The 128982-nt window shown below is 34.2% G+C and overlaps 3 protein-coding genes across 5 annotated transcripts; 2 read left to right on the top strand and 1 right to left on the bottom strand.

Moving 5' to 3' along the window:
• Positions 1-48160: 48160 nt before the first annotated feature.
• LOC127849323 (putative nuclease HARBI1) lies at positions 48161-54395 on the bottom strand. The gene is made up of 6 exons (XM_052382043.1): positions 54299-54395; positions 49044-49156; positions 48838-48949; positions 48650-48746; positions 48474-48534; positions 48161-48385 (listed from the first exon to the last, which is right to left on the bottom strand). The coding sequence occupies exons 1-6, from the start codon at positions 54393-54395 to the stop codon at positions 48161-48163; spliced, it is 705 nt and encodes a 234-aa protein (XP_052238003.1).
• A 4450-nt stretch (positions 54396-58845) lies between these two features.
• LOC127849325 (uncharacterized) lies at positions 58846-119391 on the top strand. The gene is made up of 19 exons (XM_052382044.1): positions 58846-59752; positions 67773-67925; positions 71271-71615; positions 72851-72956; positions 73986-74054; positions 74891-75046; positions 75160-75384; positions 77035-77184; positions 78739-78834; positions 79415-79756; positions 80154-80194; positions 84867-85004; positions 85165-85296; positions 116633-116718; positions 116971-117197; positions 117423-117586; positions 118115-118265; positions 118641-118855; positions 119203-119391. The coding sequence occupies exons 1-19, from the start codon at positions 59213-59215 to the stop codon at positions 119389-119391; spliced, it is 3525 nt and encodes a 1174-aa protein (XP_052238004.1). The 5' UTR covers positions 58846-59212.
• Positions 87632-105271, top strand: LOC127848220 (uncharacterized). 3 transcript variants are annotated; one of them, XM_052380547.1, is made up of 5 exons: positions 87632-87832; positions 102851-103014; positions 103545-103695; positions 104066-104280; positions 104627-105271. In XM_052380547.1, the coding sequence occupies exons 1-5, from the start codon at positions 87640-87642 to the stop codon at positions 104813-104815; spliced, it is 912 nt and encodes a 303-aa protein (XP_052236507.1). In that variant the 5' UTR covers positions 87632-87639; the 3' UTR covers positions 104816-105271. The 3 variants fall into 3 exon arrangements, with proteins under 3 accessions (XP_052236507.1, XP_052236506.1, XP_052236508.1); XM_052380546.1 differs by lacking the exon at positions 102851-103014 and adding an exon at positions 88059-88222 and having other exon boundaries at positions 87633-87832; XM_052380548.1 differs by lacking the exon at positions 87632-87832 and adding an exon at positions 102557-102624.
• Positions 119392-128982: the final 9591 nt, after the last annotated feature.

The raw sequence follows: 128982 nt of genomic DNA on the forward strand, positions 1-128982 counted from the left end.
TTATTGTTGATTCTTATACATATGCTAGAGATGCTTTCGAAACAATGCATTTTAGGATAAGAATCGCCTGATGCACAATGGCATTTAAACCGACAGGCAAAGAGGGGGCGACGACCACCGGTGAATGCAGCGCAGTTATACACAAGAAGGTAAGTTTACACTTTGCGATTACACTATGAGATTGTTATGAAATGTTGTGCCTAACAACTTAAACAATAGCACCACCCCCACCACCACCAACAGCAACAACATCATCTTCAATACAAATAAAACTACTTCTAATAAAGCGACGTTTTACACATATAATAACCTCACAATATCCATATTGCCGAAAGTGTAATCATATATGCACAGTGAATAACAGTCATGCTAGTAAGTCCTCTCGCACATTTAGTTCATCCAGTTTGTCAATGCAGTTGTGTTACTGTTATTTTAAACACAAACTTTTGTGGTTTAACAGGGTGACGCTCATGGAAATGGCCATGGCAGAAAGTGAGTACATGTGTTATTAGATCAGTACATATTGTTGCGTGTCTATCCACTTTAAGAATTGTGTAAAGGGCAAAATTAAAAAGGACCACACAAGTTCTTCATTTCACAGCGATACACTTTATATTCAAAATTATATATTTACGCACCAAAATCTAACTCTGTTTGTTGAATTAGTTATTTAAACATCCAATAATTATTTAACCCCTTTTAATATATCGTAATCAAATAGGATCATACGTGATACGCACGTTCTTTGTTGGGACCTTTATAATTATTCATAACGTTTCTATTCGTGACTTACCAAACAGGAAGAAACGTCTATTGAATGCATGTAGTCAATTAAATAAAACCAAAAATATGAATAACATACACCAATACAATGTTCAGACTAGTGGCATATATATATTATTTGTATTGATTGATAAAGTGGGCGAATAAATCTGATATAAATAATTGATCGGTTGTCGTGTGCTGACATTATACCGAGATTCTACAGACGACAATCAAACTGAGCAGTGATAAGTTAATGAAGACCTATATTGTTGTATTATGTTCCTGTTTCCAAATTTTACTGGTGAAGCTAGGCACATTATGCGCACAACAACAATAACACTTGAAGTACCACGAATATATCCAATAGTCAATTTACACAAATAGAATAATAATTTCCTTGAATTTTTTTCTATATTTTTAACAACATGCATAATTGAGGAGACCTGTGCTTATAGCATGTGTTTACGATTTAAATGTAACATTTTATATATGAATATTTAAACCAACGTCTTTTGTTAAACCTATGAACGTAAATAATATATATATATATATATATATATATATATATATATATATATATATATATATATATATATATATATATATATAGATATATATATATATATATATATATATATATAAATATTATTTTTTATGTTTACCATAAATAAACTATTGTCTCATAAGAATTTGATTACACTATTCAGACATTATCCTACGGACGCTCTCTAAACTAAATCAAGGTTTCAGGGGTTTAAACTGAGAGGGACATCTGCGCCTAAATTAATGGCAAATATTGATAAAAAATTAAAAGAAGAATTATTGGGTAGTCATTTACAAATGTTTAATAGATGGTTTTTGCCGGTGATCATTTTGAGAGACAAAAAAGCCTAAATCGATAAATCTGTACAGGAATGCTCTCCGGATGGTCTTCCGAATAAGCAATACAAATTGATTAGCTCGGATGCATAATAATGTAATCCATTACAGCTAATATTTCATTTCAAACGACATCATATAAACAATTGAATGACATTGTATCAATTGTTTAAATAAATCATCATTGGTGCTTTTTAAAAGTTGAACACCTAAGTCACGGGAGCAAAAATATCTTGGGGATGAAACGTTTACCTTTATATTTCTATAAATTTCTATGACAATTGGGATTTAAATTCACAGGATTTAATTATGGATTGCCTATCTAAGAAGCTCATTAAATTGCAAATATATATTAAAAAAATAGTATAGGAACGTGAAAAAATATTAAAGGGATCTTTTCACGCTTTGGTAAATTGACAAAATTGAAAAAAGTTGTTTCAGATTCGCAAATTTTCGTTTTAGTTATGATATTTGTGAGGAAACAGTAATACTGAACATTTATCATGGTCTAATATAGCCATTATATGCATCTTTTGAAGATTTTAAAACCTAAAAATTATAAAGCGTTGCAACGCGAAACGATTGAATAATTTGGAGGGTTCTGTTTTTGTCGTTAAATTTTGTGAAACTACGAAGATTGCTTATATAAGGTATAAAATACGTTCAGTATGTGTACACGGCGGAATAGCTCAGTAGGCTAAAGCGTTTTTACTTCGGTACTCTGGCAGGACTCCAGGGGTCACTGGTTCGAAACCTGCTCCGGGCAATGTTCTTTTCCTTTTTTTAATTTTATTCTTGATTTTTTACTGGAGCTTTTACGATCCAATGTTTACATTTATCAATATAAAGCATTTAATGAATAAGTTAAAAAATTCCAAAATCTGTGAAAAGGCCCCTTTGATAGAACAGGATGAAAAAGCACGTGGGTCCGCTAAAGGTAATACCTTCCTTTCATGTATAATTCGTGTTTACAACTACTTCCAACAATTTAATGTTCTATTTTTCTATTGACTAGAAGCGTATTGGATATTGTGTGTAGATATTTTTTGTTTACATTCGATTTCCTTTTGATTAGATAAATAATCGTTCAAATATTGATTAATAAATTAATTATTATGAACGCAAGTTAACGTATTCTGCGATAAAAGTTGTCATTTTCCAACTATCCAGAGAAATTAGTAAAACAACTTATACAGCTACGGGGTTCATTGTTTCAAGCATACATTTCAGATATGAAGCATGGAGCGAAAAAAAATGTCTTAATGTTAGCCAAATGTTTATTTTTAGACTTCAAAATCCTGAGCAAGACAAAGTCGACGAATTACAGGCGCAAGTAGACCTTCTTGAGAAGAAATTTGCGTAAGCATATTATCTACCATATAACGCATGGATAACAAGTTTGCTATAACTGCATAGACTGTGCATAGACAAAGTAACCATACAACTCGATTTCCTCAGATATCTTGCAAATTAAACACTGCGATATTTCTTTTAGTATTTTATTATAATTGTAAACACAATATCATATTTAGTAGATGTAGACATTAAATTCACAAAGTAAATATCCGTTTTTTTTAAACCGGCGTTATTTCTAATAAAAGATTCCGACAGCCTGTTTCGCTGTTTCCGTTTTAAACTATCTTAATTATCTATACTTTTTTATGAACCGTTTTACAAAAGTAATATCACTGTACATACTAGTTTAAACTTAAAAGCTTATAAAGTACCCTTAAGACGAAATGAAGAATACAATGACTGCAGAGACCATACACACCGTTTCAGTGACCGTTAAGATGCACGTCATTTAGAACTCGAGAGTGTTTCAAATAATCCTTAGGCTTTCAATGCAATCGAGCTTAAATACATAAAATTAAAACGTCATTTAGGAAGAAAGTGTGAGCATATTATTAAAGCAATACATCGACGGTTTTTACGTTAAATATTTTCATACAATAGATAATGCTGTCTTGATAACTGGAACGGGGGTATTTAAGTCAACTTCATTATGGTTTATATCCAGTGTTCTCCATAAAATCTAAAGTAGCCAGAAATATTTTTAAAGTAGCCAGTGACTAAGCACGCGGCATGTCGCGTGCACGAGCCGCGAAGTGGCGAGTGGGGTAGGTGCGGGAGGGGTATCCCCTCCTGCCAGGGGGATTTGGGGTCTCCCCCAGGATTTTTTTAAAAGTACATGAGTGAAATGGTGCAATCTGGTGCATTCTAGGGAGTTTTTCTTAGATTGAAGTAACCTAGCATTTTTCATAGAAAATGAAATATTTATTTGAAATTTATTGAATAACTCTCTCACAAACTTTGAAAAAAGAAACATGAAATTGCAACAACTGTTTTAATAATCTGAATCTGAAGATCCATAGTCAGAATCTAGCCCAGATCCTTGGTCATCCATGCCAAGGGCGTGGAGGGCATCTTGGTATTCTGCTTCTCCAAACTGTGGGGCTGGCTCAGGCTGCACTTGGACAAACTGGTTAAGGTCGTTCTGTAGCTTTTTCAGGTCCTCCTCTTCCAGGGATTGTCCCAGTGGTGGCATCTCTGTACGAACTACAGTACACTCCACGCGTTTTCCCAAAAAAAACGCGCTCCCTCCGCGGGTTTTTTTCTGCTAGCGAGTGATCACGCGGCGTTGGAAAGCGAGGTGAACTCGATAAAACGCTCGGCGTTACGCCGCGTTCGCTAATTCCCGCGGCGTGTATTACTTTAGCCAAGTCGGTAAATGCAGACGATTGCCGTTCTTATCAGTGACCGCCGCGCAACACCGCGTAAGCAATGTGCTACTGGGCATACCAAAAAAATAAGAAGATTATTTAAGATGAATGTGTTTCGAATTTCGTAAACACGCGGACGCCATTATTAGTAACTGTACAAAAAGTTGGGAAAATCCGAGATAGATTTATTTGTTGTGTCAAAGCTTAGACCAAGTAATTTCGGCCATTCAGGACTCAACTTTTCGTAAAACACGTGTTCAATTAACTGTTAAACTCCACCCTTTGTTTCCTGTAAAAGATTCGAAAGGCGGAGCTAAGCACGTGCAGTTACATATTTCGACAGTTGCTATTGAGTTATAAACACCCCATTGGTTTAGCGTGTTGATTGCCAAACAAAGGAAGCCAATTTTGTCGGCGAGAACAGTGTGTTTTTCATGCCTTCAGACAGGAAGCGGTTTTTCTTTCATGACGTCAAACTGTCAATTCACACATATTGCGAATTTTTGCGAGACTTTTAATAGGGTCCTCGGTCATTTGTCTACATGTTCAGTATAGAAAAAACACCTGCTAACATGAAAACTTTGGATTAAATTATCAAAATAAAAACAATGTTGCAAACTGTGATTATATTAATTGGTAAGTATCAGTTAAAAGACGACGCTTTGTTTGTCGTAAATCAACGAGTTTTCTATACAACAACAACTACTTCTACAGCCACGTCGGGATCGATCTATCTTGGTTGTTTTTTTTTAATTGTATATATTATACTACATGTATGTACTTGTAATAAATGTAATTTTATTTGAAAATCAGGAAGTCAAACAACGTTAAATTGATCGTTATCTCGTTAAACGCGGAGTTTCCCCCGCGTTGCCAACGCCGAGGGCCGCCGCGTCGGCTTATCAATTTTGCCGATCGTTAACCGCCGCGTCCAAAATCATGCAAACGCCGCGTATCGCGGGATTTTCTTAATCTCCCTCCAGGTCACTGCCCGCGGAGAAGCGAGAGAAATTGGGGAAAACGCGTGGAGTGTACTGTATCGATCGGTTTTATCCGTGCTTCTTCCTGTTCGGCGCAAAATTAACGCGCATTAGAATAGAAACATCCGATTAATAAATAGAAAGACGAAATTGAAAAATCGCGTCACAACTGGAATTAAAACGGGCGTTTTTTGCGCCGTTTCCAATTGATATTTTTTGGGAAAGTAGCCGGCGCCTAGACTGTCAGTAGCCGGCGAAATCGCCGGCCGCCGGTGATTCCGGAGAACACTGTTTATATCATGCAACGCATATTGATACGGTTAATATTGTGTTATAGGTATAAATCCTTCTGAAGGCGTGTATCGACACAATATTTTGTTAGTTTATTTTATTCAAAACGATTAAGTCAGTACATGTTTGTTACTAGAAACATATTTGAAAGATAGCAGGCTATATGCATTGTTTAAATACGTGTATTTCGAAAGGAAAACATCCGTCGATATTACCCTTTTAATCTTTATTAATGGTGATCGTATGATTCCTTGCATATTGTTGTATTTATTGTTTGGTACACATAAATACATAGCTAAATGTCCTTAGAGAAGGTTTATTCGATCATGGTATTTTTCCACACACAGATAATACGTTGATAAACGTAAAAATGGAAGAAAACTTCAGAAAATGTAAGACCAGAACGAAAACGAAATTATTTCTTTTTTAATTTCAACTGATCTGCTGATGTACAATCGAAAATCAATTCACAGACCATACTCCCTATCGGAAAATCACCATGCGTCAGTTCAAATTTGTTGATACGACACATGTGAAGATTTTTTTGGCGACAAATACGATCAAATGTGTCGGTATCGGCGCAAACTTAATCGTTATAAATTTTATTGTGCCATTTAATGTTATTTTATTAATTGCATATAACAATATGCACACTCATTTGTTGGTTTAACATTGCACACGTAAACTGGTTGTATAAACGCTTTATACCGGAAATCACCATTACTGTATACAACTCAAGCATTCACCAATCTGAAAACATTGCACGCTACATATTCTTTTCCAGGAACGCAAAGAACTCGTTTAAAACCCACTTGTATGAGTTCTATTGTAAAACAGCTGATGTAGGCACGACGACAGACGAACAAATAGCCGAGGTATGAACGTTGCTCGAGAGCATCAAAGATATAGAACGCATGAACTTTAATGCAATTTAAAATAAATAAATATTATAATCCATTAATACCGTCTCTCTCTATTTCCCAAAAATGAAAATGATATCTATGTGTTTGAAATGTTATTAATGTACTTAAGTCCAATGTCGGGTAATAATACGATCTATGACGATTGTATAAAAAATGGTGGTGTATTCAAACAACAAAACAACATTTTGTTCGTATGTTTTGTGTCTTTGCTTACTTGCTTGCTTGTTTGTTCGTCTGCCAATCGTTCGTCCGTTTGTTTGTTAATTCTTTTGTTCTATCGTTCGTACCTTTTTTTGGAATTTTCGCTGTTTTCAACAGTATTTAATTTTATCACTTTATCATTTTATATATATATATATATAACCACATACTGAATATTCGACTGTTTAAATACAACATCAATGCTCTAATATAACCCTATAGCATACACGTTATGTCATGTTCTACGATATATGCATTTATTAAATAAAAAAAAAACAATAACATACATTTGCATGTCAAAAAATCAACTTTATCACCTGACTGTATTGTATCAAAACGAATGTATCTTGATTTAATAGGATATCGTCTTGAAAGAGGAAACCAGTCAAGAAATAAGGTAAGTATATACAAACTTATTCAATTACTGCTTGAAGACACAAGTAGCTTCTACTATTTACTGATTAGATACAAAACTGGCTTGTTATTGATCTCTTAGGTCGACTATCAACTAGAGGGCTGGATCGATGGGTATATATATGTTAGATAAAAGCAACTCTTAATTTAGCATGTTTTTAACTTACATGTTTACATGCACTAGAGTTTTAATAACTATGCGCGTAATATTTTGAGAAAATAAACACACATTTTCGTAACAAGATTCTCCAATACAAAAACGTTTCCATTAAGGAAAAAAGTGACATCTGGGTTTCAAACAAAGGTCAGGGGCAGGTACATTTTGTTTTATTGAACATGGGTGAACACAAAGTACATGAGTGAGATTTAACATGAATTTCGATAATTTCAATACAGTTTACATTACACATATAATTATAGAATCAACTATATAAACATTCATTAATAATTAACAAAACTCATTTGTCAAACATCACAATATTTCTTACCATGTGCATTTGCAATACGGTGTCATACAGAGCAACAAACAGAAACACCGAAATCGTTCTGAATTGTTCCAATGACTCGTTCACTTTTCATAATACTTCATTATGTCAGAATGATAGACCCCGTATTTGAATGGACTTAAATTACCACCATCATTTTCTTGAGAGCCTAGTTCCAAAACAGAATCATCATTCTTGTTGATAAAAATATGTTTGAATACGAGGATTAATTGAAACTATTTACAACAATCTAAACATATCCATAACATGTCAATTGTTAAGCGTTAAATATAGATCATGATTGTTGTTTGTTGAACTTCAAAAGTAATTAGATGAAAAAAAGTGACGCATGATTTGCGCTCTATCGCATAAACACACAAATGATACTTTATAAATTATTTCTCCATTTTTTTCACTGTCTGCTGTGGTCATAAAATGAGCAGCAAATTGAAACACAGCAACTGCTTTCTGATGAAATAACTGCTGAAATTCAAACAATATTGCACCGCCATAGGAGGCTGACACAACATTTGATTTCAAAGCAATTTCGAGCAGTACAAAACCATTGAAGACAAATGAATTGCGTGAATTTAATCTATAGTGATTTTTATTATAACGAGATCCGTAAAATATTTATAATTAAAAAGTATGTGACTTTTTTGTTGATAATTATTTCTTTTATTTTTTTGCAGGGAGCTGAAGGAAAGATGCATTCGAGCTGAGATAAATTTATCCACAGAAATTGGTACAATTATGGAAGAACTATCTGCACGAGAAGGAGACATTTTGAAACTGAAAAAAAAGTATTTGCATATATTTGTACTATACAATGAGTTGTTTTTTCCCATAAAATTATTAAGATGTAAGTTCTTTTTTGTCACGACACAGTTGACATCTAATAATTGTTTTTTTCTTTGCAGAATACGTCATGCTGAATCCGAAAAGATGAAGCTTATAATCCAGTAAGTCCAAATTTATTTCATTTACTTGACATTTTTTTTAACCTTGCTTAACTGTCTTAAACGTAATGAAAAGGGGTAGGTGTGAAAAAATAATCTGACAAACGCTCGAGGTTCAAGTATTCATGATGAGACAGAAAGTATATCGGGTGATGTCTTGTATATACTGAATATATATAAACATCATTGAAACCTTTTCAAAAATAAAACTGTACTATAAGGAAAAACATTACGGTCAAAGGGACAAACTTATATGTATACAGTCTATTTGTATAGTATCGGATGGAAAAAACACAACTCAGTTAGTCTAGTTTATGACTCTAGAGTTTTTGCATAGCTAACTTGTCTTAAGAAACGTAGGAATATGCTCCCTAAACACTAGAAATTCACTTGATTTTTGTCTACCTGTTTGTGTGCGTGCGCCAATACGATATTCCGCTTCATAGTGTAATAAACACTGAACAAATAAAAATGACTACGCGACGTCGGCAAGTACCTCATTTGACATATCGAGTGTTTTTTTTAAGTTTGTTATTAAGGACGTCATCAAAAACAATATTACCCAAATGAGTTTAAAGTACATTACACATGCATGGCATAACGTTTAACGACCATACTGTCAAAGCTGTATATATTAAAAACTAATTAAGGTCATGAAGATTAAGATATACATGTGACCTCTATAGTTCCCGCAAATTTTTGCGTTAATTTGACCGGGTGAAAAAGCTTTAAATCCACGTAACCGACTTACAAAATGTAGAACAAAAATGTGGGAATTATATTATCTTAACAAAATCCCAATGGAAGTTTCGAGCCTATATTTTATTCATTCCTTTCTCTTCCTTTCTAAATTCCTAAAAATTAAGGATGGACATGGCAGTGTATTTTCACATTATAGCATTTTAGCCTTTAAAAACACTGTCAATAACTTTAAAATGATCAAAGACGGGTATACATGTCGTCATGTATTGAATACTTTAATAGGCATTCTGTTATGTTAACGAAGATCTTCATTCAAAAATACCTATAGGATGTTCACGTCTTCAGCTCACGTCGCAATCGCTAGAGCATTAATTTTATCAAGTGTTTTTATATAATGGCCAGGAAAAAACAATTATTTTATGATTTATAGATATTTAAAATTGTCTGCTTGTTATAATAAGTATATTTTCTTGTCAAACGTTTCACTATCTTTGTCATCATCATTTGAACAATTCTTTATGAAACTCCCTGATGTTTACTTCATGTACACGGACCAATGGACCATAGGCATAGTTGATATATTTAGCAAAGTTTCGGTTAATTCTATGCATCAGTATTCGAATTAAGTTTTGATCGGACAAGACAAAATGACAGATAAAAATTAACGCGCAAAATAATAAAACCCAACAGTTTAAATATTTGTTTAACCAATAAAATGTATTGAATCAACCAGATTTTGACTTTACTTATATCAATTGTATGTTTTCTATGTTCAAATGATTTTATTATTGTCTTGTTATTATTAAAATTTAATCAAAATTGTATTACAGACTGCGCGAAAAAGAGGAAGAAGTTGAACAACTGAAAAAACAAAGAGATCTTCTTCAAAAACGATACAGGTAGGGTTGACTTAAAGCGGGTATATACGATTTTTATATGTGTTTAATTGTAATATATTGATAAAATATGTTACAATAACACAAAATAGGCAAGAAAAATTATACATTAAAGCCGAATTTCATAAAATGCAGCAAAGACAAATTAGCGTCCCGAGCCGATTGTGACGTACATATTTTCCTACAATAACCGAAACATTCGTCTTTGTATTAGGATCGGAGTTAGTGTTCGTGTGTCGTATGAATAGATATCGTTGCAGGAATTCAAATAAACCGTTAAACTAAGTTTAGATTCACATCGTACATGTATGGTATACATGCTGGCGAATTTGGCTGTACAGCCGTTTTCAATTTCAGAATTGAATATCTGGCTTATTTCACATTTTTCGACACATGTTCTTCTTAACTTTTATTTTAATTTATATTGAAATATATATAAAATAAGTTTTTTACACATTTTATATAAATTCATAAATATTTGACAAAATCGTATATACCCGCTTTAAGTTTCTTTAATAGTTTCATTTTTTCTGTGTTTTCAGTTTTCATATTTTGTTCAAGAAAAAACACACCATGTTTTCAGTCATATTTCAATCTGAAATACCTCCATATTAACGATGCATGTGATTTGCTCAAACTTTATGTTTATCTTACAGCAAGATGAAGGAAGCAAACTTTATGTTGAGGAATGAAAAGGATTGTTACAAAGGGAGTCAAGAGAGGTATACTGTACAATAAAATTTAAACTATTATACGGATGTGAGAGGTGAAACTATTTAAGATGCATTTAGTAATTTGTAATTCGAAGAACATTTTGGATAATGTCTACCAATTTTGAGTTGCCACAGTTTCAAATAAATCAGGTTGATTGGAAACAAAAGTATTTACTTATTTACACCGTTTTATTTATCTGTATGTTGGAACACAATATACTTCTTGTGTATGTATTGGCATCATAGGTCTACGTTAGACAAGATCTTAGAAATGGAAACTTCGCTTTCAACCGAGTCGGAACAAATGGCACGACGAAAGGAGTTGTTTAGAAATCTAAAATTTGAAAAAAACGACTACGCACCTTTGGTATACTAAATATTGGTATTTAAATTACAAACCGCAGTATGGACGTAAATCTTGTATTTAATAATTCAACCCCTACATTGAGTTATCACACAGCCCAATAATAATATTGTGGATGGTTTCATTAGTACAATATGTTCCTTTTAATGTGTTTGTTAAGCGGCTTATCGTATCCCCGTATTAAACCATTATATCATTTCCAAACAGAGGTATTGTAATCACTGTTCGTTTTACAGATACAGTTAGACGAGGACATGAGCACACACCGCATTGCAGTCATGGATATGTTTTGTGCCAAACGAGACATAGCTCGTTACACCGAAGTAATTTGTCTAACTTTACAAGGGCGTTCTGATTTGATTCAAGAGGTAAGTGTCGTTTAAATAGAGAATACATGGTTGGTGCCGATATGGAGAAAGTTTATCCGGTGAGACTTAGAAAAAGAAAACAGGGCGAGCATAGCGAGCCCTATTTTTCTTTTTCGGGCTGAACCGGATAAACTTTCTCCATCTCGGCACCAACCATGTATTATATTTATCCTGCTTCATGCCGTTGACACATTTTATCAAAGACAAATGATTAATTGACATAACAATATAATTATTCTTGTCGGGCCTCCTACATTCCTGACAACCAAATAACTACAGATTGTGTCACGTAAGAAATAGTTCCACATAAAACTGTTCCTTTTAATACTTTCCCATTAAAAATATGCAAGAAAGAAAAACCGAATGGAGGATGTGATATTTTTCTTGGTAAAAAATGAAAACAAAATGCAGCAGCAAAACAAAAACTAAAATTTATTTACCTTAATCATGAAAACTTTAATCCATTGCTTATAACAATAAATGTACAACGACACATCCATTTTTTGTTCTTCCATCCCTTTGTCGAAATCCATTTCTGTTTTTCATCTCTATTATCGAAATGTATTTTAAACCACTTTATTTTTTGATAGCGTTTGTATCGAATTGACGAATGCCAACCACTCTGAGCCGAAACCCGATTTACGAAATCGTAATCCTGTCGTAGCGATTATTTTATCCCTATCGAAGTTAACACTTATGAATGACAAACACACAATCCGAAAAACGTTTATGATTCGTTCGATGCTTTAAAATATTTAAAAAGAAATACTGTTAAAACCACCGCGTCAAAATTGTTGTCCCTAAAATACTGAGAGAAACTAGATAGTATGTTTTGTCTGAGAAATGACGTCACACTAGATACGTCATACATTGCGTAATCAAGTAAATGAAATTTAAAAATACGGAAAGCTGGTTCGGTAATATATTTTAAAGAAGAAAAAAAGGATGATATATAATATAACGATAACATTCATGATGCGTCCCAATAAATTTCAAAGGTCAAATATTAGAACATGTTAATCGGCGCGTAGGACTACATACTTACGGTTAGATCACGGTCACGTGATGTACTGCCGGATATCAACTAGCTTATCCGACCCTGCTTAATTTGGTCAATGTTTGCAACAGAGGCAGGATAAAACGATATTTTAGTCGGCAAATTATCATCAAATCCGATCAGCTGTGAATGGATGAAAATTTATTGACGTCAATTCTATGTATAAAATACAAAATAAATCTATGTCTAATATCTTAATGACTGTTGCTATTATTATGTATAAATGGTCGTGTTTTAGATTTTGAAGACGTCCAATTTATTGCGTTCTGATTTCGATGCAACATCAATTCTATTGAAAAAGCTTCATGAAAAATCAAATGAAATTACTACTTCAACAATTCCCGTGATGAAGCACGCAGTTGACGGACACGTAAGTGACAATGTATATAAAAATGATGTCATAATTAGAAATGTTACTTTACTTTGCAATTTGATCATATGTTGATGATACAAATTTAACTCATTATTTTAATACTTAAATTTTAGGAACGTAAAATAGACATAAGGTCTCTAACCAGAAATGTCGCAGAAATAAAAACTGAGTTATCAAAAACATTGAACAGGTAAATACATTTTATTATATTCCCCAATACACACACAGCCTAGTTTACGTATACTTATGTTAACATTGCTTTTGTATGTTATTCAACTGGATAAAGCTCCGTATTATGTTTAGCTTAGTTTCACTGATAAATGTGTTTCATCAAGTGCATCAAATGATATTAAAAATATATGTTACGAACAGAATATACAACATATGCATCAGCTATAATCAAGTTCATGTCAGTCTAAAATACAACTTTATTATTGTAGTTTGATCGGTTTGATTTTCATTATAAATGATTGTGAACATATTAATGGTCTATTGTTAAAGGCCAATTATAACGTAAGGGGATTTTCTTGACGGGAAGTATCGGCGGTATTTCTTCTAAAAATGGGCATGTTTTAAGCACTAAATGTTTTAAACACTTAACACTTAATATTTCCATGCCGACACACAATGACTCTGATAGAAAAAGGTTATGCAAGCATACTTTTTTTATAAGTTCTTGAATTCTTAAAGTAAGAAAGTATATTTTAGTTCGATGAGTACGTCCATGGATAGTGTCTATAAATATATACATATATATATATGTTTCAGGAGAGAGGAAATATTTATAGCTATCCAGGATAATATAGTCAGTATATCTTCATTGAAGCGCAAAATATCAGCAGGTATACTGTAGAATAGAAAATCACAGAAAGCTGATAAGGTAGGGTATCTGTAAATAAAGGCCGCGTTACTTTTCGATGTTGCTGTTTTCAACATTCATTGTAGATTGTACTTTAGTTAAAACGACTCAATTCGGCAAATCCGGTTTATTTCGTTTCTTGCGTAAAATTGTCGTTTTTTTTCGGAAATTATCGGTATATTATAGTTAAACATAGTGTTATTTTGATCGCTTGTGGCTTTTTAAAAAGTAATATCGAACCGAAGCGAAAAATAAGAGGGAAAAAAGCCAATCGTGATGATTAATATACTCAAGGTCAATGTTCAAAATATGTGGCATGTCAATCCCTAGAAAAAATCACATTACGGAAATAGCAAAATACTGTAGGTTCGAAATAGGGACCATAAGGACAGGTTGTCATGAAGCTTACATGATCAACGCTTTTTTTATCCTTGTTGTTTGAATATGCAGAAAACATCCATGATTTCGAAATCCGACGTACTTTCGGATAAAAAAGCATGTACATTTATTATGTACACCAACATGTGCTAAGAAAAGCATTGCATAAATGAACATGCGCTTTTTCCGAAAACCTTTTCGGGCTCGGCTTCATGAAATAACTATAATAATCATAAATTGTGTAGTTTTACCAAATATCGTATTCCGAAAATGAGTAGTATAATTGTCTTATATATATTGTCTATATAAGTCTTATATTTGAACCCAACTGAAAGGTAAGATGATTTACTAAATTAACAAATATATGTTCCGTGTGACGGCTATGTGTCGTTCATTCTGTCCTTTGCTCGTTTAGATATTCCGATCATTCTCGAATATTGTTCGCTCTCTAACTCCATCGTGCAGAAAAGTGATTTTTTAATCAACATATTCGACACGGTAGTACTAGCTCATGAACATCATTTCTACCGTGAAAGTCAATATCATAATAAGAGAAAAAAGTCCAATAACTTTTTTAATCGGATTACGCATATCCGAACGAGCAAAATTATCGACAGCTCTTATTTCATAAGTTCATTTATTGCACATAAAGGTGGTTTGTATATAATTTTCTTGACACACACACACGCACGCATACACGCACGCATGCACGCACGCGCGCGCGCCCGCCCGCACGCACGCACGCACGCACGAACGCACGCACGCACGCACACACACACACACACACACACACACACACACTCTCATGCATGTTTTATTAAACGCATAATCATTTATTTACTTCTTGGAAATGTAGATAATCATGTATTTGAAGTGAACCAAGACGAAAATCACATCCAGCGATGTGCGTCTACATATCTCGGAAAGGTTTTTCAAGAGCAGTCAACGATCACAAAGTTTTGGTACAAACTTAAAGCGGCGCTGATGTATATAGAAGGTCAAGGGAAATTATTAGAAGTCTATCGAAAACACATTAATGAAGAAAAATATTCCCACAGATTCCTGAGGTTACTCAGTCAAGTAGACCAGGTATGCATTCGCGTTTGCTTACAATAAGTATTACATGCTCGACGTGATTGTTTAACTTTTACGATATAAGAATATTTCTAATAGTTTAAGATCATATTGTTTCAAATGCTAGATTAATACTAACATTTCATGCATACTTATTATAGAATTGGCAGGTGATCGGTGAGATGTGCAGTCTAAGCTGTGGTGAACGGAACGAAGAAGCAAATGAACTGTACAGTTTTGCTGACAACATTGTGAATGTCAACACTACAACCTGAATCGAGTTGTTTTCAAAGACGTTTTCTTACATCAATGTCGATTGTGATTCATATGATAACTGGTACCCATTTGTGTTAAAATCTATTTTAATATTTTCTTCGTAACCAATGACAAACAGACATTACTTTTATTTGTGATGGTGTATTACATATGATGAAACAAGTCTTGATTATTTAATGTTTGTAAAGACATGTTTTACTTAATGTGTCAACTGTTTTTTAATGAGAAACGCGTACTAAAAACGATCATAATATAGGTATGTGTGCCGATGTTTTCATAGTCAAACAATTAATTAGACATTGTATGAGGTTTTGTCAATTTGACGGTTTCCTTTTGTTATTTGTGTAAATAACAGTGCTGAACTACGGCATATTCAATGACCCTGTGCGGTTGTGTTTGAGATTTGGCGCTGATAAACCATCTATAACCCTAATGCTACATAAATCCGGATATTACGTAACTTGTGTAATGTCTATATAGGACATAATTCATCGGTGTGCGTATAAAACATGTAAAGCATATATACACCATAAGTGCTACGTATGTAGCACTAACCTTCTATATGAAAACAAAAGAATAAATCTGCAGACGTTTGAACAGTGAGATCAACTAGGACTTAGCACTTTTTCATTTGATTTATTGTATACAGAATATATACTTTATATATATATATATATATATATATATATATATATATATATATATATATATATATATATATATACTTTAGCAATGAAATATTCATGTAAACTAATGTGAATATATATTATTTTATTCATTTTTCGGAAAGCAGAATTTACATCAAATGTTCGTTATTAACGTATTATATCTGTATTGAATTACCCGCGTTATATTTTAGATAAGGACTGAAGGTGGTGTTCTTCGTGTGGTGTATTCTGATGATCACGATCAGATTCGGAATTGTCCGCTTTAAAAAGTTTTTCTGGAAGCGTTCCTTAATTCATTATTTCAATAATGATTTTATAAAATTTATCACTGAGTGCCTATAAGGTGAAAAAATACCGGAACATGAACTATATAACAGATAAAGCGTAAAAATACCTTTAGAGTAATTATGGCGCAACCTTCTTTTGTGAATGTCATACTGTATAAGTTTAATATCATTTTCTTATGTTGTACATCGCCCGCGACAACACAATGTCTCCTTTTAAGCGTTTATATTTATGAACGAAATTATATGCAGTTACATTCCAATGGCAAAGTGATACTAGTTTGGTTGTTGTTGTTGTCATCTTTGTTGGTTATGTACTAGTTATGAAATTGTTTTAATGCGCAAGAAATGAATAGCACTAACCTTCTATATGAAAACAAAAGAATAAATCTGCAGACGTTTGAACAGTGAGATCAACTAGGACTTAGCACTAAGGAACGACGTTATTTCAGTTGATCGTCGCACTGTGATTGTTTAAGTTTTGTGTGTAAATATATATATATATATATATATATATATATATATATATATATATATATATATATATATATATATATATATATACGCTCAGCTAAAAAGGAAACTTTTAGAAACATTCGTATGATGTTCTTGCGCTCCAAATGCGCAAACATTTATTATTCAATGAACTGTTTTTATGCTCCTAGAAAAGTATCCATTTGAGAAAATGCGTCAAATGATCGTTAAAACTGTGTTTATGCTCCTAGAAAAGTATCCATTTGAGAAAATAAGTCAATACAATCTATGTACTTGGATTCTACGTAACAAGTAAATTATTTACAGTAATAAATTTAAATAACTGTCTAAATCGTGAACTGTCTAGTGTAATTTTCACTGGAAATCGATTGTTAATAGCGACCTTAATAATGTTATTATCAGCTTTTGATTCTTTAAAACTTGATATAATATTTATTTATTATAAGAATACGCATATTTTGTTATGGACACGTAACAAGCTTTTGGTTATGCCCTTTTGAAAGTATGAACTTAGTTCATGTGAAATTCGACTCGTACTTCATCATAGTAAAGTGTTTTGTCTGTTCTCTAGTCCTAATAAAATCAATTTACACAGCAACAATGTTATTAAAGTAAGGACGTTCTCACTTTTCAACAGATTTTATTTCTGAAACTTGTTTCTTTTTTTCACAAAAAAAACTGTTAATTCGAAAGGTCTCACTTGTCGTCCGATTCCAAGATTTTTTCAGCGTGTATATAAGTATTTTACATTGCGCAGATTCGGTTTTATACAGACGATTACCTTAAGCTATCTTGTTACTTCATCGTTTTGTTCAAAGTAGTATCTAGAAGCGGTTTTTACAGTCGAAATCGGAAAGAGAGTGCAAATATTCAAATTAAACGATAAGATTTCTGAAATTGATAAATGATATTATAAATAATATAGCGGTATAATTTTGCTTTGAAGTTTTTTCGTTTATGCAAAATACTGGACATGAGCCTGAACCTGTAAACCTTAAAATTACTGTTTTTATGGTCAAAACCAATTAAATATAATATGATATGAATTAAATAATTAATGGTAGATTTGTTATTCATGGGCATATCTTTATAATATAGATCTGTATAATTATAAATGTAAAGAACATGACCGGATTAAGGGAAAAAATGAAGACCCTATAGAACAGTATTTACTTTCAGCAAACTTATAGCAGTTAAAGTTTATCTGTGGATAAAATTCATTAAGTTCAAGTCAACTTGACAACAATGAACATCTCCCAGATTATTTGGTTCCGATTTAATACCGTATATGACTTAAAATAGCGAACATGAACAGAAAAGGCTTTTTTGATGTTTTTCCATTTTTTTCCATTCGTTCCTTGAATACAAACACACTAAGTATATGAATACTGTAAAGATCGACTGAAAATGTTGGGTGTTTTTGACATTATCATTTTTGTAACTCTGAATACATAAACGCAAATATAATCCAACCCCTACTTCCTGTCACCCCTCATCGCCGGTCGCCCCGTGTAGGCGGCCGGTCTGTGCCGCGACCGTCGATAAACACTATATAATGCACCCCTCTTTAGCGGTAACCCCGTTTCTCCGGCCAGCGGCCAGCAATTTTGCATCCCAAATGTTAAATTCCCCCCCATATGAGTGGTCACGCGAGAGTAAGTTAGTCATGTACACTGGATAAATTACACCGACGCAACGGCGAAAAAAATCGATACGTACGTCCAGTCTGCGGTTTAGGCTCTGCAGTACTGAAGTGTGATGTGTGATAAACATTTTGACAGCCAGTTTGCAAATTGCAATTAATTAGCGACAGATTATCGGGTTATCGGGTTAAAAGCAATATGCGACCGTTTTATCTTTTTGTTTCCGCACATGCGAATATAATCTATTAGTACTGGAAAAGAGATTCTTTTGAATCAAACTATTTCAAGCACACATTTATGACAATTATCGGCTAATTATCCAAAAATCAATACACGCACGCATGGGTATGACGTGATATTGTACATTGGTGCATAATTTTCGTGCGATTTTGTCGGGACAAAGGAAATACATGAGGACTTTTTTGATGCTAGAATTTGTAAATGTCTCGTTAACATAAATCAATAAGGAGTGTGTTTCGGATTACAAATTATGATTCTCATTTGGGAATTTAACAAAACATTTATATTTGTTTTATATTTACAATGATTTCAATATTAATTTTGATTAAACCATTTACGCGGCGAAATAAATGTTTTTATAATGTAATGCATGAAAAGCACGATTACCAGTAGGATTACACCTGGTTGCTATTATCAGTCTCTCAAGTAACTGGCCACGATTTTATCGTGAGGAGATCACTGTCGGGACCAATTTGTGCGGTAGGTATTACAAAGACATTCAACTGCAATAAACCAATTTTATTATCGATTGATTGATAGTGACACGGGAGTTATTCACGCATAACTGATTCACAACTGAACCCATCTTAAGTGCATTGGGGCCATACAACGCGCATTCTGTAAACAACGAATCATGAGAATGATTCTTTTTCATTGACTTGGTTCTGATGAGGATGATATTGATGATGATGATTAGAAAGATGAATAGAATATATTTTTTGAATGGAAATGTTGTTTAATAGCTGACTTTAGAAAGGAAGAAATAAAATTATTTTAAGTCTATACATTGTTTAGTACATGAACACATATTTACCATTTTGTTTATACAAAAATTGAACAGTTGACCATGCACTCATCAACTCTAGACTACCTATGACACAACCCCCTCTTAAAAGGCTACCCCGCTTAAGCAGCCAGTTTGGCCGTTTCCCTTGACTGGCTGCTTAAGAGGGGTTGGACATGCATAATCGATCGACTGGCCACAACGCTGTTCTTATGCAATACACGTCACGTCTTGTTTAATGTTCGATTTTTAAGACAACAATACCGATTTAAAATTCAAACACGTCGTGTGTTTTTCATCTAAGAATAATTTGTTTATCAAAACGTTGCAGAAAGAGCATTATTATTTCATGTATTCGTTCATATGCGATCGTTTTGCTTTTATCCGCGGATATTTGCCATATACGGTTTTTAGACGGACCGGATGCTTGGTCCAAATTGGCAAGTAGCAAATATGGTTTTTATGTATATTTCAGTGGATCTTCATATAATCTGATTAAATGCATACTCTTTGTATTATGCTTTTTTACTATAATTAGTCAATGGAATATTGATGCAACGGATTACTAAGGATTTATCTCATTTCAAGGTATAAAACATTCATTCACCAAACATATAATTATACATCGAAAGACATATGTGTCGCCTAATGAACCAATTGCGGTTGTTTCACCGAATAATATTTGTTTACATTGCGAGTATAATGGTAAAATGAATCAGGCATTACCGGGTAGCTGGGTCTTTATCGGAAAACCTGTGTCATAGGTTTTCTCAAACAAACTCCCATACGTCATAGTGTAAGATCAGTGAGGCTTAATTTTGTGGAATTATTTGCATAAAAGTATAATATATCACATAGAATCTTTAATTGGGATCACATAAAAACATGATTACATATCAAAGATTAAAGCAATATATAACAGCAATGTTCATTTTGTCAATTACAAAACACAACACAAGAAGGAACAAAAACATTGCACATCAAACAACACAATACATGTAAAAGAATGCTACTAAAGTATCAAAACGAATACACACTTTACTGATGCAATATGTACAATATTGAATCCGTTTACAATGTTCATGTTGCAGTAGATAATTATTAACGTTGCCCAACTGCTGGCAACACATTGAGCCGGTGTAAGTATCTCATAATCGATGGCGAATAGGTCACGCGAGTTGTGTATCGTGTTATTTCTTAAAATTCGACCAGCATTTGTAAACATATTACAACGTATATACATTTCCAGATAGGATTTTTTTTATGTCTGCGTTGAAAAAGACTGAGTTCATGGAAATCGCTGCACAATCAATGAAGGTATGGCTGTTCAAAGTGATGATACCTGTTTTCGGATCATGTTGAGTTGAACACCTTGTTATATATTATTATGTTTGATAGTGAACACGTTGGTGTTTCGTTATACTTTGATTATTTTTAATTTAAAATGATCTTTTCACTAAATCAATATCGTAGCCACACGCTAACCACCAGTGATCACTGTTACAGCCAAACAATTGTTACACGAAACAATTTTTCAGAGAAGTTGGCTTTTAATTATAATTTGATTATTTTTCATTAAAAATGATGTTTTTACTAAATCAATATCATAGCCACACGCTAACCACCTGTGATCACTGTTACAGCCAAACAATTGTGACACGAAACGATAATTTAATGTACATATTATGTATGTTTGTCAGACGTTTTTCCAGAAGCGCAGAGATTTTTAACTAACATTTTGAACACTAACATTCTGACGTCAATATAAAATTAGAAATAGGATGCGATCAATTTAAATATCGCAAAAACACATGCATGAGCTGAAAGATAGCTTGCATAATATGTTCACAAGTTTGTATGTTTGAATGTAATAAGTGTGCTTTTTACCGTTCAAACAGTATATTTGGCGGTGTGATGCCGCCAATACATGATTTTTTTTGCGTGTGATTGCCGTCGCATAGACAGGGTGGTTATATCTATGCGGCGACGCAACACAAAGTTATGATGTTTTGTCCATGCGGCTTAAGTACCGCAAAGACAAGTCTTGCTAAATGAACTATTTAAAACTAACGGATAAGACAGATAACTCCACTACTGATGACGCTTATACTTATTCTGTTGATAGTGATCAATGGTGATAAAAATGATAAAACAATTATTATGGACGTTTTAGATGCAACATTAGATATGAGCAGAAAACATTGTGTACGTATGTATTTAGATTAATTTTGGAGATCGGTAACCAAACTTAAAATATTGATATACTAAATATTGTTTACAGGTCTTTCAAGATGTTGCCTATCCCGTTTTATCAGGCCGGTCATTAAGCCATTTTGAAGAATCTTTGGCAAAATGTGCATTTATATAAAGCCAAGGTCAAGTTTGAACTTTGATTAAATCTTATATAAATCTTGGTACAAATGTGCGTCTTTATAAATATGTGCAGTTTATAACGCAAGTTCAACGTCGATGATTGTAAATACATCTAATATTGTCAAGCCTGTTTTCAGTATAACGCCGATAAAGTTCAGGTGGAGGTTTCTCTATATTATGTTTATATGTTCGTCCGTTCGCTTGCTCACTTAAGCAGAACTATTTTCTCTATATTCATTACTATGTTCTCGAGGTCATCAACAAACAGTTCATAATTAAAGGAAAGTGACGCACATCTTATACAAGACAGACAAACCTGTAACAACTAAACGGGAAACATACAAAAGTATTTAACCTTAGTTTATTGTCTTAACACGTTAAATGCAAAATATTGGTGGCTACAACTAGGTTCAAGAAATGTCTAACCTTAAGCACTTTAAAGCTTAGAAACACTGATTTTTATGTGCTGACTTTATTTTACGAAATATTACGAAATATTTGTTGATTTTTTAGTATTTATGCGGCTTCAAAAAGACATTTTGAAGTTAACAAAAAGACGATGTACGACCTCCAAATACATAAGACAAATAACAGCTAAACAAATTGCGCTGGAACCAAACATGCATGTCTTATAAACGACTATTGTTAGCAGTGATAGAACTGTTGTAAACCATTGATGCCAGTTCATGAACAAGATAAAAGATATAACCATATTAACACAATTGCAACTATCTGACGAACGATTAAGAAGAATCAGATTATCAAAAGACTATTTCATAAACACTATCCATATAAAGAGAACCATCATACGAAAAAAATAATTACCATATAATCTAAGAATTCTGGGTGACGTAAATCACTTTTATCGAAACTTTGAGTGTAACAAAAAATAAGAAACAATTCAAATGTAAAAGGAGACAACTCTGAGTGTATTTATTTTTAATCGGTTTCTGTGGTTAATCGTCCCTCTTTGATGGCAGTGTGTATCGACTTACGGTTTTGTGTATACGATCAACATCGAAAACTTTTTGATACCTTTTTAAACGAATTAAAACCTTAATGTTTGTGAAAACATGTTTTTTGCTACTTAATTTGATATTTAATGTTTCTCTATATATCGTCATTTGATGAAAAAAGACGATTTATAATAAACAATACATATCAAGTGTTTCCCGTGTTCAAAACTAAACAAATTAAGCCAGCTGGATATATTCGCCGAAAAACAAATGATCAGGTTTGCTTACTTTAAATTGACAAATTACAAAATTCAAACATATTACATTGGCTACATTCTAATTGTAGGTAATCAAAAGTGTATAATGGACATATCGAAACTCTGTTCAGTTTATGCCGAAAAGGGTAGTCTGGCTCGAATGCTAATGGGATCGCAAAAACAGCTAGTTAAGCTGTTGCCAAAAGCCTATTAATTCGTATCAGGAAAAAAGATCTATACTAAACAAAGATTGGAATCATCATCATGGGACTGCGTGAAACCTCTTCTTATCTCGCGGCCCACTGCTATTTACCTTTACACTCGAGAATTCTGCGTGTACACTAAACATGATTTTACGACCTTCATCGTCGAATTAAAATAAGGGAATCACAAAACAAAGTTTCGATATTCATCAAATTTTTAATATTAACCAAAGTGATACAAGAATACTACATCACTACACGCCTCTGCAATCATATTAAGAGATAAGACGTAATAGCTGTTAGATTTTCAAAGAACACCTCATACAAATCCGTAGTCGTAAGAACACTATATCATTTTAACTAAATAGTTCCGGAGATATTAATTAGCGCAACTGTTGTAAGGTTTGAGGCCAAAGCAGTCTTTTTATGGAAAAAGTTCACAGCTGAATTTCTTAAAACTTTTAAAAATTAATATACTAATAATAGTTTTCTTGTAAATTAGAAACATTAAACACACTAGCCGAAAATGAGCATTAACAGTTAAACTGAAATAGTTGTTGATATATTTATTTGTGAAAATTTGTACTTTTTTTAGGCCGACTCATAGTTTTGTTATTGAAAAGCTGATATCTGCCTTTGCATTAATTTTTGTTTTGTTTTATTAAGCAACTATTGAAGTTTTTAAAATACTGCCAGCGTGAACTAATATGTGTGATTTCAATTTAAAAACTACTAGTGCCCATTTTCCTATTTTGAACTGGCAATCATCATCATCATCATCAGCAGCAGCAGCAGCAGCACCAAAAGCAGCATCAGAAGCATCAGCAGCAGAAGCAGCATCATGATCATCAACAACATCAAGAAGAATGTCAATATTATTATCAACAACAGCAAAAACAATAAAAACAAAATTGCTTTATTTCCAGTTAATACTCACTGATTATTTGTGTGAGCTCTTTTTGAGTAAGAAGTGCACTTTTCAGATTTGTTATTTATTAGAAAACGATTACTTTGTATGAATGGAATTGATGGTGAAACTAATCTAGGTAAATGTACATATACTTTCCAATGAACTCATTGAACTCATCGGTTTAGAAATAAAAACGATATGTATAAAAGGTATGACGATTCCATATAAAATATTTATTTACATATAATCACACACAGATCGTACGTCATAATTTTGGATGGGCCGTCAATAGAAATTTAAGATGTCAGATAACAAGAAAACTTTGACATAACATTATTTAAATATACTCGCCCCTTAAATTCTAACGACAGTTTTTCCTATGTACAATCCTTTCTCTATAGGGGATTCAGTGTTCTTTAAATTAATAAGATCACAGCTTGTAACACTTTTTCTGTTTAGTCATCATTGTCCTAGTAACTAGAGAAACATGGTAACTGGCGAAATACATTGTGGACAACAATGACGTACATTCGACCATATCTAGCCGTCAAAATAGTGTTAATTATACACGAACTGCTTATATAAACGGCTTATATAAACAGGTTAAATAAGCCTAAATAGTAAGAAATAATTTAACGACCGGAAAGTGATGGACATTGTTATAAATAGTTGAAATTTGATGTCTAGCAGCATAACTCTTGCTGCATTTAACAAATATATATAACCCGCGATAAGTAAGTTTATTAAGCATTAAAACATATAAAAACGGAATGCATGATATCGGTAGTTAAATAAAATAGCCAAAATTAGGTTTGTTTATTGAACTCGAATGCTAGGCATATCCAATGACCTAGGCAAACAAAGGAATGAACATCTTTAATTTCCGTAGAACAAACTAACAACCATCATGCGCGAGAACGAGGCTTCACGCGAGAGCTGAAAAATTCACGGTCACCATTTTATTCAACGCCAGAAATTGTCACGAGGTTAAGTCCCGCTTAATCATTTTGTATCCCTTCGTAGTCTATTCGAAAATAGTGCTTATTTCCGAAGATTTCCGTTTTTCTTGTTTAAATGACACACAGAATCGCACCCATGCATTGTGTGGCTATTTCCTGCCTCCTATGTGTGTGCAAAATTTTAGGGACTACGTTAAAAGATAAACGTTTTGGGTTCGTTTATTAAAGTACTGTGCTTTTGTCGAAATCTCATTTCCTGTTTTCCAAGGCTGCTTTGCATTTGGGCGAATTTGATGTTCTTGGAAGTTTCAGGAAGGTAATTTTCTATTGCAAGTATTTGAAGAGGACATATACATCTTCAATTGATAACAGGCGTGCACAATTCGATACATAGTAAAGGCAAGAAAGAGGGTTTGAAAGTTGGCAGTTTCGTAATTTGACCCATGGGAGTTAAAGTTAGAGTAATCCAACAACAGAACAAATAGTACGGTTGATGCTAGTCATTAAACCAATTATATATATTTCGAATTTCATATAACAAATATTGTTGAATTTTTAAATGACAATATTTATAATTACTAACAAAAGAAGGAAGGGTATTCGTAACATCATAACAAGCCAACATGATGATTAAAAATTATGGTACACGACTGAGTATAAAATGTGTGGAACAAAGTTGTTTCACGTATTTAAAGCAAAGAAAACTTCCCGTTTGCAGTCATTTTTTAAAGTCTTTTTTTTTTTTAAAGACGAGAGTCTTTTAACAAAGGTGACAAAACAAGCGCTTTTTTGATAACTGTGCCATTCTTCAAAATTTTGCACGTCCATTACATGTGGTTGTTGCTTATTTGTTATGTCAAAATTAAGTAAATTTAACCTGATTAACGTACGTCACAGCTTTCAAAAAAGGTTCTTAACAACTTTTAAACAAACGGGTTGGTATTTTTTTCAAATGTTTCATGTTGATGAATTGTTCGGTACCACCTTCAGTCCGATATACTTATGTCATAACTCTGGCGTTACAAGCTTCAACTAAACATGTCGGTAGTTTTATTAATATTGCATTATGCATTGTGTGATGCATATTTTATTTGCATTATTTGAAGAGTTATAACTTTGTACAGTTCAATGAAGATAGATCTTTACTTTATTTTTATTTATGTCATAGCTTATTTTCAAAGGGCTCTATCGTTACAAGCTATATACTAAACATATTGGTTTGTGTGCAAATGCAAATTGCATTATTTGAAATTCGTTACTTTGAAAAAGCACATGGAGGATGAAAATTTAGTCATTTATTTTTAACTTGTAAACAAAATTCTGTCCGATAAACGTATGTTACTGATTTTTTTTAAAAGGCTTTTGCATACTTATTTTTTTCAAATGTAATAGTGTGATGCTTTAGTGTGACAATGTTTATTTGCACCGTTTGACAAGTCACAATTTTGTATAAAGAGGATACATTTTACGCATATTTTCATTTTTAACCACCTTCATACCGATTAACTTATGGCACAGCTTCATTCACAAGCTTCTATTGATACAAGCTCTACCATCAACGATTGCTTTTTCCACAAGTTAAACGTTGTGATGCATTGTTTGGTGCCTGTTTTATGTTGGGCGTTTGTAAAAAAACACACAACTTTTATGAGCTCAATGAAGAGAGAGAATTATTTGACCACATTTAAACCCATTTACACAGGTCACGGATCCGTTCATAAGGCTCCGTCATTAAAAGCTCTACCTTAATTATTTTTTACAAAAGTCCCATTTAAAAGCAGTGTATCTATTTCAAATGCATTTTGTGAAAAAACAATATAAGAAGTAGGTCAAAAAAAGAAAGAAACTGTTATACTTTCGATTAATAAACCATCTTAATACATGTATATCGCGTGATAAATATTTTATGTAAATTGTTTTGAGAACACATTGATTGCTGTAATTGCAGGGAGAAAATAAAATGTCATAAAATTAACACTTTAATTCTGCTTTGCCAATAAAGAATCCTCTGACCGTTTAAATAATTACTTTCAATTAGTTTAAATTGCCTTTTGTGGTGCAGTTGTTTCTCAAAACTTAGTGATAACTGTTTTTTCCGGGAATGTATATTTTTGATAGGACCTGAAATATTTTTTTTAAATAAGCATATATTAATGTTACATAATAGTCTTATATAGTAGAAGTCGTTTTACCTTTAAAAAGTATCGATTAGATGAGTACTACAGATAGTGAGGTCTAATGACAAACAGCAGTGAATTATAATTGAACAGCTCAAGGACTATAATTAAAGAGCAGGGATTTCGACTGAATTAATATGGTATTTTCCTTCACTTCTGTTTAAAATTCGTCTTGTTTTGTATTTTAAAAATGCCTATAGGGAGCAACAAGGAGCCTCTTCATGTAGTACGAAAGGTTTGAACCCGCACACGAAAAATGCCATGATGCTAACAAAGCCCAATCACCTCAACAAACCCAGTTCACTGAGACATTTACAACTGATTCGTCTTTCGCAACGTTGTGAAATACGGACAGTGCTGACATACACTGTTAATGATTGTTATGCTATGAAGACTGATATTTATTCAACAACCGAATTTTGATTCAGTTCTTTGCCTGTGATGTTGCAAGCTAATACAATCAAAATAAAAACAAATACGAAACAATATCTTCTATATGGAAGGAGTGCTATATCGAAAATAGAAACGATTTAATGAAATTGAATGCAGGTCTTCCAGATATCGACTTGAAGACATCAAACGTTCAATGCTGAAGAACCAATGCATGAAGAAACTCCTTCCAATATAGTTTAGAAACATTCCAATTATTAAATTCAACTGTCGCAGTTGTTCACGCTTGACACAAGCCCAGAATTGAACTCAAAAGTGACAGTTGGATTTTCGAAAATGTTCATAGAAAAGAGTGTTGCAATTTCGGGTCCCATTCCTAATGTAAAAATGTTTTTTTTCCCTCAATGACGAAGGCATAAAAATTAACAACGCCAATTTCATAAATTTAGTAAAAAAGACGTTTTTTTCCCAATCCAAATGCCCGGGCACCTTTTATAAATAGTAAAAAAACAACAACACTGCAAATGTGTTCCTTGAACGCATGATAAACATAAACTTTCAAAATGGTTTAAAAACAAATTAACTGGCATTTTATTCTGATTTGTTTTGTTTTTTTGCATTGTTGTATACGTCAAATGTATCAATTAAATCTACCGTAACTTGGTCAATAGGGATTGTAGTGTTTAATTGTATAAATAGTCAATATAAATTGTGTATTTCGATATATTTGCGTATGGAATGGTATATTATACAATTTAACTGGGTGTTGTATAGTGTTTTATTGTGCACAATCTTGTTCAACAAAATGATTTTTTAAATTAATATATGTCATAGATATCTAATATTATCTTGATACATGAATGGATGCTTATTACACTTTTCACATGGTTTAATTGTTATCTTGTATAGATTCCTAAACATGTTTATGTTTCATAGCTTTATATTTTCAATTATCACGGGTTAAATATTGATAAAAAACTATAATTGACAGAAAATTATATATAATATATATTTTTTTGTAAAAAATCAGTTGCATGTTCTGTTGATTATTAGCGAAAATGATAACAATCATAACAAAACCTGACTCCATTGACTTATTTTGTAACTGATTTTTAATCAGAAATGCACAATTAAAGACTAATTTGAATTGCCTTACCTCTTGAACTCTAATTGTTGGTCAATGTGGAGTTTATTGGTGTTACTTCGTCACTTTAGTGTCGTGACGACTTTGCAATACCGATGTTCAGCGAACAGCTCGTCTAAGTTGTCATTACATGAAAAAATTCTGCACAATGTCGACCTATTTAAAAGACCGATCCAGTCCGATTGAGTTAGATACATTTTCTCAATCGGCATAACTCGCTGATTATCATTGATAAAGGAAAAGGCAGCTTGATTCCCGTCCTCTTTCAAATTTATCGAGAGATTCGGAACAGAAACCATACACGAAACTGCCAGGTGGCACTTCAAACGCTGTGACGCTGGGAAAACCCCAAATGTAGTTAATTTTAGATTTGAGATTTTCTCTTACCTAATTTTTTTTTCGTACCCAAATTTGTTTCGTACCCAATGTTTTGTGTACCCATTTTTATCATAATTTTTTCGTACCCAAAATTTTCGTACCCAAATTTGTTTCGTACTCAAAAGTTTCGTACCAACATCCACAATTGTGGTGATGTAGATAAACTTAAATTGATTTTATTATACCCATCCTCTTTAAAAGCATCTTCCCACCAGTACTGTCAGTACTTTGATTAATTATTACAACAATATTAAGAAATGAAACTCCAGCTGCTGGAGCAGTATTAAATGAGACTTGCCAATTAAAAAGCATATGCGTGCTTAAAATACCATGATTAAAAAATAAGTTGATTATTTGCTAATGTTTCTAATGTTTATTATCTGTCAATATAAAGTCTATTACGTGTTAGATGTGACTATAGAAAATATTGATGTTTTTCTTCAAAGAAGAGAGATATATAAGATTTGCCACTGATCTTATTCATAGAAGACTTGTGACGTATTAAACGAAAAAGAACCATTATTAAAAATAATATTGAAAGTTTTGCGAAGAATGGGTCCTTTGTAAATATATGCAATTACTTCAATAAGCTATTGCTTGCATGTTTAATTAATTCGAATAAATGATGAGGCTGGAAACCTAAACCCAACTTTAAACAATAATGCACAATTGAATAACAGAAAGGTGTATGGGAACGTTACAATATGGCATTATCTGGGCGTTTGTATGACGTCGAACGCAAATAAAAATAGCGCAACACTACCTCTACCACCATTAGACATCATTGGAATACAGAAAGCTCCCACATAAGTCTCCCGTAAATTTCCATGATTCCGCAACCATTGGTGAGCGTTTAGGTGTAAGTGCTTACAGACACATTTAAAGATCATGACCTTAATAAAAACGTGTTGCACCTTAAAAATACCATGCATATTTCTCATGAAATATCGAGGTTTAAATGTCCTGAGGGGATTTTTTCTTACAAAAGAGAACTTTAAACGGTTTCCATGGCCTTTGCCCACCTTCCACACCCTACCCCTTTTCCGCTCATACGTTTTCTCGGCCCATATCCGATGCCAAAGCAATCCCAGCTTATTTATAAATAGTGTTTATTGTTCATAATTCGAGAAGCAATAACCCCCCCCCCCATTATATGCCCGTTAGAGGAATGCAACCTTAAGTTAGAGCACTTACTTTTAAATGAAGTATTTTGTACTCAATTGAACATTTAGATATTTGGCAGTCTGGCACGCGTTCAGCCAAATGTACAGCCATTTAATTAACATGAAAACATAGGCTTTGATTGCACGTGATTTTAATGAATTGTATAACGTACCTTTTGTTTGGATAAGGTCATTTAAACTTGTTGATTGTTCTATAAACATCTCAAAATGAAAATAGGGTTAGAAGGCCGCACACACTTTTTTTTTATTTCTCACTTAAACAATAATATGTTGCGAAAAGCGTATCCCCATCAATGAGTGAATTGTTGTCAAAATTGTACAGTGCAATATTAGTTATGGAATTCTTAAGGGAATAAAAATCGCATTCATAATGTCCTCGCATGATACCGAAGGAACGAAACATGTTTATTTGTGATAAGGCCACATTAAATTGAAGATTTGTTCTACGGATTTTTGCTTCCCAAAAATGGAGCGAGCGAGCGAAATAAATATAAATTTATTTTTATTCTATTTTTTTTGTTAAATCACAGGCGAGCGAAAAGCGAAAAATAAAAAAATACATATATTGTCTATGTAAATTGATATATTTTGCCAAATAAATGCATGATATCTACAAAATACCAGTACAAGATCATTTAGAAGTAATAATTGCGTTTTAGCCCTTATCAAATGTTTGTGAAAATAAAAATAAAAAAGTATCTAATAGCTGTTCAGCTTTCTCACACCAGGTAGTGATTACTTAAATTTAACATGTTACATGAAGTTTTCATTATCAAAGTTATGGAAGAAGCTCTGTTTTCTGTCAATGATGGTTTAATAACACAAATAATACAAAGTTACAATAAATATCAAGCATAAGCAGTGATTTTTCTTCGCGTCATATTTTACAGCCTGTGCCTTTTTGATTGGGGATAACGTGTGATAAACCATGACATTGGGAATATTGAATCATTATTATTATCATTATAGATAACAGTATACCAATTGTTAATAAGTGCATGTTTAACTTCTTTCTCAAATGTATATTATAAAGTGCTAGGGCATTAAACTGCTGTATGATAAACTCAATAAACCAATTGAGTTTATTTAAAAAATTTGACTTTTTTGGAAATTTTGGCGAGACTTTTTAAAAAAAGAAAGTTACTTTTTGAAACAGGTTTTTTTTATACAATTTTCATTTTTTTTTCAATTTGGACACAGCCTATAAGAGTCTGTAATTTGGGGCAAAAAGCACTAATACGAAATATCTCGAATTTGTATTCATCATATCATAGGTTATGGTATTATTCATAACTCGATGCATTACTTTTGTTATTTTAGCACTGTTAAAATTAGAAATGAGAAGTTAAAGTTTTGTAAAGTAAAAAACAACATAGCTTCCTAATGAAAGAAAAATATGAAATGGGTGGTTAAAAATATGTATTTTAATATGAAAAAGTCAATCAAATGCCAGAAAAGTCGACATGTTTTTGTCCAGTTCAACGGCGACACTCCTTTGCATGTTAATTTTTAATATTTTAACATAACCAATACCAACAAGTTTATTGCAGATTTTTACCAATCGAACTCATACTAGCGACATTTTACATCCTGATGTAGATGCTGTTGAAATTATAAAATAACTCAAATCATCTATGATACAATGACTAATTGCCCCGGGGGAAAATTAACATTTCCATTTGTGTCGTTTGCCGACATGACAAGACAGACGAACGCTGCCATTTTTTTACCATTAACCAATCTAATAACGCAAAGCGTTATAACACTCTATGTCATAAAATACGTAGGCTAAATAAAACTAAATCATTTAATAAATAGGTGCGCAGCAAATTTTTTGCTGCGGGCGCAAAATAAAATAAAATATTTTTATTTAGTTTTATGATTTTTAGGTGCGGCGAATCCATCAAACATTTAATCAATTTGTTGTGGCTTAATTATTGATTGTTAAGACGTGTGACTCAAATTGCATACACAATTTTAAAATTAAGCAAATGACAATAACTTTTAACAAAATAACGCACTCGGAGAACCGTGACAAAAGGCGTTGAACCAAATGGGAATAAGTTTTCGGTAAAGTTCTGACACAAACTCACACATAAAACGTAAAGCTTTTATGCAATTTTAAACAAAGTAAAAGAAATAAATAAAGTTGTCACAAAACCTTAAAAATATGTTCCTACCAACGGGTGATTCATTAACCTGGTTTGCTGGTTTGAATGCATTAATTATCCCAAAAGCTATGCTAGCGGGTGTGCAATCTCCTGAAAGGAATTCCCAATCTGGACAGGTTGATGGGTAGAGGACAGGCGAATATAAGCTACGTATCTTCGAGGCTATGAGGTATGAGAAGGATCACTCAGAGAGACAACTTAGGGCAGAAGGCGTGAAACAACACAAGCGATGAAGTTGACTCTCTTTATCAGAAAGAGCGAACACCATAATCAATTTAGTAGGAATACATACAACGCAGATTGTGGATGTTTCTTTTTTTGTTGTTGCATGAATTAAACGTTCCTTAATATAATTAAGCAAATAATATCAAACTTACGAAGTATGAAAGAGCCTTGTTAAAGTCGCTACGAAATAGAATAAAGTGCATATTACTGCTTTGTTGCACTTATTACGTAACGTCCATAGTTAACTCTGCAATACGTCACGTTTCAGTATTATTTTGTTCAACGTCTTACTTAAAGTTTTAATTATAATCAATCTTCTGATAAATTGCTACACTCTGGATCAGCAGACGATTTATTGCATAAATCAGTCTCTGGTACAATGATCGTCATTTTGAACTAATTTCAATTTGGCAGCGCCCAAGAGCATCGACATTCAAATAGACCAGTGAACGAGAAAATTGTTAATATCATAAGAAACATTTAAAAAAAACACATCGGAAAACGATTTAAATTACGCAAACGATGAAGCTTTATTATATGTGGTACGGTTATACAGTGCCATAGTGTTATTGCAACATTTCAAGCCATTGAACTTGAAGTGGAATTGTAAATGAAAATTTTAATTTAGAAATATCTAATAATTCATCATCATGCTGAATTATCATCAGCATCATTTCTGTGGAACATACCAATATACAAAATACTAGTGTTGCATTGTAATGATGTATTTGATATAGTTCACAAACCACCAAGATTGGAATGTTACTTGTATACAGGTAAACATGCATACTTGTGCATAATGTTTATTTTAAAGTAAATGGGTATCATAAAAATAAAAATAGCACAACTAATTATTAATTTAAACCAATTTATTTTAGATATATGCCATTTAAAGTATGAGGCATATTTAAACACTGTTTCCAAGGTAGAACCAATCTGTTTTTATGGTACAACAGGCTCATTCGGCTCCAGGCTTATAGGAGGTTTTGGGGATTCCGATAATGACGTCACGTTTGAGCATCCTCAAATGTTGGCCGTCAAAACTGCAGCAATTCTGCTATTGTTTGCATGTGATGAACCGCATCGTGATAAGGTTACAATCATATTCGCGACCCTTTTGAAGAACAAAAAATACTCAGAACTTGAAATTCTTTCAGATTAAATTGAATCCAATGAACGAACACAAATAAGGACGAAAACAAACAACAAATTGATTGAATTTATGTAATCAACATATAGAAACTGATTTGAACCTATTTGTCTGTAAAAACTTACCTTGTTACAGATTAACTAAATCCTCTTGATAAATGTAAATGCTTTTATTTAATTGTTCACACCAGTTTTGACACTCTTTGTTTCAGCATTTTTAACCCAGTGTTTAATTGCCCCTTTGTTTATCACAAACCGATTATCTCGATATAATCGGATACTGTCCAGGCAATTACTAAGAAAACAGTGTGTAATAAACCCAGGGACCTATACTTGTATGACTCTGTATGGGGTCTCTGCATAAACCACATGTGTCTGGTCATTAAACACAATTTATGATACCTCCAAGTCATCTCTTAGCATATTAAGCCAAAAACTTAACAGTTGCTTTAATAAAATATTTGAACATATTTAAAAAATAGACATTTGTCCGAAATGGATTAATAGATAGGAACTATTAAGTATATATATTAGCCAGTTTAAACGTAACAATAACGTGTTTAATAACTATACATTTAAAATAATTTACAAATTTACTGCTACACAATTAACGTATTTAACGGGTACCTGCAAATGTAAACTCTGCTATAATGTGTAAAGATCGTGCGTTACTGCAGCAGTGTTCGAAACATCATCATGAAAACAAGCAATCGCGTTTGGTCATTATATACGGATATAAAAACTTGCGTAAAATAAATTAAATGTGTAGATTTATGGTATCATAAAATGCTAGATTTGTATCGCTCATTATCACTAGAGAAGAGTTTTCAATATACATGTACATGCAAAGACAGTTCAATGTGCAAAATATGACGGTGTTTTTTCAATTGGAATGCTTAAATTATGAATATTTCCATTCAATGTAAACGAAACGAAAATTCATTCAATGTAAAAGAAAATTAAAACTACATTTCAAGATTGAAATGTATTGAGCTATTTAAGGGCTTTGTTTTATGACTGATTCAATACACCCTTTACACTAAATTTCAATCTCTGATGAAAAATAACACTATCGCATCCACACCACTTATAATAATATTCAAATTATTATATGTTTTATAATTTTTGAAATATCATTTATTTAAGTCTTACTTAAAAAAGAATACGGGTATTTATAGTTTTGTTTGGTGAAATTGTAAGTATTAAGTCTTCCGACGACCTTTACTCTGATACAATATAATAGGCCGCGATCGATAAGTTGACGGCCAATCTATTTTTAGTAACGGAAAATCCCTCTTATGACGTCACACAAAAACCTCCTATTTGGCCTCTGCCTAAAACCTTTTAGTCTGCTGAGTTGAGTTAAAAACCTGAGAACGTTTGTGATACTATAGTAGCTTAGTATCACGAACGTTCTCAGGTTTTAAACTCAACTCAGCAGATGAGATTTGAGTTCCACTCAGTTGAGAATTGAGATTGACGAGGAGCTCACGAACGACCTCAAAACTCATCTCAGTTGAGTCCGACTCAACTTGCCGTCTCGACTCAAATATTTATTATGTGTTAAAGATGTAAGCGACGTTCTTCAAAAAGAGATTTATTTATAAGGTCACATAACCCCAAACCGGAACTCCTGTTTTTAGGGTTACATGCAGTCAGTTTGATACTTAGCACACATTGTTTAGTGCATGCTGCATAGGATTTGTAAAATACATTGCAAATGGAATGTTTTGGTATCAATTTGAAGGTATATCTGTAAGCAATAAGAAAAAAAGCCATTTTGTGCTCTACTTTTTCTGTTGATGGTTCCCGGCTTTGAAAGTAGGTCATACTATTTGAGCCCAAAATGGTCGCCTGCACAGCTGTCAAAACCGGTTTGCCTATTCTAAGGTGAATATTTTGAGTTACAATGTATAGAATTTAATGACATCCATTTAATCAAAAGATTATGCATTTATCTTTCCAATGATGTATGATGATATAGTGGGTCATTGCTTGATCATGGTAAAAATTGATATCGAACTTCAACTATTTTATATGTAATATAGAAGGAAATTAATTGCGCATGCGTAACCTATAACATTTTTACGGGAAACAGTGTCAGTTTTCTTTTCGTCTTCGACGATGCCCAGATCAGATAATTTTTCGGAGTTCGAGAGGCTCTGTCTCTTTGAGCAAATAATCAACAATTACGATGATCTATACGGCCAACTTAAAAGGCTCAAATGGAAAAGCAATGCGAGGCGAAATATGGAAGTCAAAATTGGCAGACTTGCGAAGGTTAATTAACTAGTCCGTGTGCATATTCCTATGAATTTATTCATTACATTTCTGTGGCTTATTAATATTCATATTTAAGTTAATACTTGTAGGTAAATATAGTATATTGAATGAATAACTCATTGCAAAGAATAACATTTAAAATAAGCAATACAGATTTGAGTTTGAACCTGTGCATTGCCTATTGTTTTTGACGGCATGACATCCTTTTTGCCTCCAATCAAAACTGATTTCTTAAATTAACAGTTGAAAAAGCATTAAATAATAACATTGTTTTTATTGTTGAAACATTAGAGATCAGTATTCACACTATTAAATTGAAAATACTGAAATTACATTATAGACTGCTCCACTCGCAAAATATTAAATTCTCTCATCACTCGGTATAGTGAGGAAACTAAAATATTATGTACTGGTTAGCAAGTATTTGTCGAAGAGCAGTATTTACTGGACATTCTATTTATTAAGTGTATTGTAACGCTTTAACACAATTAGATAGATACTTACATTCATTGGTTTTACTGGAAATAATTGCATCAGTTTGTTTATTTTGAATAAATGGTACTTGTAATGCCATGCCTATATTGTACAAAAATTATAGATAGATCTCTGTACTCGGTTTTTATGCCCCCAAAGGAGGGAATATAATGATCGCACTGTCCGTCGGTTAGTCTGTCTGTCCGTCACACTGTGTTTAGGTTTCGAAATATGCTCATTACTTCTATGTCGCTTCAGATGTAACATTCATATTTGGTGTGCATGTGTATATGGACAAGGCCTTTCCATACCCACAAAATTGTTTACCCTGGTGAACTTGACGTTTAACTTAGGGTCCACGTTTAGGTTTCGAAATCTGCATTTAATTTTTGAAAAATGCTCATAACTTCAAAGCGTTTATAGGGGGCATATGTCATCCTACAATGGTGACAGCTACTGTTCTACCAAATTTAATTGGTAACAAACATAATACACTTGTTTCAATTTTTAGCACAGGTAAGCTTCAAGGGGACCGGACGGTCGGAGAAGTTATGAAGTTGTTCGCAAAAACAAAAACAAGAGGTACACAATTGTATAGTGAATAGTTTTGTTTTAAACAATTTACCAGGTTTCAACAAAATTATTTCCAAAGCTCTACTGGTCGTGTACGTAATTCCGGCCTGTACTTAAAAAAATCGGCCACCTGTGTTTAATCATTTTCATGATCTAAACACACATGATTTGATTATTTTTAAAACAATCAACTTGAAAACCAACCCTAATCTCAATATTTTGCAAATTAAAGAAGCATATCACTATAAACGTTTGCATTAAAATGTCTCAAACATAACACAAGATATTTCTCTCATGGGAAAAGTGACATCATTATCCATTGCAAAAAATATATTCATATAAGAAACAAATATATTTGATAAAATTATAATTATTTCTATCTGATAAACTTTAATTAAGGTATTTTTAATTAAATGTATAAAAACATACATTTTAAACAAAAAAAATCAGGACCTAAATATAAACTTTTAATATATAAATTACCTCCCTTGATTTGAATATTAATAGTCTACATGTTGTAAAATTAAATATAAGCGTTTTCTAAAAATCGACACTAAAGTCAATTTTTTAAACAAAATGTTTTTACTTTCTTAGCTATGTTAGTAAAAATTGAAAACAACTATTAAAAATAAATATTTTTTATGAATTTGCAGGTCCCCATTAACCGTGCAGGCCTGTTAATATGTATTAAAAAGGGTAGGGGGAGTAACTGGTATAATAATGTCGCATATTTTTTAAGTTTCAAGTCAAAAATTGTGTTTGTGTAAACCTTTATTAATACTCTTAAAGTGAGGACATTCGTCTAAAGATATTGCTTTGTAATTGTACCTGCAGATTAAACTGAAAAATGGCCGATTTTTTAGGTACAAAATAATTAATTGCCCTACGAAAATTGATAGTTTATATGTCATTAATTTCTGTTCATAAAAGTAATATACACTGATCTAATTCTATTGAAATTTTCATGCTAGGTGAGTTTTGAACCCAGGATTATATATGTGAAGTTTAGTTTAAACCAGTTGCCTAACACAAAAGATTTTGTTAAAATAGTCCCAAAAGTGGCTGGAATTACGTAACGACCAGTAGTCTGTTTTGGGCTAGTTGACTTGCAAAATTACTATCCATAAGCATTTTCAACAAGCACATTTATAGGTAAATGCATAAAGCACATTAAACGCTATTTACTATTCAGAACTTTGATGTTTTTTGTTCTTTGATAGCATAGCCATATATTTACATTAATATATGTATACATGTATATGTATCTTGGTTGCTCTGCTTAAGAGTAACGAGCCTAAAACCATGTACATGTTGTGTTATGTGTATCTGTTACTTTATTATAAGAAAAAAAGTATATAATTAAATAATATCATTGCTGACCAGGCATATGTTTATGCCCCAGGTAGGGTGGCATATAGCAGCTGAACTGTCCGTCAGTCAGTCAATCAGTCTGTCCGAAAACTTTAACGTTGCTTATAACTTTTGCAATATTGAAGATAGAAACTTGATATTTCGCGTGCATGTGTATCTCATGAAGCTGCATATTTTGAGTTGTGAAAGGTCAAGGTCATCCTTCAAGGTCAAAAGTCAAAAAATACAATCCAAGGGAAGTACTAAGCTTTCAAAGGGAGATAATTTATAAACCTGCCAAATGTTGTATTGAAATTTTATTTCAAAGCGGTGCAAATGGGGGCATTGTGTTTCTGACAAACACATCTCTTGTTACTTTTTAAATGCATTATTTATTATTATGAGCTAAATGTGATTTATTTTCTAAATAAATAATTATTATTAAACTGATTATTTATCCACAGACGCCCTTTGTTTATAAATTTCATTTCACAAAATTGTTTTGTCTCTAAAGATTGTTAAATGAAATTGGTTAGAACTTTTTAAAATCCTTTTTTTAATAATAAACATGAAATGCTTTTTTCTTGTAATATAGAACCATCAATCATTGTTCAATCCGGTTTCAGTACGGGACAAATTTAAGAACAGTCAGAAAACTGGTGGTGGGCCAGCAAAACCATTCAAACCGTTTGAGGAATTGATGCTTCAATTCCTCATAGACAGACCACAATTGGATAGAATAATTGGAGGAATTGAAACCTCAGGTATATCCACATATCATTGTTATGTTCGGTTTGTTCTTTCTGGAGGACCAGAAGGCCAATAGGTCTTTGGTGTATTCTTATTCATAGAAACCATGTATGTTAGTGCACCCTAATTTAGGATTGGGTGTTTTCAATCGTAATATTTATTATAATTTATGAGGAATCAATACAGGTTATTCTTGTAATATAATTTCCCCATGTTTATGGATTTCATTCAAAATTAAACACATACAAATTGCTGAAAACATCTGTAAAACATTATATGAAGTTATAGAAATAATGTGAGTTTTGGTTGACATTATATACATTTGTTGATGGGATTGAATATTTGTTTATTTAATTGTATTTATATTGAAGCAGATTCATCATCATTGGTGCCAAAAGCAGTGGCTTCATTGCATGAAGACACTCAAAGTTCTTATGGCCCTCCAGTGGGTGAATATGAAGGTACAACTAATAACAAATTGATAAGATTTTGCAATTTTTAGCTCCACTGGCCAAAGGTCCTGTGTCCGTCGTGCGAGCGTTCGTGTGTGCGTTAACTTTTCCTTTAAACATCTTCTTCTCCTGAACTACTGCTCCAATGCTGATGAAATTTCTCAGGAATGTTCCTGGGGTGAACCTCTTTGAAATTTGTTAAAATTATGCCCCAGGGGTCAAATTTGATCCTGCCCCGGGGGTCACAAAATTGAAAATTTGCTTATATAAGGACTATTTTGCGAAAACTTTCAAAATCTCTCGTCCATAACCATTGGGCCTAGGGCTACCAAATTTGGTATGTAGTGGCATTTTATAGTCCTCTACCAAGTTTGTTCAAATTATGACCCTGGAGTCAAGTTTGACCCTGCCCCGGGGGTCACAAAATTGAACATATGCTTATATAAGGCCTTTTTGTGAAAACTTTAAAAATCTTTTTGTCCATAACCATCCGGCCTAGGGCTATCAAATTTGGTATGTAGTGACATATAATAGTCCTCTACCAAATTGACTGTTTGGTATGTAATGACATTGTATAGTCCTCTACTTAGTTTGTTCAAATTATGACCCACTGGGGTCAAATTTGACCCTGCCCTGGGGGCCACAAAATCCATTATTTGCTTTTATAGTGCATATTTTGTACTTAAAAAATATTTTTGTCCATAACCATTGGGCCTAGGGCTAACAAAATTTGGTATGTAGTGACATCTAATAAACCTCTACCAAATTTGTTCAAATAATGCCTCTGGGGTCAACTTTGACCCTGCCCTGGGGGGTCACAAAATTGAATAAACGCTTATAAAGCGCCTGTTTTGTGAAATCTTTAAAAATCTTCTTGTCCAAAACCAATCAGACTATGGCTACCAAATTTGGTATGCAGTAACATCTTAAAGTCCTCTATCAAGTTTGTTCAAATTATGCCCTTTGAGTCCTGGGGTTAAATTTGACCCAGCCCCGGGGGTCACAAAAGTGTACATGTGCTTAATTAGGGCCTATATTTAAGTATAAGCACATGCAGAGAATATTTGTTTCAGCCTTTTTTCAGCAGTGGAGCGATACAGGGCCATCATGGCCCTCTTGTTCAGTAATCATAATAATATCACATTTCCTAATGCACACGGATGTCAATTTATATCTTTTGCAGGGCTGGCCCAAAATTTTCTTTAGCCAAATTTACCTTTTTATGTCTTAATTTTTATTATTTAGGATAATATATGGGTTATTATTAGCTCGACTATTATATATGAAATATGCATAGTGGAGCTATCTTACTCACCCCGGCCTCGGCGTTCCCGTGAGCGTTGGAATGTTAAAGTTTGCGTACCAGCTCAAATATTTCCTATGTCTCATGACATATTGCTTTTATATTTTGCATACTTCTTTATCAACATGACCGCAACCTATAAACAAGAGCAGACAACTGTATCAAGCATTTTGTAAGAATTATGGCCCTTTTTTCACTTACAATATGCATGTTATTAATAAATCTATATTAAAGTTTGCGTACCACCTAAAATATCATCTATGTCCCTTGACATATTGCTTTCATATTTTGATACTTCTTTACCAACATGACCCCAATCTATAAACAAGAGCAGACAACTGTATCAAGCATTTTGTAAGAATTATCTTATTACTTTTTTGTATGTCTTTACAAATGTTCAAGAGATTGTGGAAAATATACATGAACTCAGAATCGTCTATAAAGTACAACTTCTTTAAAACATAAGCGATCAATATGTTTCAATTATTGTCCTCGTCCACTTAGATTATGACTATATTACCTTGACCTTATTAAATATGAACAATTTCCCCATGATGGCTTACGTTATACTGTCAAGCACTGGAATAGTCAAGCGCTCTCATCTGACAGCTCTTTTGTAGAAATCCTTGTTGCCAACTGCAATTTTTTGTAGCCAAATTTCCTTATTTGTAGCCATTGGTTAATTTGGTGAATGACAGAGTAAGCCCTGTTTTCTTAATACATCTTAATTTATTATGGTTAGAATACCATAAATACAAAACAGAAATATTACAGTCCTGTCATCTGATATGTATGTATTCATTAAATTATGATGTTTATGCCTTCAAATATCTGCTTGTGTGTGCATTTAAGTGTATGTGATAGATTCAGTTTAATTCTATACACATGCAGAAGTAGCAAAAACATAATCACCAATTATATTTTGTTTATATTTCAGTTGAGATGAAAACTTCGAAATATATACCAGCTGCAAAGAGTGTATCAGGTAATTAATTATTAAAAGAAAAACATTTAACTCGTGAGATGACTTTATCAGGTATTCAATTAATAAAATAAAAACTTAAACGTTTGAAACGTTTTTTCACTTAGCTAAAGGCAAAACTGATAACAACAAGTGGGTGTCTGTAATATTATTACACTGATGTGTGTAATAATTTTAATGGTTTCAGACAAAAAAACCTGGGTAGAACCAGTACTTATTATGAATGTATATTAATAGAATATAACAATAAATTAAGTAATTTTCTTGGGTAGGGTTAGTAAAAGCAGCAGTACCAGTACTTACAAAGTATACATATTAATTTAACAACATATTTACAACATAAAAAAGTCATGTTCCCGGGTAAAACCAGTACTTGACACAGAAATACATGAGTACAACAAGAACATAATCAAGTTTCCAGGGTACGGTTAGAAGAACCAGTAGTACCAGTACTTACGAATTATACATATTAATTTAACAACATATTTACAACATAATAAAGTCATGTTCCTGGGTAGAACCAGTACTTGACACAGAAATACATGAGTACAACAAGAACATAATCAAGTTTCCTGGGAACGGTTAGAAGAACCAGTAGTACCAGTACTTACAAAGTATATATATTAATTTTAGCATTCAAAATTTGAAAAAACACAACAACGAAATTGTTATCCAGATTCCCCGACATCGACATCTTCTGTTGTCCAGACAAAGGCGGCACCATTGTTTGCTAATGTGAGCTCTAACATGAAGGAAAAGAACAAAAGTAAATTAGATATTTTTTATCTATTTTTCTTAAATTTAATGTACCTGATAAGTAATATAATGATATATTGTGCGTTTGTTTAGTTTTTAGCTCCCCTGAGCACAACGTGCCTATGGTGAGCTATTGTGATCGCCTATTGTCCGTGCAACGTAGTCCGTCGTTAACATGTACCTTCTTTACACACTATATGTCCATATTGTACATGTGTGTGCTCCCCATAATTTTTTAGTGAATATTGGATGAAAATGGCTCTTTCAGAACATCACAGGTTCACAGATGGACAACAAGTATCACTGCCAAAAACTATAAAAATGATCAAACTTAGTTTTATACCTGAAAATGAAAGAGTTTGTGTTTCACTATGATTTTTTTCTATATATTTGTTTTTATTATAAACAATATCTTATGATTGTTTTATGTCTTAAAATTATTTTTTTTTAATTTTAAAACAATCTTATATGATTGTTTGTATTTGCTTAAAACAGTATTTACTTGTTAAATCTGCATACTTAAATAATTATGGTATTGGAAACATTATTTGGGAAATAATCTATTTATTTGTGTATATAAGTTATGCAAGATTTTGATATTTTCATATGATACCATCATATCCATTTTCTTAATTTGCAATAAAATAATACGATGCCAATTATGACCTGTGTTACATAAACAGTCAACGAAATAACAAAACAATACCTAAAAACACCCCTTTTCACACCACTTACAATAAACAGATAAGAATCTGTCAGGCATTCAGAGCTAAACAGGTACTGATTATCTAGGGGTAGATAAGGCTACTGATAGGGTTTGCCCAGACATTAGGCTGGAATGAGGTATAAGACTTTTGATTGGTTCAAATTTTTGCACAGGAAATTATTTGAAAACAACAACTTTTGAAAAACAAGCTGTTTTCAGCAATTGAATATTGAGCTAAATTAAATTAACATTAAGACTTATAATTGTTCTGTAAAATGTATTGAAATACTGTCAGCATGAAGTATTGTGTGATGAAAACAATGTGTTTTTTACTAAGTTGGAAATCAACAATAAGTTTGTTGGAACAGAGGTTCAACTGTTTTTGTTTGGAATACTGAAGAACAGTTTTAACAGGTTTGTATTGTCATTTCTTCATCCTTTTTTTATTTAGTTTATTGAATTAATTACGATCATTATTATATTTATGTATTGTCACTGGGAAATGTAAATTGATAAGTTGATGTATTGCAATTTAAAGGAAAAACAACACAATTTGAAGCAAAAATAGATAAACATACACATGACAAAGTGTAAATGTTGTGTACAGTGAATTATTGTGGTTGTGTTTTATGATTATTGTCATCTTTATTGTTATTTATAGATATTTCTGGATATTACTGAACAGATTTCTTTCCCTCATATTTTAATTTTTAAGGTTAAACTCTTGTCCCAAGAGCAAAAGGGGTAATCATACTACCTGATGTATGGACTTTTACACCAGGCTTTTACCCTGCACGAGCTGGCCAACTTGAGGGGAACTGAAGTGGGCAAACCTCGCCCTGTCCTTGAATAAGAAAGCTGGATTTGTTGAGAGGTAAAACTATACAGGTTATTGCATTTTAAAAGCGTCACAATGCTGACCAATGTGACAAATATTTTTAGAGTTTGAAATGTGATGAAAGTAAATTACAAGCTTTGGAAAATTACCAATAAATATTTTGTCAAAACTCCTTTTCTTTTTTTGGTTCCAGAGTATCATTAAAGCTGAAATCCAGCATGAAACCAGGAAGGTGAAGGCCATCGCACAGACCATGTGCCGACTATTCACTCCCCACCAGCTTGTGACTTGCTCCATGAAGGGAGCAACAACTACAACGGGGTCACCAAGACCAAGCCTCCCCGCTGCTGAGAGAAATGCAATCATTGGTACTTTTTCTTCATCATAAAAATTTGAAGTACCAGTTATCCGTATAGAAATTCAATACACAACCTACAAATATTTTTCAGATCACTTACTGTTTACAGTCGCATAAATGATCATTATATTACATCATTTGTGAAAAGGGGGAATTTTTATTATCCAAGTGACAGTTAACATCAGTTTGTTTTTTTAATTCATGAAGACAGGGATTGAAAAACTTTGTCCGTGTCTCTAGTCACTGTCTCCAGGACAATCAGTTCTAAACTCATTTGTGTTGACTTCCTGAATATGCAAATATTTAACGTCTTTTTCTGGCTAGAGTATTTTCTATTTAAGAACAGATTTTGTTTTCTTTGGCATGTTTTTAAAATGAATAGTCTATTATATTTTTTCAGATGTCATAGCCAAAACCTTTGACAAGCCTCGGGTTGATGTTGAAGAAAAGATGTGAGGTTGTTTAAGGCGTCTGCGGCTGATGCACAAGTAGATTGAAGTCTTTGTAAATAAAATGTGCTGTTAAAATGATTATTTCACCATTGTTTTCACTTTGTTATATAGATTTGCACCTGTTTCAACAACATTAACTTACTTTTATGCTCCCAGTAAGGTCTCATATACATGTAGCAGTTGAACTGTCCGTCTGTCTGTCTATCCTTCCGAAAACTTTAGCATTGGTCATAACTTTTGCAATATTGAAGAAAGCAACTTGATATTTAGCATGCATGTGTATCTCATTGAGCTGCACATTTTGAGTGGTGCACGGTCAAGGTCATCCTTCAAGGTCAGAGGTCAAAATCCAATGGAAGTAATAAGCTTTAAAGAGAGATAATTTCTCTACCCAAACATCTCTTGTTTGTATGTATTCCATACAATCTTACTTTTTTCAGTTCTTTTGTTGTGTTCAATGTTATGTTATAACACTATTTTATTTTATTATAACAATGCCATGTCTGTCAAAATAGTTTTATCATGCTGTGTATATGGATATATATGTAAAGTTTTATGTTTTATCGTTTAAAAAAGCAATTAGAATTTAATTTATGATATTTTTGTTCTTATCATTAAAAAGTTTTTCAGTTTTCAAGTGGGTGAAAAGTGGGTAAACAGGTTTTAAAGCTAGTTTTAACTGCGTTTAATCTGTGAAAAGCACACATTTAGCTCACTTAATGCTCAAACAAAAACCCACTTTTAACTTGCTTAAGAACAGGAAAAACCGACTTGATGTGTAGAATCTGGTGTAAAAGCCAACATAAAGAAGGAAAACACACTTACTTTTAACCAACTTAAGTTGGTAAAACGCGGTTTTAAAGCGTGTTTTAACTGCGTTTAATCTGAGATAAACACACACATAAAAGCCAACATAAAGAAGGAAAACACACTCACTTTAACCAACTTAAGTTGGTATAAGACGGTTTTAAAGTAAGTTTAAACTGCGCTTAATCTGTGAAAAGCACAAATTTAGCTCACTTAACGCTCAAACAAAAACCCACTTTTAACTCGCTTAAGAACAGGAAAAACCGACTTGATGTGTAGAAGCGGGTTTAAAAGCCAACATAAAATAGGAAAACACACTCACTTTTAACCCACTTAAGTTGGTTTAAGTTTTAGTTGGTTTAAGTTGGTATAAGAAGGTATAAGCGTGTTGGTTTATGTGAGTGAAATCCAGGTTTTACCTACAAAAAACAAGTCGGTAAGCAAAAAGTGTGTTTAAAAGACACGGTTTAACCCGGTGCCAATACCGCAGGGTTTAACACGGTTTGAACACGGATTAAAACCGGGTTTTGCCCACTTTTTTGACAAGGGTGGTCATTGTCGGCTCGGGTACTACTTAATTCAAAATTGTACCCCGGGTATATTTAAATGTACCCCAGGTATGGAAAATTAATTAAACCTATCGGGGAATTCTAAGGCTAAATTGCTACTTATTGGCTTTTTTTTCTTCAAATTAATAATGTTCATATCTATGTCAATATATTTTTTAATTGTCTCTATATTATCGAAACTCATACTCAAAACAGCATGTTGAGGCAGGTTTTGTTCAAAGAGAATTTTGTTTCGTATTGCTTAGCGCGTTTTATGACACTTGATTTAGAGTGGGAATAATAATCGAGTAGTCTTAATTGGCCCAGTATTTTGTAGTATATTTTTAGTACCGGGGGTACATTTAAGTATACTTACAGAGTACCCTGGTTTCATTTAAGTAGTACCCAAGACGACAATGACCAATAAAACAATCTACCATATTTGTTGATCGCTGAATACTTAAATGACCAATCAAGCATTATTAATTATTGCTATTTTCTTGTAGATTTAAAAAAAACACATTGGATTGTTTATTTAGATTGTTAATTTATGAGTTAAGTGTGAAAGTTAGCCTAATGGTTAAGTTTATTGTAACAAAAAAAAAGTTTGTTTTATAAATGCTCATTTGTTGTTGTTGATAATAATTACTAATTAAAAAAAAACAGCAAAAAACGTCAATTCAGAATATATGATTTTGATTCCAATTTGGATTTCTTGAATCGTTTGTTTAAATTTTCCATGTGTATGTTTTATTTATGACTGTAAAAAGTGTTTATGTTTTATTATGTAGTGCTATGTACAGCTGAAAGACTATCACATGTACACGGGTTGTACATCTATTGATAAGTTGTTCCTTGACATTAAATACATTACATAACTTTAAGAAATGTCTTTTTAATTTTAATATTTTAAATTATTATGATTAATAAATGTGATGACATTTACATTTCATTATATTTGCTCACATTTGTTAAGATCTCTTGTTTTTATAATATTTTTATAGTTTTAAGACAATGCTGCTATTTAATGGTGAATTTTGGACGAAAAAAGTGCCATGTAGTTACTAAATAAACTCGATATTATCACTAAATTTGTTGCTTTTCATTTTGCAATATAGTTATTTTCATATGTGTAAATAATTGGATATTTGAATTGTTAAAAGAGATCAATATAATTTATGTAACAAAACACAAATAATAATCTGATACTAACAAGAAAATTTAAAGAGTAACAAGTATCATTATACCTTTGACAACCCTATTCCCGAAAGTAGGTTGCACATATAAAATCTCGGTAGTGTGCCCCACTCTGGTTCCCAGCTTCTCCAACAGTCATTGGGTGGTCATCAGATGGCGGCGTCCCTCTCGCAAACACATCCTGTCTTTGAATACCTATGTTATGTAGCACGGCACACGCCATGGCGATGCGGCATGCATTTGCCTTGTCCACCCTCAACCCATAGCTAAGACAGGCAAATCTTCTCTCCGAAGGTCTGTTCGATGAGCACTCTTGTTTTTGTCAGTGCTCTATTGTACCTAAAGGGATCATCATAGTCATAATTGGTATATACTTGCGAACTGCCAAAGGTCTGTTCAATAAGCACTCTTGTTTTTGTCAGTGCTCTATTGTACCTAAAGGGATCATCATAGTCATAATTGGTATATAATAGCGAACTAAAATAATGTTATATTCGTTGTAGAATACCAAAATTAATTAACGTTTCAATAATTATGGCACAATGATTACCTTTCCTGTGATGGCGTTTGTGGATTCAGGTAAGGAGTCAGAAGAAATGTTCGACAGGCATAGCCGGAATCTCCCAGTAGTAACCCATCAAGCTGACCTGAACAAATTAAAGTGTGTGCAAGAATGTTTTTATAAAAAAGTGTGTGTTTGAAATGATCAGTGTTTATTTAATAACAACATATTATTACCATTCTCGAACGAGGCGCAGATACTACTCTCTCTAAATATCCGACTGTCGTGGACACTGCCTGGCCACTTCGCCACTACGTCGGTGATGATTAACTGCGGGTCACATATCATCTGAAAAAAGAATTGATAACAACATTGTTTGTATAAATATATGTGTTCACATATGTTTGATATAAACAGTTGTCTGAAACTTATTATAATCTACCTGAATGTTAACGGAGTGGTATCCCTTTCTGTTGACGAAGTCCATTTCGTTCCGTTTCGGCGCCCGTATCTTTACATGTGTACAGTCAACGCATCCAAGAACGTTGGGGAAACCTAAACATTTGTATAAATAAATAAATGGTACATCGCAGGTCGTTAACAGTAATTGGCAATTGTAAAAGTACATGTGATATTAAGATATCTTAGTAATCTTTGAAGTATACTGTACTGTTGAATGGAATATAGTAAACAGAACACCAAGTGTATTTCTTCTCCTGATCAGCACTCTTTCTTAATTAATAGAAGATTTTGTGCCGAAGCCTATTGGTTAAGGGGTGAAAACTGTACAAAGCTGCTTAGTTAGTGTTAATTTAAAATTATTTGCAAATATTTAAGACTAAAGCATATACAGCGCATCGTCAAATACATACACGCAATTATGCTAACCTTAATACCCATACATGGGCAATAATAACAAATACATATAGCACAGTGTATTGTAGACAAACAGCTTAAAACACATATGCTTATTACTGAAATATAGTCAAAATGTCAAACTGGTGATTAAATTATAAACAAGTATTAGTATTTTTCAGTTAACGATTTTGGGTAACAGTTTTTTCAATTATGTTTCTTTTTTATAAATAGTGACACTAACTGAACTTTTTTGTAAGGGATTTAGACGAAGATAAAAAGTTGTCTCCCTTTCAATGTTTACTTGGCAACCAATCAACTGTTTTATAAAAGAAACTAATAAAGAAAATAACCACCGATGCTGTAAAACTCTCGTTTTACTCTGTCTGTATCGTTTTTTAAGGCCGGAAAAACTATGAACTGGCTCATGTTTCGACAGAGAGACTCCGTCACGCGAGTTATATTCGATATGAGTTTGCTTTCCAAGGCCATGGAAATTGTTTGGAACAAGCCAGAAGAGCTGCAAGGTGTGATCCCATTAGCAGGTGGGATGCATTTTCTTATGTCTGTGTTTGCTGGCATAGGGCATCTGTATGGGGAAGCTGGCTTGAGACATCTTCTTTCCGACTCTGGACTGTATGCACCTGTCACTGTAGCAAATATACTGTCAGGAAAGGATTTTGAAAAGGCACTAATTGCCTTCAAGCTGGTTGATGAAGTTCTCACCACACGTTCTTGGCAAACTTTGAACTTGGTGTGAAGAATCAGATAAATTATAATATCGAATAATAATTTAGTTTTTGTGATCACAGTTTGAACAGACATTTAAATATGTGAATTACTAAAAAGTAACAGATGATATAAACTAAACAATCATCAAGGAATCATAATTCAATTCTGAAAATGCCACCAGCCCCTTCTGCAGTATGGAATTATTTACACGGTCTATGGATAAGAAGACCGCAACGTGTAATGTGTGTAAACTTAGTTTTACATATGCGCGGTCTGCTACAAATCTGTGGAATCATTAAAAATAAAATTCTATGACACGATGTTTTTCATTCTATTTGTGCCCGATCACAGTATCGGTCATAGTATTAGTCGACAGCGATACAATTTTTCGATAGCAACATTAATAAACAGCCTCGTATTTAGCAAACGGATATAACTTACAAACCAATGGAAATAAACACATAACAAGGTTAAATCAATCCAGCCGTTTTATGCAAATATTCGATTATTCGATTGAATGAATTTGCGAACATTCGAATACCGATATTGGTATTCGATGCCATCCCTAGTTAAAACTTTGTCACAAAGCGCATTAAAGAAGCAGAAGACACAGAAATCTAAAGTGTGTGGAGAAAATATGTTTCAAAGACTTTTAAACGTAAATGCATACAAGAAAGTTCCGGCAGAGAGATTATTTTCCTATGAAAATACAACTGTACCAGTCAGCATGTTTTCCGAGGAAGGAAAAATGATAATAGCCAAAAAATATGCATTCATGCATAAGATTGAAGGTCTTTTGACTGATGTCCTGCATGATATAGAAAAACCAGACACCATTATTTTTGACGGAATGGCAATTATGCAGTCAATTGTTATACAGTCTGAACAAAGCACATTCAAAAATATGGCAACATTGTTTGAAAAATACATTGTGTCATCATCCCGCAAATACACATCTGTAAAACAAATCCATATCATTTTTGACACATATAGTGCAAAAAGCCTGAAAGGAAAAACCAGACGACGTAGAGGAGACTATGAGTCGTCTAACAAGGTGCATGTTCACAGCAATTTGAAAATTCCCACAGACTGGAAAAAAATTATGTTCATCAGCAAACAAAGCAAGTTTAACACAATATAACACCGGCTTTCTAAAGGAAAACTCAAATCTGAAATCACATGAAAAGATCTTCATTAATGGCGGAGCTGACACAGAGTGTCTTGAAATTACAACAGATGGTTGCCGAAAAATAAAGGTTCTTTAATCAAATCAAGAAGAAGCTGACACACTGATGATGCTACATGCCAGATATGCAGCAGATATAGGAGGAACCTGCATTGTTGTACATTCACCTGACACAGATGTTCTTGTTCTCTTGATGCATCATTACAAAGCAATTGGGGCGAAAGAGCTTTATTTACTCACAGGAAGAAACACTACTCACGTAGACAAAAAACGTTTCATTCCAATCCATGATGGTGTTCACAAGCTGACTTAAGATCATATGAAAATCCTGCTGACAGTTTATTGTATCACAGGCTGTAATACAACCAGTGGGTGTCATGGGAAAGGGAAGAAAAAAGTATTCAATTTGTTCATGAAATATGCCAAGACTTTCCAGAATTTGCATGATATAGGTGAACAATTGAACCTTCAGAAGTTACAAAAGGGTGCCTGTGAAAAGTTTGTTGCTCTCCTATATGGAAATGAAAACCTTACATTGAATGAAATCAGACGCATTCGAGCTGCAACATCTGCACATTCCAAAGCCTTGCCTCCAACCAGAGACAGTTTTTATCTACACTGTCTCAGATGTCTTCTACGGCTCTGGATATGGCGCCATTCCCTTGTTGCAAAACATGACTTGCCATCACTAACATTGTTTGGTTATCATTTTGATAGCAACATCAATTTAGTTCCAACAATGATGAATCAACCAATTGCTGCTCCAGAGCTTCTCAATGATCTGACGTGTGACTGTGAAATATGTGAGGACTTTACATGTCGCTGTTTTATAAACAAACAGCCATGCACAGCAGCCTGCAAGTGTACTGCAAATATGCACACACAAGATATGCTTTGTGCCAATTTGAATACCTTGACATTAGTGTTTGATCAAGATAGTGACATTTCTGATACTGGAGCTGGATGTGTGTTCAAACAGCAGTAAATAGACGGTTTGACAGTTGCATTAGGATTTAAAATAAATTATAAAAAAGCATAATTGATAAGAATAACTTATTTCACATAAATCAGAAAACATACTTTCCATGTATTACCTTGATATAACCCAAACAATTAATAAAATAATAACATATGGTCAAGTGTTTTCCAAATTTTTTGTCATTTTATAGGTCAAGGACAGTTCATTAAATCTTGTTATTATTGTCAACACGTTAGAAAGTCGGTATTGTAAGTACAATGTACACTTCTCAATGCCATTTGTTCATTGTCTGTATTGCTGTGACATGATATTGTTTTTTCCATAGAAAGACTGAACTTAAAGTTTACCGATGTACTGCTCTAGTGTATGTTACTTGTTGACTTCACACTACTCGATTATGAAATATAATGTATTATCTTCAGAGATGCAATATTGAGTATCTATTGAGATTTGCTTGTATTTCTGTATTACATACTTATCAAATCAATATTATTTATGTTAATATTGATTTATTCGAGTTTCAAAAAATAAAGAATAAAAATCAAATGACACAAGTGGTTTGTAACCTTTAACATTTAAGTAGAATGCAATCTTTCGGTTTTTATATTTACATCCATTTGGTAAAACATTTTTAAGAAGTATGTTCAAACATTGTTAAGAAGTATGTTCAAAGATTGCTATATTGTTCATAACTGTGATTGTATGTCATTGCACAATAATTTTGACATGTTCATCTTATTTGAAAATAATGTATAAAACACAATGATTTATATACACGTATGTGTCACAAAACACATGTGAGGTGGTTCCAAAAGGCATTTCTTAAATAAATGAATGTTTTGTGATGTTACATCCCTTTATTATAGTCAGTGAATGGTTTCGTCAATCTAAATGACAGTTTTTTTGTATTAATCATTATTTTCTTAAATACTTATCTACAAGTTGATAGAAAAATAATGACCAAAGAACATGTACAAGATATAAGTGGTTCGTAACCTTTACCATTGTAATAGTGTGTCACCTGTTTTAAATTGTACATGTAGTTGATAAAAAGTTTATTATTGGTTTAAATGATTGTTATATTGTTTGAAGCAATTGTGTGTGTCATTTCACCGTAACCATTACCATGACATGTGCATCTTAAATATACATGTAATATTGTATCTAACAGTATGTTTTATATATGTGTCACAAAACACATGTTAGCTTGTTCTAAACTGCATAACTGATATATTTCATGTTTGTTATGTAATGTAAAATCTATGATAATACTCAGTAAATGATTATGGTAATATAAATGACACTGTTTTGTATTATTTATTATTTTCTTGCATTTAAGTGTAAAACAAGTGTTATAATAGACACTAATTTGACCTTTGACCTTCGTTTTGACCTTGACATTTTTTTATTTATGAACTGAGTTGTTGTTAATAATGTATTGTATAAATATACAATATTAAATATGTATTTTTAATACATAATGGTGTTGTTATTAAAAATAAATTTTATTTAAACTAATATGGTTGATTTAATTTCGCCTGTACATATTAGTGTCGGCCATGTTGTACGCCATCTTGTTTTTTTACCATCTCCGACCTATTTGGAGAAAACGAAAGTCGTTTTCAAAAACAACAGACCTATACGAATATTTTGACATATAACACTTGCTGTTGAAAATCGTAGACCAGTTACCCCCTAAAATAAGCTATTAATCTTGGCCTGTTTGCTACACTACGTCCCACGGAACATCTTGACACGCCGTGGATAGCTGTCAAAAGAAGATGATGACAGCCCGTCGCAAAGAATTGAAGAGATATCAACACCGACAGAAGAGGTGGCACTGGCAATGACCGACGAGTCGGTGTGTCCAAGTCATTAAAAACAATTCCAACGATAAAATAAATCGTTTCCGGGCGAAATCTGTATCTCTCTCGAACCTCCTCACTTGATAACACTTCTAGCGGGATGCTTCTGTCGGCAAAACCGCGCTCAATCAGCTGACGCCTTCTCAAACGATTAACGCGATTAACAAAAGCGGCCATGTTTGAGTACTGCTGTATAACTTGAGACAGGTAGAACGCTGGCTCAATTATTTTTGCTCAAACGCAAAGATGAATCTGACTCAGTACTCAAAAACGTTTCGTGATCACCAACTTGAGCAAGGTGTTTACACTCATGTCAAAAGTTGAGCGAAATCTCAAAGTTGAGTCAAAATATCGACTTAAGTATGTTCGTGATACTAGATCAAGTCAGCCCCAGATCAACGAGGATTATTCGGCCCTGAGAATTCTCTCTCAATGTCCGTGGGGATCAAATCAAATAGCTAGATCGACACAATATGCCAGCACATTCTTTTTTATAATCAATTAATATTATAATTGATGATTATGTCATATTTACTTCGTTACTTACTTAAATACTGCAACAATGCGTAACTCATTTTTGCTACTGCCGCTGCATAAAACATAGTATACCTAACTTCGCATCCAGCTCAATAATTGTCACTTAATTATCATAATTAAAGTAACTGTAACTTTTAAACTTTTCAACACTTAAAGGTCTTGAAAAAATAAAATAAACATTAAATTCATTTTGTTTTGATAAATTATATGCTTTATAGTGTAATTTGTGATCCACTCATGCATTTGACAATATAATTATAAACATTGGTCACATAATTTATGATAAATTAAAGTGCACAACCATATCATCCCAGACTCAATTCATATAATAAAGTGATTTTTAATGCCATTTTTTTCTACGACATTTTTTTTTTCATTTTGTGTTGTAATGCACTGATAAGTTTCTTAATTTATAAAACAATCATGTTAAACTTTGGAACACAGATAAATAATGAATAAATAGTAAGCACAAATTGAATAAATTCAGTTGATTGCTGTATTCAATTGAACTAAGATTTGCTCAAGACTTAAGAGCAATTCAGAAAGGGAATTAAAATAAATATCAGTATGGGGAAACTCTAGGATCACACTTAAGAGTTATTTGTCAAATCTGCAAATTTGCGTTGACCATATACAATTTGGTAATAAATACCACAAAGTAACATATGAACACATTTCTATGTTGACCAGTCCAGAAGAAACTTTTGGGAAAGTAAAGTAGTAATACAAGCCATGATAGAGACCATTAGACACGAGATTTATATTGCGGAAGTTTCCGGGTAAAGTCGATGCATCTCGATTGAAATTGTTATCTTTTTTATAAACTATCGACCGATAATATATGTTATTATTCTGAAACTAATTAAATAAATTAAAAAGTCATTACATGTACTTCATTTTGTTTTTTTTTTCGTTAAAAAAGTGCGAAAAACACTACTGTCAACGTGAAAAAGACAGTGTTTAAGGTACCCAATTACGGGCCTCTTTTGGTGCGCATGCGCCCAAATTACAATTTTTTTTATTCAAATTCGCCAACAAGCAAAGTACCTATGATGCTCACTGTAGAGTTTCGTTGTTCAAATCTAACATATCTTACAGATCAAATCTAACATATTTCGTACGGAAACTAGTATAAGCAAGCACGTGTTAAGGAAGCAGTTAAGGTTCATGTAGAGGCTTCAATTTGAAAATAGTTGGAACCCTAGCATTGAACTCAAATTTGACTAAAGGAAGAGTGCAACATTGAAAATGTATACATATATGCTTTAAAGGATGTTTTCCTTCAAACTGCTACCAATTTTGTACATCAACGTATCATAATATCCACAAAATCAATCAAAATACAAAGCGATTTTAACAATAAAATATACATTATTTTCAAAAATCTGAATCATGTTTATTCCACGTATTTCGGCGGAAAATAATATAACAAGTGAATAATATCGACATTGAAGAGGGCAAGTTACGCTTAAATAGTAAAAAAAGTTTACATATCTAGAAATATCAAAACTCGAACACATGTCATTTCATCGCCATGGGGGCAGCCATTTTAAAATTAATAAAATAGAAAGAAACATGCTAAAAACTCACTCATCGCCTAATTGACATTCCAAACGGTTGACGATGACAAATGCATTGGATTGTAATTTTTCCGTTGATGTTTGCAAACTGACCGATCATACCTCATAAACACTCAAAAGAATAACTATGTAAGAAGCATTTCACCAATGTTTACAATCGTTGTCGAATCACATTACTTATATTATTGCGCATAAAATAGTTCGCTGACAGAAAGATCTATACGTAACTCCGTTCAATTCATCACGGTTTACTATTATAATGATAATATATAATAATACATCGCTTTAACAATCTAAAAGTAGAAATAATTCTTTTCAACGGAGTTTTTAATAACGAAAGTGAAAACAACGGAAGTTGGATGGATATTTTGTGAGATGCACGGCTCCAGAAAAACAATACAAATAAACCAAAAAAGACGTTTGGGGACATTTTTCAGCTGGACAATATTTGAAATAGGGTAAGTGATGATATCTCTACGTGGTCATTTCTGTTATTTAGTGCGATCTCTTGCTGATTAATGTTAATAGTTGTTTTACTAGTTGCCACCAAACTGTCAAAATAAGTTATGTGTTTTCTCAGGTATGTGTATACACATACCCGGTTTTCTCACCACTGCACGTGGTTTCGACCGATTTGTTTTGCACGTTTTTCTACGGAGCACAGCGATGGCCACGCTTTCAAATGGGTAGAAGGAATCGAAATATAAAATCAATCGGTTTGCCAATTTCTTTATATTCCTTCACAATTTTATATGTCGTCTGCAATCTATTTCAATTTGAGATGGTTTAAAATTTGCAATTTGGTTGAGAGGTAAATAACAAAATTGTTAAGCCTTTGAAATAGAATTGTGACACCTATTATCCACCATACCTGGATTTTTAAAAAGTAGTTACGTTTTAGTTATTTTTAGAACTTTGTTTTGGAAATTTATCCAAAAAAGAAAGTTGAATTAAAACTCATTTGTTGTTTTATGACAATAACTTTCTGTGAAATGTTGCTAACTTGACCTTGTATATGTATATAGCTTTGTATTTATTCAACTTAAGGTAGTGCATATCCTTCCTAACTTTAGATTGAGATTTTGTAAATTAGTGTAAAAATGTATTGGTTTTAAACCAAAATATGAATAAAGCACACCAATATTGAATGTCAAAAATGTGTTTATGTTATTCTATCCGTCTTAAGCTTTAAAATGATATATAGTTTGACCATATTGTACCACATTGAATGAAGAAAATCCAAAGCGAAGTTTTAATGAATTTTATCCCCCCCCCCCATGAACCTTAAGCACACAAACCGGCAAAACAGGAATATGATATACTATTAAGTAACCGAGATATTGCTTGCAGCAAGGTTAAAGTTTTAGCTGTAATACAATAGCAGCAATCTTCATGCTTACTTCCCTTCAGACAAACGATTCACATCAAAGTACTTTACTAAATAAAAATCAATGTACTGTAGAAGTCATAAGCAACAGGAATGTTATAACAACTTAAGACATGAACTCGATATTATTTTCATTTTTTTGTTCGATATGGGAATCATTACAACGAGTAAATCATGCGTTTATACTTTCTTAATGCTTTCATAAAGTATTTATGCATTGAAATGACATGACGTGTGTCCTGTATTGGGTTTCTGTTTAAAGACAATGAATGCGACATACATATTGATTTTGCCGGTTTAAATACAAGTAGAGTGCAGTTCATTTGTTCAGCGTAACGTTGCGAAATAGCTTAACCGATAACAAGTATAACGATTATTTGCACTGTAAAACGCTTGCAGTGAAATATTGTGTAATGTAAGTAAGGCTCTTTGCCAGACCGTATTCTTTCAAAACTCACCTTAGCACTCGTACACCCGTAGAAACACAATTTATAATCGGCGGAACATAAGAGTGAAGTAATGTACATAGTTATGATTGTTTCTAGATCCAGATTACATGTATTAAAACCCATTTAAGAGAGAAATTGTTTTAAAATCCAAAATGGCCATCATATATACGACGATTGCATATAGGGCACGGATTTATTTAGGATTTTAGGGCAGACAACACAAACAAACGGTTCCGGTTTAGAGCGAACAAACAACATTTTATTACTTTTATGTAAACTGGAGACCCTATTTTGTTAAAAATTGTAGACACGTGAATTTAAAGAATATTATCGCATTATGTAATCAATACATGGCGTAAATATCCACAACATTGTCTATCTTGGTATCTATTCATTATTGAATAAGCAGGTGTCATTATTAATTCACTCATTGTCGTCATTAACGATAGAAGTCTATCTACGCATATAAAATAGTTCCTAATGATTGTAATAGACGTTTGCTTTATTTACAATGCACCCTAAACATAGCAGTGATTCGACAATCAACATTCACTTTTTTGTTTAAACAAATATGTTATCAGACGTCAAGAAAAGAAAACATTCAATGTAAAAAAAACGCCAACTAACAAAGCGGATGAATATTAAACATTTGGGCATACCTTTAGAACAAAACACAACACAATCTGTAATAATGAAAATTCAATTGCAATATTATGACATTATTTTAGTTTCTTAGTTTCTTGTCGTGTTTAACGACATACGGATACCATAATCTTCTTTGATAGAAATGATTTAAATTTATATGGGTGGTTTTGAACAAGGAAGTATTTATCGGAAATGCGAAGTGTAGTTTTAATGCGATTTCGGAACAGCTCAGTGAACATCAAACAGGTAATTGGATGTAAAACGGAAAAAAAGAAAAGCGCTTGATTCAGAAGGTTAACTTATTAGGTTTAAAGTGCATATTAAACAGACAGTCTGAATATGAACTTATAATGCCGAACCAACCATTATGAAGCTGCATTTTAACAAACAATAATTATGAATGAGCTAATTCAAGATCATGGATTGAAAAATTGGATCAAAGCATGTATAGGTTTAAGGTGTGTCCGGGACGGAATGCTTCCTTTTATAGAAGAGAAATGCGGTGACTTGTATTCAGGAAATAAGACATACACTACTCAGTTCTGCCAATTAACTAATTATTCGTGCACCAGCTGTTCATTAAAAGAGTTGAGACCAAATCATTCAGAAGATGACTGTCCAATAAAGTCACATAAAATAAATTGCGGTTGCAAATCATCTGCGAATAAAAAAATATGCCAAAATTTAGGCTCGTGTGGTGTATTATTCGACTTAATTCTGAACAAACATGTCAACAAAGCACCAAGATGGAACAATTCGGACTGCTCAAAATGGTATAAAAATGGTTGGGAACAAATGAAGTGTTTTATTGATATACCCGGATATAATGACAAGGAACATCTTTCGCAAGCAGATATAACTGCATTTGTGCACATATGCCAAAACAACATTGCGTTGAAAGACCTATTTCGGACAGATATTGATAAACTTATTCAGGTATTTAAACGTCTTTTTAAAAGCATTCAGTAAAACACACACTGTATTTTCTTACAGCTAGAGGGAAAGACATGTTAAGCATATGAGAACATTTTTCACCGACTTTACATGTGTGAAGATTTTCTCTAAAACCGGACACCGGTGGCTTCGGGGTATGTGCATGTGGGTGGGGGGAGGGGGGTTTAAAATATTGCATTTAATTGCAAATAAAACTAACCCTTGTTGTGATAGCCGATAGTTCAAAGGAATCGCGGATAAATAATTTGTTGAAAAAAAACGTTCCATAGGATAAAATGGCCATGTTTAGTTTGAGAATTACACAGATCTTGAGCTCGTCTTACTTAATTACGGGCGATAAAATGTATTTTCTAGGTTGCAACCGCACACTTAAAATATCCAGCTAAATCTGATTTAGAAATGAAAAAGCATAGTGGGTGTTTAAACATGCATCTTCACTCATATCGATGTAGATAATTAGCGATCTTAGTAGCCAACGGCTCTTTTAGCTTCAGGTAGCGCTAATATATCAACCGCTTATTTTTTACCGACCACGTTACTTACGCAACACTTTACGTTCACGTTGTTTTTTGGAGCACACGTTCTAAAGGTTTTCATCCCCATTCAGATTTTTCACACTATTTAAAACAATCATGATACTTTGAAAAATGATTTCGAAACACATTAATTGACGCCATGCCCACCCCTCTTCTGTTGACGCCGAAATTTGCCGGTAAATGTTTGTCGTCACAAAGTTTAACGATATTATAGTCCTAAACACTCGCCAGCTTTTTGCAACAAACAGGACAATTATAAATCCGTTTCAAAGTTTTAAAGTAACGTGCCTCGTAAGTAAGTACGTTTAAAGAAGTATTTTATCGCTCACATGTAATTTGATATGCTTTACCTATTATAAACACATTACGGTTTACCACTGCACCTCTTTCCGTGTCTTTTATAATACAAGGCAGCCACGACGTGCTATATAAACTAATTGAATATTATCCAATATTCGATCAGATATATAAAATGCTTGTTGTTTACATATAATGAAGTTGAAGGACTCTTTCCTTTGATAAGACAGAGTCATGATATTAAGATGATTAACCCTTGATCGATTTGCTAATGTTATATATCTACCATGTAGTAGTTACTTCCCTTGATATATTTGATACTGATTGTATAATGTATGTTTGTTTCACTTCACATAATTAACACATAATAATAATAGATTATATATTATGACAGACAGGAAACTAATACCCGAAAGAACGACATACTAAATCAACGATTATTTCTCAAGATAGTATACATAATTATACGAAAGAATATTCAAAGTGTTGAATAGCAAAGAGATTAACTGTTTTTTCTCAAAGATAGATGATTTACAAATGTATTCATCCAAACAAACGTTTTATAATCAACCGCATGTTTTAACAATACGAACAAATCAACGGTGATGATTCCCATAATGAGTAAACAATTAAATATCCGCTCAAGTGGAGATTTGAATATGCCAGAGACGCCAAAAGATGTTATTATAAATCTTATTTGCCAGTATCAAAAGATCTTGGCTTGTGTTTCAGCATCTGAAAACCATATATTGAATGCCCGCTTCAAAACTAAGTCGTCAATAGAATTGTTATTGATTTGCTAATAATAAGTTCTTTATTTAAAAGGGAGATGTTTTAATATTAAAAGATAGGAAGAATTACTGACAAACCTACATAAATGAATAAGTATATACAATGCAGCCTAATTACGATGGCATGTTGAAACAAGACACTATAATGCTATTTGTTGCATTATGCAAGATACAAGTATTGTTTATTATATGTCCTTTAATGACAGTATTTTGGCGGCATGCATTTAAGTCCCCACTATTCCATTAACATAATACATCTTCCTTCACAACCCAAAACAAAAAATATGTATACATACGTGTATGTTTCGAATAAGTTCGTAGTTCGCGTCGTTCTTTCATGATATGGTCGCATACATTCACGCATTGAATACATGTTTGAACATAAGTTGTGTGGTTGTTATCGATGTTGATATTGATTGCTACTAATGGAAATAATCGACATATCGAATTCCACACTCTTTCACCGCGAGTAGGTTCGTTCTGTTGGTAAGAAAAGGGTGTCACACTTTGAACGATATCACTTTGTTTTAAATGACTGATCACCGTACACATACATATGGGTTATTTACGGAAAAAAAACAGGAATTTTTATAAATTGAAGTGTGAAGAGCCTATTTCAATGTTTACTATTATTTCGCAATATTTTGTATTCAGACACATCTTGTTGAAATAAAAAAACATAGAGGTAATGGAAACATTAAAAATTTCCACACTATATGGCAAGTGCACGTAATATTTAAAGGTGATTTCATTTTCCGTTTTATAGCCAGAAATTACTAGATTCAAACAAAATATCATTAATGAAAGCCATTGGAAGATAAAACATGAATGTGAAATAACCTCCAGCCCTTTTCAGGTGCTGTCAACAAAGCTGCAGCTACAGAATCTATTGTTTATATTTGACTGAAAGCTTGCGTGTTTATCATTATAGTAAATTTCTCCCTTTCACCTAAGTGTATTCCTAGACCAATGATTCCTGCTACGCTACGCAAATTAACTGTGTCACGCCTGTGCTAGTAGTGGTATGTACGTGACAAAAAGGATAAAAGGAGCGAAAAACTGTTTGTTTATATCAACTAAGTATTTGTCAGTATATATTGTGAACAATCACTAAGAAATACTTCTCTGAGACCCACACTATGTTTTCCTTCTTTAAAGATACATACGGAGAACTTATCAGTTATCTGGAATCGAATCATAACCTGAGCTGACATAAGATGCCAACACGTCAGTACCTTCGCTGTGACCGGCTAATGTTTATAGATCTGCAAATCACCCAAAGTTTATCAGCACAACCAATTATTCATGCTCAAAAGTAAATGATACGCTACATACTGAAATTCCGATTAATATACACTTCAACACCGTTATTTTGAACACCGATAATCCGAAGTCACCATTATTTCGAAGTATTTTTCGGGTCCCGATATTGGTTCTTCTTTGTTTAATGTAAAATTTCATGTATGTCTGATAATTTGTGCTATTCATTATATTTTATATGTTCTGTAATAAGACAAAAATAAAAACAAGTAAAATAATCGTTTTATTCCTCCGTTTGTTACAAGTGGAAATCTATTGCTATCTGACTAGTTTACGCTTTTCAGTAAGCGTGTAACCGAACCATGTGAATTTCACAACGTTTCATTTTTTACAGAATCAAAGAAGTCTTCTGTCAAATGTTTATTTCGAATTATCGTTAATCCGAAGTTTTTTTTAACGGTCCCGACGACTTCGAAATAACGGTGTTGAAGCGTAGAACAATCTGATAAACGGCGTTGGAACGGAGTAATTCATTGATCAAAACCAGCATTATTTCAAGCAGTTATAAACGCGTCCGTACAATCAGATTTGTTTACATAGCATGGCCATTTTTCTGATTCATACTTGACTGGAATCTAATAATTTCATAATGGTTTGAAAATGAAAATCACCATTATAAGTGCATGTAAATGGCATGGACTTTTGTTATTGCAAATGCTATGCAGTGCTGCAAAAAAGCCATCATTGGAAAAAAGGCTACACCCACTCCCTTATGAATTATTTTGGTATTTTATCAATTTAACAAGGCCGATGGATGATGTTTGGGCAAAAAATAGATAAAATAAAATAACATAAAATATAAAACATTAACTTTGAATAAAATTACTACACACATCCATGTTAACTCGTGCAATCGGCATTTGTTCACAGCATTTTCTTTTTAGTGAAGCAGTCGCTATACCCCCTTACTTCCAATAGCATTGATGCATACATTTGTGGTCATGCTTCAGTAACAGTAGCAATTCGACAATTCAAATTAATTGACGCAAACACAAGGACTCATAGTTAGGTGCGAAAAGTAATTTACTAAACTTATCGCAATTTAAGTTTAAATTCTTGTTTTATTACGTAAAATAACACAAAAGCAGTTGTTTTCATCGAGTTTGTGTTAAAGCATTATTAATACCAAGTGAGTTCGTAAAGACATACAACTTTACGCTTTGACCGTTGCTGTTTACATCGTATACATAACGAAACCATACTTATAGATAATTTGGCACAACTCTTACCTCGACATGCATGAAAAGATAATGACATAAAAATGGAGATCAATTTACCTTAAAATAAATCATGACAAATAAAAATACAACAATGTGTCCGGCAACGATTTCTACCGTCAAGACCATACTTTGTAAATGAGGATTTATCCAACTCAACGTATAATAAATTATCAATTTCGATGTCTTTATTCCTTACTTTCTTATTATTCATGGGAAACTTATTTTCATGAGTTTCAAGAACGGAACGAACCTCAAATGTAATTGTCCAGAGCATAATAGTCTGGTTAGTTTTTCAGGGCGGTCGAATGTATTTTCTCGTATGAAGATTTCCAGGATGATTGCATACACTCACAAACTATAAGCGAAGTGTTTATAGCAGAAAAATAACAATACATATAAAGAGTAAACATATTCTTATAACATCGCTGCATACGCTTTGTTGTTTTTTGTCGGTCATTTTGTTTTCTTTCTGTGCGACTTTCTTAAGTGCTTTCGGTACTGAGGTGTTTCTGTCTTTTGCATAAGCTTCAGTCATATCATTTGCGACCGCCTTTCCTGTATTGGTTCTTCCTTCTATTTCCTGTTGGATCTTCTGATCCCTAATGCTATGGCCATTTAAAGGTTTGGTCAGTTTCCACACCTTGGTGGTACTTTTCTTCATGTTCAATTTTAATATATTTTCTCTGAATATTTAACTTTCAGCTTTATCGATAAGGATCGGATCTTGCTTTCTTTGAATCCTGTATTGCTCACTTGGCTGAGGTAGGCAATCTGTCTGGCTTGGGTGAGGCTGTCGTGCGCATTATTAATTTCTTGCGTTCAGTATCGAAAGAAGTTATTCATGACCCCTCTAAACTACATGATGTTTTCATTATATATATATATATATATATATATATATATATATATATATATATATATATATATATATATATATATATATTCCGTATTCTTCATTTCCTCCGATATCTAAGATTCAAACAACATAGTTATACAATAATCACAAAGCATGTTTAACATAGAAAGAGTGGCATGATTTACACAATATGTAAACATGAATAAATATACAAACAAAAATTCTTAATGCCGTCATTTCAGTTAAATTTATAATATCACATACCAAAGTCGAAAGCGAAAGCTGGTGTATTATTTGCAAACTTATAAAGCTGTTCTCATTTGAAGTTTGTTCTCTAAAACCAAATAGTAGGTAAATATACAACAAGTATTCGATTACCACTCTATTTCACTAATATCGATAACGTAATATACTTTACCTTAAACGAAAACGAAAATTTAAGCTAAAGTTTGGTTATCCATAATATTAAGAGGATAATACACGGCTGAGCCGGGCCGGGCAGTGATAATCGGTTCGCAGGGAGCATAACGGCCCGAGGGCAATTTAACAGTTAAATATTTTTAAGCATCGAACGTTTAGTGTGTGTGTTTACGATGGATTATTATAATATTATGAACGTGAATAACAGTGTTGGGATATAAAACTGGAATGAAACTGGTGAGACTGCAATTTCGATTTCGTTAAAATGTCGAATGTACTCGAATAACGCGATGTTTTGTTGAACAATTGATGGATTAAATTTAAGAAAAGTGTCAGTGAATTGTTCTTTAACTGTTTGAAGGAGATCGATGATGAATTAAAAGGGTTATTTCTTTGATGAATAAGTCGTTCCTTTGTCAGTGAATCAAAGAATGTCTATCCACAAAGAATTGCCTGCTTAATAGTGCTTATATCAGTGCTTTTAAATGGAAAAGATGGATGGCGATGCAGAAATGTGTCCAGAATTTTAACTCGTCATGGAAGCAAATTAAACTTTACGAAAATAAACATGGTTATTGCACAACTTCGGTGAGTAGAACAATAACCAGTAGATGCTTTCCTTTTTTATGGCTAAGAATGAATGTGGACGCCATTTTTTTCTAGTTGAACGTCACGCGCACACATTCTGAGGGCCGAATATAAATAATCGGCCCTAGGGCCGAATATTTTTAATGACCCCGCAATGGTGATAATGGCATGAAAAACAGTACACATGTGTTACTATATATAGTAACGTATGTATTATATTGACAATATCATCCTGTAAGTTTCATAAACTACAAAGAAACATAACAGTCGATTTTAAGCGAATGTATCATAATCAAGTTAAAACAAATCACATATGAGTTTGTGTAAAACGAAATAGCTAAAAAGGTCATCTTCAGTTACTGTTAATGCAAGACACACTAGATGTTTACTTATTGTAATTTCTGGAAGAATCCTAAATTGCATAAATTTGCAGTGCCCAGTCACTTTGTACAATCCAACAATAAGCTTATTCCATTTAGATTTTTTTACAAAATCAGAGAGTATGGTTCACATTACTGCCGGTGAACTTGTTACAGATTGCACATTTACTTGCAAATTGCCTCGACATCGCCATACTTAAGATCTTCGTTGACTTATGGTTTATCGCAGAGAGTGATGGTGAAGTCTTAGAAATGACGATGGTGGTAAGCGGTCTATCAGCTTCAAATAGCTTTGAGTCCTCGAGACATGTAATTTAATTTGCATTTTTCTGAGCGTCTTTGTCTGTTTGTCATTCTAACACTGTTTTAGATTGTCCGTTTTCATGCCATCTTTCCGTGGAATACACCACTTTCCAGATACGTTTCTAGGGTAGGCATCAAGCTGTACTTTTTTTTAAAGTCTGTAGATGTCAGGAATCAGCCCTTGTATATTCACGCACCCTAAGCAATATTGTACTAGTCTATGGATGAACACTTTCTTGGCCAAAAATATAACTGGAAGCCGGCACAGTCGCCGAAAAAAAAAAGTTTCTCAAAGTCTATCAGTTCTTCCGCGGTTTCAATGTTTAAACATGTCAATGCAACATCGGTGTTTGCGTTCCTACAGACGTTAAGAATTTGTTTTACACATATTCTATGGGATACTTCAAGTTGATTTATGTCACCATTAGAAGAGTTGCACCATAGCGGCGAGCCTTATAAAGCTTTGGGAAAGACAACATTAACATACATTTTCCGAAATGTTTTAGGGTTGAGTTCAGAAGGATTAAATCCGCAATGAAGAATAGAATTGGAGTACTGTAATCTTCGACGAAGCTTCACACATCAGTGCACCGCTCGACATGTTACGGTCACATTTCAGTCCAAGATGTTTGTACGATTCTGCTTCCTGTATAGTTTCACATCAGAGTGTCCAAATACGTTCAGGTTGACTGCATAGCTGTTCGTTGAAAACTATAACTGCACATTTTGATGGATTGTATTCAAAGCGACATTTACACGAATAGTCATAGCATAATTATTTTCATCATACCATCAAGTGCGTGCTTTGAAAATGCAATAAGAATTATGTCGTCTGCTACTGTAGGACTGTTCATATTAATTCCGTACAAACAGAAACCTAGACCAGAATGTTCAAGAGCATTGATTAATGTATATACACTAGATAGCAGTTCGGTGAGCTTTTCCCGCCTTGGCGGGTTCCCTGACGAACAGGGAACCATTTCGATGTATGGCCACGATTTTTCACACAGCTAGTCATGTTCGAGTATAACTCCATGAATGCGAGCAGTGAAGTGTCGTCTAATTATGTTTGGAGCTTGTAAAAGAGGCCGTCATACCACACTTTATCGAACGCTTATATCCCATCCAAGTAGCACACGTATAGCTTTGATCCATGTTCACGTGCAAAATAAACACTTTCACGTAACGTGAATGACGTCATCAGAGGGCCAAGGCCCTCCTGGAAACCACACTGTTGAATGTTATTTTATAATTTTTTTATTAATCTGAAAATTGTATTATAATGTTACAGGTTCGAGCTGATCGCAACGAGATATATCATTCCGGTAAGATGGATATATCCGACGATGAATTGAAAGAATACATTGCCCACATGCGTGATGCGCTGCGATTATCGGTGTTCACCAAAACAGACACCCAAAAGTTTTTGGATACGCTGACAAAGGTATGTATGCAAGTTGCTGTATTACTTTTGTCTTTTATATATTATATATGAATATTGAATATAAAACTATAAAACTATCTTATATTGGCTCAGTTGAATTATCCTGAGGGATATTAAATTATTATAACTCTCTGATTATACTCCTTTACTTGACGTTTCGGCTTAATGCCTTTATCAAAACAATGGAATTTATATGTTAACTACATTTTTACATCTTTTGACTGCACAATATACATAACAAAGAAAATGTTTTTGAACGTCAAATGACGTTGTACATGATGGCGTCATAAATGACGTTATGTAAAACGGCGCCAAAAATTGTAAAATTTCGCCAAAAATGAAATGACTTTAAATACTTACATATCTCAATCTTATGTCAAATGTGTGCTTGATATATTTAATAAATTGATATTTTGTAATAAAACAATACATCATCATATTTATATATAATTTACCTAATCTTGTTATCATAAATTAACTGTAAATACAGACGAGATATGAATATCGGTGACATTTTAAGATGTAAAAATGTAATTAACATATAAATTCCTTTGTTTTGATAAAGGCATTATGCCGAAACGTCAATTAAAGGAGTATAATCAGAGAGTATCTTATATTGTGCAACAATATGTATGAAATTCCTACTGCAGCGATTGCAGTTCTCTTGGATGCTCTATACTTATACTTAAGAACAAATTGATATCAATATTTTGTGTTAGTAGTATGTGAGTAAGTACGTGGGTTAGCAAGTGAGTTAGTACGTTGGTAAGTAAGTTAGTAAGTAAGAAAGATATTAAGTAAGTAAGTTAGTCAGTGATTGCTTGAGTCAGACAGGGAGTCAGTCAGTGAGTCAGTCAGTGAGTCAGTCAGTGAGTCAGTCAGTTAGTCAGTCAGTGAGTCAGTCAGTAAGTCAGTCAGTTAGTCAGTTTGTAAGTCAGTGAGTGAGTTAGTGAGTGAGTTAGTGAGTGAGTGAGTGAGTGAGTCAGTCAGTCAGTCAGTCAGTCAGTCAGTCAGTCAGTCAGTCAGTCAGTCAGTCAGTCAGTCAGTCAGTCAGTCAGTCAGTCAGTCAGTCAGTCAGTCAGTCAGTCAGTCAGTCAGTCAGTCAGTCAGTCAGTCAGTCAGTCAGTCAGTCAGTCAGTCAGTCAGTCAGTCAGTCAGTCAGTCAGTCAGTCAGTCAGTCAGTCAGTCAGTCAGTCAGTCAGTCAGTCAGTCAGTCAGTCAGTCAGTCAGTGCGTGAGTGAGTGAGTGAGTGAGTCAGTCAGTGAGTCAGTCATTGAGTCAGTCAGTGAGTCAAATAGTGATTAAGTCAGTGAGTCAGTCAGTAAGTCAGTAAGTGAATCAGTGAATGAGTCGGTAAGTGAGTAAGTCAGTGAGTCAGTCAGTGAGTGAGTGAGTGAGTTAGCGAGTCAGACAGTCAGAAATTAGTCAGTCAGTCAGTCAGTCAGTCAGTAAGGCAGTTAGTCGGTGAGTGAGTGAGTGAGTGAGTGAGTAAGTGAGTGTGTGAGTGAGTCAGTCAGTCAGTGAATCAGTCAGTGCGTCAGTCAGTGAGTCAGTTAGTGAATAAGTCAGTGAGTCAGTCAGTGCGTCAGTCAGTCAGTCAGTCAGTGAGTCAGTCAGTAAGTTATACAGTCAGTCAGTTAATGAGTCAGTATGTGAGTAAGTGAGTGAGTGTGTCAGTCTGTCAGTCAGTCAGTCAGTCAGTCAGTCAGTCAGTCAGTCAGTCAGTCAGTCAGTCAGTCAGTCAGTCAGTCAGTCAGTCAGTCAGTCAGTCAGTCAGTCAGTTAGTCAGTCAGTCAGTCAGTCTGTTAGTCAGTCTGTCAGTGAGTGAGTGAGTGAGTGAGTCAGTCAGTCAGTCAATCAGTCAGACATAAGTCAGTCAGTCAGCAGTGATTAAGTGAGTGAGTGAGTGAGTGAGTGAGTGGGTGAGTGAGTGAGTGAGTGAGTGAGTGAGTGAGTGAGTAAGTGAGTGAGTGAGTGAGTGAGTGAGTGAGTCAGTCAGTCAGTCAGTCAGTCAGTGAGTCAGTGAGTCAGTAAGTCAGAGTCAGTCAGTGAGTCAGTCAGTGAATCAGTCAGTGAGTCAGTGAGTCAGTCAGTCAGTTAGTCAGTAAGTCAGAGTGAGTCGATAAGTCAGTCAGTGAATCAGTCGATGAGTCAGTCAGTGAGTCAGTCAGTGAGTCAGTCAGTGAGTCAGTCAGAGAGTCAGTCAGTAAGTTTTACAGTGAGTGAGTGAGTGAGTCAGTCAGTCAGTCAGTCGGACAGTCAGTAAGTCAGAAAGTCAGTCAGTCAGTCATTTGTTACCTTAGCAAGTATATTTATTTATACTTGTGTATTTATTGTTATTTTATAATGGGCATATGCGTAAAAGAGGCATACAGGTGATATGACGGTAAGTGCATAATGACCTTAAAGTAATTTTTCACCCAACATTGTGTCCCTGACTACAAAATAAGGACACACAAAGACAAAATATATTTATATATTGAACAACAGAAATGTATATGTTCACGAATGATTTGCGCATATTTCATTTCACTCAATTTAATAGTTGTGCCTTTAAGAATTAAACAAATGACAAACACCCAATAAAAATCCAAAGAACAATGGTTCTTGTACTCTGTTCTTCCTCTCAAAGTCTAGTTATGATCTAACTCGCAACAATACTACATTCAGTCATGGTATGGAAATATAGATTACGCCATCTTAGAGGACACTGCACAATACATAAACAAATGACAACAACTCACAAAACACTGATAAGAAAGTTAAAGTTTTTGTGCTCTGCACTTACACACAATATTCCCGGAAGATTTATAAAGCTGTATTTTAATATCCTCCATTATAACGGACTTTATGAATGCATAAAAATACAAAAAAACACTATGAGTCATGGTTCTTTTACTTTGCACTTCTTTTCAAAGCCGTTTATTACTAAATTAATTGTTTTATCTTCTTATCTTCTATATTGCCAAAATTATTATTTACACACAAAACAAGTTATATTAAAGTATGCAAAGAGCAATAACCAGAACATTTGTTTATGAATATCTTATTTAAAATTGCATTTAGTGATGATATTCCTTAGTGCGAAATACAATCATATTACAGTTAGTTGCTCAATGGTGCCAAAAAATTGCTTGTAATAATTATTAGCTTGTCATGATCCTGGCATGTTGTTTATAAACGCAATCGTATGGGCGATCTGGTTTTATATTTATTTGCTCGGAATACGACAGTGTGAAAAACGTTTTGGTTAGTTTTCATCAAATTTACGTATTTAAATGGAGGATTTTAGCAAATATTTTAATATTTTGTAAATAAACACTTACTTACTTACACATATTTCAGTTGGAGACAGACAACAACTTTGAAATAGATGCGACTCAAGAAATGATAGCACGTAAGGATGCATTAAATGCTTTAATTGAGGAGTCTAAGACTCTACATGAAGAAAACACAAATATAGCTGAGAATACAACAGCAATAAAACATCGAATAGCCGCTTTTGCAGTTGTTCAGGACAAGCATATGAAATGCATTACGGATCATTTGACGAAAATCAAGTGTCACATGAAAAGCGTCAAAGAGGAACATAACAAGACCGCAGAGGTTTTGCTTCAACATTCAAATGATTTGAAAACTATCACGTCTGCAATCGATCAACATACAACGTGCTTTAAAAACCTTCAGCGGGTGAGCTTATATACTTTTAGGTGATTTCAGTATGACAATTAAAAAAATACGTATAGTAAATCGGCCAGACGTACGCGTCACGGTTCAATGTACGCGATGCAACTTACATATTACTTTTTTTAACTTAAACAGGGGTTCGTATTTTTGTTAAGTACATGCTTATTTCCTTATTAAAGAAATATATACGTAACTTAATGTATAGCATAATAAATCATAGTAAATATCATTTGTTTTAATAAATTATTGAAAGGCATTACAAAGTTTAAAATTATCAAATTCAGATGAATTATGTTTGAATTGAGAAATCCAGTTTCAAATTTCGGTCGAAACGTTTCAATGTCATGGGTTGTCTAATAAAAATGAAATTAAATAAAAAAACTCTTTACGAACTTTGAGACATAAAAAAATGTTCATTTACTAATGTATTTGATTTTGTGAACAACGTTTAACATATAAACACTGTCCTCCAAGTTAAATGTGCCTGTGTTTATTTTCTCGACCGATTCTCAACAGTGCAATGCCTTTCATGAACAGATCAACTTCAATCGTCGTTTTTTCTTACCAATATACATGTATTTATTTTATGAAGAATTCTTCATTTCGTCCATGTATACAATGAAGAAAATTGCGCAAACGATCATCAAATGAATGCGTAACATATGCTACGCAAAATTCGATGTATCTGGACAGTGTTTGTAACATAAAAATGTGAGATAACTGGTGCAAACAAAACCATTTTCGTAAGTTTATGTAATGTGGAAGTTATATGCTCAATCGCTACCTAAAATTGATTGTATCGCAGAGAATCGATACTTAATGTTAATTGAACTATACGTTTTCTTCAATTATTGCATGGAAATATATAAAACTGTGTTATATAAGCTCTTTCAAACATTCGTTCAACATTTCGGTATTTAAACACATGCGGAAACACTTTCATAGCGTTTTGGTCTTCCGGTTTTTGATTTAACGAGATAGTTTGTCACTCATGAAATTCTCATACCACTCACGATTTTGCCGTTCCTGATTTATCTGCACATAAAAAAGCATTATTTTATGATATTTAATGATATGAAATTTACGAAGCACATGTTAAGGAAAACTCAGTCTTGCGTTGTCGCTTATGTCAAACATTACGCCGAAGTTGAACTGCTTGACGTGTATGGAATATTTGGTACAATGCCACATTTTATATTATTGACTCGAATCAGGTAAAGATGTTCCAATTCTTTCAGGAACTTGTGACGCAAACAGAAATAATCCTTGGTATCGAAACAATTTCGATGGGTATTGAACGAATTGTGATCAAGAACTACCGAATGATAAGTGAAATTCAACCTGGTAAAATAAGCGTGTAGTTTTTATATTTTCAAAACCTAAAGGATGATTCTTTTGTCTTTCTTTTTTTCTGTATGCCTGTCTATAGGGTACTTTTAGTATAATTATGTTGTTTCTTCTAGATTTAGTAATAGTTTCTGTTTTCACTACAACATGGATATTGGTTGACTATTGTTTATACTAAATTTGGTATGTTATTGGCGGTAAATACCTTTAGGATACAAATTTAACTTAACCATTCATTGTAATGGTCTAAAAATGTTCGTCATTTCGACGAGAGTTGCGACGTTTAATGTTTTAACATAACAAGCACATGTTTTTTTTTTAAATTATCTTTGTCCTATTTAAAATATTGAGTGTTTGTATCGACAAGGGTAAGGTGTTGATGTTGGTCGATTTGAAAGAGCATACGTTTTAAGATTATATAAGTATTAAGCCTCAATGTCGATAACTTATTTAAATCTGATTTTTAATATGTGTACACAATCATCAGTTTCAATGAATATTTTTTACAGTAGAACAAGTTCATTTTGTCGATTCCACCTGTAACTATTAATATTCCATTTAAAATTTAAGTAGTTTACCGGTTTCCATGATAAAAAAAATGTCCGCAAGATTTTCTAATTCAAGCAACCGATTGAAGTGTGCGCACGCGTGTGTAGTATACCTCGTGACTACCTCGATGTTACATGAGGTTTTATAAACAATTTATTGCTTATATACTCGATATGTAAGAAAATCGTTCACACGTTGGTAATCGTCATTTCAGCACGTTTAGAGTGCTATCCATGAATCACTACTCATTTATCAACTGTGTTATATAAAGTTAGACAATTGAACTCTTTAAACTATCAATCAATAGTGGACTAGTTTAAATGTAGCTAGGTGTGGTGAATACGACCTACAAATGCACTCAACAATTGGAAAATCTTTTGATAAATTGCTTAGTTTCAACAAAATATTGTAGTAAACAATACAGTTCATTAAGATTTTGTTAAAAACTATGTATTTGCTCTTCTTGTTTTCTTTCAGAAATAAACACAATTCTTCTGACGGTAGAAAAGATGTACCAACTTATCCAAGACACGGCGAATATTCAAGGTACATAATATCGGTTTAAATAGTTTACTTAGATGCAATACACCTTAGATGGCCAATACGTATGACTGAAATTAATGAAATAAAAATCAGTTATAGAAATTATATGTGTGATGAATTTATTTAAGCAGATTCATCTAGAAAACGAACGTGCAAATTTAAGGGATTTCCTTTACAAATATTAAATGTTCATTAACTTCTCACACTGTATAGACTAATTGAGATGTTCCGATAGTAAGAGTTACGGGCATCATTCTGACGTACGTAAAATACGCTAATACTTGCAGCAAAGCAATTCAAATATCCAATGTTGTGACATATAATACATATTCGTTCTTACTGTTCTTATTTAAAAGTCAATGCTCGATGTCTCCCAATGTTGCTACAATAAATAAATACATTCTTGCATTACTTAAAATTACGTTTTGGAAAGCTCGGGTTTAGCATTATTTCATATAGGACATTTTATTATTGTTTAATAAAACACCATGCTATAGACGCTTTTGACGTTATTTTAACACATGAAATCGGAAGTTAATTTACTGACAAAATTGGAAATGTGTTTAATATGAAAATAAAAAAGCTAGAGAACGTGATTTTTTTATCTTAAACAGAAACATTTCATTTACCGGTACAAAGTTGTCATCATCAATTGAATGTAATTACCACGAGCATATGGGTTATACGCTTTAGTTTATTATACAGATATATATAAATAAAAAGAAAATTGTCTTTCATGTGCAATGTATTTGCGTTTGCAACAATACCCATGAATTATATTTTTCGTACATGAAATTTAAGGATCTAATCTCGTCTTATAACGAAATGATGTGTTTCAGGGAAAATCGTATTAGATATAAATGGAATACCAAACAAAGCAGAGTTGTTACACGAGATTGTACAACTTTGGAAAAGCTTCAAAACCAATCCAGGACTAAACGCTTCTGATGAAATAGGACATTGTCTGTCTGTTACTGAAGGCGAATTAGAAAAAGGTACGTCAAATGCTATGTGACGAAAAGAATCATTTTAATGATATATAAATGTTGAATACATTCATATAAATATTACAATTATATTACTCTAACACTCATTACATTTATTGTAGAGGGAATTAAAGTTGACAGTGTACAGGATGGCAGCGTGGAGATTTGTTTTCGATGCACATCGATACCCAACTGGATCAAACTTTGCGAAAAGTGCATAGATGGAAGAATGGCAAAATTCTTTTGGCCATTACAAAATCACCTCAAAAGTAAAGACGGTTTCGAAAACCTTAAAATAGCGGTCAACATGTACGAAACAGACTTCGTTGAATCCGTGGAAGCAATTGGTATTATTATTTTTCAATCATTGTGTGTCTTCCAAATTGAATTGATACTATGATAATAGGAAAATCCGAAAGCATACATGAATATAATACGCTAAATAAACAATATACGTGTAATAATTTCATTTAACCCTTAAATTATCTTGATGGCATCGTATACTTAACTCATGGAAAAAAAATTGACACCGTATACTGCATGCTTTTAGTTTGCTAGGAAATATTTGTTTCGAAATATTAGCACTACCGCAAATGCTATTTTATCGGATTCGTCTTAATGAAAGATGCATCAGACTCAGACTCAAATGAACACCAATGAACTCAGATTTGTTACCAAGATCCGCAAGCGATCAATTCATACAACTTCATTTAATTGTTGATCCATACATATAGAACGGATATGGTTTTGTTATACACGCTACTGTAGAGAACACATGCAATAGATACCTTGTAGAACAATTCCAATTGTTAGTAAATAAGTTTGATTATTTTAGTAGTTATAGTATTTCGTTACGTGTGATGCAAGTTAATTAGTTTATTGTTTGCAAAGTTCATATTTCAGTTGTCGGTAAAACGCACAAAAAATGGCCAGTCAAACAAGTTCAGATGCTGGTTTATTGTTATTAATTTATTGAAATATCTGCTAACCTCTAAAATGGAGACATTCAAATTGAAATTTTATGAATTATACCTTAATACAGTCAAAGCAAGGTAGTAGTTGTTTTTTTCGGTGGTGTACAGACCTAATATTTTCTATGTTAAATAATCAAATTGACAACGTATTACTTCCACCTTATTCGTGAGCTTTTATCGTCATACCGCAAAGTAAATCTATATACATGTATAATTAAAGCATAAAGTAAAATCACTATACGATTGCATATTAAGTTTGTGAAATAAAAATCATATAGGTGTTACATACTTGTATGTCGAACGTAGGAAATTGCCCAGTTCGCAAAAACAATACGATAAACAGGAATACAACCACATAAGAAAAGTGTTTTCAGTATGCTACGTCAACATTTAGCAATATACGGTGCATACATCAGTCACGTATAATATTAATATTTTATGTACAATGTTTACAACAAACCTAAATATAAAACGAGTGCGTTCGTGGGTAATCAAGATCGTTAGAAATTTTGTAAGGGAAACATATTGTCTTGAATAGATTATTAAAATTATTGACGTACTGTAAACATGTATATCATCGCCTAGAAAAATCACTTTGCAAAAATATTTGCATCTATACTAAAACAGTTTTTAATGAACTGTTATGTGCTGGTGAATAACTACGCTTATACATGCGCAGCGTTTTAAGATAGGCACTATAAAGAGACATACATTTTAGATATAAATAACCCTACCTCTGCTGTGACAATTTTGGAAGAAAATAGGTCATTACATGAAGCCTTTTTTAACTATACAGTGTCTTTCCTGTCAGTAAGAAAGTTTCGTCAAGTTTACGCAGTCATTATACGATGATCATATGCACCGTGAAGAAGTATTTTCCGCATGAAATTTTACTTTAGACCTGTATCTTATACATCATTGTCAACTAATTATAACTTGATTGATGTTGACGTTGTATGCTTACACCATATTGTGCCGAGGATTTTATGAAAAAAGGATACATATACAAGTTTATTGTTACAGTCAAACAACTATACCCAAAACTGATTTCAAAGTTTCCCAACTTCGTCAAAAGTGAGAGCGACAGCGATCCAACGCAAATTAAATGGAATGACGTGTTGGGGCTTGTGCTTGAACATGAAAAATCCCGAGCGCCTGCTTCTCAGATACCAGGTACAATATGTATAAAAAAAACTTGTATCCCTTAAGATATTTATATCAATACAGTCTCTTTTTAATAAAGAAAACAAAAATGCAATATGATATTTCATATTGTTGCAGAAGAATGATATTTAACTCACAATCATGTTCACTTTGCGTAAAATGTAATTCGGTGTTTTGCTTATTTCGAAAATTTCATTGAGTGTAATCTTTGCTGAGCATAAATATGAAGCATAATTTACTGTATTCGACCAATGCACATTAGTCTCTTTAATTAGACAAATGAAATGCATCAGTAGACCCAAGCACACTTATACATGTTTATTTAAAACTAAACTAATTGACTATTTCAATAAGCTTAGCGTGATTCGTTATTTACTTTTAGAAATATCATAAAGTATAGGGCACGCACTAACGGAATCACTCTTCAAAATGCTATTACTTAAATCATTTAAAAATACATTCAAGATGATGTGATTGACAACTCGACTGAAGGTTTCGTTGTCCGAGTGCAGCATTGAGTTCAGCTTGACGATATGTGAATCAAATACACGCAATTTATTTATACTTAGCGTATCCATGCGTCATATTGGCAGACTACTAAACATTATAATAACGCTCATGTATACAAGTTTATATCAAGTGCAAATATAAGTATATTTACTTATTATACCTTATAATACAGCACAACTATTGCTTGAAGAACAAAGCATGTTCATAAATTTTAATAGTATTGTTTTTTTAAGAATAGACATGTTAAATATTCTTTCTCTATAATAGTGCTCACGCTTATAAACAATGTATAACGTCTTAGTCCACAGCAATTTATAAAAGGGAACAACATGATGATGTTAATTGACCGTTATTAATAAACGGATAACATTTATATCGGTAAAATAATAAATACTTGGTGCGTATTAACTGCATGGTTTCTATTATAATAGCCGTTTTTCATAAGAACTTATGTTACTTAAGCATAAATTGAATTATTGTCGATTGACAGGCACATTAAGCATGTAATAATGTATAATTAATCCTATGAAACCGTTTCAAAAAGTGAATATTAAATGACAGATTAAAAGTAAAGTTTACAAATACAAATTTGGAAATAAATATATACAGAAACACATCACTTTTTAAAAAAGACCAACAAACAAATAAATAAAATCGTGGGTAAAATTTTGCGCTGTTCATGAAGATAATTTTATTTTTGAAATAACTTAATACATCAGATAAAGTTTATGTTTGATGACCTTTTTTACTCATAAACCTCGAAAAGCGAACCAACTTTGACATATTTATACCAAACAAAAGACTGCGTGAATTTCTAAAATAACAAACTGATTTTAATTGTTACGATTTAACATTTAGTGAATTGTTTAAATCACGTTAAGTATAAGGTTTAGAAAGGAAAGGCAATATAGTTTGATAATGATTGGGTACTTTAAACAATGTTTCCTGTTCGTTTTTTAGTCTTCTGACCATGTTATTTTAAAATAAATATTCTAGGTATTATGTCTTTTTTTCATTTTCTGCAACTACAACTTACCGCTAATTCTATTTCAGAGGAAAATTATGATTTTCAAGAAAATGATCAGTCGGTCAGCTCTAAGAGTAGCCATTTTTGCATTGATATGGGTCGAGACGTTTCCGCTGACAAAGGTTCGTGCACTTTGTATACAACATTTTATCTATTGAGAATTGATATCAGAGTATTCTATTTATTAGCAATAAGACACATAATCTTTTTTTGGCTAACATGACAAAAACATGACGATGCGACAAGCGTCTTTTAAAATTATGATTGTTAAAATTCATGACAATGCGGCGTGTGAAAATTAAGTTTGCTGCGACATTTAATTCATTTTTTTTATCTGACACATTGCTATCTATGCATTCCCTCTATGTTTAATATCGCAAAGTCTATCGCGCGATTGCTAATATGTTTTGTTTTCATAAATAGTTGTTGGTATTTCTAATGGTCATTGTAAATATTCATATAACAGAAGGTGCTATTTTATAAAGATGAATACATGCGTCCTTACTAATTCCCATCCAAAACGGGAAGTACTGAAATAAATGTTTTATCTCAGCTACATCAATAAAAAGTTAAATACATAAAAACAAAGCAAATGCAATTGAAAGACCAAAGGTTGAGATAACTAGTATGTTTGATATGTTATGAGAATCATTTGTATGTGCCGCTTATACATATCATATAATGTTAATTTGTCGGTTACAGACTCTGATAAGGATGAAGAGACAGCAGGAATGCAATCTGCAACCACTGGTCTCATCAGAGATTTGCAGGAAGTGTCAATTATAGACTCTGACAATGATGAAGATACAGAGGAATTACAATCTGCCACTTCCGAAATCCTAAGTAATTTGCGGGATGTGTCATATGCAATGTCTGAAGAGGATGAAAATACTGAGAAATTGCAATCTGCAAACGCCGAAATAATCAGTAATTCGCGGGGAGTGTCTTTAACAGTATCTGATAACGATGACTATGCTAAAGAAGTACAATCTTCAACCGCCCAAATCAGCAATTATATGCGCGAGCACTGTGTAGAAGTGTCAGGTAAGAGATCTACACATGAAAATATTAAAATGTTCCCAAAATTTCAACGCTAGATGTGGTTTGGTAACATAGATTTAACAAGAAACAAAATGCTTTCTTTTTTCGCGCGACACTATTCAACACGTGTTTACGTACCAAGTTAGTGTTTGTGTGTCGTATGAAAAGATATCATTGTGGGAAATATAAATTGAATACATTGTTCCACAAAAATAAAAATAAATCTTATATAACCATACCATATCTTGCGTTGAAATGTTGGCTATTTCTATAAGGAACACTGATATTTTTATGGGGTAACCTCATTTTACGAATTATTTTGCGAACTATTCGTTGATTTTGAGTATTAATGTTTCTTTAACGGTTCGTCTTAACTTATGTTATTGCCTTTCATTTTAAGACGTCGTGGAACAAGACGAAGAGAAGCAGCTGCGAACCAGCGTAAGTTATCCATTTGAAGTGTATACTGTAATTGATAAAGCACGCGCGCAATAAAAAGGTTGCATTAGTTCCTCTGTATATTTAGTATTTTATTATCCGTTATCATTTCTTTTTCATTTTTAACTGTTGGAGTTTAAAAAAGTCATTTGTTAAAAATAAATTGTTCTAAATATCTATAATTGATGATTGTTTTCGATAAAAGAACTAAAATTTTGCAAAGAAAACAAACGGTGCGATTACAGTTTGACAATATTCGTCTCTTATGTAAATAAAAGATAACAATTTCCAAAAGTCTCATGCCCTATCTCTTAATTTTCGCTTTGTATATACTTCAATAATAACCATATTGTCAACAAAGTAGTTTTCTTATTTTTGTTCTCCTATTTGCAACGTAATCTTTTCAACATTTCACATGTTTTTAAATTTCATTTTTACCAATTTTAAAATACTTAAACTTGTAGTAAGGCTATTTGCACTTTAATTATCATTCCAATATGCCTTGCACATAATATGACTATCAGGTATTTAATTAAGTAGCCGAAAAATACCTTTTGTCAAGTGGTTGTTGAAATTGTTTTGTATAACCTCAACGGAGCACAAATTGATCATTGTCTTAAAACTCGTATTAACACCTCAAAAACCTCTTACTGATAATGTTTGTGTAATCGAAGCTTGAACTAAATATAATGTAATCCTGTTATATCTGTTGTTTTAACGGCCGATTATTGTCGAGCATGTAAACGTAACTGAATTTTACTCAACCTCAAATGCGCAATAGAAACAATAACAAATGAATAACTTTCTGATAATCAGAATGCGTGAAAAGTGTTAGTGTAAATGTTAAAATGATATACCATTCAACTCAACTCAGTGTATTAAGTAAATAAAGGCCTTGGGACCAAAATACACAGAATAGTACACAAAGCATTACACATGTTTGTAGTTGCGAACACATCATCTTACATATAAAATATATGAACGTGATAAATTTTATTCATAAGATGATGCACATACGTGCATAACTTGAATTGCGTATCATGATATATATGTTGTGCTCATCCGATTATCAAATTCATGTACAGTATTTCCACTAATATACCAGTTATACAAAAATTCGCTATGTTCAACTTCAAATTTACTTCATTGAAAGAATACATGATATTTACAACCAATATCAGTAATATTGTTTTCGTTGAATTAAAAATTACATATTCTGAAATTATATGCAACATGCAATTGCATACCAACTTCACTATTTAAGTTGTGATTGAAGCACCTAAACTTGACAAAGGCTGTCTTATATTTAAGTGGAATTCTAAACTGCAAATCCTTTTCGGTGTTAAGTAGAGACTTATTGTTCTTATAATGGTTACATCTGGATGCATTGCTTATGTCATTGTGCCAATTCTGGGTGACGCAATCAAGTATACGCTGACAAAAATTGTATGAATAAAATCTATGTTGCGAATACACTGAGAGTTCCAAACAAACGCGAAACCTTATCTAAATATTAAGAGTTTTACATTCGTTGCGTAGCAATTACGCCCAGCGTTATCTATTGTTATTAACATAGTAAAGCATGGTTTGGAAAATCTGTTATTAGGCATCGTTAACAGCTTACACCAATATTTAATTAAATTAACAAAATATGTAACATATAAAGGCAGTCGGTCACATTCACAAAGGGGGATACAGGTATTTGTATTTTTCCTAACATGCAATGGCGTTTACACAATGTTTTTGGACAGTGGTATTTACATATTATAGCCCCATATCTGTGAGCCGTAACACAATATAGCTTCACCATGCTATCAAAAAGAAAAATAGCTCTTTAATATACTTGTGTCCAAAGGTCGTTTTATAAATATAAGTTGAAAATATTGCTTTTGGGGCTTGATAGCTTATTTTATCGTGCGCCACGTTCCATGATAATTTGGTTGTGATCAATAATCCCATATATTTATATGCGGAAGTGGTATTTATTTTCGTGCCACGACATGTCCAGCGCTCGTAATTTCTTTAAGGCCCGCCATTTCTTAAAAAAAATATTTCAGATTTATGTAAGTTATTGATCAACTACGTTTAACTGTTGTTGACGTTTAGGTTGCAATATCGTCCTCAAACATGAGGCATACAATTTCAGGCAATTCATTTTAAACAAAAATTCAAAGCCACAAGCTTCACGTAGCACTACTGATATTCATCTAAAAATAGTGCAAATATGGTAGAGCTGGTCTTGTCCCCTTGACGGGTACCAATATTCCATTGAAATAATCTGATATAGAAATCTGACAAGTGTTTTATAATTTCGCAGCAGAATTACTGACGGCTGTATTAAGTATTTTAACACAGGAATTGAGTGGGCTCTTGATTTGTTATTATTGTGTTGCAATTTTAGTAAATGGTGATTCAAATACAGGTACTGTATATATATATATATAAATATATATATATATATATATAATGTTACACGAGGGCATAGTTTCTGTTAAGGTATCTATGATTTTTACAGCGGTGTTAATATGTTAATATAGCATTTTAAGATCTAGCTTCATTTATGGATTGCTGAATAAGCGTGTGTACTACTGTGGCAACTCTTAAAGTCGATATCGTTCCAGCATGACAAAGTACTAAAGTAACGATGGTTTCGAGTGTATGAGGTTTTCATACGTACATATTTAAAGTATGGGGTCATTTATCGGTAATAAGGAGGTATTGTATTACCATGCATGATTATGCATCTTGTGTAAAAAACCATAATCAAGGTAACTTAATCATACTATACAACTCAGGAAAAAAATGTTGACTTGGTTGTTATGTCCGTTTTATTGGATATTCGTGTATCCATCCGCTTTCAGGCCGATATGGGGCATTTTGTTTCTCGTAAAATGTCACTATCTGATTAAAGGTCAAAGGTAATACAATATATGTTTCCGCTAAGAAACGTCTGCTGATTTTAACTCGCCCTTATTCAGACGTATTGTATCTTAATCCTTCCCAGCTTTTCGATTAAAAGTTATGTCACAATTCAAGTCCAAAGGAAAGCATGTTCATATTCATTTCACTACTTCATAAACAATGGAAGGAGTTTAACGCAAGTTCGTTTTACATGGTTGGGCAAAGCCCAATGTCACAATTCGATGTAAAATATCAAGATGTTGGTTACTATTCATGACTTCCATTGGCCTTGACGGTTAAAAGTATCATTTGCGGATTATGAATATGAAAGTGAAGTCAAATGTCAAGGAGTTTCAGATGTTTAAACGACTGTACGAATATAAGTTTTAGTGTATTTTTATATTAATATTCCCTATAACCTGATAAGTGGTGTAATTTACAACGCTCACCAAGCGAAGGTCAATCTCACGATTTAAGGTAAAATCCAAATATTTTCGCTTCCGCTACATAGCAAATTACACATAAAGGATGCAATGCTGTGTACATCTCCTGATTGTCGTTATCCGGTTAAGTTCACTAGTCGAATTCAAAGGTCAACGCTCATTTGTTTCTGCTCTATATTCCAAGAAAAATCTTTTTTTACACGTTCGTATTACCAATACGACTCTAAAAGTATTATTATTATTACTATTATTATTATTATTATTATTATTATTATTATTATTATTATTATTATTTTTATTATTATTATTATTATTAATATCATCATCATTATTATTACTATTATTATTATTATCATTATTATTATAGTAAGCTCATCTGAGCACAACCTACTAATGGTTAGCTTTTGTGATCTCCCTTTAGTCCGTCGTTTGTCGCAACTCTTGCGCCACGCGTCGTTATCGTGTGTCGTCAATGTTTACATGTTTACTATAGAGGTGACAGTTATTGTTCAATCTTCGTACAACTTGGTTAGAACATTTGTCTTTATGAAATTTTGACCGAGTTTGAATCTGGAGCACATGTCGTTAAACACTTTTTCATTAGGCCAATTAAAAATGTTGTAAACACTATAGAAGTTACATTAAAAAAAATTCAAAACTTCATGAAACTTGGGCGACTTTGATGTGTTTTATTCATATTTCGACTGAGTTTGAAAATGATATCGGTCTGTTATAAAACAAGTCGCCACGTATCGGGGCAGTTTTCCCTTAATGGCTAAAGTGGAACCTTGTTTAACCCATTCATGCCTAGCGTCCTGAAAAAGGACATTGCAAACAGATGAACCCAGATGAGACGCCGCATGATGCGGCGTCTCATCTGGGTCTACGCTGTTCGTTTAAAGGAATTTCTGTAAGAATTGTTCTAAATATAGAAATAAATATACTAGACATCGCTAATTTTGGAAATAAATTGATCCAACTAAGAAGGATGGGAGAGTCCACTTGGAATAAATGGATTAAAGTCTTGAAGAGGCATTTTTGATCCAATCTAAGACAAAGTTTCTCAGAACAATTGTTCAAATTAAATCTCGCCCGAGTTCTAAAATGGTTCAGGTTCGTTAAAAACGTGTCCGCCCGGGGGATGCATTTTCTTTTACAGCTGTACTGAAATGTTGTTTAGCCTTTAGAGGTAATTTTTTTGATCCAATCATCATGAATCTTGCTCAGAACAGTATTATTATCATTATTTTAATTTTCATTTTTAGGTTTCTTCTCTGTCTACTTCTTCTTCTTCTCATTGCTATCATTATTCGTATTATTATACTACATAGGCTTCCGATACTCTCGAGAAGCAGGCGATGGTACAGACGATAGCGGCCATAGAGCTGTATCATGCACAACGCGAGGTGGCCAACTATCTGGAGCTGGCCTATCTGAACCTGGCGGATCACCCTGATGTCGCCAGAGAGGTTCTCATCATCTATTTTGTTCACAAAAGCGAAAAAACAACAACAACGTTTTCATGATTCTTTGGAAAATTGCAATATTTCTACGTATCACGGTATGTTTTATCCGTTTACGTCTTATTCTGATTAAATCGTCCACATGTTTATAATTTTTGACTGACAGGTTCGGATGACGGCACATGCGGCGCGGTCACAGCACCTGCTGACGTCGGGCTTGATGAAAAAGTTCACAGTGACTGCTGGTCACATAATCAAGACCATGATTCCGATGATTTTGGACGCCGTAGATTTACAGGCATGTTACACAAATGGTTTGCATGTTTGATGAAATCATATAATTGGTTGCTTTTGTAGTTTTCTTTTGTAGTTTATGTTTATCGTAAAGTAAGTGTTTAATTTACATCGTATAAATTTACATTAAGAAATAAAACTATTTATTACTAGCACGATTCAACCAATTTCCTTGCGTAACTGCGCAATATAGTATACAATATTATGGATGCATATTTCAGAACTCATTATTTGCCCACATCAAGTCACATATAAATAACTATCTCACTTCTTGAGTTCGCCACAAGCCACCAACTCACTCTGGTTAATACGCTTCACCCAAAAAGAACCGCCCAGAACAGCAAAACGGACAAGTACACATTCTGATCGATTTCTTTCTGGCACCTCAACGGTTCAAGTTCAGCATCAACAATTAAAACACAAGAATGTGTACTGTTGCAGATCATCAAGCTGAAGTTAAAGAACAAACTTATCACCATGAACCACAAATTTTTTTTTAATTGAAGAAATTAACTGCGATAGCAGAGGCATTTCAAACACAGATGGATGATAAGATTGAAGTCTTGAACATCCTCAACAATTAAATCGACATCATCACAAACCACACCAAGGAAGTCCTGCTGTCGTCAGACAAAGAAGTCCGCGGAAGAAATATGTTTAAGAACAAGCCATTGGTGACGAGCGAGATCATGGACCTATGAGACAAAAGCAGAGAGAAGTACTCCAGCTAGGACTCTAGGTCACAGTACCAGAAGATCATCAAGGAGGACGAAGATGAAAGAAACAAAAAAGGTGTGGATTTAGGAGTAATGTAACAACATTGACCAACAGTAACCACCGGCAGCAGTAAGGCAGCCTACAGTACCCTAAAGACCCTTTACGAAAACCAGTAAGCCCAAATGTAGTGTTATATTAGACGCTTACGGGAACATCCAGACCGAGAATGTCGCATTTCTGAACAGGTGGACTGAATACTGCTGCGACTTTTATAACTACCCGCATCGACCCGACCCCAGTCTCATTTAGTACAATTCTAGAACAGAAGCGGATAATGAAAGTCTGAAGATAATAATTGATGAGGCGGGTGAGGCAGTGCGCAGTCTGACAGAAAATAAATCTCCGGGTTGGACAATGTCCATTCTGAGCAGTTAAAGAATGGAGAAGAGATAATGCTTGCACTTAGCCAGAATATCTGGGAGGAGAAGTGACCCAAAGCGTAGGACAAGTCTCTAGTTATTCTGCTACCGAAACAGGCAATCTTTGGTTGTATAAGAAATAACGCACTATAACCCTAAAACGCAAAGTGCGCTCCACAAGGTCATGCTATATATCATCCCCGACCGAAGGAACCATAAGCCCGAGGTGAAGCTGGCAGAAGACAGGCTGGATTCTGAGCAGGGTGAAGCACAGTTGTACAGACCTTCAACTGCAGAGTCATCCACTGAGAAACGACTAAGAATTGCCATGGTAACCGCAGCGATGGCAGACTGAGCAAGCTGTTGAAAAGCATATTTATCAGCTTACCCACTCGCAGGCTCTTAAAGTCCCTCGTAGTCTCCTTCCTACTCTATGGCTGCGAGACCTGAACGCTTTACAGGGTCACAGGCCGAAGGATTCATGCCTGTGAGCATAAGTGTTTCTGAAGACTGCTCAGCATCTCCTACATTTATCACAAGACCAACGAGTACGTCAGAACCGCGACAGCTGCATTGGTTGGCTCTCAAGAATCCCTCTTGACGCTAGTTAAAAGACGATAGCTGGCTTGGTTTAAACACGTCACCAGGTACGACTCACTGTGAAAGAATGTGCTCCAGGAATCGCTAAATAGAGGTCATCAGAGGATCTATGATGATGATGAAATAACTATAGACTTTGAGGAACTTGTTTTCTTTTTCAGGATCGAGATATCATTATTGACGCCTTTGGTGATATTATCCAAAATGCTGAGTCTATGAAGAAGGACTCAGAAGACACAAGAACGAGGTATGCATCTCTGAGAGAGAAAAACTGAAAAAGCGATTAAAGCAAGATAGTTGGGGCTTATTAATCATTAGTTTACATTATTTGAAATTATTATTCTGGATTGTCACTGAAATTAAGAGAAAATCGGACACTTGACCGCACTGGATGTTATTTTGTCCTTTGGAAGGAAACAACATGCTTAAACCAATGAAAATAAATCTCGATGCTTAATTATAGAAATGGCCGCTATTCAACGCTTCATATAACATCAACATTAAAGTGAGCATATTGATAGCAGTGATAATTACTAAAATAATGGGGGTTCATAAACATAAGTGTGTATATTTGCAGCTACCTAACTCTCCAAACAGAGGTACACAGGAATATGGCATCCGTTAATGACATAAACAAACATGTCGTCAAAGAAAGCGAGCGGCTCAAGCTAGAAATGGAACGAGAAGAACAGATGGCCAGGGCTGCATCACTGGCTCAGAAAGAATTTGAAGAAGAAAAGAAAAGGATGGAAGAAGACTTAGAATCCTTGAAAGGACAGAGAGATCTAATGATTCAAGTTGCAGGTAGGAAGTGCAATATAATGTGCAGTACAGTAAGCATGATATGGAGTTTGAGTAAGTGATGCGTTTTACAGAGGACGAAATTTATATAATTAAAAAAATGTCCAAACATTTATTAGCCCAGACTGTTTAAAAGTGTTAACCAATCTGGCTTGTGTTATATATATTTTTATGAGAAACTTCGATTTCTATACGCCGTACATTTGTGTTAATTTGTCTACACTGTCAGAGGGTGCAGGTCGCGATATGTCAGTAGATGACACAAATTTTCTGGACTACAGCATTCGCCCAAGCGCTGCAATGGGCGGTGGCGTCGGAGTCGTGTTAGAGGTTGTCGGGAAGGCAGTAAACTTTTTCACTAGCATGTTTAAAGGAGACAAGAAGAAAGACAGGGTACGTAATATAGCATGTGTCATTTTAAATGGATACATGTTAATGTGTTTTTAATATGAATACAGAAATAGTTTAGGTGTTCAGGCTAAATACACGCGGATCCGAAGTGACACTACAGTTACAATTTTTAGGACATCAATGACGGCTAACGCTTAAACAAGATTTCGTTGTTCTTTGTAAAACGTTTAAAAGTTTGTACTGCAGTTCATAGAAATATCAACCAATGGTGCGTGCATTGTGTCTATCTACCGCATCCACTCTATTCTAACTTATGGTTCGAATATAAGACAATCAAACACATGTCAATATCTATTGCAAACTTTGTTTGGTTGAACGTGACCTTGGTAACACGTAAAACCGTGTGTGCAAATGTTAGGTTTATCATAATTGTAATATACTTATTTGGTGATTTTCTTAACGTTTATGCGTCTGCGAACGCTGATGACCTTAAAAATGAAAAATGGTGTGCCATCTAAAAAATGAGTGAAATAGTTTTTTTTCTCCAGAAAGTGTTTTGTTTATATTTTAAGTACAAAGAGCTAATGAAGGGACACCAAGCGGCAGAAGACAACGTGCACATGGCACAGCAAGAACGCCGTGTTGTCGTAGAACGTATGCATGCGCAAAGGAAAGAAGCGCATCAACGTCTGGCAAAAATGAAAGAACTCAGCATGCATCATGGTATAAGGGGCTGTTGTATGTACAAGTAACGTAATTTATGTACTTTAATTTATTTTTTAAAAGCTTTCCCGAGCTGATTTTTTTCAAGTAGTGTACGTTTCTTATTAAGTGAACTATCCATCGTTGAGAACAATACAAGTGGTAAGTAGGTCAAGAGATTGGGATTTATCGCCTAACTCGAAGGGCTGTGATGCCAGTATGCTCTCAAAATATGTTTTGAACACATGTTTCCCCGGATATATTAAAATTATGTAAACATATTGCAAATGTATTGGCTGGTAATTCATTGTGTGCATGTTTTAATGCGATTAGTATGGTAACATAAAAAGTGAGTAAACAGCTACGTAATTGTATAATCTCTTTATTTCAGCTGGTCTGGGCAATGTCGAAAGTCTCAGGGAGGCCTCGCTACATCTCGGGGACGTGGATCGTCAGTTCACTAGAATCATTCAGTTCTGGGAGAACATGGCTGCTACACTGAAGTACGTGAAAGAGGATGTAAGGTCCGGGGAAGTTTACTGGAAGAAAATTGAAGACGAGAGATACGCACAACGGTTCAAGAATTCCATCAGTAGGGCCGTAAAGGTATTTCTTGTTGTCATGTTCTCTGAAAATAACAACATGAAAACTAAACATGAAAACCTTTTATGGTCGTGTGAATGTGTTAGACAATATGTATCTAATTAATTTCTGATGCAGTGACAATCGAAAAATATGTTTCATGATGTTTAATTTAATTTAGTAAATAAGAAAACGAAACCTTTAAAACCTGTAAGTACGTTTTTATTTGTAATAAACTATTTATCTTTCTTAAATGTATCGTATTTACTGACAATTCCAATTGTTTGTTCCAAAATGTTTATTTTATTTGAACACAATGGAGGTTATCATATGATTATTACATGACAATGTGGACATATTATTGTCACAGGACTGGCAGTTCTTTGGCAAGATATGCAGTGACTACGTCCAAGAAAGTGACACTGAAATCATGCAGTTGTACAACTTCCTGTCATCGCCTATCGATCACATGTCTAATGCCGACAGAACAGCGAGGCAGAAGGCTCTGATATCTTCTATAGAGGATGACATCGACTCCGCGTTTGGGGGGAACATTAACGTTATTTCTTACCGTTGACCTATCGATTGTTTTGTAAATTGTTCGCTTATTTTTAAAAACAATTGGTAATCATGATCGTACATGAACAATTCTCATTATATGTTAGCAGTTTCGAATGTTTTTATTTCCCTGTTCAATAAGGTTTGAATGTTGTGTTGAAGTTGAACATGCTATATCACAAATTTTTATAAATGTCAGTGTTATTCACGACACGAGTGCGTTCTTCTCTGACACTGTACTAGATGATTCACAGAATTAGTAGAACTGTTTCAATATTACTATGACATGCATAATTATTATAGATCAGTCATAACGTTTTATCAGTGTTATATGACCGATTGCCTTTCCGAAAGAATAATCCATTTAATTTACGTGATTTTGCTAAATCTATTCTTTTCAACAGGTTACACAGCGAAATTCCTCCAATCGATGATGTTGGTCGTCATAAATGTTTGCATGCGTGTTGTTATCATATTTATTTTATGCATATAACATATTTTTTACTAAATAAAACATGTATCTTGTTTTGATTTCTGACATTGTTTAGGTTTCGAATGAAAGAATGAAGTGCAACACATTTAGCACAAAACAATTTTTTACTAAATAAAACACATGTATCTTGTTTTGATTTTTTCACATTGGTTAGGTTTCGAATGAAATAATGCAGTGCAACACATTTAGCACATTTAAAACAAACTCAATTACGGCGTAAGGGCTTTTGTGTCGGTAAGCCGGAACGTGTAGTGTTTAGAATGGGCATGGTTTCATCTGATGTGTTTCCAGGCCGACTACCTAATGTTCCAAAATAAAACGTTGCCGTGCCATTACTGCTGCCGAGGATCCAAAAACAAATACCTATTTCCGAGGAAAGATGGTTGTGATAACCGTATTTATTCAGTTGGTTGATGGTCGCATCTGTTAATATTTTTCTAAGATGCTTGAGATGCATGGTTCACATTAATAAAAAATGTGGAAGGAATATAGCTTTGAGAAATGTTAAACATTTATAAAACTTTGTAGGTAAAATTAATAAAAATTACGATAATATCTTAATTGAAGTAATTTTTAACACTTTTTTCTGTGATTTTGAAGAATAATGTGAAGCAAACTGTGAGCATATAATGTATTTAATATAATGTATTTATGAAATCAATTAAAATGTTTTCAAAATTCCTATTGGCACGTGAATCCGTCATGCGCGCTCTCTCCAAAAACTAATATAACTCACATCAATCTGTAGCAAAGAAAGGATGAAGCGTTGAAATCGTCTTTCCAAGAAAACAAAGAATAGAGTGAGAAATTGTCATTACCTGTGACCCCCCCAAAACTTATCATCTCGGTCCAAACACACAAAAACAGACCCTCTTCTAGTATTAATAAATGCAAACTATTCTGTCTGTGCAACATCACAAAACTAACCAGGCAACATAGAAAACTCCAACAGAGGAAGCCCAAGTCTAGGCTTAAGCAAGGCTGCAAAACAAAATTTCGTATTCAGCCCATTAACTATTTCCGGCTTAATACCTAGAAAGTGTTATGATAAATCTGCATAATATTCTCGGCAAATGAGTAGCTATTGCAAAGTTTCCACTCTGCACATAGCTACGGTTTGATGTGGGTCTCACCGTTAATACTAATTAAAATACTTATTTTTCCTCCGCGAGGGACGTTATACGGGGTTGCAGTGTATCGGTGCTCTGCAAAAGAACAAGGGACGCCTCTGGAATCGTGGCTTTTCCTGTATCCCGCTCGAAGTCAACACAAATCAAATCAAATTTTATTTTAAATCGGTGCATGTGTTACAAAGAAACATAAGCTATGAATAGCTATTAACCGACATTTACAATGATAACAATAAGTAACATGCATATTTAAAACAAACATCAGCATTAAATGATACATAATCAATATTATAGACTATTAAGACATGAGGTATTTAAAAACAAATATATTCATAAAAAGACAAAATTAGAAGAACTGGCAGACTACAAACATCACAAATATAATTGGAAGAAATAATAAATTAAACTAAAATGTGTGTTGAAGCTGCTGATCTTGACCACACCGTGCAATCGACTAACGCATCGTCTGCGGTTCATCCATCGGCTGCGGAAGTGTATACATGTCGGGTAAAAGCGGAGTGTAAGTATTTCTCTATTCTTTATATTTTACGTATTGAATTGAGCAGATTTGCGTGTGTTCTTTGAGAGCCTAAGTTAGAATGACTTTGTGAACGTTATCCTTACCTTCCTAGCTGCTTACTTTTAAAGAAATCCGTTAGAATGTGGTTTAAAATCAAACAAAATTCACCACTTTCTCTGTCAAACTCTAATTACACAGGATTTAGACCAAAGATAAATATGAACAACATTTTATTGAAATATTTAATCATTTCTTTTCGGTTATTCCAAATTACAGCATCCCACATGAAAACACAACATTTTTATCAACGTTTAAATTCGAGTGGGGTTGGAAAAACGGCTCAATACAACGGCCGTAGCTACTTATTAGATGGTCATGACATCGGCCGCGAAAATAAAATTGTTCTCAAGCCATCGGCTGAGGCAATGAAAATTGGCATGATGAGATGTGGACGTTACTCATTGACCATATTCGATAGAACTATCAGATATTTTGATCACAAAAACAGTTTTAAGATTTTCATTCGTATTTTAAAATAAAATTGGAAGGGTGAGTGGTTATCGTTTAAAATAATTCATACTTTGACATTATTGAAACAAGTCATTTACACGCAATATGTATCCACATCATGTAGAGTACACTTGACTCTCGCTTTGCCGAAGACGGATATATTGAAGTAATGGAAACTTCAAACATAAATGTTCATTCCCTTCTCAAATTTGAGATACAATGTTTTTCTTGATTGAAACGCATGAATGAATTTACAAACTTAAAGACAGGTGAAGGTTGACAGTAATGTTGGAATTTCCTACTGGAGAGCTTTCAGAATCGTTTGTCACCTGTGTCTAGTTATAACTAGTCAGAAGTGTACGTGTTATAAATCGGGTTACTGGAATATCTTTTATCGCGAAATAATTTGTATGGTTTATGAACTTCGACATTTCGAGATTCCACTGTACTTCGAATGAGATTGTCAAATGTGTTTGGCATGCGTTGTACTATATGATTTTCTTCTATCCTTTTGTTAAAATAGCGATAATTATGGCAAAACTCTAATTACGAGCTAACTTTCGATATATATCGGTTGCGGCTTTCTTTCATGATTATACTATTTTGAATTTAAGGACCATGGATAATTCATATGTTATTTGTCGCGATACGACTGAAAATAGTTGAAACTGTATAGAACTCACACATTCAAATAAATTAACAAGTTGAACGTTTAATTATCACGCAGATACGGAATCCGGATAGTGCCATCTTTAATCTTGCCCTTCTTTCAACAAGGGCGTCACACGACACACGAAGCGATACACGATATTTTGCGCGACACACGAAGCGACTCACGATATTATACGCGATACTCAAAGCGACACAATACATTTTGCGCGACACACAAAGCGACAAACAATATTTTCCGCGATACACGAAGCGACTCGCGAGAATGTACCACGAAATATCGCCCTTGTGTAGGTAGCCCAAAAGGCGACATATCGCGGTAAATATTGCGGTACATATCGCGTATCGCTTTGACTATCGCGCAAAATATCGTATGTCGCTTCGTGTATGGCGAAAAACATCGTGTTTCGCTTTGAGTTTCGCGCAAAATATCGTGTCTCGCGTTCAAAGGGCGACACACGATATGTTACGCGATACACGAAGCGACACATATTATTTTGCGCGATACTTAAGGCGACACGCGATATTTTGCTCGACACACGAAGCGACACACACTATTTTTTGCGACACGCGATATTTACCACGATGTATCGTCTTTTGGGCTATCTACACAAGGGCGATATTTTGTGGAACATTATCGCGCGTCGCTTCGTGTATTTCTCAAAATATCGTGTGGCTTTGAGTATACGGCAATTTATCGTGTTTCGATTCGTGAGTCGCGCAGAATAGTGTGTGTTACTTTGAGTACCTAGCAAAATATCGTGTCTCAAGTTCAAAGGGCGACACACGACATGTTACGCGATTCACGAAGCGACACACTATATTTTGCGCGATACTCAAAGCGACACACGATATTTTGCTCGACACACGAAGCGACACACTATATTTTATCATATTGTACCGCTTCGTGTGTCGTGTGTCGCAATTGATGAAAGAAGGGTGAGATTGTAGATGGTACTATCCGGATTCCGTACGCAGACGTGTGCTTTCAAACAATGTCATAGTCTCTCGTATGATATCTCTCGTGTGATATACTGATTTGCTATTTAAAAATACAACACATTATGTATTTCAGGTACACCAAAAACTGATAATAAACCCCTTGAAGTGCTACTATATCATCGGTACAGCTGCATTGTTCCCGGATATAATAAACCATTTAGTTGAACGCCACAATTCACAATACAGGGAATATGAACTTGACAGTGAAACTGGGGCATTTGGTTTTCGAACAAAAGCATATCCGAACATAATTCTGGATGACGGAGAAATTTTTGACACCAGCGACAACAAAGTTAGTATATATAGAGCACCCAATCTAATAAAAAAGACAAAAATGAACACTCCAATAAAAAGTGATTCGATTACACCAAACACAACATGTAACGATAAGGAAAACACACAGGTCTGTCTAGAAACGTACCTTTAAGAAATGGAAATAAAGCGCATTGATGATGAGGACGACGACAACGAGGACTTTTCTAGATTACTGAAATGTATGCCCGAAGTTTTACAAAACTTGAAAGAAAGTGGCCAATAGGAAACGTTTGAAAAGTTTTGTGATTTGGTTGTTTATAATATATTTCCATTGACTAATATAGGATATTTATTTTTTTCTTGGCATCGTTGATTGGTTTTCAAATAAGAGTACAACAGAAATGAGATATGTAAGAAGTGTGACAAGACATTTCTGGGAAGTAGGCTATCGACTGTTTAAAGGGAAGTTTTTGAGATTTATGTCAGGGCCTAGACATACCGGAACGGTTGTTTCAGGTGAAGCTGAACGAGGAGAGTATTTGCCTGAGCGCTCCGAAATATATTTTGCTGTGCCTTCAGTTCAATCTTTAGCAAAAATAAACTTGATCCTGTGTTTCCAGGAGTGATAGAAAATTCCATACAGACGTTATCTAAGTGTTTGAAATCGAAATATGTAAAAACAGCTGTCGACGGAAAGAAAATAGCTCGGGGTAAAGGAAAAATCGCAGGGGACATTGACTTTTGGGATTACGAACCAAATCATACGCTACATGAAAAATCAGAACGATACAAGATCGAGAATATAAAAATTGAAGAACTTGCCAAAGGTTTAGAATCGTTTGCTGAAAAGAACCACACATATATCCGAAGAAGACATCGACATAATAGTCAGTGCTCTAAAAGATTTAATTCTTGTTTTAAGTAACAGGATAAGAAATCTCAGGGATGTCCATTTGATCTTAGGGTGAAAGAAGTTCATAGATCTTGGCGATAAAATGGCGCAGCATTGGAGTAAATCCAAATTTGCACTTGTGATCAGTTGTTTAAAGGTGAACAAATACGACGCCAATCAGGCAATTGAATCTTCACTCAGAATAATCAAGAATTTGTGTAAGTTCTGCAGCATATTCAATGGTTATAAACATTGCTATTCAATGGAGGACACTGTTGATATTGCCAAACATGAAAAGTACCATCAGCTGAAAAGTGATATTCCCCGTGAAAACCCCAAAACTACAAAACAAAAGACTGAAACCTGGTATAAGATCACAAACAGATCATCAGTTACAGGAAGCACATGCTATACGGCATTGGGTTAAGGGAATCTAAAAGACATAAAAGCACATTATGACAGAGTGAAAACTGGAATAGATAACAGGCAGTTTACCGAAGCACAGACAAGTAATATGAATAATGGAACTTTCCTCAAAATCAATGCTATTGCAACAGTTGTAGCAAAAGTACTTCCTTCTATGTTCCCGGATCTCGACTACTTTGAAGAAGGATGTACACCTATACCGGAAGCACAGAATCCCTTATTCATGTTGTAAGTCCTGATTGTAGTTTACTTGTATCACACACTTACTGTCCGAAAATGATGTATGAAACTAAATGTAAAGTTGAAAATACATACACTACTCCTGTATACTATGAAATTCAAAAATATTATATCCCACATGTGTTATGTGAAATGGCTTGCTGTGATTGTCATGAATTGCTCTTTACGTGCTGGAGCAAGACCTGTATTCAAAGTAACGTTTGATGAGACATTGTGGACAGAAATTTGAAACGAGCTAATACAATGCAGAAGGCAGCAAGAAGCCAAAGCGATTTCCAGAAAATAAACGCAAAATTTAGGAAATGATCAATGAATTTCGAAGAAACTGTGTAACATTTATTGGAGAGTTTCCGTCCTGTCATGTTTTCACATCACCTACAGAAGTCAAATATGATGGCAGAAATGAATATGTATCAAATGAAAAGGATGCACAGGGCTTTAGAGAGGTCCACTGTGAGTCAATTTTGAAATGTCTTCGTGCTATGTCAAGAACATTAGAAGAAATTTATAAGATATGTCGCATCTCCGCACCCGAAATATTCCCAAGGGGGATACAGGTATTTGTATTTTTCCTAACATGCAATGGCGTTTACACAATGTTTTTGGACAGTGGTATTTACATATTATAGCCCCATATCTGTGAGCCGTAACACAATATAGCTTCACCATGCTATCAAAAAGTAAAATAGCTCTTTAATATACATGTGTCCAAAGGTCGTTTTATAAATATAAGTTGAAAATATTGCTTTTGGGGCTTGATAGCTTATTTTATCGTGCGCCACGTTCCATGATAATTTGGTTGTGATCAATAATCCCATATATATTTATATGCGGAAGTGGTATTTATTTTCGTGCCACGACATGTCCAGCGCTCGTAATTTCTTTAAGGCCCGCCATTTCTTAAAAAAAATTATTTCAGATTTATGTAAGTTATTGATCAACTACGTTTAACTGTTGTTGAAGTTTAGGTTGCAATATCGTCCTTAAACATGAGGCATACAATTTCAGGCAATTCATTTTAAACAAAATTTTCAAAGCCACAAGCTTCACGTAGCACTACTGATAATTCATTTATAAATAGTGCAAATATGGTAGAGCTGGTCTTGTCCACTTGACGGGTACCAATATTCCATTGAAATAATCTGATATAGAAATCTGACAATTGTTTTATAATTTCGCAGCAGAATTACTGACGGCTGTATTAAGTATTTTAACACAGGAATTGAGTGGGCTCTTGATTTGTTATTATTGTGTTGCAATTTTAGTAAATGGTGATTCAAATACAGGTACTGTATATATATATAATGTTACACGAGGGCATAGTTTCTGTTAATGTATCAATGATTTTTACAGCGGTGTTAATATAGCATTATAAGATCTAGCTTCATTTATGGATTGCTGAATAAGCGTGTGTACTACTGTGGCAACTCTTAAAGTCGATATCGTTCCAGCATGACAAAGTACTAAAGTAACGATGGTTTCGAGTGTATGAGGTTTTCATACGTACATATTTAAAGTATGGGGTCATTTATCGGTAATAAGGAGGTATTGTATTACCATGCATGATTATGCATCTTGTGTAAAAAACCATAATCAAGGTAACTTAATCATACTATACAACTCAGGAAAAAAATGTTGACTTGGTTGTTATGTCCGTTTTATTGGATATTCGTGTATCCATCCGCTTTCAGGCCGATATGGGGCATTTTGTTTCTCGTAAAATGTCACTATCTGATTAAAGGTCAAAGGTAATACAATATATGTTTCCGCTAAGAAACGTCTGCTGATTTTAACTCGCCCTTATTCAGACGTATTGTATCTTAATCCTTCCCAGCTTTTCGATTATAAGTTATGTCACAATTCAAGTCCAAAGGAAAGCATGTTCATATTCATTTCACTACTTCATAAACAATGGAAGGAGTTTAACGCAAGTTCGTTTTACATGGTTGGGCAAAGCCCAATGTCACAATCCGATGTAAAATATCAAGATGTTGGTTACTATTCATGACTTCCATTGGCCTTGACGGTTAAAAGTATCATTTGCGGATTATGAATATGAAAGTGAAGTCAAATGTCAAGGAGTTTCAGATGTTTAAACGACTGTACGAATATAAGTTTTAGTGTATTTTTATATTAATATTCCCTATGACCTGATAAGTTGTGTAATTTACAACGCTCACCAAGCGAAGGTCAATCTCACGATTTAAGGTAAAATCCAAATATTTTCGCTTCCGCTACATAGCAAATTACACATAAAGGATGCAATGCTGTGTACATCTCCTGATTGTCGTTATCCGGTTAAGTTCACTAGTCGAATCCAAAGGTCAACGCTCTTTTGTTTCTGCTCTATATTCCAAGAAAAATCTTTTTTTACACGTTCGTATTACCAATACGACTCTAAAAGTATTATTATTATTACTATTATTATTATTATTATTATTATTATTATTATTATTATTATTATTATTATTTTTATTATTATTATTATTATTAATATCATCATCATTATTATTACTATTATTATTATTATCATTATTATTATAGTAAGCTCATCTGAGCACAACCTACTAATGGTTAGCTTTTGTGATCTCCCTTTAGTCCGTCGTTTGTCGCAACTCTTGCGCCACGCGTCGTTATCGTGTGTCGTCAATGTTTACATGTTTACTATAGAGGTGACAGTTATTGTTCAATCTTCGTACAACTTGGTTAGAACATTTGTCTTTATGAAATTTTGACCGAGTTTGAATCTGGAGCACATGACGTTAAACACTTTTTCATTAGGCCAATTAAAAATGTTGTAAACACTATAGAAGTTACATTAAAAAAAATTCAAAACTTCATGAAACTTGGGCGACTTTGATGTGTTTTATTCATATTTCGACTGAGTTTGAAAATGATATCGGTCTGTTATAAAACAAGTCGCCACGTATCGGGGCAGTTTTCCCTTAATGGCTAAAGTGGAACCTTGTTTAACCCATTCATGCCTAGCGTCCTGAAAAAGGACATTGCAAACAGATGAACCCAGATGAGACGCCGCATGATGCGGCGTCTCATCTGGGTCTACGCTGTTTGTTTAAAGGAATTTCTGTAAGAATTGTTCTAAATATAGAAATAAATATACTAGACATCGCTAATTTTGGAAATAAATTGATCCAACTAAGAAGGATGGGAGAGTCCACTTGGAATAAATGGATTAAAGTCTTGAAGAGGCATTTTTGATCCAATCTTAGACAAAGTTTCTCAGAACAATTGTTCAAATTAAATCTCGCCCGAGTTCTAAAATGGTTCAGGTTCGTTAAAAACGTGTCCGCCCGGGGGATGCATTTTCTTTTACAGCTGTACTGAAATGTTGTTTAGCCTTTAGAGGTAATTTTTTTGATCCAATCATCATGAATCTTGCTCAGAACAGTATTATTATCATTATTTTAATTTTCATTTTTAGGTTTCTTCTCTGTCTACTTCTTCTTCTTCTCATTGCTATCATTATTCGTATTATTATACTACATAGGCTTCCGATACTCTCGAGAAGCAGGCGATGGTACAGACGATAGCGGCCATAGAGCTGTATCATGCACAACGCGAGGTGGCCAACTATCTGGAGCTGGCCTATCTGAACCTGGCGGATCACCCTGATGTCGTCAGAGAGGTTCTCATCATCTATTTTGTTCACAAAAGCGAAAAAACAACAACAACGTTTTCATGATTCTTTGGAAAATTGCAATATTTCTACGTATCACGGTATGTTTTATCCGTTTACGTCTTATTCTGATTAAATCGTCCACATGTTTATAATTTTTGACTGACAGGTTCGGATGACGGCACATGCGGCGCGGTCACAGCACCTGCTGACGTCGGGCTTGATGAAAAAGTTCACAGTGACTGCTGGTCACATAATCAAGACCATGATTCCGATGATTTTGGACGCCGTAGATTTACAGGCATGTTACACAAATGGTTTGCATGTTTGATGAAATCATATAATTGGTTGCTTTTGTAGTTTTCTTTTGTAGTTTATGTTTATCGTAAAGTAAGTGTTTAATTTAAATCGTATAAATTTACATTAAGAAATAAAACTATTTATTACTAGCACGATTCAACCAATTTCCTTGCGTAACTGCGCAATATAGTATACAATATAATGGATGCATATTTCAGAACTCATTATTTGCCCACATCAAGTCACATATAAATAACTATCTCACTTCTTGAGTTCGCCACAAGCCACCAACTCACTCTGGTTAATACGCTTCACCCAAAAAGAACCGCCCAGAACAGCAAAACGGACAAGTACACATTCTGATCGATTTCTTTCTGGCACCTCAACGGTTCAAGTTCAGCATCAACAATTAAAACACAAGAATGTGTACTGTTGCAGATCATCAAGCTGAAGTTAAAGAACAAACTTATCACCATGAACCACACATTTTTTTTTAATTGAAGAAATTAATTGCGATAGCAGAGGCATTTCAAACACAGATGGATGATAAGATTGAAGTCTTGAACATCCTCAACAATTAAATCGACATCATCACAAACCACACCAAGGAAGTCCTGCTGTCGTCAGACAAAGAAGTCCGCGGAAGAAATATGTTTAAGAACAAGCCATTGGTGACGAGCGAGATCATGGACCTATGAGACAAAAGCAGAGAGAAGTACTCCAGCTAGGACTCTAGGTCACAGTACCAGAAGATCATCAAGGAGGACGAAGATGAAAGAAACAAAAAAGGTGTGGATTTAGGAGTAATGTAACAACATTGACCAACAGTAACCACCGGCAGCAGTAAGGCAGCCTACAGTACCCTAAAGACCCTTTACGAAAACCAGTAAGCCCAAATGTAGTGTTATATTAGACGCTTACGGGAACATACAGACCGAGAATGTCGCATTTCTGAACAGGTGGACTGAATACTGCTGCGACTTTTATAACTACCCGCATCGACCCGACCCCAGTCTCATTTAGTACAATTCTAGAACAGAAGCGGATAATGAAAGTCTGAAGATAATAATTGATGAGGCGGGTGAGGCAGTGCGCAGTCTGACAGAAAATAAATCTCCGGGTTGGACAATGTCCATTCTGAGCTGTTTAAGAAAGGAGAAGAGATAAAGCTTGCACTTTGCCAGAATATCTGGGAGGAGAAGTGACCCAAAGCGTAGGACAAGTCTCTAGTTATTCTGCTACCGAAACAGGCAATCTTTGGTTGTATAAGAAATAACGCACTATAACCCTAAAACGCATAGTGCGCTCCACAAGGTCATGCTATATATCATCCCCGACCGAAGGAACCATAAGCCCGAGGTGAAGCTGGCAGAAGACAGGCTGGATTCTGAGCAGGGTGAAGCACAGTTGTACAGACCTTCAACTGCAGAGTCATCCACCGAGAAACGACTAAGAATTGCCATGGTAACCGCAGCGATGGCAGACTGAGCAAGCTGTTGAAAAGCATATTTATCAGCTTACCCACTCGCAGGCTCTTAAAGTCCCTCGTAGTCTCCATCCTACTCTATGGCTGCGAGACCTGAACGCTTTACAGGGTAACAGGCCGAAGGATTCATGCCTGTGAGCATAAGTGTTTCTGAAGACTGCTCAGCATCTCCTACATTTATCACAAGACCAACGAGTACGTCAGAACCGCGACAGCTGCATTGGTTGGCTCTCAAGAATCCCTCTTGACGCTAGTTAAAAGACGATAGCTGGCTTGGTTTAAACACGTCACCCGGTACGACTCACTGTGAAAGACTGTGCTTCAGGGATCGCTAGATAGAGGTCATCAGAGGATCTATGATGATGATGAAATAACTATAGACTTTGAGGAACTTGTTTTCTTTTTCAGGATCGAGATATCATTATTGACGCCTTTGGTTATATTATCCAAAATGCTGAGTCTATGAAGAAGGAATCAGAAGACACAAGAACGAGGTATGCATCTCTGAGAGAGAAAAACTGAAAAAGCGATTAAAGCAAGATAGTTGGGGCTTATTAATCATTAGTTTAAATTATTTGAAATTATTATTCTGGATTGTCACTGAAATTAAGAGAAAATCGGACACTTGACCGCACTGGATGTTATTTTGTCCTTTGGAAGGAAACAACATGCTTAAACCAATGAAAATAAATTTCGATGCTTAATTATAGAAATGGCCGCTATTCAACGCTTCATATAACATCAACATTAAAGTGAGCATATTGATAGCAGTGATAATTACTAAAATAATGGGGGTTCATAAACATAAGTGTGTATATTTGCAGCTACCTAACTCTCCAAACAGAGGTACAAAGGAATATGGCATCCGTTAATGACATAAACAAACATGTCGTCAAAGAAAGCGAGCGGCTCCAGCTAGAAATGGAACGAGAAGAACAGATGGCCAGGGCTGCATCACTGGCTCAGAAAGAAGAAAAGAAAAGGATGGAAGAAGACTTAGAATCCTTGAAAGGACAGAGAGATCTAATGGTTCAAGTTGCAGGTAGGAAGTGCAATATAATGTGCAGTACAGTAAGCATGATATGGAGTTTGAGTAAGTGATGCGTTTTACAGAGGACGAAATTTATAAAATAAAAAAAATGTCCAAACATTTATTAGCCCAGACTGTTTAAAAGTGTTAACCAATCTGGCTTGTGTTATATATATTTTTATGAGAAACTTCGATTTCTATACGCCGTACATTTGTGTTAATTTGTCTACACTGTCAGAGGGTGCAGGTCGCGATATGTCAGTAGATGACACAAATTTTCTGGACTACAGCATTCGCCCAAGCGCTGCAATGGGCGGTGGCGTCGGAGTCGTGTTAGAGGTTGTCGGGAAGGCAGTAAACTTTTTCACTAGCATGTTTAAAGGAGACAAGAAGAAAGACAGGGTACCTAATATAGCATGTGTCATTTTAAATGGATTCATGTTAATGTTTTTTTAATATGAATACAGAAATAGTTTAGGTGTTCAGGCTAAATACACGCGGATCCGAAGTGACACTACAGTTACAAGTTTTAAGACATCAATGACGGCTAACGCTTAAACAAGATTTCGTTGTTCTTTGTAAAACGTTTAAAAGTTTGTACTGCAGTTCATAGAAATATCAACCGATGGTGCGTGCATTGTGTCTATCTACCGCATCCACTCTATTCTAACTTATGGTTCGAATATAAGACAATCAAACACATGTCAATATCTATTGCAAACTTTGTTTGGTTGAACGTGACCTTGGTAACACGTAAAACCGTGTGTGCAAATGTTAGGTTTATCATAATTGTAATATACTTATTTGGTGATTTTCTTAACGTTTATGCGTCTGCGAACGCTGATGACCTTAAAAATGAAAAATGGTGTGCCATCTAAAAAATGAGTGAAATTGTTTTTTTTCTCCAGAAAGTGTTTTGTTTATATTTTTAGTACAAAGAGCTAATGAAGGGACACCAAGCGGCAGAAGACAACGTGCACATGGCACAGCAAGAACGCCGTGTTGTCGTAGAACGTATGCATGCGCAAAGGAAAGAAGCGCATCAACGTCTGGCAAAAATGAAAGAACTCAGCATGCATCATGGTATAAGGGGCTGTTGTATTTACAAGTAACGTAATTTATGTACTTTAATTTATTTTTTGAAAGCTTTCCCGAGCTGATTTTTTTCAAGTAGTGTACGTTTCTTATTAAGTGAACTATCCATCGTTGAGAACAATACAAATGGTAAGTAGGTCAAGAGATTGGGATTTATCGCCTAACTCGAAGGGCTGTGATGCCAGTATGCTCTCAAAATATGTTTTGAACAAATGTTTCCCCGGATATATTAAAATTATGTAAACATATTGCAAATGTATTGGCTGGTAATTAATTGTGTGCATGTTTTAATGCGATTAGTATGGTAACATAAAAAGTGAGTAAACAGCTACGTAATTGTATAATCTCTTTATTTCAGCTGGTCTGGGCAATGTCGAAAGTCTCAGGGAGGCCTCGCTACATCTCGGGGACGTGGATCGTCAGTTCACTAGAATCATTCAGTTCTGGGAGAACATGGCTGCTACACTGAAGTATGTGAAAGAGGATGTAAGGTCCGGGGAAGTTTACTGGAAGAAAATTGAAGACGAGAGATACGCACAACGGTTCAAGAATTCCATCAGTAGGGCCGTAAAGGTATTTCTTGTTGTCATGTTCTCTGAAAATAACAACATGAAAACTAAACATGAAAACCTTTTATGGTCGTGTGAATGTGTTAGTCAATATGTATCTAATTAATTTCTGATGCAGTGACAATCGAAAAATATGTTTCATGATGTTTAATTTAATTTAGTAAATAAGAAAACGAAACCTTTAAAACCTGTAAGTACGTTTTTATTTGTACCAAACTATTTATCTTTCTTAAATGTATCGTATTTACTGACAATTCCAAGTGTTTGTTCCAAAATGTTTATTTTATTTGAACACAATGGAGGTTATCATATGATTATTACATGACAATGTGGACATATTATTGTCACAGGACTGGCAGTTCTTTGGCAAGATATGCAGTGACTACGTCCAAGAAAGTGACACTGAAATCATGCAGTTGTACAACTTCCTGTCATCGCCTATCGATCACATGTCTAATGCCGACAGAACAGCGAGGCAGAAGGCTCTGATATCCTCTATAGAGGATGACATCGACTCCGCGTTTGGGGGGGAACATTAACGTTATTTCTTACCGTTGACCTATCGATTGTTTTGTAAATTGTTCGCTTATTTTTAAAAACAATTGGTAATCATGATCGTACATGAACAATTCTCATTATATGTTAGTAGTTTCGAATGTTTTTATTTCGTTGTTCAATAAGGTTTGAATGTTGTGTTGAAGTTGAACATGCTATATCACACATTTTTATAAATGTCAGTGTTATTCACGACACGAGTGCGTTCTTCTCTGACACTGTACTAGATGATTCACAGAATTAGTAGAACTGTTTCAATATTACTATGACATGCATAATTATTATAGATCAGTCATAACGTTTTATCAGTGTTATATGACCGATTGCCTTTCCGAAAGAATAATCCATTTAATTTACGTGATTTTGCTAAATCTATTCTTTTCAACAGGTTACACAGCGAAATTCCTCCAATCGACGATGTTGGTCGTCATAAATATTTGCATGCGTGTTGTTATCATATTTATTTAATGCATATAACATATTTTTTACTAAATAAAACACGTATCCTGTTTTGATTTCTGACATTGTTTAGGTTTCGAATGAAAGAATGAAGTGCAACACATTTAGCACAAAACAATTTTTTACTAAATAAAACACATGTATCTTGTTTTGATTTTTTCACATTGGTTAGGTTTCGAATGAAATAATGCAGTGCAACACATTTAGCACATTTAAAACAAACTCAATAACGGCGTAAGGGCTTTTGTGTCGGTAAGCCGGAACGTGTAGTGTTTAGAATGGGCGGGGTTTCATCTGATGTGTTTCCAGGCCGACTACCTAATGTGCCAAAATAAAACGTTGCCGTGCCATTACTGCTGCCGAGGATCCAAAAACAAATACCTATTTCCGAGGAAAGATGTTTGTGATAACCGTATTTATTCAGTTGGTTGATGGTCGCATCTGTTAATATTTTTCTAAGATGCTTGAGATGCATGGTTCACATTAATAAAAAATGTGGAAGGAATATAGCTTTGAGAAATGTTAAACATTTATAAAACTATGTAGGTAAAATTAATAAAAATTACGATAATATCTTAATTGAAGTAATTTTTAACACTTTTTTCTGTGATTTTGAAGAATAGTGTGAAGCAAACTGTGAGCATATAATGTATTTAATATAATGTATTTATGAAATCAATTAAAATGTTTTCAAAATTCCTATTGGCACGTGAATCCGTCATGCGCGCTCTCTCTAAAAACTAATATAACTCACATCAATCTGTAGCAAAGAAAGGATGAAGCGTTGAAATCGTCTTCCCAAGAAAACAAAGAATAGAGTGAGAAATTGTCATTACCTGTGACCCCCCCAAAACTTATCATCTCGGTCCAAACACACAAAAACAGACCCTCTTCTAGTATTAATAAATGCTCCATCAAAACTATTCTGTCTGTGCAACATCACAAAACCAACCAGGCAACATAGAAAACTCCAACAGAGGAAGCCCAAGTCTAGGCTAAAGCAAGGCTGCAAAACAAAATTTCGTATTCAGCCCATTGACTCTTTCCGGCTTAATACCTAGAAAGTGTTATGATAAATCTGCAAAATATTCTCGGCAAATGAGTAGCTATTGCAAAGTTTCCACTCTGCACATAGCTACGGTTTGATGTGGGTCTCACCGTTAATACTAATTAACATACTAATTTTTTCTCCGCGAGGGACGTTATACGGGGTTGCAGTGTATCGGTGCTCTGCAAAAGAACAAGGGACGCCTCTGGAATCGTGGCTTTTCCTGTATCCCGCTCGAAGTCAACACAAATCAAATCAAATTTTATTTTAAATCGGTGCATGTGTTACAAAGAAACATAAGCTATGAATAGCTATTAACCGACATTTACAATGATAACAATAAATAACATGCATATTTAAAACAAACATCAGTATTAAATGATACATAATCAACATTATAGACTATTAAGACATGAGGTATTTAAAAACAAATATATTCATAAAAAGACAAAATTAGAAGAACTGGCAGACTACAAACATCACAAATATAATTGGAAGAAATAATAAATTAAACTAAAATGTGTGTTGAAGCTGCTGATCTTGACCACACCGTGCAATCGACTAACGCATCGTCTGCGGTTCATCCATCGGCTGCGGAAGTGTATACATGTCGGGTAAAAGCGGAGTGTAAGTATTTCTCTATTCTTTATATTTTACGTATTGAATTGAGCGGATTTGCGTGTGTTCTTTGAGAGCCTAAGTTAGAATGACTTTGTGAACGTAATCCTTACCTTCCTAGCTGCTTACTTTTAAAGAAATCCGTTAGAATGTGGTTTAAAATCAAACAAAATTCACCACTCTCTCTGTCAAACTCTAATTACACAGGATTTAGACCAAAGATAAATATGAACAACATTTTATTGAAATATTTAATCATTTCTTTTCGGTTATTCCAAATTACAGCATCCCACATGAAAACACAACATTTTTATCAACGTTAAAATTCGAGTGGGGTTGGAAAAACGGCTCAATACAACGGCCGTAGCTACTTATTAGATGGTCATGACATCGGCCGCGAAAATAAAATTGTGCTCAAGCCATCGGCTGAGGCAATGAAAATTGGCATGATGAGATGTGGACGTTACTCATTGACCATATTCGATAGAACTATCAGATATTTTGATCACAAAAACAGTTTTAAGATTTTCATTCGTATTTTAAAATAAAATGGGAAGGGTGAGTGGTTATCGTTTAAAATAATTCATACTTTGACATTATTGAAACAAGTCATTCACACGCAATATGTATCCACATCATGTAGAGTACACTTGACTCTCGCTTTGCCGAAGACGGATATATTGAAGTAATGGAAACTTCAAACATAAATGTGCATTCCCTTCTCAAATTTGAGATACAATGTTTTTCTTGATTGAAACGCATGAATGAATTTACAAACTTAAAGACAGCTACGTGAAGGTTGACAGTAATGTTGGAATTTCCTACTGGAGAGCTTTCAGAATCGTTTGTCACCTGTGTCTAGTTATAACTAGTCAGAAGTGTACGTGTTATAAATCGGGTTACTCGAATATCTTTTATCGCGAAATAATTTGTATGGTTTATGAACTTCGACATTTCGAGATTCCACTGTACTTCGAATGAGATTGTCAAATGTGTTTGGCATGCGTTGTACTATATGATTTTCTTCTATCCTTTTGTTAAAATAGCGATAATTATAGCAAAACTCTTATTACGAGCTAACTTTCGATATATATCGGTTGCGGCTTTCTTTCAAGATTATACTATTTTGAATTTAAGGACCATGGATAATTCATATGTGATTTGTCGCGATACGACTGAAAATAGTTGAAACTGTATAGAACTCACACATTCAAATAAATTAACAAGTTGAACGTTTAATTATCACGCAGATACGGAATCCGGATAGTGCCATCTTTAATCTTGCCCTTCTTTCAACAAGGGCGTCACACGACACACGAAGCGATACACGATATTTTGCGCGACACACGAAGCGACTCACGATATTATACGCGATACTCAAAGCGACACAATACATTTTGCGCGACACACAAAGCGACAAACAATATTTTACGCGATACCCGAAGCGACTCGCGAAAATGTACCACGAAATATCGCCCTTGTGTAGGTAGCCCAAAAGGCGACATATCGCGGTAAATATTGCGGTACATATCGCGTATCGCTTTGAGTATCGCGCAAAATATCGTGTGTCGCTTCGTGTATGGCGCAAAACATCGTGTTTCGCTTTGAGTTTCGCGCAAAATATCGTGTCTCGCGTTCAAAGGGCGACACACGATATGTTACGCGATACACGAAGCGACACATATTATTTTGAGCGATACTTAAGGCGACACACGATATTTTGCTCGACACACGAAGCGACACACACTATTTTTTTGCGACACGCGATATTTACCACGATGTATCGTCTTTTGGGCTATCTACACAAGGGCGATATTTTGTGGTACATTATCGCGCGTCGCTTCGTGTATTTCTCAAAATATCGTGTGGCTTTGAGTATACGGCAATTTATCGTGTTTCGATTCGTGAGTCGCGCAGAATAGTGTGTGTTACTTTGAGTACCTAGCAAAATATCGTGTCTCAAGTTCAAAGGGCGACACACGACATGTTACGCGATTCACGAAGCGACACACTATATTTTGCGCGATACTCAAAGCGACACACGATATTTTGCTCGACACACGAAGCGACACACTATATTTTATCATATTGTATCGCTTCGTGTGTCGTGTGTCGCAATTGATGAAAGAAGGGTGAGATTGTAGATGGTACTATCCGGATTCCGTACGCAGACGTGTGCTTTCAAACAATGTCATAGTCTCTCGTATGATATCTCTCGTGTGATATTCTGATTTGCTATTTAAAAATACAACACATTATTTACTTCAGGTACACCAAAAACTGATAATAAACCCCTTGAAGTGCTACTATATCATCGGTACAGCTGCATTGTTCCCGGATATAATAAACCATTTAGTTGAACGCCACAATTCACAATACAGGGAATATGAACTTGACAGTGAAACTGGGGCATTTGGTTTTCGAACAAAAGCATATCCGAACATAATTCTGGATGACGGAGAAATTTTTGTCACCAGCGACAACAAAGTTAGTATATATAGAGCACCCAATCTAATAAAAAAGACAAAAATGAACACTCCAATAAAAAGTGATTCGATTACACCAAACACAACATGTAACGATAAGGAAAACACACAGGTCTGTCTAGAAACGTACCTTCAAGAAATGGAAATGAAGCGCATTGATGATGAGGACGACGACAACGAGGACTTTTCTAGATTACTGAAATGTATGCCCGAAGTTTTACAAAACTTGAAAGAAAGTGGCCAATTGGAAACGTTTGAACAGTTTTGTGATTTGGTTGTTTATAATATATTTCCATTGACTAATATAGGATATTTATTTTTTTCTTGGCATCGTTGATTGGTATTCAAATAAGAGTACAACAGAAATGAGATATGTAAGAAGTGTGACAAGACATTTCTGGGAAGTAGGCTATCGACTGTTTAAAGGGAAGTTTTTGAGATTTATGTCAGGGCCTAGAAATACCGGAACGGTTGTTTCAGGTGAAGCTGAACGAGGAGAGTATTTGCCTGAGCGCTCCGAAATATATTTTGCTGTGCCTTCAGTTCAATCTTTAGCAAAAAATAAACTTAATCCTGTGTTTCCAGGAGTGATAGAAAATTCCATACAGACGTTATCTAAGTGTTTGAAATCGAAATATGTAAAAATAGCTGTCGACGGAAAGAAAATAGCTCGGGGTAAAGGAAAAATCGCAGGGGACATTGACTTTTGGGGTTACGAACCAAGTCATACGCTACATGAAAAATCAGAACGATACAAGATCGAGAATATAAAAATTGAAGAACTTGCCAAAGGTTTAGAATCGTTTGCTGAAAAGAACCACACATATATCCGAAGAAGACATCGACATAATAGTCAGTGCTCTAAAAGATTTAATTCTTGTTTTAAGTTACAGGATAAGAAATCCCAGGGATGTTGTCGTCCATTTGGACTTAGGGTGAAAGAAGTTCATAGATCTTGGCGATAAAATGGCGCAGCATTGGAGTAAATCCAAATTTGCACTTGTGATCAGTTGTTTAAAGGTGAACAAATACGACGCCAATCAGGCAATTGAATCTTCACTCAGAATAATCAAGAATTTGTGTAAGTTCTGCAGCATATTCAATGGTTATGAACATTGCTATTCAATGGAGGACACTGTTGATATTGCCAAACATGAAAAGTACCATCAGCTGAAAAGTGATATTCCCCGTGAAAACCCCAAAACTACAAAACAAAAGACTGAAACCTGGTATAAGATCACAAACAGATCATCAGTTACAAGAAGCACCTGCTATACGGCATTGGGTTAAGGGAAGCTAAAAGACATAAAAGCACATTATGACAGAGTGAAAACTGGAATAGATAACAGGCAGTTCACCGAAGCACAGATAAGTAATATGAATAATGGAACTTTCCACAAAATCAATGCTATTGCAACAGTTGTAGCAAAAGTACTTCCTTCTATGTTCCCGGATCTCGACTACTTTGAAGAAGGATGTACACCTATACCGGAAGCACCACAGAATCCCTTATTCATGTTGTAAGTCCTGATTGTAGTTTACTTGTATCACACACTTACTGTCCGAAAATGATGTATGAAACTAAATGTAAAGTTGAAAATACATACACTACTCCTGTATACTATGAAATTCCAAAATATTATATCCCACATGTGTTATGTGAAATGGCTTGCTGTGATTGTCATGAATTGCTCTTTACGTGCTGGAGCAAGACCTGTATTCAAAGTAACGTTTGATGAGACATTGTGGACAGAAATTTGAAACGAGCTAATACAATGCAGAAGGCAGCAAGATGCCAAAGCGATTTCCAGAAAATAAACGCAAAATTTAGGAAATGATCAATGAATTTCGAAGAAACTGTGTAACATTTATTGGAGAGTTTCCGTCCTGTCATGTTTTCACATCACCTACAGAAGTCAAATATGATGGCAGAAATGAATATGTATCAAATGAAAAGGATGCACAGGGCTTTAGAGAGGTCCACTGTGAGTCAATTTTGAAATGTCTTCGTGCTATGTCAAGAACATTAGGAGAAATTTATAAGATATGTCGCATCTCCGCATCCGAAATATTCCCAAGGGGGATACAGGTATTTGTATTTTTCCTAACATGCAATGGCGTTTACACAATGTTTTTGGACAGTGGTATTTACATATTATAGCCCCATATCTGTGAGCCGTAACACAATATAGCTTCACCATGCTATCAAAAAGTAAAATAGCTCTTTAATATACTTGTGTCCAAAGGTCGTTTTATAAATATAAGTTGAAAATATTGCTTTTGGGGCTTGATAGCTTATTTTATCGTGCGCCACGTTCCATGATAATTTGGTTGTGATCAATAATCCCATATATATTTATATGCGGAAGTGGTATTTATTTTCGTGCCACGACATGTCCAGCGCTCGTAATTTCTTTAAGGCCCGCCATTTCTTAAAAAAAAATATTTCAGATTTATATAAGTTATTGATCAACTACGTTTAACTGTTGTTGACGTTTAGGTTGCAATATCGTCCTCAAACACGAGGCATACAATTTCAGGCAATTCATTTTAAACAAAAATTTCAAAGCCACAAGCTTCACGTAGCACTACTGATAATTCATCTATAAATAGTGCAAATATGGTAGAGCTGGTCTTGTCCCCTTGACGGGTACCAATATTCCATTGAAATAATCTGATATAGAAATCTGACAATTGTTTTATAATTTCGCAGCAGAATTACTGACGGCTGTATTAAGTATTTTAACACAGGAATTGAGTGGGCTCTTGATTATTTATTATTGTGTTGCAATTTTAGTAAATGGTGATTCAAATACAGGTACTGTACATATATATATATATATATATATATATATATATATATATATATATATATATATATATATATATATATATATATAATGTTACACGATGGCATAGTTTCTGTAAAGGTATCAATGATTTTTACAGCGGTGTTAATATAGCATTATTAGATCTACCTTCATTTATGGATTGCTGAATAAGCGTGTGTACTACTGTGACAACTCTTAAAGTCGAAATCGTTTCAGCATGACAAAGTACTAAAGTAACGATGGTTTCGAGTGTATGAGGTTTTCATACGTACATATTTAAAGTATGGGGTCATTTATCGGTAATAAGGAGGTATTGTATTACCATGCATGATTATGCATCTTGTGTAAAAAAACCATAATCAAGGTAACTTAATCATACAATACAACTCAGGAAAAAAATGTGGACTTTGTTGTTATGTCCGTTTTATTGGATATTCGTGTATCCATCCGCTTTCAGGCCGATATGGGGCATTTTGTTCCTCGTAAAATGTCACTATCTGATTAAAGGTGAAAGGTAATACAATATATGTTTCCGCTAAGAAACGTCTGCTGATTTTAATTCGCCCTTATTCAGACGTATTGTATCTTAATCCTTCCCAGCTTTTCGACTAAAAGTTATGCCACAATTCAAGTTAAAAGGAAAGCATGTTCATATTCATTTCACTACTTCATAAACAATGGAAGGAGTTTAACGCAAGGTCGTTTTACATGGTTGGGCAAACCCCAATGTCGCAATTCGATGTAAAATATCAAGATGTTGGTTACTATTCATGACTTCCATTGACCTTGACGGTTAAAAGTATCATTTGCGGATTATGAATATGAAAGTGAAGTCAAATGTCAAGGAGTTTCAGATGTTTAAACGACTGTACGAATATAAGTTTAAGTGTAGTTTTATATTAATATTCCCTATGACCTAATAAGTGGTGTAATTTACAATGCTCACCAAGCGAAGGTCAATCTCACGATTTAAGGTAAAATCCAAATATTTTCGCTTCCGCTACATAGCAAATTACACATAAACGATGCAATGCTGTGTACATCTCCTGATTGTCGTTATCCGGTTAAGTTCACTAGTCGAATCCAAAGGTCAACGCTCTTTTGTTTCTGCTCTATATTCCAAGAAAATTCTTTTTTTACATGTTCGTATTACCAATACGACTCTAAAAGTATTATTATTATTATTATTATTATTATTATTATTATTATTATTATTATTATTACTATTATTATTATTATCATTATTATTATAGTAAGCTCATCTGAGCACAACCTACTAATGGTAAGCTTTTGTGATCTCCCTTTAGTCCGTCGTTTGTCGCAACTCTTGCGTCATACGTTGTCATCGCGCGTCGTCAATGTTTACATGGTTACTACAGAGGTGACATTAATTGTTCAATCTTCGTAATAATTTGGTTAGAACATTTTTCTTTATGAGACTTTGACCGAGCTTGAATCTGGAGCACATGACGTTAAACACTTTTTCATTAGGCCAATTAAAAATGTTGTAAACACTATAGAAGTTACATTTTTTTTAAATTCAAACTTCATGAAACTTGAGCGATTTTGATATGTTTTAGTAATATTTCGGCTGAGTTTGAAAATGATATTGGTGTAATAAAACAAGTCGCCACGTATCGGGGCAGTTTTCCCTAAATGGCTAAAGTGGAACCTTGTTTAATCATCATCATCATCATCATCATCATCATCATCATCATCATCATCATCATCATCATCATCATCATCATCATCATCATCATCATCATCATCATCATCATCATCATCATCATCATCATCATCATCAGCAGCATCATCATCATCAGCAGCATCATTATCATCATCATCATCAGCATCATCATCAGCAGCAGCAGCAGCAGAAGCATCACCATCATCAGCAGCATCAGCATCTGTATTATTATTATTATTATTATTTTTATTATTATTATTATTATTATTATAAGTATTATTATCAGTATTTTTATTTTCATTCTTCGTTTTCTTCTCTGTCTACTTTTTCTTCTTCTCATTGTTATTATTATTCTTATTATGATACAACATAGGTTTCCAATTCTCTTGAGAAGCAGACGATGGTACAGACGATAGCTGCCATAGAGCTGTATCATGCACAACGCAAGGTGGCCAACTATCTGGAGCTGACCTATCTGAACCTGGCGGATCACCGTGATGTCGCCAACGAGGTTCCCATCATCTATTTGTTCACAAAAGCGAAAAAACACAACAACTTGTTCATGCTTCTTTGGAAAATTGCAATATTTCTACGTATGTTTGATACGTTTACGTCTTATTCTGATTAAATCGTCCACATGTTTATAATGTTTGACTGACAGGTTCGGATGACGGCACATGCGGCGCGGTCACAGCACATGCTTACGACAGGCCTGATGAAAAAGTTCACAATGACTGCTGGTCACATACTCCAGGCAATGATTCCGATTATTTTGGACGCCGTAGAATTACAGGCATGTTACACAAATGGCTTGCATGTTTGATGAAATCATATAATTCGTTGCTTTTGTAGTTTTCTTTTGTAGTTTATGTTTATCGTAAAGTAAGTTTTGAATTTACATCGTATAAATTTACATTAAGAAATACAACTATTTATTGCTAGCATTTTTCTTGCGTAACTGCGCAATATTGTATACAATGTAATGGAAGCATATTTTCAGAACTCATTATTTACGCAAATAAAGTCACATATATATAACTATCTCAGTTCTTAAGTTCGCCACAAGCCACCAACTCACTCTAGTTAATATGCTTCACTCACAAAGAACCGCCCAGAACAGCAAAACGGGCAAGTACACATTCTGATCGATTTTTTTCTGGCACCTCAACGGTTCAAGTTCAGCATCAACAATTAAAACACAAGACTGTGCACTGTTGCAGATCATCAAGCTGAAGTTAAAGAACAAACTCATCATCATGAACCACAAATGGTATTTTACTTGAAGAAACTCAAATAAACTGCGATAGCAGAGGCATTTAAAACACAGATGGATGATAAGATCGAAGTCTTGAACATCCTAAACAATGAAATCGACATCATCACAAACCACACCAAGGAAGTCCTGCTGTCGTCAGATAAAGAAATCCTCGGGACAAAAATATGTTTAAGAACAAGCTATTGGTGACGAGCGAGATCATGGATCTCTGAGACAAAAGCAGAGAGAAGTACTCCAGCCAAGTCTCTAGGTCACAGAACCAGAAGGTCAACAAGGAATTGAGGAAAAAGATGAAAGAAACCAAAAAGGTGTGGATTTAGGAGTAATGTAACAGCATTGACCAACAGTAACCACAGGCAACAGTTAGGCAGCCTACAGCACCCTAAAGACCCTTTGCGAAAACCAGTTAGCCCAAATTTAGGCTTATATAAGCCTGACGGGAACATCCCGACCGAAAATGTCGCATTCCTGAACAGGTGGACTGAATACTGCTGCGAATTTTACAACTACCCTCATCGAGCCGACCCCAGTCTCATTTAGTACAATTCTAGACCAGACGCGGATAATGAAAGTCTGAAGATAATAATTGATGAGGCGGGAGGCAGTGCGCAGTCTGACAGAAAATAAATGTCCGGGTTTGACAATGTCCATTCTGAGCTGTTTAAGAAAGGAGAAGAGATAATGCTTGTACTTTGCCAGAATATCTGGGAGGAGAAGTGACCAAAGGCGTAGGCCAAGTCTCTAGTTATTTTGATACAGAAACAGGCAATCTTTGGTTGTTCAAGAACTACCGCACCATAACCCTAAAACGCCTAGTACGCTCCACAAGGTCATGCTATATATCATCCCCGACCGAAGGAACCGTAAGCCCGAGGTGAAGCTTGCAGAAGACAGGCTGGAGTATGAGCAGGGTGAAGCACAGTTGTACAGTCCTTCAACTGCAGAGTCATCAACTGAGAAACGACTAAGAATTAGCATGGGAACCGCAGCGATGGCCGACTGAGCAAGCTGTTGAAAAGCATATTTATCAGCTTACCCTAAAAGTCCCTCGTAGTCGCCATCCTACTCTATGGCAGCGAGACCTGGACGCTTTACAAGGACATAGGACGAAGGATTCATGTCTGTAAGCACACGTGTTTCCGAATACTGCTCAGCATCTCCTACATTTATCACAAGACCAACAAGTACGTCAGGACCGCGACAGCTGCATTGGTTGGCTCTCAAGAATCCCTCTTGACGCTAGTTAAAAGACGATATATGGCTTAGTTAAAAACGTCACCAGGCACGACTTACTGTGAAAGAATGTGCTCCAGGGATCGCTAAATAGAGGTCATCAGAGGATCTATGATGATGATGATATAACTATAGACTCTGAGGAACTTGTTTTCTTTTTCAGGATCGAGATATCATTATTTACGCCTTTGGTTATATGATCCAAAATGCTGAGTCTATGAAGAAGGAATCAGAAGACACAAGGTCGAGGTATGCATCTCTGAGAGAGAAAAACTGAAAAAGCGATTAAAGCAAGATAGTTGGGGCTTATTAATCATAAGTTTAAAGTATTTGAAATTATTATTCTGGATTGTCACTGAAATTAAGAGAAAATCGGACACTTGACCGCACTGGATGTTATTTTGTCCTTTGGAAGGAAACAACATAATTACTGACAATGATAATAACATAATAATTACTAAAATAATGGGGGTTCATTAACATAAGTGTGTATATTTGCAGCTACCTAACTCTCCAAACAGAGGTACAAAGGAATATGGCATCCGTTAATGACAGAAACAAACATGTCGTCAAAGAAAGCGAGTGGCTTCAGCTAGAAATGGAACGAGAAGAACAGATGGCCAGGGCTGCATCACTGGCTCAGAAAGAACTTGAAGAAGAAAAGAAAAGGATGGAAGAAGACTTAGAATCCTTGAAAGGACAGAGAGATCGAATGTTTCAAGTTGCAGGTAGGAAGTGCAATATAATGTGCAGTACAATAAGCATGATATGGAGTTTGAGTAAGTGATGCGTTTTGCAGAGGACGAAATTTATATAATTAAAAAATGTCCAAACATTTATAAGCCCAGACTGTTTAAAAGTGTTAACCAATCTGGCTTGTGTTATATGTATTTTTATGAGAAACTTCGATTTTTATACGCCGTACATTTGTGTTAATTTGTCTACACTGTCAGAGGGTGCAGGTCGCGATATGTCAGCAGATGACACAAATTGTCTGGACTACAGCATTCGCCCAAGCGCTGCAATGGGCGGTGGCGTCGGAGTCGTGTTAGAGGTTGTCGGGAAGGCAGTAAACCTTTTCACTAGCATGTTTAAAGGAGACAAGAAGAAAGACAGGGTAAGTAATATATCATGTGTCATTTTAAATGGATAAATGTAAATGTGCTTTTAATATGAATACAGGAATAGTTTAGGTGTTCAGGCTGAATACACGCGGATCCGAATTGACACTACAGTTACAATTTTGAGGACATCAATGACGGCTAACGCTTGAACAAGACTTCGTTGTTCTTTGTAAAACGTTTAAAAGTTTGTACTGCAGTTCATAGAAATATCAACCGATGGTGCGTGCATTGTGTCTATCTACCGCATCCACTCTATTCTAACTTATGGTTCGAATATAAGACGATCAACACATGTCAATATCTATTGCAAACTTTGTTTGGTTGAACGTGACTTTGGTAAAACACGTAAAACCGTGTGCGCAAAATGTTAGGTTTCACATAATTGTAATATACTTATTTGGTGATTTTCTTAACGTTTAGGCGTCTACGAACGCTGATGACCTTAAAAATGAAAAATGGTGTGCCATCTAAAAATGAGTGAAACAGTTTTTTTCCAGAAAGTGTTTTGTTTATATTTTAAGTACAAAGAGCTAATGAAGGGACACCAAGCGGCAGAAGACAACGTGCACAGGGCACAGCAAGAACGCCGTTGTGTCGTAGAACGTATGCATGCGCAAAGGAAAGAAGCGCATCGACGTCTGGCAAAAATGAAAGAACTCAGCATGCATCATGGTATGAGGGGTTGTTGTATTTACAAGTAACGTAATTTATGTACTTTTATTCATTTTTTGAAAGCTTTCCCGAGCTGATTGTTTTCAAGTAGTGTACGTTTCTTATTAAGTGAACTATCCATAGTTGAGAACAATACAAATGGTAAGTAGGTCAAGAGATTGGGATTTGTCGCCTAACTCGAAGGACTGTGATGCAAGTATGCTCTCAAAATATGTTTTGTTTTGAACAAATGTTTCCCCGGATATATTAAAATTATGTAAACATATTGCAAATGTATTGGCTTGTTATTCATTTTGTGCATGTTCAAATGCGATTAGTATGGTAACATAAAAAGTGAGTAAACAGCTACGTAATTGTATAATCTCTTTATTTCAGCTGGTCTGGGCAATGTCGAAAGTCTCAGGGAGGCCTCGCTACATCTCGGGGACGTGAATCGTCAGTTCACGAGAATCATTCAGTTCTGGGAGAACATGGCTGCTACTCTGAAGTACGTGAAAGAGGATGTAAGGTCCGGAGAAGTTTACTTGAAGAAAATTGAAGACAAGAGATACGCACAACGGTTCAAGAATTCCATCAGAAGGGCCGAAAAGGTATTTCTTGTTGTCATGTTCTCTGAAAATAACATCATGAAAACTAAACATGAAAACCTTTTATGGTCGTGTGTATGTGTTAGACAATATGTATCTAATTTATTTCTGATGCAGTGACAATCGAAAAATATGTTTCATGATGTTTAATTTAATTTAGTAAATAACAAAACGAAACCTTCAAAACCTGTAAGTACGTTTTTATTTGAAATAAACTTTTTATCTTTCTCAAATGTATCGTATTTACTGACAATTCCAATTGTTTGTTCCAAAATGTTTATTTTATTTGAACAAATATGGAGGTTATCCTATGATGATTACATGATAATGTGGACATATTATTGTCACAGGACTGGCAGTTCTTAGGCAAGATATGCAGTGACTACGTCCAAGAAAGTGACACCGAAATCATGCACTTGTACAACTTCCTGTTATCGCCTATCGATCATATGCCTAATGCCGACAGAACAGCGAGGCAGAAGGCTCTGATATCCTCTATAGAGGATGACATCGACTCCGCGTTTGGGGATGAACATTAACGTTATTTCTTACCGTTGACCTATCGATTGTTTTGTAAATTGTTTGCTTATTTTTAAAAACAATTGCTAATCATGATCGTACATGAACAATTCTCATAATATGTTAGTAGTTTCGAATGTTTTTATTTCGTTGTTCAATAAGGTTTGAATGTTGTATTAATGAAGTTGAACATCCTATATCACTAATTTTTATAAATGTCAATGTTATTAACGACACAAGTGCGTTCTTCTCTGACACTGTACTAGATGATTCACAGAATTAGTAAAACTGTTTCAATATAACTATGACCACAGGTACTTGAAAAAAAATTTGGTCCTTATATATATAATGAGAGTAAAGGTACCCAACGATGATTTCACAGGTGTATTGAATAACACAATATAACAGCATAAAAGATCATATAATGCACACATATGTCGTTGTGGTTGCCAGCAGGAAGCGTCCATCTATAACGGCCACCAGAAAAACTTTGCGAAACCGAAATTTCGCAAACCTAAGTACCCTTTTTCTTAAAGATTTGCTACTTTGAGACATAGTATGCGATAAAAGTCTTATTGTTGATTAATAATTGGTTATTTTCACTCAAAAACGCGTTTTCTTCACTATGAAATTTATAAGCAAAGTTGGGGTTCCCATGGGATTTTTGCATTTTCCCATGGGATTTTCGATTTTCCCATGGGATTTTTTCTCCCATGGGATTTTTTTTCTCCCATAATTTGCAAATGGGAGAAAAATCCCATGGGATTTTGAACATTTTAAAAAACGTGTTTTATTTGCGTTTGCAAGTATTTTAACGTTATTTAAGGACTGTATATTGGTTTTATGCCAATTATATATACAAATATTTAGTAATAAAAAAATCCCATTTTAAAATGGGAGAAAAAATCCCATGGGATTTTTTTCTTATTTTGAGAGATTTATTCATGAAACTTTCAGAAACATCATATTTTATGAAATGATGAACAACTACGATATTTTAATGCGTCTAGTCGTGTTTAAAAAAAAAATCCCATGGGATTTTTAAATCCCATGGGATTTTTTTTATCCCATGGGATTTTTTCTCCCATGGGATTTTTTTCCAATGGGATTTTTCAGTTTCGTAAGCCGAATAAGTTTCTTAATGCGAAAAACACCAATAAAGGCAATAATAATTATAATTTTGAATAATAAGTTGAATAATATAAATAACATGAATATTTTTAAAATGAGTTACAATTAAAGGTTTATGCTAGTAGAACTTATCATTTCTTGTTCGAGCAGATGGTTGAGTCCAATTGGTGAGTATGCCAGCTTAGAACCAGTATAAATGCATCGCAGACAGACAACGCCGTCATACTGTACACACCGCTGAGTAACAATCTTTATTGCATTTCATTTTGCAACAGAAAATGAACTCCGTAGTATAATTGATCTTATATATGCCCTCTGCTTTTGAAAGCGTGCAACACATTAACATAACAATAAGTCCATGCCAAAAACTATGTGCAAATTCCATTCAAAGCTATATACACATTATAAAGGTCAAATGACCCGCGTCATGCGAAAATGGGTCTTATGTCATATGCGGCAGAAGTTGGTCAATCCTAGCTTGTCCAACCGCGCAGTCTGGTCAAGTACTACGCTGACTGATATATAAAGTCAAGCCATGATTCGTGGTCTCATATCCAAACTCGGTAGCTCCTGTGCGAAACTTTCACCGGAAACGACGGCACCGAGACGGGCGCTCGAACTTTGCGGATGCGCGTTATATGTTATATATAATAGCGCGATGTGTTTTTTCTTGCCTCAAATTAGTAAGCCCAATCAGCGTTGTATTGTGTTCTTTGCTTCTACTATTAACAAGAACTTCAACTGATACGAACATGAATTTTATTTTAATATGTTTATTTAATGCTCGGAAAACTCATTGTATATTTAGACTACTACTTATAAAACAAAGTCGGGTTTTCAACATCTGTTTTCGGCATAAAAATTGTTATTCCAAACCAGATTTTACGCACTTTACTGTACAAAATACCGTTAGGGCCACCGTGGTTACTCATTAAAATCCAGAGGGCGAGAATGCGAGAACGCGAAAGTACGATGACGACAGTGCGACAATACGATGGCGACAATGCGTTCGTACGATTGCGAAAACGCGCTAGTACGATGACGACAATGCGACAGTGCGACAATACAATGGCGGCAGTGCGATAGTACGGGGCGACAATGCGATAGTCATATCGTACTGTCGCCGTGGTATCATCGCAATGTCGCCATCGTTCTATCGCATTGTCGCCATCGTATTGTCGCACTGTCGCCATCGCATTTTCGAATTGCCGCCATCATACTATCGCGTTATCGCATTGGCACCATCGTACTATCGCACTGTCGGCTATCGCCATCGTATTGTCGCACTGTCGTCATCGTATTTTCGCACTGTCGTCATCGTATTATCGCACTATCGAACTGCAGTATTGTCGCCATCGTACTATCTCACTGTCGCCATCGTATTGTCGCACTGTCGTCATCGCACTGTCTGATTGTCGTCATCGTATTATCGCGTTCTCGCATTGTCGCCATCGTACTATCGCATTGTCGCCATCGTATTGTCACCCTGTCATCATCGTATTGTCACATTGTCGCCATCGTACTATCGCGTTCTCGCGTTCTCGCCCTCTGGATTTTAATGTGTAACCACGATGGCAATAACGGTATTCCGTAATACTGCTAAAGCACAGTATGATTAGGTCACTCCCAATGCTCAAATCTCTATGTCTATTTTAGTAACAACACATGTCTATGGAAGGATATTTAGGTAAAAGTTACATCATTCGTGGTGAATATTTACATTATGACTGATGCTTATTCTAATTTGCTTTATGACAATTCCAACATGCTTGTTGTCTATTTGTTTATACTTGATGATTGCTGCAACATTACATCATTCATGAATAATATTTACATTATGCGTGATGTTTATTCTAACATGCTTCATGACAGTTCCAACATGCTTGTTCTCTATCGGTTATACTTGATGATTGTTTCAACATGCTTGGTGACTATCCAATGTTTGTGTGTTCATTATTCCTGAAACCAGTCATAATCGGTTTTGCCACTAAGCGTCATTAACAACGGCAGTTAGCAACAGGCAGTAAGCAGAATGCAAGTTACTAAATTATGACATCAGGTGGCGCGCGTTTATTTTCCGTATATTGAATAAATTACTTTTCGGAAAAAAAAGCGAAAACATCCGAATCATTTTGACTAGTAAACTGAATAAGCTGAATTAGTTCCCTTCGTTATATAATCTCCATTAAACTAAATACGTTCATTATTGCCATGAAGACCAGTAAGTTTACACAATGAATTGACTGCCGTGAATGTTTTTGATATTTGTAAGATGCAATTGGCACTCAAGAAATTATACATGTATTTTATTCAGAACATAACGGGGCTGATGTGTTGGAATTGTGGCCCTTCCCTAGTCCAAATAATTACAGTAGACGTAATCTACCGATGTGCATTGCATATCGACCTCATATTTATAAAGTAGCCCAAACCCCCATTGCCACAGACCTGTGCGTGAAACTTTCAGATTTCTCTAGTCTGTTTACCATGCTATAATTACAATTTCTATAAACACATATTTATCATTTTATGACTATATAATGTCTGTGGTATACAGAGAAACCTGAAAGTTACAAGTACTCGTGTCTAGTACTGTACAACTATTGTACTCCTCGTTGAGAAAACAACTACTTCATCTACATGTATTAAAATATCATAAAACATAATTTTCAATCAAGTTGGAAAAAATCAATAAATAAATGTCATATAAACAGGTTTGTCATGAACGTTGACGTCGCTCTTGGTTACCAGAAAAATTCCCACGCACGGATTTCAACCGTCATTGTTTACAATCAATAGAGTGCATAAGTACTTGAATTTGTATAGTGTTTTTTAAAAGTGTCCAGCTACAGGTGGTTAGCGTGTGGCTATAATACTAGTTAGTGAAAACATATTTTGGAATGATAAGTAATCATATTATAACGAAAAATCAACTTTAAAAAAAAAATAAGTTAAATATATATTCAACAAGGTATCCAACTCGAAATCATCCGAAAACGGGATGCATCGTTTTAAACAGCCATTACTTCATCAATTTTGCAGCGATTTTCACGATCTTGGTCTTATTCAACGCAGAAATAAATTTCCTTTCTGGAAATGTATATGTCTTGCAATATTTTTACAAATACTGGGTCAACTTTTAAAAAATAACACGATACACAACTCGCGTGACCCAGCTGTGATCGATCAGACAGTATTCATGACTGAAATCTTCACGGGGAAATGGGCATTTTCCCTGCAAAGTTCACGAACCTCGATACCATAATTCAATAAAACGTATGAAAAAAACATTCTTACCGTGCTTGCCGTAGAATTATGCATCAAAACTAACTGTCCAGCGCATTTTCAAACCTTTGTTTACATACATTTCAACCAACTGACATTTTAAACACAAGAGTGATTTCATTGCTCCAATGCGGAGTTGTGTCTTTACAACTGGAGATTTCATTCATAAATACGGTCTGATCGATAACAACTGGGTCAAGCGAATTATGTATAGCTTTATTTCTTAAAATTTGACCCAGCATGTGTAGAAATATAACAATATATATACATTTCCTAAAAGGAAATTCATTTCTGCGTTGAATAAGACCGGGTCATGAAAATCGCTGCAAAATTTATTTAGTAATGGCTGCTCAAAACGATGCACCCCGTTTTCGGATGATTTCGAGTTGGATACCTTGTTATATATAAAACGGTAGTGATTTTTTTTATATAGAAAATTTGATTTTTCGTTTTAATATGATTATTTATCATTCAAAAAGATGTTTTCACTAATTATTATCATAGCCACACGCTAACCACCTGTGTGTCCAGCACGTGTGCCGGGAGAACAGGGCTTAATGTATTTTTTGTTAAGCTCTATAATATTTATATCCAATCTGTATGAAAAAATGTCGGTGAACATTATTCCGGTGTTAATTTTTGAAAATATTGAGGCATTCGTTAATTATGGATCTAAAACGGAACATTAATCCGCAAAAAAAAACACCGGGCATATTGCATATAAGATCGGACACATGAAATTATTTCGAAAGAAAGCAATAAGAGTTTCAATTCTACATGAGTAAGTCTCGCTGTGCACGATTACGCTCTTACTGCTCGTATATATTTGGCTCTTGGCAAATACCTAGTGTTTTATTTTGCTTAATCTAAATTGTGTCATGCATCTATATGTACTTAAAGCAGCATGACCAACAGCTCTTTCATATGTGAAAGAGATTGACACGAAATACCTACCCATCTATAATAAAGTTTATATGTGCACTTCAATATTATAGTTTTAAAGCATTTTATGTGGTGCAATATAAAAGTACTCTAGTAAATTTGAAATTATGTAATCGATTTCCTCTCAACATACATGCAAAGTTCCAGATAACTTTTTCAGCAAAATCTTGGTTTACACTCTATAATAATCCAGCCTTAAAGTCTATTATTAATTCTTTTTTTTTCAGGTAAATATAATTTTTGGCACATCCGCATTTAGGTTTATAGTCTAAGAAGAGCTAATGACAATTGCCGGGTTACAGCAGACTTTTTGCGATAAAAGGACCAGATAATGGAAAACGTTCGGCTTTTCGACTGTTGTAAAGATGGTCTGTTATTCATAATAACGTTAAAGTGCTGTTGATTTCATAATTGTAATGAGGGCCTAGACGAGTGGGAACTCATTGATAAAATGTTTACATTATATGCATTGATATTGAGTTTTACGCATGATCACACATTTTGAATTCTTATTTTATTTTTCCAATGTGTAACCGTACGCACAGAATTTAAGTCTACTTTTTTACTAAATTTAATTCAATTTTTTACGACTCTAAGCGTCTTATCTGGAGCTCTGCATACATGCATTAGTAGCATATATTGAAATATATCCATAGACTTTCTTTGGTTATTGAAGGTAAATTACTGTACAAAAATTATGGTTAGTCATTAACCAAAAAAAGTTAAGTCTACAAACACGCGGTTAATTTCGGTTCAGTAGCAAATATCTTACAAAGGTGCGCAACTTCTCCTATAACATAAAATTTCCGTTATACGCCGTAAATTTCCGTAGTCCTCCGTAGCATTTCGGAATGACTGTCAATTGACATCATTGTATCATGCATGATAGTATGTTGCTTTGTGCTTGGGTGAAACTCACATCTTACCATCGCGTTAATTTATTCAACGCATTAATATTTGATTTCATTATGCACTGCGCCTATTGCACAAGTCTCTCTGCACAAACCAACATACACATATGCAGCATGCAATTAACGAACAAGAATGTTGCATCTGTACACATGCATGATACCATTAAGCAGAATGTAAATAGACATTGGACATCAGGCAAGATGTAAGTGTCATCAAGCATGAAAAGGTGTCTACATACTAATTGAAAGTACCATCAAGAATCATGACACAGTCACAAAGAAGGATGTAATTTTTACCTAAATACCCTTCCATATTTGTCGGCACTGTGTGTTTGCTTAATTTCACTGAAGAACGTCTACTGGTAAATCTTACAAAAAAAGTGATAAATAAGACTGAGTAGCAATTTTTTCGGCGTTGCTGTTTAACGTCAAATTTGGCCTTTCAACGAACTTCTTAAAAGCCCATTGAATTTTAATGAAGAAGTTTCCCGCTTGTAGGTCCGAATGAATTAAATCAAATTTTGCAATTGGCAATTTGATAGAAATCCCCATAAAACATTGCACATAGCTTTCTGAAATAAACAGGCCACATTGAACGCATTCACGATATCCAACAGCTCTCTTTGCAAAGACCTATCTAGTGTTTCTTGGCCGTGTAAGATCTATAATTAGAACATCGTCACCTAAACATCTACTAATAGAAGAGCATATTTTGGGGAAACAAATTCAATAAGAGTATAAAACGTCCACGATCAATAATGTGTAGTTTGTTAAAGATATCACGGCAGTAAAAACATAGCACTTTAAAGAGACCACAATCTGGTACATTTGGTCAATTGTTGCGTCCGTGGCGGACAATACATTTTTAAAAAGAAAGCGTACAAAAAAGCAAACACAAAGTTCTTCGTAAGCTTGTTTTAATCTTAAAAACACATAATCGACAGTCATTCCAGTCAAATACAATACTAACAGTCAGCACTCTAGAGATCAAAATTGCGGATATAAATATTTAATTCAGGGATATCAAGTGTATCAAGTTCGAATTCCGGAAAAAATAGCCGGTAGTCTGGGGCATTAGGTCCCTTACAGGGATAAAAGGTAAATCCCCGCCCGAGCCGTAGCTAACTGATTTATTGTAGTCTTTCTAGTTGCAATTTCTGGTGAGAACAATGCGGAATATTACGGATATTTGCAACATGTCGAAGATTTTCGGAAAGTAGCGAAGAGGTTTTCGTCAGTTAATATTCATGTCCGTACCGGCCGCTAACTTATCAGAATCAATAAAAAAGAACCAGGAACAATCGGTACCGATCGCAAATTTCCGGAATTCCGATAAAGCTTCAACATAATTTGTTCTCAAATGATCGCGAACTCGAACGAATCTGTCCCTACGCCTCCAACTCCCTTTAAATCTCATCGGACGTACATTGATCTCAAAATCTATCCTTGACGACTCAAATCATATTTCCTGAATAGTTTGGCCTATTGACGTCCCAGTAATTATAACAATGGTCTTTTGGATAAACACCGCTAAGTTGTTGCAATATAATAACCGTTTAAAATAGTTACCGGTTTTCATTTAATAAAATGATTAAGTCATATTCGAGATTTCAGCGATTGCCAATATTTTGCTTTTGTTTCTCATAAGCATATGGTGCTTGGTATCTGCTATTGACTCCTATGTAGATTGCAAATATTACATAACCCTTACAGCGGCCGAGCGCAGATATCTGCATTTGGCCGCTAAAAAGAAAAATCTTTGCGCATTAATTTAATTCAAATCTCATTATCATAATCAAAATCATCATCATCGTCGTCGTCGTCACCACTACCACCACCACCATCATCATCATCATCATCATCATCATCATCATCATCATCATCTTCTTCTTCTTCTTCCTCCTCCTCCTCCTCATCATCATCATTAACAACAACAGCAACACCAACTTAACATCATCATCAAACAACAATAAACATCGGTAGCATACAATGTGCTTCATCAACCATACATAATTATATGCGTTAAAACACCATAATAGAACAGCATGAATGAAGCTGTCTATTACTCATTTATATTTCCTATACCAATATTTTTTTTTCGTTAATTGAAGGACTAGTTGAAATCTTCTATAAAAGCCCTCACACCCCCCCAAAATAAAAATAAATAAAACATAATAATAATAACCCTAGCAAACAACAATAAACATAGGTTAGTTAGTATACACTGTGCTTTAGCAACCATGCATAATGAATGTTTATGACTTCGGACCGTTGTGATCAAATTTAAAAAAGCAAGATGGTATGTATGCGGCACACAACACATAGATAATTATAGTTTTATACCTTAAACGTAGTTCATCAAAATAAAGATAAGTTATTATCTATGTAATACTTAAATTAGGTTTATAACGTATACATATTTGTCTAAAACTTGTGAAATGTGATTCGTAAGCCGACGACAACATTATCATTCGGACCCTACTCCCCACCTAACAATCGAGATTAAACACCTGTGGAGATCCCGATCTTATCAATGAATAAACCGGTTCAATGATGTCAAGTCAAATAAAACATACTATTACTATCCAAATAAATATCTATCAAAAAATGTAAATTGATATACCTACTTAACTAAAACTAAACTTAAACGATTAGCAAGAAAAATATATAAAGAAGAAGCAGGCAAAGTAGGCAAATTAATTGTAACATATGTTTTCTCAGTCTCCCACTGTTGAACAATATAAATAGTATTTATCGCCACCCCAAAAGGGATCTTTATCACACGTTTGGCTCAACTAATATATAATTGTGACAGGACAAACTGTCAACAAATACCTTGTTAATGTTTTATACATAACTCCAATCAAAGGTCAACTTCCAAGGAAACTGCGGCATGTTAAAACTGTTGATTATGACAAAATGTTGTTTAGTACAAATCAGTACAATAGCGTCTGTTATGTGGCCTATACTAATCCAGTTAAATAAAACTTTAATCGCAGAAAAGTTTAGATTCTTTACACCTTTAAAGGGGCCTTTTCACAGATTTTGGCATTTTTTTTAACTTATTCATTAAATGCTTTATATTGATAAATGTAAACATTGGATCATAAAAGCTCCAGTAAAAAATCAAGAAAAAAAATAAAAAAAAGGAAATGTACATTGCCCGGAGCAGGGTTCGAACCAGTGACCCCTGGAGTCCTGGCAGAGTCCTGTAGTATAAACGCTTATGCCTACTGAGCTATTCCGCCGAGTACACATTCTCGACGTATTTTATACATTATATAAGCAATCTTCGTAGTTTCACAAAATTTAACGACAAAAACAGAACTCTCCAAATTATTC

The sequence above is a fragment of the Dreissena polymorpha genome, chromosome 10, assembly GCF_020536995.1.
Source record: "Dreissena polymorpha isolate Duluth1 chromosome 10, UMN_Dpol_1.0, whole genome shotgun sequence".
Taxonomy (NCBI): domain Eukaryota; kingdom Metazoa; phylum Mollusca; class Bivalvia; order Myida; family Dreissenidae; genus Dreissena; species Dreissena polymorpha.

Bases quoted from the DNA above. Each gene is read 5' to 3' on its own strand.
- LOC127849323 (XM_052382043.1), bottom strand. From the start codon at position 54,395: ATGGCCGCTTTTGTTAATCGCGTTAATCGTTTGAGAAGGCGTCAGCTG. The intron at 48,535-48,649 runs GTAATCATTGTG...TGATCCCTTTAG, and splicing joins CAAACGCCATCACAGGAAAG to GTACAATAGAGCACTGACAA. The intron at 48,386-48,473 runs GTATATACCAAT...AGACCTTCGGAG, and splicing joins AGACCTTTGGCAGTTCGCAA to AGAAGATTTGCCTGTCTTAG.
- LOC127849325 (XM_052382044.1), top strand. From the start codon at position 59,213: ATGAATGAGCTAATTCAAGATCATGGATTGAAAAATTGGATCAAAGCA. The intron at 72,957-73,985 runs GTAAAATAAGCG...GTTTTCTTTCAG, and splicing joins GATAAGTGAAATTCAACCTG to AAATAAACACAATTCTTCTG. The intron at 116,719-116,970 runs GTATGCATCTCT...GTATATTTGCAG, and splicing joins TCAGAAGACACAAGGTCGAG to CTACCTAACTCTCCAAACAG.
- LOC127848220 (XM_052380547.1), top strand. From the start codon at position 87,640: ATGGCATCCGTTAATGACATAAACAAACATGTCGTCAAAGAAAGCGAG. The intron at 103,015-103,544 runs GTACCTAATATA...TTATATTTTTAG, and splicing joins GAGACAAGAAGAAAGACAGG to TACAAAGAGCTAATGAAGGG. The intron at 104,281-104,626 runs GTATTTCTTGTT...TTATTGTCACAG, and splicing joins CCATCAGTAGGGCCGTAAAG to GACTGGCAGTTCTTTGGCAA.